This window comes from Passer domesticus, unplaced genomic scaffold, assembly GCF_036417665.1.
Source record: "Passer domesticus isolate bPasDom1 unplaced genomic scaffold, bPasDom1.hap1 HAP1_SCAFFOLD_37, whole genome shotgun sequence".
Lineage (NCBI taxonomy): Eukaryota > Metazoa > Chordata > Aves > Passeriformes > Passeridae > Passer > Passer domesticus.
The window spans coordinates 3,753,391-3,871,366 of record NW_026990149.1 but is presented as its reverse complement, the minus strand read 5'-3'; the positions used below and the strand labels follow the sequence as shown (position 1 = coordinate 3,871,366).

The 117,976-nt window shown below is 52.4% G+C and overlaps 5 protein-coding genes and 6 pseudogenes across 5 annotated transcripts; 9 read left to right on the top strand and 2 right to left on the bottom strand.

Annotated features, from left to right (window-relative positions):
• Nucleotides 1–12,591: 12,591 nt before the first annotated feature.
• Nucleotides 12,592–13,767, bottom strand: LOC135292539 (zinc finger protein 436-like). Its single transcript, XM_064406729.1, has 2 exons — nucleotides 13,746–13,767; nucleotides 12,592–13,214 (listed from the first exon to the last, which is right to left on the bottom strand). The coding sequence occupies exons 1-2, from the start codon at nucleotides 13,765–13,767 to the stop codon at nucleotides 12,592–12,594; spliced, it is 645 nt and encodes a 214-aa protein (XP_064262799.1).
• On the bottom strand, nucleotides 13,091–111,296 carry LOC135292574 (uncharacterized). The gene is made up of 15 exons (XM_064406739.1): nucleotides 110,411–111,296; nucleotides 104,749–105,095; nucleotides 104,256–104,664; nucleotides 98,105–98,944; nucleotides 92,060–92,899; nucleotides 85,988–86,827; nucleotides 79,918–80,757; nucleotides 73,839–74,678; nucleotides 67,760–68,599; nucleotides 61,786–62,625; nucleotides 55,738–56,577; nucleotides 49,757–50,528; nucleotides 43,641–44,464; nucleotides 37,542–38,381; nucleotides 13,091–14,093 (listed from the first exon to the last, which is right to left on the bottom strand). The coding sequence occupies exons 1-15, from the start codon at nucleotides 111,176–111,178 to the stop codon at nucleotides 13,779–13,781; spliced, it is 10,995 nt and encodes a 3,664-aa protein (XP_064262809.1). The 5' UTR covers nucleotides 111,179–111,296; the 3' UTR covers nucleotides 13,091–13,778.
• LOC135292577 (putative RNA polymerase II subunit B1 CTD phosphatase RPAP2) lies at nucleotides 19,124–21,848 on the top strand. Its single transcript, XM_064406741.1, is given in 2 exon segments — nucleotides 19,124–21,089; nucleotides 21,092–21,848. Coding segments are annotated over 2 exon segments (1,818 nt in total). The 5' UTR covers nucleotides 19,124–19,723; the 3' UTR covers nucleotides 21,544–21,848.
• LOC135292579 (zinc finger protein OZF-like) lies at nucleotides 27,960–40,709 on the top strand (annotated as a pseudogene).
• On the top strand, nucleotides 45,599–47,832 carry LOC135292502 (zinc finger protein 239-like; annotated as a pseudogene).
• On the top strand, nucleotides 51,647–53,937 carry LOC135292501 (zinc finger protein 239-like). Its single transcript, XM_064406699.1, has 2 exons — nucleotides 51,647–52,111; nucleotides 52,199–53,937. The coding sequence occupies exons 1-2, from the start codon at nucleotides 51,647–51,649 to the stop codon at nucleotides 52,403–52,405; spliced, it is 672 nt and encodes a 223-aa protein (XP_064262769.1). The 3' UTR covers nucleotides 52,406–53,937.
• Nucleotides 63,745–64,508, top strand: LOC135292500 (zinc finger protein 239-like; annotated as a pseudogene).
• LOC135292499 (zinc finger protein 239-like) lies at nucleotides 74,785–77,430 on the top strand (annotated as a pseudogene).
• Nucleotides 94,021–96,139, top strand: LOC135292498 (zinc finger protein 773-like; annotated as a pseudogene).
• Nucleotides 98,957–102,405, top strand: LOC135292497 (zinc finger protein 239-like; annotated as a pseudogene).
• Nucleotides 111,297–112,815: 1,519 nt separating the features above from the next.
• Nucleotides 112,816–115,793, top strand: LOC135292538 (zinc finger protein ZFP2-like). The gene is made up of 2 exons (XM_064406728.1): nucleotides 112,816–112,981; nucleotides 115,180–115,793. The coding sequence occupies exons 1-2, from the start codon at nucleotides 112,816–112,818 to the stop codon at nucleotides 115,791–115,793; spliced, it is 780 nt and encodes a 259-aa protein (XP_064262798.1).
• Nucleotides 115,794–117,976: the final 2,183 nt, after the last annotated feature.

The following is a 117,976-nucleotide window of genomic DNA, read 5'->3' as shown; positions in this document are numbered from 1 at the left end:
GTAAATCCACCATCATTCAGTTTAAAGATACTGACACTTGTTCTGTCACTGCAAGATTTGGGAGAAAATAACACTCAATTTTTCTTGCACTTTGACAGCTATGTTTCTTTTTTCACAGTCCTTGCAGAGGACCCAAAATCTCCCAAGATTTTGTTTGGGGTTTGGAGGCCTTGTCAAATAGCCAGCAGGAAGAGGCTGATGGCCCTGGGCTCAGTTGTGTGGAGACTGAGGACAACAGGAATAGCCTGAGAGGGATTGAAGGGAGATTCCACAGATGCTGGAGCTTTTTTTCATTGATTAAAACAGCCTGATAAAGAAATAATGACACCAAGGACAGGTGGAGAGGCCCAGACTGGGCACAAGGAGAAAGGAATTTCCTTCCAAGGGCAGGGCTGTGGTGCAACACATCCCCCAGAAGGAACCTGGAGCAGCCCAAGGCTTTGTGTGGCCGGCAGAGGCAGGCAGGAGGCAGAGCTGTCAGCAAAGGAAGGGGCCAGCCAGGTGGGGCAGCAGGGGATGAGGACAGCCTGCAGGGACAGAGGCACAGGGCAGGGACACCGTAGGACAGGCTGGGCTGCACAGGGCACAGGGATGTGCAGCAGCTGCAAGGCCCTGACAGAGCCACCTTGGGCAGCACTTTGGCCATGGCTGCTGACCCTGGGCCTGAGGCCACGAGGGGACAAGTGACCCTGGCAGGCCTGGGGCCTCATTGCCTCCTTGTCCCTGCTCAGCAGCCTGGCAGGGGCCGCCCCATGGTCCTGCCCTTGGCATTGCACATCCCCACATCCCAGAGCCCATCCCGGGAAGAGCCCTGAGCAATGAGGGAGGGACAGGATCTGCCTGGCCAGGGGCTGGGGCTCAGGCCTTGGGCCTTTGCATTCCTGAAACACATCCAGGTTTATTCAGCACCAGAGACTGAGCTTGCCTTGCTTGTCCCCAGCTGTCATCACTGCCTCCAGTCTTCTGCTCTCCCTGGAACCTGGGGACACTCTCTCAGTCCTGTCCCTCACAGGGATCTATGTAAAATATGAGAAACTTCAGTGTTTCAACCTCACTTTGAGTTCTTGAGAAGTTTTTTGAGCACACTCTGAGGGAGTGAGTCTGATGCAAAGAGCACCCAAGCCCCAGAGGTTCATTAAAGTCCTGGTGCTGTGTCTGTGCTGCTGAGCTGGGCCGGGCTCCTGGCCCAGAGGCAGCTCCTGGCAAGGGCAGCGCTGCAGAGAGACAGCTCTGGCCAGGAGCAGCTCCTGGGCACAGCCCAGCAGGGCTGGGGCTCTGCCAGGGCAGCTCAGGGACACCAGCAGGGCACAGCCAGAGCTGACAGGGGCTCAGCACTGGCAGGGGCTGGGGGATGTCCCAGAGGGGGCTGTGTCACAGCGGCACCTCTGTGGCTGTGTCCTAGAGGCACAGAGCAGCTGTGATGTCAGCAAGGGGCTGTGTGACAGCACAGAGTGAACTGTGTGACAGCACAGAGTGGGCTGTGTGAGGTCATCGAGCAGCTACAGCATCCATGAGGGGACTGTGTGACATCACAGAGAAGGCTGTGACATCATCGAGTGGGCTGTGACAGCACTGGTTGGTTGTGTGACATCGTAGAGCAGGCTGTGACACACAGTGTGTTGTGACATCACAGAGTGGGTGGTGAGGTCACAGAGCAGACTGCCATCACAAAGAGTGGCTCTGTGATATCAGCCAGCAGGCTGTGACATCACAGAGCAGCTGTATGATGTCACAGAGAAAGCTGTGGCATCAAAGAGTGTGTTCTGCCATCACAGGGTGGCTGTGTGACATCACAGAGGGGCTGTGGCATCACAGAACGGTGTTGTGACATACTAGAGGGGCTGTGACATCCTAGAGCAGGCTGTGACATCAAAAAATAGCTGAGTGACAACCCAGGGCAGGTTGTGTGATGCCACAGCATCAACTATAACGTCATAGAGTGTGCTATGACATCACAGGGCGCTGTGTGACATCACAGAGACGACTGTGTCACATCACCGGGGCTGTGTGAGGTCACTGGGGAGGTCACTCTGCCCCAGCCCCCCCTCACAGTTCCCCCAGAGCAGTCCAATGCTGCTCATGCACAGCGGGGTCCCCTGTCCCCCTGGGTCCCCCCGCCCCCAGCGCCGCAGCCTCCCCCAGAGGATGTTCCACGAGATCGACCCCAGAGCCTGACACGGGGACGGGGGGCTGGGGCTGTGGGGGGTGGGACAGGGGGACAGGGACCCCCAACAGTATCCCTGTGTCCCCCAGGGCCAGAGCCTGGGCCAGGGCTCCTTCACCCTGTTACGAATGAGGGCTTGAGAGTGCTGAGAAAACCTCCAGCAAGGGATCAGCAAAAACCAGATTTAATATTAAGCAACAGCACCACAAAGTCCCTTGGCAAGAGTCACTCTGCTCCTGACTGGACACTTCAGGCACAACAAGGAAACAAAGCAACTAAAAAAACAAACCAAATCCAAGCAATCAAACCAGAAATGAGCTGAGAATTGTCCCTGTGTGTGTTTGTGTGACAAAAGGACAGTGAGGGCAAGGAGGAAAGGAATACGGTGCAAAACCTTACAGAGCTCAAAATTAACAGGACTTAACTTATACCTTAACCTTAACTTCTACCCTAAACTTCACAATTTAGCAAAAGAACAGCTCTTGACTAACAATTTAACAGAGGAATAACATTTAACAGTATTTAACTCAGCTTATAAGTTGCATTAAACTTAACAACTTAGGAAAAGAACAACTCTTAGCAGCATTGAACTTCTCTTTACACCTTATGACTTAACCTTACAGGCCTGACTGACTCAGCTATCCATGGCACTCCAACCCCTCCGAGAGCAGCATTTCTGCCACATCTCCCCAGCACAGGCACTCCTGTGTGCACACAGACACAAAGAGTCAGTGCAAGGCACCTGTGAGAAATTCCCCTGAGGGCAGGAAATGCTCCCTGTGGATGCTTTGGCATCTCCCCAGCGGGTGAAGGGTTGAGCCTGGAGGAGTGGGGGGATCGGCCCAGGCTCCGTCGTTGTTCAGGATCCCCGAGTGCAGCAAACGGGAGAGTTCCCGGCTGGGAGAGGCCCCACTCAGAGGGAGTCGCTGGCCCAGGAGAGCTCCAAGGGGCTCCTTTTGCAGCGCTGTTTGTAGGGCCCCAAGAGAGGGGCTGCAGTCACAGCAATGGTTCATCCTGGCCGCACTTGGCATCAACAGCTTTCTTTGGCACTGTGAGAACAGGGATGTTGTGCCACTGAGGGAACAAAACCAGTTCCCAGGGCTGCTCCTCCAGAAACCAGGAGCTGGTTGGGCAGCAGCAGTACCTGGAGCAGACAGTGTTTGTGCTGAGCTGCAGAGGAGCTGAGCCCAGGGGCTCTTGACAAGGCCAAGGCTTAAAGAGCATTTCTCAGACCGCAGGGTGGTCTGGAAATATGGGGGGAATAATTCACCCACTCAGTGTGGTCCCAGTTGCTCCCAGTATTTCCATGTCCATGGTCCCAGTGCTGCTCCCAGCCCTGATCTGTGAGGATGGGAATGTCCCGCTCCCTTCCTGGGACAGGGTCACACCTGAGCCAGGTGTGCAGGGCAGGGCCTTGCCCTGACCCCCGGCACTGTTCCAGCTGCAGGATCTGCTTCCCATCGGCCTCTTCCTGCTGCAGCCCCGAGCCCAGCTTGGTGCTGAACAAAGGGGCTGGGCTGGGGTCATCCCCCTGCGGGGGCTGTGCATCCCCTCTGCCCCTCCCCAAATTCCCTCCCAGGGAGAGCAAAAGCTGGGTCAGGTGCCCTGTGGGGAGGGACAAGGGGGTGACACCGGGATGGGAGTGTAATATGTAATTTAAGTAATTCATGCTTATATGAAATATGATGAAAATATATGTAGTAATGTTTTAAAAGAGATATTCCCAAAAAGGTCTGTAAGATCCACAAGCAGGAGCTGAGGGACTGCTTCATACGGGGGGACTGGGACATGCCATTGCAAAATCGCAATGGGCAGCAAGGAACAGTCTAATTTACAATCAAAAAAGCCTAGCTCAGGAGGAGATGGATCCTTCTGCAAGGAACACCTGGTCATCAGCGCTCGACAAGTACCCAGATCAAGATAACCAGAGCAATCGATGAACTTGCATCCAAACATCCAGTTCTCATAACCCTCCCATCAGAATTCATGGCTTGCCGAGAACCACATTGTCCAGCCCAACTCGAAGAAAGGAAATAACATGAATATGTTTAAAAAATAAAAGAACAAGAGAGATTCTGCCTCAGGCCAGAAAAACAGTATAAAGACAGACCGTACCAGACCGCATTTGTGAACATTTGGGGTCTGATGCGATAGAGGTCCGATCATGGTTCACCCAGCGCTGAACCAGGGTCGGTGCTGTCCCTTTGATTGTGGCTGTCAAGACTGTATATCGGTCACACAATAAATTCTCTATTTAAAATTTTTATTAAAATTGGCTTTATTGATTTTTACCTATAACAGTTGTGGTGACCCCAATGTGATCTGATTTAGGGGTTCAGGGGAACCCCCTCCTCTGATCAGGAGGCGCCCCACTGATTTCAGTGGCCTGATGAGGTTGGGAAACCCTGTAGGACCAATCAGACAAATGAACTTCAACAAGCCAAAAGCCGCAATCAAGAAAGGGATAAAAATGGGTCCAAGATAGCTCTCGGGTAATTTGGAGAAGGATCTCCAAGGCTGCAGCAAAATTTTTCACTCATAAATGTCTACGTGCAGGAAGAATCCACACAGGAAGTATAGCCGTAAGTATCATGTGGTTGAGTGAGGTGTGATTGAGTGCATGTGTGAGATGTGATACTATCATGAAGCAAGTGTGGACCCCACGATAGCACTTCCCTATCCTACGTGGGAAGGGGTTGGTCAAGGGGGAAGCGGAGGAACTAATTTCACACGTAAAGCCTGTAACTCTGGGTGGGGGAGTTCACGGGTTTGATCAGGGGTAGGACCAGAAAGGAAGGGTACGTTCCCAGGTGTTCAGGTGCTGGAAAATCTTTTTGGTCCAGGACTTCGGTAAGTCCAGGTAAGAGAGCTTTTAACCAGCCAGAAAACCCACAGATCGGTTCACTGTGAGGCTAGTAGACTGATAATACTAAAAAGGGGATTAAGAACAGGTACGGTACCGATTAGGAAATTTCTTTTGTTTAGAAACATGACAGAAGAACACAGTAAGGAAACTCTAAAGGAATTAGGCTCAAGAAAGATGGGGCAGAAAAAGAGTAAGATGCATGAAAAAAATCCAGGGAAAAACTAAAAAGGAATAGGAAAACAGTTTACCTGAATTCTGAGAAATAGTCCACTGGGGTGGATGTTAGAACACTGGGAGGATTGCCCCAAGAGACGGATGAGGTCTAAGGAATGCATGATACATTACTGCATAGAGGTATGGGGAGAGAAAGAAATTAAAAGACATCTAACGTGGCCGATGTTTGGCACCTTCGAAGGATGGACTTGCCGAGCTCTGCACGATTACGTGTACGATGAATACTTACCAGAAAGTGAGGAAATTATCTATGCCAGACTATGGAAATACGCTTGTACAGGACTATTCCTGGTGAAAACGTGCAGGAGTGCTGTGATACAAGGTGAGGCATTAGAACCCTTAGATAACCTCCCGCCCCCATATCCTCCACAAGCTTTGGCCCCATTGCCCACACCCACGGGTCCTTCACACCCGCCTACACCAGCACAGGCACCTCTGCTCCCAGTCCAGCAGCCAGAAGCCCCGCTCCTGCAGGGACAGGCTTTGGCTTTACAGTGTCCACAAGATAGCTCGCGGAACCCACCCCCACCGCCGCCAGCAGAGAGCAAGCAGCAGGCTTCTCACACTGGGGAAACTGGTTCTCCTCCGGCCAGCTGAATGCGGTGCAAGAAAAAGGGTGGTTAATGATGATAGTGAGAACGAGGAAGAACAACAGAATCTCTTTTCCCTTAAGGGAAGTACCCATCCAATTACTATGGGAATAATTGGATAGGTGAACATGCTGATTAATACTGGGGACGTAAGGGCTTTCAAGAAAGAGATAAGGAGTTTGATGGACGAGCCAATAGGGGTGGCAGAACAATTGGACGAATTTCTGGGGACAAGTGTGTACACTTATGATGATATAAACGCAATACTAAGGTCATTGTTTAATCCTGAGGAGAGGGACATGATAAGACAGGCAGCAATTTGGGACTGGGATCAACAAAACCCTCAAGGGACACAGAGGGATCAGAAGTGGCCAGATCAGAGGCCAGCATGGAATGCCCAGAACAAGGAGGACCGGGCAAAAATCATAGAACTAAGAAACATGGTAATACATGGTATAGGAAAAGTGGTGCCAAAAGGACAGAATATCATTGAGGTGTTTGGGGAGTGCCAGAGGAAAGACAAGATGCCCACGGAGTGGCTGGAGAGACTAAGGAAAGGATTTAGAATGTACTCGGGAACAGATCTGGACTTGCCAGTCGGGGAGGTCTTGCTAAAGACACAATTTGTCGCAAAATCATGGGAGGACATATGGAGAAAACTGGAGAAAATAGAAGGCTGGCAAGAAAAAGGGTTACAGGAGTTACTAAGGGAAGCCCGAAGGGTTTGTATGAGATGAGGAACAGCAAAAAACAGAGGCAAAGGTACTGGTAACCACAGTCAGGGAAGCCCAAAAGCAAGAACGGACTCAAGAATCTGCAAAGCCAACACAGAGTCATCCTCCTCAGAGGAAGCCAAACCTTCCTCAGAGAAGGCACTCAAACAGTAACAAATATAATCCAGAGTGCTTTTATTGCAAGCAGAGAGGGCAGCTTTGGAGGGAATGCAAGAATGCAAGAAAAGGATGAAGGATGAGAAAATTTTTCAGGAAGATTAGAGATGTCAGGGACTCTTTAATTGAGGGTTCAGAACATCCAACAAGCCTTTGATAAAACTAAAAATAGGACTCCAAAAGCAGGAATTAATGTTTCTAGTAGATTCAGGAGCAGAGCGAAGCACTGTTCAGCGGCTGCCACCAGGATGCATAACCAGCAAAGATGCCATGATGGTGATCAGGGCAAAGGGGGAACTCTTTAAAGTACCCATGATAAAGGATGTTGAAATAGAATCAGAAACGAAGTTTTGCTTAGGGAATATGCTACTGGTGGAGGAGGCAGACTATAATTTACTAGGAAGGGATCTAATGGTAGCCCTGGGGATAAGCATAATCGCACAATAATCTCAATTCATGGTAAGTGTATATAGACTGACCGCTGAAGATGAAAGCAAAATAAATTCTAAGGTTTGGCATATACAAGGGGAAGCCAGGAGGTTAGATATGGAGCTGATTCTCGTCGAAATTGAAATACCAGAGGAACCAATCAGGATTAGACAATACCCTATACCTATGGAAGGTAGAAAAGGACTGAAACCAGTAACAGAGGCATTAATCAGGAAGGGAACCCTAGAACCATGCATGTCAAGACATAATACTCCTATCCTGGCACTACGGAAAACACACGGAAGTTACAGATTAGTGCAGGATTTGAGAGCGGTGAATGGGAGAACAAAGACATTATTCCCCACAGTTTCCAATCTGTATACTCTGCTGAATAATATTTCCCCCAAGGACACATGGTATAGTGTAATAGATTTGAAAGATGCCTTTTGGACCTGTCCTTTGGCGGAAGGAAGTTGGGATTACTTTGCATTTCAATGGGAGGATCCAGAGACGAATAGGAAGTAACAGCTTAGATGGACATCTTTGCCTCAGGGGTTCGTAGATTCACCAAACTTATTTGGGCAGGCTCTTGAGCAATTACTAAGCCAATTTGTATTGCCAGGGGGGACCAAGCTATTGCAGTATGTAGATGACTTACTGATAGCCAGTCCCAAGGAGGAGGATGTAAGGGCCAGTACAATATCACTACTAAATTTCTTGGGAGACAAGGGATTGAAGGTCTCAAAATCCAAACTACAATTTACTGAACCTGAGGTAAAGTAGCTGGGACACTGGTTATCGAAAGGGAAAAAGAAATTAGATCCTGAAAGAGTGGCAGGAATCATTGCTTTACCCTCTCCACGGATGAAGAGAGAAATCAGACAATTATTGGGACTTTTAGGGTACTGTGGACAATGGATAGAGTGATATAGCAAAAAGGTGAAGTTCCTGTATGAGAAATTGACTGCTGACAAGGTAAAATGGCCAGAGCAAGATGAGGAGAAATTCAAGGAGCTAAAAGATGCATTGATGGCAGCTCCACTGTTGAGTCTGCCCGACGTAAAAAGGCAATTTCAGTTATTCGTGGATGTGAGTAGCCATACTGCCCATGGGGTACTGACACAAGACTAGGCAGGGGATAATAAACCAGTAGGTTATGTATCAAAGCTTCTGGATCCAGTAAGCAGGAGGTGGCCCACTTGTTTGCAGGCTATTGTGGCTGTAGCCTTGTTAGTGCAGGCGGCTAAAAAGGTAACCTCCGGGGCTCCACTAATAGTATACACTCCTCATAGTGTGAGAAATATATTACAGCAAAAGGCCGAGAAATGGCTCACTGATGCCAGGCTTCTGAAATATGAAGCCATATTAATCCATTCCTGTGATCTTGAGCTTAGAACAACTACTGTGTTAAACCCAGCACAATTCTTGTTCGGGGAGGCCTCAGGGGAGCCAACACATGACTGTGTTGAGGTGGTGAAACTGCAGACCAAAATAAAACCTGACTTAGAAGAGGAGGAATTGAACGAAGGAGAGAAATGGTTTGTGGACGGTTCAGCCAGGGTCATAGAGGGGGAAAGGAAATAAGGATACACTGTAGTGGACAGGAAGACAGGGGAAGTAATAGAATCAGGACCCCTGAGTGCAGGTTGGTCCACGCAAGCATGTGAATTATACACAGTATTAAGAGCCCTATGGAAACTGAAAGGAAGGAAAGGAACGATTTTTTACAGATTCAAAATACGCATTTGGGGTAGTCCATACCTTCAGGAAAATTTGGGAAGAAAGAGGACTAATCAATACCAAGGGATGAGGGCTAGTGCATGGAGAATTAATAAAACAAATCTTAGACTCCATCAGGGAGCTGGAGGCGATTTCAATAGTCCATGTAAAAGGGCACCTCAGCCAGACCTAAGGGAATAATCTAGCACACAAAGAAGCAAAAAGTGTGGCTCTTTTAAAGGTAAGTACCCCAGAGATCAAAGAAAGGGGAGCCCAGGAATATCACCTGTATCATTCCCCAGAAGAAATTGAAGAATACAAGAAAATAGTGGGAAGATTGGAAGGAGGTAAGTGGAAACTGCCAGAACAGGAGAGAATTACTTTCTAAAGACTATACTAGGAGAATTTGAAAAGACTACACCAGCAGACACATTGGGGTGCTCAAGCTCTTGCTGAACAGTTCTTAAAATTTTTCAGGTGTAAGGGTATTTATGAATTAGCCAAGCAAGAAGTACAGGGATGTATGGTCTGCCAGAAAGTTAATTGAGCCAGCACATGGCAGGTAGCTTTAGGAAGCTGTGCTATAGCATACCATCCTTTTGAGAGGATTCAGGTGGACTTTACTGAACTGCCTAAGATAGGAAGACAAAAATCTATACTGGTGATAGTAGATAAAATGAAACGGGACAGTCACCATTTGAGATGTTATATGGGATGCCATATGAGCATGGGATTTTAGGACACCCTAAAATAGAGGACGGACAGTTACAACCATACCTTATAGTGATAAGTAAGAATTTACAGGAATTACGAAAGCAGGGTATAATAACACAGGGGACCCTCTTGAGTTTCACCATACATAAAATACAGCCAGGGGATCGAGTGCTCATAAAGACATGGAGGGAGGTCCCGCTCTCTCCGCACTGGGAAGGTGCTTTTCTTGTCCTCCTGACCACAGACACCAACGTCCAGACAGCAGAGAAAGGCTGAACACACGTGTCCCGAGTGAAAAAAATTGAACACTGAGAGGAGACACCTGAGTGGAAAGTTACTTCTCCCCCTAGAGACCTAAAGATAACCTTACATTGGCCAAGTAAATAACCAAATGAGATCAGATATGTTGTACAAATCCTGGGTGTGGATGTTATCCATTTGTACATTTTAAGTGTGAATATTGTAACAAGGTGTGGGTCGTACATTGTAGAAGGGGGTATTGGCCAAAGAGCTTGTGTGATAAGTGCTTAGAGGACAAATTATACCTAACTAACTGTGTCTCAGAGCTCACTACTTTTTTGGGTATAATAGAATTAGATTCCTAGGAGTGGTTTCACCTATTTCAAAATGGGGTGGGAAGAAAATTAAACTCCAGAGCTCAAATTATAACAGTTGAGTGCCGGAAATTAAACAAAGTACCCTGCAGCACAGATGGCATTAAACTTTCAAGGTGGGGCACCTTTAAGAGGAAGTATGCAGCTTGGTCCAGGACCCTGGAAGAATATTCTTCCTGCTGAGAAAATAGCTTACCTCTCTGCTGGTAGCAACCCAGTGGGTGCAGGCAAAGGCAGAAGGATACAAATTTAGAGAATCTTGATGAGCCTGAGTCTAGTCACGTGCCACTGGATTAGCTAGCACCAAGAGAGTTCACCCAACCCAAAGGAGTTAATATGGGTAACGGGTGCAAGCAATGTGTGCAGACTGTCCTGGGAGGACAAGGAGAGACAGACTCCAGCATACCCAGCCCCCAGAGACTGCAGCGAGGGTAAGCAAAGCAGGTTCTGCTCCTTAAATGACACTCAATAGAAGATGTGTGAAATTAATGGGAGAACGATAGGTTATTTACCAAAAGCAATCTCTAAGGCCGGGCAGTCAGAACACAGAACACGTGAAAGGAATGTTGAACAAATATCTATTCCCACCTGTAACAAATGCAATCGCACAGTGTGGGTAGGAGGAAAAATAGAGTCAGTATTTGTAGCCTATTTTCAGGTTAACAAACTATGTTATGATAATAACTAACTGGAAATGTATGTAATGAGAGGAAAAACATATTGAGTAAAAAGAAACTTAAAGTATGAAAGCAGGATATCCCTCAAAAATGAACCAGTCATTCTTGACCTCCTTGGGGAACATGATAACAGGGCTTGTCCACAATTTGATAGAACATTCTGCTTTTCAAGGAATAAGGAAGTGTAAACCCAGAAAGAATGAAACGGGTAGCCCAAGAGTCAAAAAGACACTTTTTGAGTGTGAGAGTCAGAGACGAGAAAAAAGTAATTAGAAGAAGAAAAGATAAGAACTCTAAGTGAGCAGTACAATCAGCTAGAAAAGCAGTATACTGATTGGGGATTGTCTGCTTCAAATCAGAATTTAATTATAGATCTGATGCAAGAGATTGCTACTGAACTGGGTTTATCAAATTGCTAGATTTGTGGGGGGTTTAAGTCATCCAAAAAACGGCCTTAGAAAGGTGAGAGCTTAACTGCAGAGCAGCTGCTAAAATGAGAGAACACTCAGATACCTCGAGGACAATACAAAGGCCCGAGGGATGGGTCTTGGACCAGTGGGTGATTAGATCAATTTACATCAACAGAGAAGAGAGAGAATATAATGAGGCAGTGGAATACACCCCATGTATTTCACCTTGACAGTAAACTCAAATAGTAAAAGCAGAATCTAACAACCAAAAACCCCTGCTGGGTATTGGAATCAGGGAAAAGGGACTGTTTGCTAGTAGAATGAGATAATTGAGCTCTGCTAGAACAAAGACCCTGGAACTAATACTTACCAATCCTTGGGAGATCTAAAAGAGTACTGGAATGAACCAGAAAATACCAAAGTTAATTGGAAAACTCCAAATGACATGTATTAGATTTGTAGGAAAAAAACATACAGTAAACTACCCTGAAAATGGAAAGGGAGATTGTAACATGTGATTTAGGTAATTCATGCTTATGTAGAATATGATGAGAATATATGTTATAATGATTGAAAAAAAAATTCAAAAGCATTGTCAAATCCACATGCGGGAGCTGAGAGATTGCCATTGCAAAACTGCAGATAGCAGTGAGGAAAGTTCTAATTTACAATCAAAAAAGCCTAGCTCTAGAGGAGATGGATTGTTACTCAAGAGACACCTGGACAATAAAACACTCAACAAGTGCCAAGATCAAGAGAGCCAGAGCTATCAGAGAACTTGCATCCAAATGCCAGGTTCTGTAACTCTACATCAGCATTCATATCTTGCCGGGAAACACATTGTCCAGCCCAACAAGGAGAAAGGAAACAACGTGAATATGTTTAACTATGAAAAGAACAAGAGAGACTCTGCCTCGGGCCAGAAATGGTGTATAAAAACAGACTGTACCAGACCGCTCTTGTGAACATTTGGAGTCCGATGTGATACAGGTCGGATCATGGTTCACCCAGCATCGAACCAAAGGTAGACACTGTCCCTTTGATTGTGGCTGTCAAGACTGTATATCAATCATGCAATAAATTATATTTTTTATTTTTTATTAAATTAGCTTTATCGATTTTTATCTATAACATTCCCAACACGGATCACTGACACCATGGATCACCGGGGCTCTGCCCACCAGGGGTCACTGGGGATCATCCTGCGTATACCGTCCCATGGGAGATGGAGCTGGAACAGCACATGAAGCTCTTCCTGCATTCAGGGCACTTGCAGGGCTTCCCTTAGCGGTGGCTTTGTTGGTGTCTGGTCAAGTGAGAGTTCGTGGAGAAGCTCTTCCCACACCGGGGACACTCATAGGGCTTCTCCCCACTGTGGATGCGCCAGTGCCTGACAAGATGGGAGTTGTGTTTGAACTCCATCCTGCAGTCGGGGCAGCAGAAGGGCCTCTCCTCTGTGTGAATCTGCAGGTGCAGGAGATCAGAGCTGGTATGAAACCTCATCCAGCACTCATCACACTTGTAAGGCCTCTCCCCTGTCTGGATCATCTGGTGTTTGATCAGGGAGGGGCTCATGCTGAAGCTCTTCCCACACTGCCCACAGTCATAGGGCTGTTCCTTCGTGTGACTCCCCTGGTGGACAATCAGATGGGAGCTCAGGCTGAGGCTCTTCCCACACTTGGGACACTTGTAGGGCCTCTCCCCAGTGTGGATGCACCGGTGCCTGATGAGAGAGAAGTTGTTCCTGAAGCCCTTCCCACAGTCAGGGCAGTGGAAGGGCCTCTCTTCTGTGTGAATGTGTTCATGCTGGAGCAGACTGGAGCTGGTCTGAAACCTCTTCCTGCATTTATCACACTCGTAAGACCTCTCCCCAGTGTGGCTTCTCTGCTGGACAGTCAGGTGAAGCTCTTCCCACACTCAAGACACTCGTAGGGTCATTCCCCAGTGTGGATTATCCAATGGTCAATCAGGTGGGATCTCTTTCTGTAGCTCTTCCCACATTCCGAGCACTTGTGGGGCTTCTCGCAATCCTAAAGCTGCTCATGGACCCCCAGCTCCGAGCTGCGGCCATAGCCCCGGCACAGGGTGGGTGTTTCCTCCTCAGATGCCTGTGATCTGCGTTTGCAGCCCCTCCTCGTGCGTGATCTTCGTGTCTTTTCCTCCTTGTTGGATTCCTGTGCTGTGGAGCTGCTCAAAATGGCCTCTTCTACGAGGTTCTGCTGTGGGCATTTGTCCTGCCTGGTCTCCCTCCTCAGCTGGGTGCCTGGCAGAGGAAGGACAAGGAGAGGATGGGATTTGCCTCAGGGAACTCCAAGATCTCCCCAGTGCATCCCTGGCAGGACGGCATCAGCAGCAGGGTTTGTCCTGCAGCCGGGGCCATACTGGGCTGGGAGACGGAGCAGGAGAGAGGGGGAAAGGGGCAGTGACTTCCTCCTCACCTGCATGGGGCTCCTGGGCCATCTTCCTCTTCCTCATGGCCTCCTCCTCCATTGCAACAAGTTTTGGAAATAGCAAATCCTGGTTTGAAGGGAAAACAGGCTCCTCAGGTGTTTGCTCAGGTCGGCACGGTCGCAGAAGCTCTTCCCACACATGGCACACTGGTAGGGCCGTTGCCCTGTGTGACTCCTACAGTGTCTGTTCACTTCAGAGCTTGTCCTGAAGCTCTTGCCACACTCCATGCACTTGTATGGCTGTTCCCCTGTGTGGATTCTCATGTGGCGCATCACTTTGGAGCTCCACCTGAAGCTCTTCCCACATTTTGAGCACTTGTGGGGCTTCTCCCCATCCTGGAGCTGCTCATGGAGCCCCAGCTCTGAGCTCCGGCCACCTGCATGGCCCAGGGTGGGTCTTTCCTCCTCAGATCTCCGTGATCTGCGTTTGCAGCCCCTCCTGATGCGGGATCTCTGGAGATTTTCCTCCCCGTCGGATTCCTGTGCCGTGGAGCTGCTGAAAACGGCCTCTTCCACCAGGTTCTGCTGTGGGGATTTGTCCTGCCTGGTCTCCCTCCTCAGCTGGGTGCCTGGCAGGGGAAGGACAAGGAGAGGATGGGATTTACCTCCGTGCCACAGGGAAGGACAAGGAGATCCCCCCAGTGTGTCCCCAGCAGGATGGCATTGGCCGCAGGGTTGTGCTGCTGCTGGGGGCTTTGCTGGGCTGGGAGATGGAGCAGAAGAGAGGGGGAAAGGGGCAGTGACTTCCTCCTCAACTGCCTGGGGCTCCCAGGCCATCTTCCTTTTCCTCATGGCCTTCTCCATTGGGCCAAGATTTGGGAATGGGAAATCCTGGTTTGGGGGGTTTGTTGTTATATATTAGTTAAATGGTGTGCTCTGTCTCACCCCTTGAAAATGTACGGTTTATTCCAAGCCTGTGATCCTCCTCTGAAGTATCATGTATCTGTAATCCCATTGACCCAAGACTTATTCCACATCCACTTTGAATCTTCCTGTTAAACTGGGTGAGGGAGAACAGACTCTCTCTTGGCCCTTTTCTCCTGAAGCTCTCCCTCTCTCTCCCTCCCTCCCCCTTCCCCGCTTCTCCCTCAGAAACCATGCTGCTCCCGGGGGTGGGACCCCCAATAAACCCTCATCTAATTAGCACCCTCAAAAGCCATGTGGAGTCTCCTTGCCTGCTGGCTGTTACCAGCTGTGAAAAACGCCAATCACTTGTTTTTGAAATTTTAAAAGTTTAATAGTAATAAAATGGTTATAAAAATTGTAATATAATTAGAATAATAAAATTTGAACATTTGAGATTAGGACAATATGAGACAATAAAAACAAAGAGATACAGATATCCGGGTACCTTTTTCTGGACAACACAAGCCCGAAAAAGGACACCTGTTAACAAAGGATTAACTCCTAAAAACAATTGCCTGTTGAATATTCATACGTCTCATACATGATGCATAAATTCCATTCAAAGACAGGATTCTGTCTGGTCACTGTCAACTTCTTCCTCCTAATCCTCATGCCGTCTTCCTGTCTGAGCAAGGTGGGAAGAAGTTAGTTTTCTGCTGATAAGGGAGCAATAAATTATCTTTCTCTGAAAGATTTAGGTGTCCTGTGGCTCCTATCTGGTGCGAGTCCTTTCTTAAACAAATATCTTGCATAGCATAGTTCCTATTTTAACATTATGTTATAACCTAAAACTATATTTAATACACTACTTAAGAAAATTAATATAACATAACTTTCTAGCATAATACAATGTTCATCTTAATACTTGCAAAAAGCCAATCATAAAATACACATTTTTCACACCAGTGAACACACAGCTTAGCGGGCGCTCTGGAGACTCCATGTGGAGCCTCCTCAAACGAACTGCAACAAGGGCTGAGCGCATTGTGTTTGATGGTCCCGCTGCCCAAGTGCAGCTGGAAAAGTCAGTGCCCCTTTCAGCCTCGGTAGCCCGGAGCCCACGCCTCCCCAGCCTCCCCCACCCTTCCAGGCTGCCCGGGTTCTCCCGACTGCGGGATCTCCCCTCTGAGCTCTCCTTGCTCCAGCTCTCTTGGGGATCCTGAAGCCTGATATTTCCCCTGTGCCCGCCGGTTGTTTGTGACCACCACTTGGGACCTGCTAAGATCCCCGCAGGGGCATTTCCAGCTCAGCTCTGGGGTCCTCAAAGATCCAAATATACCCTGCTGAGCAAAAAAACCCTCCCAGAGACGCCCCCACCAATGGATTTGGGGGCGAGCTCGCCCTCCCTGCTCACCTGCGGGTTCCGGGGGGCAGGAGTGGTCAATGCTGGTGGAACCAGGGGAGCTGCGGTTTGGGCGGGCGGCAGAAACCGCGTGGTTCTGCTACTCCTGCTGCTCCTCGTCCTGCTGCTCCTCCTCTTCCTCACCCTCCTTTTCCTCTCCCTCCCGCTCCTGCTCCACTCCCAGCCCAGCCCGGGCAGCGCCGACACCCAAAAGCAGCCGCGCTCTGCCCTGGGGGGTTCCCAAGCGACCCCACCCCGCGCAGCACTGGGAGTGATACTGGGAGCACTGGGCCACATAGGGAGAGCACCAGGAGCGATCCTCACAGCACTGGGAAGGAATTGGGAGCCCTTTCCCTGACAGTCCCACTCTTACTGGGAGCACTGGGAGGGAACTGGGAGCAAACAGCGCCCGGACGCGGCTGCAGCTGGCGGTGGTGGGACCAAGCCGAAGGACGTGATTATGCAAATGCAAATATAGGAGTGATGGCACACTGGGATTGGTGGGCGGGAGTGTTTCCTCTGTCTGGTGATGGCCACGGTGTGGGCAGGGGGCCAGAGCAATCGTGGGGGGTCCGGTGAGAGGGGACAAGGGAGCGGGAATGGGAAGATGGGAACAGGACCAGGGCTGGGAATTGGACTGGAAATAAGAGATAGAGACAGGGACGAGAACCAAGAATTTGGGACTGGAACCAGGAATGGGGACAGGGACAGGTAATATGGGACTGGGAATGGGGACAGGGACTGGGAATAGCAAAGGGAGTATGGTGAGACACCTGAAATGGGACCGGGGATTGGAATATCAGAATGGGACAGGAAATATGGAAACGACATCCGGAGAGGGAATATGGGATGGTGATTTGGAAGATGGGATAGGGATTGGAAACAGGAGTACGGAATGGGGAGTGGGAGTATGGGAATGGACAGAGAATATAGAAATGGAAATGTGAGACCGGCATTGGAACCGGGAATACGAGAACAGAAACAGGACGGGGAATATGGGACTGGATATATGGGAACGGTACCAGACAGAGGATACGGAACAGGGACAGGGAATGAGAGTGGGAGTGGGATCCGGATGGGACCAGGAGTGGGGTGACACGGTGTGATGGGTTCAGTGTTGGCTAAATGCTCATGTACTTTCTAGAATTATTTACTTACTTCTTCTTGTGAGATAGGATTAAAAGAAAGTTAAAGTACGTTTAAAACTTTAACAGGGTATAAAGAAAACTTTAATAATAGGACTAAAAGAAAGAATAATAAGAATCAGAATAAAACTTAGAACATTTCTCATCTCCCCACAACTTTTGTTTTTTGTTTCCTACTGACAATGTATAGAGATTATTTGGTATTATCACTCAGTTCACTTCTGCTAAAATAATCTTTCATCAGTTTTCTTAGGGAGAGTATTGCCGGCCAAGGGCTATGTACAAATCACGAATGGGATGGGACTGCTGTGGAATGCATCTTGAGCTATTTATTTTCCAGCATCAGTCTCATTAAATGCTTATGACAATGGGAAGATGCCAGCAGTTCAAGTCCTCGGCAGCAGCTGAAGAACTCAATGTCACAACTCACTTTAAAAGTTTTTTAACCAATTACACAAAGCAAAAGCATATTGACAGTAGTTCTATCCAATCAACATAAGCACATGTACCTTTTCTTAAAATTATGCTTGCTTATTTTGCATACAATACCTACTTGTAAGCATTAAGATACAATGCACAGAGCTCCATTATTAAGCTTAGAACTTCCTAATATCTCGCTAGATATACTTTTCTGTAGTTTAGGGATGTACTCTAGCCAAGCCTTAATACACAGACTGTGGAGGACTTTGTGGACAGCTGGCTAGCTGACAAAGGTCACACTGACATAATACCGTTAGTTAAGGAAGAAGGAGACAGGTATAGGAGCCATCAGTCAGTGTCTGTATCAGGCAAGGGCACTGTGCCCTTGGTGCAACATCAGGATGGGGGAGAGGATCGTTAGTTAGAAACATGAAGAAAAGATGAGAACAGCTGCAACACAGTAGCCACAAGAATGCTAAGGTAGGCATAGTTAGCTGATAAGTAATTAGCCAGTAATGAGCTTGCCTTTTGCAATATGTATTAGCCTCATTAACAGCAATATAAATGTGTGTGCCTATCAATAAAGTTCCAAGATTTGCTGATCACTCATATTGAGTGCCGCATTTCTCCCGCCGATCTCAACAAAATGGTGACCCCAGACATGATACTGGCAATGGCAACCACGGTGGATTGGTGAACAAGTTCGGGTCCTGTCGCAGCAAGGACGGTGAATAAGCACCGCTGAGAAAGCGAAAGGTGCTGCACCCTGGGTGACCTTATAGAAGAACCTGGCCGATATGTGCTGCTGAAACCTTTGTAGAGGCTGTATCAGCGCTGAGATTCTCAAATAGAAATGGAAAGGCAAGCAGCATATGATGTATTTACTTGCTTTTAAAAAAAGCGTTAGGTTAAGGACACAGATTTGCAGAATCTCCCGGCTGTTAGCTTACGGGTATGCGCAAGGACTTTTTCAGAATCCTCACACAGTACATGAATTAATGGAGTGGAGTAAGTTCAGGACCATGAGGGTGACAGGGGCTGCGGGGGAGGCCGGGGCAGACGCGGTGGCGGCGAGGACGCGTGTGGTGGCGGCGGCCGTCACGCGCACCGTGGACCCAGTGACGCACACGGTGTCAAAAACGCCAATCACTTGTTTTTGAAATTTTAAAAGTTTAATAGTAATAAAATGGTTATAAAAATAGTAATATAATTAGAATAATAAAATTTGAACATTTGCGATTAGAACAATATGAGACAATAAAAACAAAGAGATACAGACGCCCAGGTACCTTTTTCTGGGCAACACGAGCCCGAAAAAGGACACCTGTTAGCAGAGGATTAACCCTTAAAAACAATTGCCTGTTGCATATTCATACATCTCATACATGATGCATAAATTCCATTCAAACACAGGATTCTGTCTGTTCACTGTTAACTTCTTCCTCTTAATCCTCATGCCATCTTCCTGTCTGAGCGAGGTGGGAAGAAGTTAGTTTTCTGCTGATAAGGGAGCAATAAATTCTCTTTCTCTGAAAGATTTAGGTGTCCTGCAGCCGCCATCCAGTGAGAGCCCCTCATTCCTTTTTAAAAGAAAACATTCCACATACATAGTTCCTATTTTAACTACAAAAGCTACCTTTTTGCTATGAAACTACATTTACCATAGTATTAAAATGTTAATACAGCACGACTCAATACAACTTAATGTGTATAGTAAATATCTGAGTAGAGCCATATAATATGCACTTTTCACAGTGACAAAAGCTCGCATGGCAGCTGTCCGTGGGGAAAGCACACAGGTGGCGAGGGAAGTGCCAGCCAAGGCCAGACGCGGGGGCCGAACACGTGGCAGCGACAAGCGCGGTGCCATTGGTGGCGGCGGTGTGCGGCGGCTGCGCAGCAGTGATGCAAAAGCCGGGAGCCGGAGCTGGGAGGGCTTTCTCACACTTTGCAAGTGCACGAGGGCACAAGCAGTGCGGGACATGCTCCCGCTGGCTGCAGGTGTTAGCGCAGGACCAGGGGGAACAAGCCCGGGCGGAGATCCAGGCGGAGCAGACCCCAAATGAGATCGGGGCTGCGCGGATCCCGAACGGGACCCGGGCAGCGCGAGCGATCCCGGGAAGGACGGGGACGTTCCCAAGGGAGCGGCGGTGATGGCGATGATGGTGACCAGGACGGGCAAGCCCCGCTGGCAGCGCGCAGGAAATAAGCATTCAGCTGCTCAGAAAAATGAAGATGCTGCTCAGAGGAAAGCAGATCTGGAGGCTGCACTGAGAAACAAGATTGAATGTGAGAAAAAAGCATTGTCTATTGTTGAGCAGCTCCTGGAAGAGGACATTACTGAAGAGTTCCTTCTAAATTGTGGAAAATGTATTACTCCATCTCACTATAATGAGGTTGTTGATGAACGGTCTATCATCAAACTGTGTCGTTATCCTCTATGTCAGAATAAGCTGGAAAATGTGCCAAAGCAGAAGTACAGAATTTCAACAAAAACAAAGAGAGTTTATGATATCAATGAAAGAAAGTGCTTTTGCAGCAACTTTTGCTATAGAGCATCTAAATATTTTGAAGCTCAAATTTCCAAAAGTCCAGTGTGGATGAGAGAAGAAGAAAAACCTCCAGACATAGAGCTGCTGAAGGAGGGATGGAATGGACGGTCTGGAGAAGAGGTGAAACTACGTGATGAAGTAATTAAAGCATCTGACATTGAAAATCCTAGGATATCTTCGGATCCATGTGAATCTGGTTCTCACGACACAGCCAGTGACAGCAGTACTGATACTGAGCAAGAATTTATTTCTTCTATCCTACCAGGAAGTCAGTCAAGTTCAGCCAATTTTGCACAGCAACTGCACAGAAAAAGCATCCTCAAAAAGAAGCATGCTCAGAAAGTCCAGGCCAGCCCTAAAACTGAAGATGCAGATGTGGTAGAAGCCACTGAACAACTCTCTCATTGTAAATTAGACACTCAGGAAGAAAGACACACTTGCTCTGTTCATAATGAAGTAACTGCACCACCTTCAGACAATACTGCTCCTGGGAAATCAAGTGCTTCAGAAATCTTTGAAAATACATGTGGATCACAGATAGTTTTTCTAGGTGTGAGCAAAAGAAGAGCGGAACATCTTAAAAGAATATTAGCTAAGTCAACAGAACATAAAAACCTTGAACTGAGGCATTCAGTTAATTCTAAAGGCAGTTTACTAGGAGAGCTTAGGCAAACACTTATGGAATGGAGAACTGAGGAAACTTTAAAATTTCTCTATGGCCCAAACTATACTTCTTTGGGCTCATCAGAGTGCATAGCATCTTTCAGCCAGGAGACTGAAGAGCTTGATGAGGATGACTTAGATACAGCTGATGATCTCAACACTGTTGTTGTAGGGGAGTCTGAAAACAGTTTGAACTACTCTTTACCTTTCACAGGCTCAGGTGGAATAGTTAAGCCTGTGCCTAGTTATGAAAAATTAAAAGAAGAAACAGAGTTCCTAGAACTCCGAGTAAGAGAGTTCTATAAAGAAGGTGCGTTTTGGCTGAGGAGGCAGCCACACAAGTGCAAGCAGGGGAACATCTAAGCAAAGACAAAGATGATCAACAGGAAGATCTCACCTTCCCACTTGTTGATTCAAACGCACAAATGCAGATTAGGAGGTGAATTGTCCTTGAAAAACTGAGAAAAGCATTATCTTCAGTTTTGGGCCCTCTTCACATTGCTTCAGGTGATGTCTACACAGAGCTAAAAAATCTTGTCAAAACTTTCAGGTTAACAAACAGAAATATTATACACAGAATGCCTGAATGGACTCTCATTGCTATTGTTTTGTTATCTGTATTGTCACAAACAACTCTGCTTTTCAAGAATACTCAGACAAGCCCAATGTACACACAGTTCCTGACCACATTACTGAAAGAACTGCATTTCAAAAATGAAGATCTGGAAAGTTTAACAAGAATATTTAGAATGGACTGACAACTTGAATGGTCAGTCAACTTTAAGCTACTTTGTGTGTCTTAAAACCAAGCTGGTTAACCACAGGTTTAATTTTCAGCATTTTGTAAGTATGTACAGTAACTACAGATTGTATCAGCTGGAGCAGAAAATGTGTGAAGTACATTTTAAAGTAAAGAAATATGTATGGTATGGAAATGAGTGTCATCATTTTGTCACTTACAGTAAATGCCAGCTGCTTACTTATCACACTTCTCTTTTGATAATGTATGATTGGTTTACTGGAATTTTGAGGAATTTTTACTAACACAGTTTATTAAAAAAAAATCTGTGTGGCTGCAAAAAAAAAAAAAAAAAGGGGGGGGGGAACCCCTTCTATTGTGAAAAATTATTCCCAGGGAGACAAAATGTCATGTAAAGATGAAAATATTAGTAAAGATTTAATTACCCAAGGTGTCTTGGAAGACAGAGCATTTGGGAAAGGTCAGTAAGATCCTGTTGTGGGGTCATCAGTCGATTCCCCAATGATTCAAAGTTTTAAGAATTTTTATATTAAGTTTATAACCTTTGTTATTTTCAGTTTTTGTAAGTAATGCTGATAGATAGTGATTGTTGTTAATATTGGATGAATGCTTTGGGAGGGTTGTCTTAACCCCTTCTTATTGGTGAGTCTTCAGATTTTTGTGATGAGAATTGTTATTGGTGTGTTGTTGTGGTGTTTGCAGCTGGCTTTCATGTGTTTTCCTATCTCTTTGTGCAATCACCTGCAAGACACGTGTCTCTTCAGGATCCTGTCTTTTTATTTCCTAACTACTTAGATGTTTCTGAGGGTTTTTATCCAAATTGTCAGTTTTGTGGTTCCTTTCAATTATTATTTCAGAAGTACTCCAGCAGAGAATTCAAGAAGTTTGCTGTGTTTGGAGAATCTTCATCCTGACGGAGGCTTTGGAAGGAATTTGGTTGTTTGATAGTTCGATTGGTTTGTAATCCTAAGGTTTCTTGTTTATAATTGTTATTTTTAAATATGTTTAAAAATGTGTCAAGAGATACCCACCAATTAGAGTTTGGGCTCTGGCCAAGTTCTAACTCTATTTGGATGGAGTGATTGACAATCAAACCAGATGTTTTCTGCATCAAAAAGTATTAAGCCTTTTTGACTTGGCAATTTGACCATTTATAACAGCTGAGCCATTTTCAGAGAAAGTTTGGAGAAGCATGAATCCAGACATGATTTCTCCAATTTTCTTTTGTTTTAAGGTTTATCAGCTATCGCAGACTCTGGGATAAGAGTTCAGTGTTGTAGTGTTTAGTAATTTTCTGATCTTGTATGTGTTGTTGATTGTGTGTATTATCTGAATTGATTCCTAATTACTGTTATCTTAACATTTCTCTATGTAACATTGCAAAATGAAACCAGGACCCATTCTTCACCTCCAAGATTTTGAGAAAATCCTTCAGTCCCTGCAGGGACGTGGGATTTGTTTGTGTTTTAGCAGGTGCAAAGTCCAGATGGATTTCAATGAAGAATGTGAAACTCTATCAAGAGCAAGAAAAAGGTTGACTATTCAACAAGCAAAGAAGACAGACAGATGTGGACCGCGCAGAGATTCCAACCCTTGAGCTTCACCCAAAGGAGATTGTGGACTTTAAGCTTTTTCATGGGTGTGGGAATCAGTGATGTATTTGTTAGATGATAGTTTTTTACATTTTAATGGGACTTGTAATTCTTCTGCTCCTTTTGGCCATGCATTTTTCAGTGCATCAAACAGGTCTTGAATAAGGCTGCCAAAGAGGTGTTTTTGTGGCAAAGAGAAAGAGGAGATGTCAGAACCCAGGACATCTCTCTGGATGCCCTAGATGGCTCAAAGCCCTGGCAGGAGCTCGGAGACCCTGTTAGGAAGCCAAAGACACCTAAAAATTCGATCTCAACCCATGGAGCAAATTACTAACTTCAATTCATATTGAAGTTAGATACACCAATGATAGGTTAATGATTATGAGATGCTTAAGCTAAAGCTAATTGTTATATTGTGAACTCTTTTGTTGAAGGAAGTAGAGCAAGTGAACCATTATAGGAACATACTGAAACCAGTAGAACAGTGCCCAGCACCTGGACTCTATGTCAATCCATCACGAAGCAGGGGGCCTTAGATCGTGCCAGAGGGTCACAGAGACCTGATGAAGACCTTCCTAACTTCATCCCTGGGACCACTGATCCAATTTGAGACATTGACCCAATTTGAGAGAAGAATTGTACGCGTGTAAAAGACTAATAACCTCATTTTAACACAAAGCAGGGATGGGAGGTACTGGGGTTATGCATATGTATTATTTTTGGGAAATAAATAGAAGGCAAAAATCCTTGTGCGGGGCAGTCGCACATTTCAGGGACGACCCTGCCCGTGCTGCCCACCGGCATAATAAACATACCACTTTCTAACTCTGACTAATTAGAGAGTCTTTGTCCACGATTTTGGGTTTTACCGATTCACCGGGGCGGGCACGGCCGGGGAGGGGGCACAGCCCGCAGAGCCTCCCTGCTCCAAAGCCCCACCTGCAACAGCGGGGAAGCTGCCGGGATCTCCGGGGCAGGGAGAAGCCGCAGGGAGGTGGGCGTTCCAAGTGCCTCCTTTGGGGCAGTGTTTTGTCCCGATGCGGGGGAATTCCCGCAGGCTGGGGCTGCTGCCGAGCACTGCCACCTTTCCCCAGGATCCCCTGGGCAGAGCTCTCTGCTCGGGGCCAAGGGCCGGGAGCCCGCTCAGCGGCTCCGAGAGAGAATTTTGGGTGGTCCCGGTGTTGGCTGCCGGCAGAGCCCCGGCGCTGGGCCGGGGGATGTGTGGAACCCTCCCGCGGGGCCGTTGGGCTCCCCGGGTCGGGCACTGCACTGCCAGCCCGGAGTCACGGGGCAATCGCCGGGTACCAGCTGGGGAGAGGCTTGGGAGAGCGGAGAAGGGCGGTACCAGAGCTGGGGGACCCTCTGCAGCCTGCAGGGTCAGACGTCCCCATAAGGGGGAACCCCGGCAGCCTGGAGATGTTGGGACCATGGACAAGGGAGACCCATGGGGACCCCGGGGCCCTGCAATGGGGACCCCGCACAGGCAGCACCCCTGGAGCCCCTCTGACACCCACCTGGGCAGCCCAGAGAAAGGGAACCTCTGGCATTGCCCAGTGTGCATTGGTATCCCCCCAGAGAGAGGGGATACCAATGCACACTGGAGCTGCAGAAGGCCAGACAGGAGGGAGCCCCTGAACCCCAAAGAGGAGAGACCAGAGCAGGGAAACTCCTGGGTGTGTGGTTGTTTGGTGAATCTTGGTGGTTTGGGTTTTTTAGAGGGTGGATGAACCTTGGTGGTCTGGATGTTTTTATGGACACCAGACACCTGCTGACTTCTAGAGATGGACTTGGGCAGGAGGAACACCCAAGGCAACAGGCCCACACATTGTTTTTCCCCAAGAACAGGAATCCCAAACCTTGGCCCGATGGAGGAGGAGGCTGCAAGGAAGATGAAGATGCCCTGGGAGCCCCAGGCAGGTGAGGAGGAAGTCACTGCCCCTTTCCCCCTCTTTCCTGCTCCATCTCCCAGCCCAGCATAGCTCCCAGCTGCAGGACAACCCGCTGGCAATGCTGTCCTGCCAGGGGTGGATTGGAGAAATCTCTTTCTCTTTCCCTGTGGTACGAAAATAAATCTCCTTCGCTCCTTCCTTCCATCTGTCTTTCTGGGTTTTTTTCTTCCTTTTTCTTCTTCCTTCCTCTTTTCCTTCCTCCCCCATACAAGGACCTGAGGATGGAGACCAGGGAGGACAAATCCCCACAGCAGAACCTCATGGAAGAGCCTGTTTTGATAGGCTCAACATTGCAGGAATTCAGTGGGCACAAAAAGGCCCAGAGATCCCACATGAAGTGGGGCTGCAAACCCAGCCCGGGGAGCCATGAGGAGGAAAGACCCACCCTGTGCTGGGATGGGGGCCAGAGATCCAGATGCTGCTCAGAGCTGGTGATTCCTGAGCACCTTCATGGCAGGGAGAAGCCCTACAAGTGCTTGGAATGTGGGAAGTCCTTCAGTCAGTGCTCCAGCCCCCTCACCCACCTTTGCATGCACCCCTTAGAGCAGAGCCAGATTTGAGATGGAATATTGGGATTCCCAGAGCCAGGCAGGTGAGTGCACCCAGCACATCCACCACCGACCTGGAGATGCTGCAAGTCCAGTACAGTCAGAGCAGGGGTGAGCTGGGGGAGCCAGGGGCTTGGGGGATCCATGGGAGTAGGGGCTATTTGTGGGGCTGGGATGGGAGTTGTCCTCCTGCTCCTCACCATCCTGTGCTTCCCAGGGCCCAGTCACTCCCAGTATGATCTCCATAGGATCCCAGGAGAGCCCAATCACTTCCAGTAGGAGCCCCCAGACCCCCAGAGCTGCCACCAGACCCCTCCCACAAGGTGCTGCTGGGGGACAGGGGCTCCATGTAGGGGTTTGTCTTCCTGGCACCCTGGGAGTGAGGGGGGATCCCCAGGGGCCGTGTGTGACCCCCCACCATGCCGCTGTCACCCCCTTGTCCCTCCCCACAGGGCTCCTGCCCCAGCTCCTCCTCCCCCAGAGGGAATTTGGGGAGGGGGCAGAGGGGGTGCACAGCCCCCTTTGTGCTTGGGGTCAGGGCAAGGCCCTGCCCTGCACACCTGGCTCAGGTGTGACCCTGCCCCGGCAAGGGAGCGGGACATTCCCATCCACACGGATCCCATCCCCAAAATCCCACTCTTGGGATCCCTCACCCGTCTCTGCAGTCCCTGCTCCAGGATCTCCAGGCCTTTGGGAAGAGCCCTGATGCTGACAGAACTTAGATCAAAGTTACAAGGTGCTGATAGAGCTTGAGTTACAAGCTATCACTATTACCTGATATATCTGTATAACCTGATATCAACAGAACCGAAATTATGACTTTTTATATATCTATATAAATATACCTAGATAACCTGAATCATACATTTTTGTGCCTATATAACCTGAATCATAACTTTTATACCTATATAACCTGATTTAAATAACTTTCTACAATGCAATGACTAGGATATGGTTAACTAGTTGCTTAATGCTGAATAGACAAAAAAAGAAGAAAAAAACCTCACCAGGTGGATAGCTTCAGAGACAGAGAGGTATAGTACTAATGAGAAATTGGCAAGTGCAAAGCCAATTAGCCACAAAATAAAGCATTTTGGCCGGTTAGGACCAGACACACCAAGGAACACCGTAACGGCGTGTGCTCCAAAGACAGAGTTGAAACGTTCAGATGCAAAGAAGGCCTTGGAAGCCTTCATCACAGACCCCTGACGACTCCCAGACTGGGGAGGTGCAGGGGTGGTGCCGAAGAACTATCTAATAACCACGAGCTCATACTATGTAAACGAGTTCTGGCACGTAGGCGATGATGTTGTAGTGACACAGCGACACTGAGCAACACTTATTGTATAAATACACCACAGTACGTGACAAACGTGGGCGAGTTTAGGTGCAGAAATCCCCTCCCCACCAGCGCTGCAATCAACAAATACCTGCTCTACAGACACGGGTCTGTGAGGATTTATTTCCAGCCTGTCTTTCGGGCATCAGCCCACAGGGATGGAATTTCCCACCCAGGGTCCCCACCGAGCCCCAGTGTGGATCTGCAGCCCCCACTTTTCCCAGTTTCCCTCTCCTTTTCCCCGGGTTGGGTTCCATCTGCCCCCAGCGGGTGGGAGCAGCCGAGAGCCCCGCGCTGCCCGTGCCGAGCTGTGCCGGCTCCAGCCCCGCTCCTGCCGCGGGCTGCGAGGGCTCCGGGAACGGGGCAGGAGGAGCAGGAGGAGGGAAGGAGGGAGGAAGAGGCGGAGCGGCAGCAGGAAGCAGGCTGAGGCGTGGAGGAATCGCGCCATTCCGTCGCCGTCTGAACTCACCGCAGCTCTGGGACCATCGCCTCCCCATCCCGCAGGTGCCCGGGGAGGGGGAGCTCGCCCCAAATATCCCGGGGATGCCTGGGTTTGGATTTATTTTGGGGGAGGGGGATGTTTGGGGCTTTCAGGGCTCCAAAGCCCAGCCGCAGATGGCCCTCGGGGGCACATCGGGGGTCCCCGGGTGGGGTTGTTGGGGGGTCCCGGTGCGGGTGGCGGCAGAGCCCCGGCGGGGGGATGCGGGTCCCCCCGGGTGGGGGTTGGGCTTCCCGGCCGGGCCCCCCGAGCTCTGCCGGGGCCACGTGGGGACCGGGGAGCGGCGGCGCCGGCGGGGGGACACCGGTTTGGGGAGCCCCGGGAGAGCCGCGGCTTCCCTGAGCCGAGCCCAGAGAGAGGAGAGCCCCAGGAGGGCAAAGCGGGGACCCCGAGAGGGGGGGACCCCTGGGATTGCCGGGACCCCGGCAGTGGGGGGTGCTGGGGCTGGAGGGGCGGGATGGCCGGGAAAGGGGTTCGGGGGTCCCAGTATGAGCCCAGTCACTGCCATTATGATCCTGGTCCCTTTTGTCTCACTCCCTGCATGATCCCTTTTGCTCCCGGTATGAGCCCGGTCCCTCCCAGTCATTCCCTATTATGATGCAATTTGCCCCCAGCATGGTCCCAGTTGCTCCCAGTTCCTCCTGCTTTCACACAGTGTGTTCCCAGTTCTCCCATTTGCGGGTAATACAGTCCCAGTCACTCCCTGGGGAGTATGATCCCTGACTTTCCCAGCAGGGCCTCAGTCACTCGTGCTTGCCCCAGTTGCCCCCATCATGGTCCCAGTTCCCCCCAGCATCTTACCAGTCGCTCCCAGTCTGGTCCCAGTCACCACCCATGTGGTCTCAGATACTCCCAGTATATCCCAGTTGTCCTGAACATTCTTGTACTCGTTGCCAGGTACTCCCAGTTACCTCAGCATGGTTCGGTTGCCCCCAGGATTATCCCAGTCACTCTCAGTGTATCCAAGTTGTCACCAGCATGTACCCTGTAATTGCCAGTTGCTCCCAGTTCCTCCCAGCCATGCAGTTGGCTCCCAGCATGGGCCTGGTAGCTCCCAGTAAGCCCTAGTCAGGGTCCATGGACACCCGCCATAATCCCAGTATTATTGTAGCCACTCCCAGTATGATCCCAATTCCTCCCAATATGATCCCAGTCACTTGCAGTCTAATCCCAGTGTCTTGGTTTAGGGCAAATTTGGGAGAAAACCTCTAAAGGTTTTTCTCTAGAAAGCAGATTCAAGTTCCTCTAGAAGCAGATTTCCTCCAACTGGTTTGGGAAAATATTTCCTTGCAGAAGAGTGGAAAAAACCTGTTTATTTAACAGGCAAAGCATTCACCAGCACAAAAAGAAAAAAAAGAACAATATTGAACAATAAAACCTCTTGCTGCTCCAAAAGAGATGACAAACTCCGAAACTTCCGTTTTTGGGCTGTAGCTTGGCTTACTCAGTCCCTCCTTTATCAGCCCCTCTGGTGCTGGAAATGCTATGGCCCAGGCCAGTCTGGGGGATCAGAACATTCCTTCAGGTTTCAACCCCTTCTCTCCCATTCTCCACACCAGGATTTGCCACGTCTGGATCAACTTCTGAGTCAGGGCTCTCATCAGCTCCTCTGGACATCTCAGCCCGTGTTCTAGAGAAGTTGCAGACCATGTAGAGGAAGTGTACCAGATTAAATACTAGGAAAGCGGTCTCTTTAACATTCAGGGGAAAACTTCTCATTCAGGGGGACATTCTCAAAAAGTGACATAACAGATTGAAAGGGGAAGGAAAGGAAGGGCTGAAAAGCTTCATCCCCTGCTCCTCCTCTGAGAAACTGGGTGCAATTACTAATAAACCCCCAAAACATGCTACTGGAACTGGGATGCAGGGTAGGACAAAGAAACCATAAACCATACGTATCTTGAACAGACTCCAGTACTTTTGTAAACTCCCTATAAATCATTATCACCAAGCCCAGCACAATAGCTGTTCTAACCCATGCCCCTCTACTGTAAAAGCTATGTGTTGGGGACAGTACTGGAGCTATTTTCAGATAAAAGAATATGCTAGGGACCAGAAAGGTATTAAAACTTAAAAAAAGCCTGGGGACCAGAAACACATGAAGGCCTCCACCTGTAGAGACATTACGAATTCAAGCAACATGGATACTGACTGCCTCATCCCAATACAGAGTAAGTACAACCAAAATGCAGTCGGAACAGGTTTTTTCCACTTTCTTGAGCCATGTGTTTGACACCAAAAATTGTATTTGTCCTGGTTTAGGGCAAATGTGGGAGGAAACCTCTAAAGGGGCTTCTCTAGAAAGCAGATTCAAGTGGCCCCTCTCCGAACTGGTTCGAGAAAATATTTCTTTGCAGAAAAGTGGAAAAAATCAGTTTATTTAACAGGCAAAGCATTCCCCAGCACAAAAACCAAAACAATATTAAACAATAAAGCCTCTTGCCACTCCAAAAGAGATGACAAACTCAGAAAGTGCCCTTTGTGGGCTGTAGCTTGGATACTCAGTCCCTCCTTTATCAGTCCCTCTGGTGCTGGAAATGCCGTGGCCCAGGCCCGGCCCGGTGGGCCACAGGTGGAGCTGCTGGAGCTCTTCTGGGTGTTGAGTCCAGAGCAGGTTTAAACAGTTCCAAGAAAAAGAGAAACCACAGTCTGGGGACCTTCTGTGCCTCAGCTAGCTAAAAACTAACTAAAAGCAAAGGAGAGCTCTGTCCTGCCATCTGTCCGTTCGCAGACAACACAGCCCAGGAGCCAGAATGTGGAGCAGTGAGTGCAGTGTCTGAAAAGTGCACACTTCTTCTCCCCACCCTTCATGCTCAGAACCAATCTTAAAGGTGCACAACTTATTTCTGGGCTAAACAGATGAATGGGGATACAATTCAGCATCATAAAGTCACCCCAGGACACCCAGTCACTCCCAGTATGATGCCAGTGGCCCCTACTGTGATCCCAGTTCCCTGTCAATGCCAGCATGACCCCAGTAGCTTCCAGTATGATCACAGTGACTCCCTGTCTCTCCCAGTAGAACCCAGTCACCCCCAGCATGCTCCCAGTCACTCCACTTCCTCCCAGTTCCTTTCAGCATGATTCCGGTTGCTCACATCCAATCCTAGTCAATCCCAGTATGATTCCAGTCACCCTCAGTGTGATCTCAGTATGGTCACAGTTGTTGCCAAAATAATTCTAGTTCTTCCCAGTTCCTACCCATATGATCCCAGTTGTCCCTAGAATAGTCCCCTCTCTGCATGGTCCCACTCACTCCCAGTTGCCCCCAGCATGATTCCAGCTGTTCCTGGTGTGGTTTCGGTCCCCCCAGTATGGTTACAGACACTCCCAATATATCCCAGTTGCCTCAGTAAGGTTGTAGCTACCTCAGAATGATCCCAGTCGTTCCCAGTTACTCCCAGTTTCCTCCAGCATGATCCCAGTTTTTGTCTGTTGCCCAAAGTGTGGTCCCAGTTGCTCCCAGTATGATCCCAGTTGTGGTCTCAGTTGCCTGAGCATGGTTCCAGCACCTTCCAGTTGATCCCAGTTGCTCCCAGTGTGTGCACAATTTCCTCCCAGCATGGACCCAGTAGCTCCTAGTAACCCCCAGTCAGGTTCCATTCAGACCCATTAGAATCCCAGGTGGTCCCAGTTGGACCCATAGTCACTCCCAGTATAGTTCTAGTCACTTCCAGGATGATCCCAGTCACTCCTGCTACAATCCCAGTCACTCCCAGTATATTTACAGTAGGACCCCAGTCACTCTCAGATACTCCCACTACAATTCCAGTCACTCCCAAAATGATCCCAGCCAGGTGCAGCAGGATCCCTGGCTTGGGCAGAACTGCTCCCATAATCATCCAGTGTGGTTCCAGTTGCTCCCATTTACCCCCAGTATGGTTTCAGTCCCTCCCAGTATATCCCAGTTGCTGCCAGCATGTTCAGAGTCGCTCCCATTTGTCCTCAGTTGCTTCCAGCCTGATTCCAGTTGCTCACAGTCACTCCCAGTCACCCTCAGTGCAGTCCCAGTTGCTGCCAGTATGGAACCAGTGTCCCTAATCATGACCAGCTGCTCCCACTGTGATCCCAGTGTGATTCCAGTTGCCCCCAGCATGGTTCCAGTTGCTCCTGATCCCAGCTGCACCCAGTTGCTCCTAGTATAGTCCCAGTTACTCCCCATATGATCTCAGTCCCTCGCAGCATGGTCCCAGTCATGTCCAGTTACCCCCAGTGAAGACCCAGTCACTCCCATTCACTCCCAGTTGTTCCCAGCATGGTCCCAGTTCTCCCCTTTATGGTCCCAGCTGTTCCCAGTGGGGTTCCAATCACTCCAGTATGGTCACAAACAGTCCCAGTATATCCCAGTTGCCCTCAACATGCTTGTAGTTGTTCCCAGTCACTCCCAGTTGCCCCAGAGAGGTTCCATTTACCCCAATACAGCCCAGTAACTCCCAGTGATCCACTCCTGGGATCCCCCAGCCCCCTCTGCGTTTCCGCCTCCTGGATCTCCCAAGAGGAGCCCCAAGGGCTGGCAGTCCCCAGCCAGGGTCCCCAGCAAGTCCCAGTGTGGATCTGCAGCCCCCACTTTCCCCAATTTCCCTCTCCTTTTCCCCGGGTTGGGTTCCATCTGCCCCCAGCGGGTGGGAGCAGCCGAGAGCCCCGCGCTGCCCATCCTGACCTGTCCCGGCTCCAGCCCCGCTCCTGCCACGAGGGTGTCGCTGCTGCTGGGGGGAAGTGGAGGAGGGATGAAGAAGAAGCATCAGAAGGGATGGAAGTAGGAGAAGGAGGTGGGTTTAAGTAGGAGAAAGAGGAGGAGGAGGAACAAAGCAGGATCAAGAAAAGTAGAAGAAGCCATGAGGCTGAGCACTCTCTGAATTCAGTCCCCCCACCCTTGGGAGCATCAGCCTCCCCCAACCCCGCAGGTGACCAGGGAGATGGAGCTCGGCCCACATATCCTGGGGGAACCTTGGGTTTGTTTTTTTTTTTGGGGGGAAAAACATTTGGGAATTAAGAACTCCAAAGCTGGGTGGAAAGTGCCCCATGGGGGGACACTGGGGGGTCCTGGTGACATCTGCTGATAGAAGCAGCCTGGAGAAGCAGACCCCTGTGTCCTCCAGGACTCCAAAGTGGGGAGCCCAGAGAGGGAGGAGTGCTGCAATTTGCAAGACCCTCAACAGCCTGGAGAGGGGCAGTTGATCCCCGGCACCCCAAAGCAGAGAATGAAGAGAGAAGAGACCCTGGGGCCCAAAAAACACCAGAGTATACCTAAGTGGGGAGACTAAAGAGAGGGGAGTGACTTCCCCTTTCCCCCTCTCTCCTGCTCCTTCTCCCAGTCCAGCACAGACCCCAGCTGCAGGACAACCCTGCAGCCAATGCCATCCTGCCAGGGATGCGCTGTGGGGATCGCCACAACGGGCCCCCAGCCGAGTAATAATTAGTATTGACCCCATGATTCACAGAAGGCTGATCAATCTCTTTTTTATATATCTCATTTTTAAGAAACCCATTGCTTTTGTAGACAGTTATGATACACCTGGACCTAACTGGTTCTCCGATTCAAACACATCACCATTGGCTAATTAAGAAGCCATCCTTTGGTAAACAAATCTCCATAAGATGTTCCATACGCTCACAATAACAGGTGCAGCAAGCTAAGACAAGAATTATTTCTCATTCTTTTCTCTGATCTTCTCACAGCCTTCCCCAGAAAGGTCTGGGAAAGTTAAGTGTTGCTCTGTGGCCAAGGAGCTGCTGCCATGTTGAGGGGATCTCTTTCCCCTTCCCTGTGGAATGGAGGCGAATCCCATTCTTTCCTTGTCCTTCCTCTAACAGAACAGGAGCTGAGGATGGAGACCAGGAAGGACAAATCTCTGCAGCAGAACCTTGTGGAAGAGGCTGTTTTGAGCGGCTGCACAGCACAGGAATCCAATGGGGAGGAGGAGCCCCAGAGATCCTGCACGAGGATGGACTCCACCCACACATCACAGGGCATTGAGGAGGAAAGACCCACCCTGGGCCTGGGAGGCAGCAGGGGCTTCAGCTGGATCTCCAACCTGGTAGTTCATCAGCAGCTTCACACCAGGGAGCGACCCTACAAGTGCCTGGAGTGTGGGAAGAGCTTCAGCCACACTTCCAATCTCTTCATTCACCATTGTGTGCACACTGGAGAGAGGCCCTACAAGTGCCTGGAATGTGGGAAGAGCTTCAGGTGGAGCTCCAGCCTCATCAAGCACCAGCGGCTGCACAGCGGGGAACAGACCTGTGAGTGTGGGGAATGTGGGAAGAGCTTCAGCCAGAGCTCATTACTAGTTGAGCACCAGAGGATCCACACCATGGAGAGGACCTATGATTGCCCTGACTGTGGCAAGAGGTTTCAAAGCAGCACCAATCTCCTCATACATCAGCGGACACACACAGGGGAGCGACCCTTCAGCTGCCCTGACTGCGGCAAGGGCTTCAATCAAAGCTACCACCTCATCAGGCACCGGCACATCCACACCGGGGAGAAGCCCTACAAGTGTGAGGAATGTGGGATGAGCTTCAGACAGAGCTTCAACTTGGTCTCCCACCGGATGATCCATACTGGGGAGAGGCCCTTCCGTTGCCCCGACTGTGGCAAGGGCTTCACCCACAACTCCAAGCTTATGAGGCATCAGCGCATTCACACTGGGGAGAGGCCCTACGAGTGTGAGCAGTGTGGCAAGAGCTTCTCACAGAGCTCTAACTTGAGCAGACACCAACAGAGCCACCAATAAGGGAAGCTCTTCCAGTGCTTCAACCTTGGGAAGAGCTTCCACTGCTGCAACTTCATCCCCCACTGGAGGATCCATGTTGGATGATCCACAGTGACCCACATTGGGCAGAGAGCTGGTGACCCACATTCCTCCAGATGATCTCCACTGGGTGGGGGGAAGGTGTTGGAGAGATTTCTTTCACTCCTTATTCACCTGCTCTGATGTTGTTGGTAATAAATGCAGTCCCCAGGCTGGGGTTTTTTCCTGTGCTGGTGATCAGGGCAGGATCTCTCCCTGTCTCAATGCCTGGGCCTTTCCTCAACCAGTCAGAAAAGTCACTAAAGAATTTTCAGCCAAGCAGAGCTTTTCTCGCTGATAGCTGGCAGAGCCACAGTCTGGGGTGGGAAAGGTTAGAAAATTGGGGAAAAGGAAGGACAGCATCCTAGAACAGACTGAGCAGGGGCTGGGGATTGGTGGGGGATTGTGTGAAAGAGGTTGGGGAAGGGGCAAAAACCAGCATCTAGTGTTGGGATGGATGAACGTTTGACAAGAAAGTCTCACAGATATGGATGCTTGGCAGAAAGATTTTTGAATGTAGAATCTGAAGAAGGAGTAGGGTTGAAAGCAAGTTTGGATGTAGAAGAAAAGTGCTGAGCCAGTCTTGCTGGATAACTGAGAAGGCAAAGGCTATGTTAGTTAGAAGGGGTTTTTATGGCTCAGAGGAAAGGATAAAGCCACCTGAAAGAAGAAGATGTTTTACCAAGCAGAAGGATTCCACAGTCCAACAAGACAGCCGATTTGCAAGTAGAGAAAAGGTCTCAGAATTTTCCACTGCAAGAAAGCTGAAAAACTTCTAGTCTCAACTGTAACATACTAACTTTTAGTGATTGGAAAATAGTAACATGAATATGGTAATGATAGTAGTTAGGATAGGCTAGAGATAAAAGTGAAGGTATAGATTGGTTCTTATGGATTAAGATGCTCAGCAGGGAAAAGTATAGAATGCATTGTAAGCAAAATTCAAGGGTCTTCAGGCTGGACTCCAGCTGGAGCTGACAGCTGTAGACACAGGCTGTGTCACCCACGAGGCCGGACTGCTGTACAGTCTTGAATGGAATAAAGCGCATTTGAAGAGCCTCCTGGAGTCTTGCTGTGGCATTGGCATTTTCTGAAAAATCCCTTCAGCCAGGATTTTCTCCTGGGAAGCTGAGAAGCCTCAGAGAAAAAGGAAAACAATAATGATCTCATTTGCTTCTCCTCTCTTTTGCTCATGTGGAATGTGTTTGGAGATGGTTGACCAACAGGTGATTGTTTCATTGGTTTCTGGTGGGAGTGTTTTCACTCATTGGCCAATCAAAGCCAAGCTGTGTGGAGACTCTTGAAAGAGTCATGAGTTTTTATTATTATCTTTTTAGCATTCTGAAAGTATCCTTTCTGTATTTTTTACTACAGGTTAGTATAGTATTTTTTAACCCATGATTGTACCATCAAATAATAAATTAGCCTTCTGAGAACATGGAGTCAGATTGATCATTCCCCTCAGCGGGGTGAATTTGGGGGTGAGGGTGGGCATGGAGACCTCCCTTCAGGACTGGATACCAGCTGGAAGAAGGGTTCAGGGCCCAGGGGGTCAGATGGCGGGGTGGTGGGGGGTGTCCTGGGAAGATCCCGGAGGCCTTTGGTGCTCAGTACCAGAGCGCAAACCCGGGCCAGGGGTGCCTGGTGAGTCTAGGGTCCAGTGTTGATGCTTGGAGTGAACCCAAGAGGTCTCCACTAGGTCTGAGGGGGGTTGCAGATGCTCAGTATCAGAGCTTGGAGCCTCTTGAGGCGGTGGTTGGTGGGTTGCTGGTACTCAGTCCTGGAGCTTGGAGTCTGGTGCGGGGGGTTGTGGTGCCCAGTGCTGGAGCTCGGAGCTTGTGCTGGCCACTTGGTGAGGGGAAGATGTGGGGTCCCAGAGCGGCGTGGAGTGGGAAAGGGTCAGGTTTGGAATCCTGACGTGAGGAGAAGGGGAAATTTAGAGTCCCCAAAATCCCCTGGAAAAGCTGAGGGTGGAGTGGAGCGGATTAGGATCCTCAGGTGGGGGGGGGGGGTGTTCAAATTTTTGGGTCCCCAGAATCCCGAGGGGGACACACAGAAGGGGACAGGGACACATAGGGGAGATGGGGACAGGGACTCAGATGGGAGACAGGGACATGTGGGGCAGGACAGGGATGCACAGAGGGGTCAGAGTGAGGCACAGTGGGGAGTAGGGAGATATGAAGGGGAGGGGACACCTGGATGCCAGCAGGACACTCAGCAGGGGACAATGTTTCCACAGGTGTGGGGATGCTGCCATCAGGATGCCTGTGGTGGCACGCAGCATGGGGCCACGTGACCCTGCAGGTGACAGTGAGCCTTGGCCTTTGCCCAGCCTGTCTCCAGGGGTGGTTGGGGTCCCCAGAGCATGATGGCCTTGGCACACCCTGGTGGCTGTCACTTGCTTCTGGGCCACTTCTCACCAGCTGATCGAGGTCCCCGTCCTGCCCTGGTAGGGGGCTGACATTGGGCCGGGACACTGCGGTGATGACAGTGGAGACAGGGTGGCAGGAACTGCATTGGACAGTGTTTGGCCGTGGCCGAGATGACAGCGCTGATGGCACTGTGGTGGCACAGGTGGTGGCATTGATGATGTCCCAGTTCACGTGTTCCCCACATTCCCATCCACGGCCATGTCTCCCCATGTCCCCACCCAGGTCATTGTGTCCTACAGGTCTCCATCTACGCCTGAGTTCAACAGCTTTATTTCCAGGCCAGTTTCAGGTCTTTGCAAGGGAAACCTTTTTGTTTCAAGAGCAAAACAAAAGGATTTCCGTGTCCCTGCCAGCAGAGCATCCACATGCTTGGGTGGTGGCAAGAAGCTTTATGCGAGGGACTTCCACCCCAGCGTCTCCAAAATTTTGGGTGTTGCCCCAGTCCATCCCCTTTTGGATGTGTAAGATGCCCATGGGCCAGAGAGAATTAAAAAGACGGATTTATGTTGCAGACAACCTCCAAGGCCATGCAGTGTTGCTTGATGACAGCAGAAGATGGAAAAAGTGAGATTTTTGTGGGGCCAGAAGTCAACACATCCACTCTCCACGGTGGATTTCTGATGTTGGTCTGTGGGTGTGTGGGGGTGCCCACAGGGAGCCAGGAGGAGGTGGAGCCTCGCAGGCAGGTGACTTCCCAACAGGGATCATCAGCAGCATGGATCAGCGGGGCACTGCCTGCTGGGATCACTGGGGATCACACGGTGCTGAAGCCGTGGGGAATGGAGCTGGAGCAGCGCATGAAACTCTTGCAGCAGGCGGGCACTTGCAGGGCTTCCCTTAGCGGTGGGTCTGTTGGTGTCTGGTCAAGGTAGAGCTCTGTGAGAAGCTCTTCCCACATTCTGGACACTGGAAGGGCCTCTCCCCAGTGTGGATGCGGCGGTGGGTGACGAGGCTGGAGTTGTGCTTGAAGCCCTTGCCGCAGTCGGGGCAGAGAAAGGGCCGCTCCTCCACGTGAATCCGCTGGTGTCTGAGAAGATGAGAGCTGCTCTGAAACCTCTTGCTGCATTGATCACACTGGTAGGGTTTCTCGCCGGTGTGGCTCCTCAGGTGGTAGATCAGGTGGGAGCGCTGGCAGAAGCTTCTCCCACACTGCCCACACTCATAGGGACGTTCACCGCTATGGAGTCTCCTGTGGCAGATTAGATAGGAGCTCTGGCTGAAGCTCTTGCCACACTCAGGACACTCATAGGGCCTCAGCCGGGTGTGGGTGTGCTGGTGGTTGATGAGGCTGAAGTTGTACTTGAAGCCTTTCCCACAGTCAGGGCAGCGGAAGGGCTTCTCATCCTTGTGAGTGCGCTGGTGCCTGAGGAGATTGGAGCTGGTCTGAAAGCTCTTCCTGCATTGATCACACTCGTAGGGCCTCTCCCTGCTGTGGCTCTTCAGGTGGACAATCAGGCAGAATGTCCGGCTGAAGCTCTTGCCACACTCCGCACACTCATAGGGCCTCTCCCCGCTGTGGCTCTTCAGGTGGACAACCAAGTTGGAGCTGTGGGTGAAGCTCTTCCCACACTGGTCACATACGTAGCGCTTCTCCCCCATGTGGATTCTCATGTGGCAGGTCAAGTCGACTCTCTGGCTGAAGCTCTTGCCACATTCCCAGCACTTGTGGGGCTTCTCCCCATCCTGGAGCTGCTCATGGAGCCCCAGCTCTGAGCTCCGGCCACCTCCCTGGCCCAGGGTGGGTCTTTCCTCCTCGCATCCCCGTGATCTGCGTTTGCAGCCCCTCCTGATGCGGGATCTCCGGGGATTTTCCTCCCCATCGGATTCCTGTGCCGTGGAGCTGCTGACAACGGCCTCTTCCACCAGGTTCTGCTGCAGGGATTTGTCCTGCCTGGTCTCCCTCCTCGGCTGGGTGCCTGGCGGAGGAAGGACAAGGAGAGGATGGGATTTGCCTCCGTGCCACAGGGAAGGACAAGGAGATCCCCCCAGCGCATCCCCGGCAGGATGGCCTTGGCAGCGAGGTTGCCCTGCAGCCGTGGGCCATGCTGGGCTAGGAGAAGGAGCAGGAGAGAGGGGGAAAGGGACAGTGACTTCCTCCTCACCTACCTGGGCCTCCCAGGCCATCTTCCTCTTCCTCACGGCCTTTTCCTCCTGCATCAGGCCAAGGTTTGCGAATGGGAAATCCTGCTTTGGGGAGAAACTAGGGATGAGCACCTAGGGTTTGATGGTCCTGCTGCCTCGCCTCTCTTGCTTTGAAAAGACAAGTGTCTGCTAAGGCAGGAGGAGCCTCCCTTAAAATCAAAAATGTAAACCCCCTCCCTCTGAATTATTCGAATTTTGAAATTAAGGAGCTCTCAGGGAATGATATAGGAGTAGGAGTAACAGCTCTTTGCTAGGAAAAATGAAATTAAAATGTAGTAGTAGAAAACAACCTCTGACAGGGTCAGAATCCAACCTGACACCCTGTTAGTCAGGGTGTTTGTAGCAGTCCGGTGAAATGGTGGCTGCAGTCCTCCTGGAGGGACAGATGTGCTTCTCTTGAAGCAATGATCCTGCAGAAGGGTCTAGTTTTCCTCCAAAGGTCCACTGGTGGTGTAGCTAGGTGTAGCCTTCCTCTGGGAAGCCAGTGCAGAAGCAAAGCTGCTCCTCTGGGAATCCCGTGGGAAAAGCCTGACTGGGGTGTTCCAAATCTCAGCTTATATCCAGGCAGGAATGCTTGGCTCCTCCCTCTGGGCAGAGCTTCTCACAATGGGATGATGTCATTTTTATCAGCCATGCAGTGAGGCTCAATGGCCCATTAGCAGATGATAATTGGGCAGTTTGCTTTATCTCTGCCAGAAGCCATCCTCCCTCTGGGCAGATATCATCAACAGCTTCACACCAGGGAGGGGCCCTACAAGTGCTGATAATTGGGCAGTTTTCTTTATCTCTGCCAGAAGCCATCCTCCCTCAGGGGAGATAGCAGCAGCAGCAGCTTCACATCAGGGAGGGGCCCTACAAGTGCCTGGAGTGTGGGAAGAGCTTCAGGCACACTTCCAATCTCTTCATTCACCATTGTGTGCACACTGGAGAGAGGCCCTACAAGTGCCTGGAATGTGGGAAGAGCTTCAGCCAGAGCTCATTACTAGTTGAGCACCAGAGGATCCACACCGTGGAGAGGACCTATGATTGCCCTGACGGTGGGAAGAGGTTTCAAAGCAGCACCAATCTCCTCATACATCAGCGGACACACACAGGGGAGCGAGCCTTCAGCTGCCCTGACTGCGGCAAGGGCTTCAATCAAAGGGCTACCACCTCATCAGGCACCGGCACATCCACACTTGTAGGGGAGAAGCCCTACAAGTGTGAGGAACGAGGGATGAGCTTCAGACAGAGCTTCAACTTGGCCTCCCACCGGATGATCCATACTGGGGAGAGGCCCTTCCGTTGCCCCGACTGTGGCAAGGGCTTCACCCACAACTCCAAGCTTATGAGGCATCGGCGCATTCACACTGGGGAGAGGGCATTCACACTGGGGAGAGGCCCTACGAGTGTGAGCACTGTGGCAAGAGCTTCTCACAGAGCTCTAACTTGAGCAGACACCAAGAGAGCCACCAATAAGGGAAGCTCTTCCAGTGCTTCAACCTCGGGAAGAGCTTCCACTGCTGCAACTTCATCCCCCACTGGAGGATCCATGTTGGATGATCCACAGTGACCCACATTGGGCAGAGAGCTGGTGACCCACATTCCTCCAGATGATCCCCACTGGGTGGGGGGAAGGTGTTGGAGAGATTTCTTTCACTCCTTATTCACCTGCTCTGATGTTGTTGGTAATAAATGCAGTCCCCAGGCTGGGGTTTTTTCCTGTGCTGGTGATCAGGGCAGGATCTCTCCCTGTCTCAATGCCTGGGCCTTTCCTCAGCCAGTCAGAAAAGTCACTAAAGAATTTTCAGCCAAGCAGAGCTTTTCTCACTGATAGCTGGCAGAGCCACAGTCTGGGGTGGGAAAGGTTAGAAAAGTGGGGAAAAGGAAGGACAGCATCCTAGAACAGACTGAGCAGGGGCTGGGGATTGGTGGGGGATTGTGTGAAAGAGGTTGGGGAAGGGGCAAAACCCAGCATCTAGTGTTGGGATGGATGAACGTTTGACAAGAAAGTCTCACAGATATGGATGCTTGGCAGAAAGATTTTTGAATGTAGAATCTGAAGAAGGAGTAGGGTTGAAAGCAAGTTTGGATGTAGAAGAAAAGTGCTGAGCCAGTCTTGCTGGATAACTGAGAAGGCAAAGGCTATGTTAGTTAGAAGGGGTTTTTATGGCTCAGAGGAAAGGATAAAGCCACCTGAAAGAAGAAGATGTTTTACCAAGCAGAAGGATTCCACAGTCCAACAAGACAGCCGATTTGCAAGTAGAGAAAAGGTCTCAGAATTTTCCACTGCAAGAAAGCTGAAAAACTTCTAGCCTCAACTGTAACATACTAACTTTTAGTGATTGGAGAATAGTAACATGAATATGGTAATGATAGTAGTTAGGATAGGCTAGAGATAAAAGTGAAGGTATAGATTGGTTCTTATGGATTAAGATGCTCAGCAGGGAAAAGTGTAGAATGCATTGTAAGCAAAATTCAAGGGTCTTCAGGCTGGACTCCAGCTGGAGCTGACAGCTGTAGACACAGGCTGTGTCACCCACGAGGCCGGACTGCTGTACAGTCTTGAATGGAATAAAGCGCATTTGAAGAGCCTCCTGGAGTCTTGCTGTGGCATTTGCATTTTCTGAAAAATCCCTTCAGCCAGGATTTTTCTTCTGGGAAGCTGAGAAGCCTCAGAGAAAAAGGAAAACAATAATGATCTCATTTGCTTCTCCTCTCTTTTGCTCATGTGGAATGTGTTTGGAGATGGTTGACCAACAGGTGATTGTTTCATTGGTTTCTGGTGGGAGTGTTTTCACTCATTGGCCAATCAAAGCCAAGCTCTGTGGAGACTCTTGAAAGAGTCACGAGTTTTTATTGTTATCTTTTTAGCATTCTGAAAGTATCCTTTCTGTATTTTTTACTACAGGTTAGTATAGTATTTTTTAATCCATGATTGTAGCATCAAATAATAAATTTGCCTTCTGAGAACATGGAGTCAGATTGATGATTCCCCTCAGCGGGGTGAATTTGGGGGTGAGGGTGGGCATGGAGACCTCCCTTCAGGACTGGATACCAGCTGGAAGAAGGGTTCAGGACCCAGGGGGGGCAAATGGCGGGGTGGTGGGGGGAGTCCTGGGAAGATCCCGGAGGCCTTTGGTGCTCAGTACCAGAGCGCAAAGCCCGAGCCAGGGGTGCCTGGTGAGTCTAGGGTCCAGTGTTGATGCTTGGAGTGAACCCAAGAGGTCTCCAGTAGGTCTGAGAGGGGTTGCAGATGCTCAGTATCAGAGCTTGGAGCCTCTTGTGGGAGTGGTTGGTGGGTTGCTGGTACTCAGTCCTGGAGCTTGGAGTCTGGTGCGGGGGGTTGTGGTGCCCAGTGCTGGAGCTCGGAGCTTGTGCTGGCCACTTGGTGAGGGGAAGATGTGGGGTCCCAGAGCGGCGTGGAGTGGGAAAGGGTCAGGTTTGGAATCCTGACGTGAGGAGAAGGGGAAATTTAGAGTCCCCAAAATCCCCTGGAAAAGCTGAGGGTGGAGCGGAGCGGATTAGGATCCTCAGGTGGGGGGGGGTGTTCAAATTTTTGGGTCCCCAGAATCCCGAGGGGGACACACAGAAGGGGACAGGGACACATAAGGGAGATGGGGACAGGGACTCAGATGGGAGACAGGGACACGTGGGGCAGGACAGGGATGCACAGAGGGGTCAGAGTGAGGCACAGTGGGGAGTAGGGAGATATGAAGGGGAGAAGACACCTGGATGCCAGCAGGAGACTCATCGGGGGACAATGTTTCCACAGGTGTGGGGATGCTGCCACCAGGATGCCTGTGGTGGCACGCAGCATGGGGCCACATGACCCTGCAGGTGACAGTGAGCCTTGGCCTTTGCCCAGCCTGTCTCCAGGGGTGGTTGGGGTCCCCAGAGCATGATGGCCTTGGCACACCCTGGTGGCTGTCACTTGCTTCTGGGCCACTTGTCACCAGCTGATCGAGGTCCCCGTCCTGCCCTGGTAGGGGGGTGACATTGGGCCGGGACACTGTGGTGATGACAGTGGAGACAGGGTTGCAGGAACTGCATTGGACAGCGTTTGGCCGTGGCCGAGATGACAGCGCTGATGGCACTGTGGTGGCACAGGTGGTGGCATTGATGATGTCCCAGTTCACGTGTTCCCCACATTCCCATCCACGGCCATGTCTCCCCATGTGTCCCCATGTCCCCACCCATGTCATTGTGTCCTACAGGTCTCCATCTACGCCTGAGTTCAACACCTTTATTTCTAGGCCAGTTTCAGGTCTTTGCAAGGGAAACCTTTTTGTTTCAAGAGCAAAACAAAAGGATTTCCGTGTCCCTGCCAGCAGAGCATCCACATGCTTGGGTGGTGGCAAGAAGCTTTATGCGAGGGACTTCCACCCCAGCGTCTCCAAAATTTTGGGTGTTGCCCCAGTCCATCCCCTTTTGGATGTGTAAGATGCCTATGGGCCAGAGAGAATTAAAAAGACGGATTTATGTTGCAGACGACCTCCAAGGCCATGCAGTGTTGCTTGATGACAGCAGAAGATGGAAAAAGTGAGATTTTTGTGGGGCCAGAAGTCAACACATCCACTCTCCACGGTGGATTTCTGATGTTGGTCTGTGGGTGTGTGGGGGTGCCCACAGGGAGCCAGGAGGAGGTGGAGCCTCGCAGGCAGGTGACTTCCCAACAGGGATCACCAGCAGCATGGATCAGCGGGGCACTGCCCGCTGGGATCACTGGGGATCACACGGTGCGGAAGCCATGGGGAATGGAGCTGGAGCAGCGCATGAAACTCTTGCAGCAGGCGGGCACTTGCAGGGCTTCCCTTAGCAGTGGGTCTGTTGGTGTCTGGTCAAGGTAGAGCTCTGTGAGAAGCTCTTCCCACATTCTGGACACTGGAAGGGCCTCTCCCCAGTGTGGATGCGGCGGTGGGTGACGAGGCTGGAGTTGTGCTTGAAGCCCTTGCCGCAGTCGGGGCAGAGAAAGGGCCGCTCCTCCACGTGAATCCGCTGGTGTCTGAGAAGATGAGAGCTGCTCTGAAACCTCTTGCTGCATTGATCACACTGGTAGGGTTTCTCGCCGGTGTGGCTCCTCAGGTGGTAGATCAGGTGGGAGCGCTGGCAGAAGCTTCTCCCACACTGCCCACACTCATAGGGACGTTCACCGCTGTGGAGTCTCCTGTGGCAGATTAGGTAGGAGCTCTGGCTGAAGCTCTTGCCACACTCAGGACACTCATAGGGCCTCAGCCGGGTGTGGGTGTGCTGGTGGTTGATGAGGCTGAAGTTGTACTTGAAGCCTTTCCCACAGTCAGGGCAGCGGAAGGGCTTCTCATCCTTGTGAGTGCGCTGGTGCCTGAGGAGATTGGAGCTGGTCTGAAAGCTCTTCCTGCATTGATCACACTCGTAGGGCCTCTCCCTGCTGTGGCTCTTCAGGTGGACAATCAGGCAGAATGTCCGGCTGAAGCTCTTGCCACACTCCGCACACTCATAGGGCCTCTCCCCGCTGTGGCTCTTCAGGTGGACAACCAAGTTGGAGCTGTGGGTGAAGCTCTTCCCACACTGGTCACATACGTAGCGCTTCTCCCCCATGTGGATTCTCATGTGGCAGGTCAAGTCGACTCTCTGGCTGAAGCTCTTGCCACATTCCCAGCACTTGTGGGGCTTCTCCCCATCCTGGAGCTGCTCATGGAGCCCCAGCTCCGAGCTCCGGCCACCTCCCCGGCCCAGGGTGGGTCTTTCCTCCTCGCATCCCCGTGATCTGCGTTTGCAGCCCCTCCTGATGCGGGATCTCCGGGGATTTTCCTCACCATCGGATTCCTGTGCCGTGGAGCTGCTGACAACGGCCTCTTCCACAAGGTTCTGCTGCAGGGATTTGTCCTGCCTGGTCTCCCTCCTCGGCTCACTGCCTGGCGGAGGAAGGACAAGGAGAGGATGGGATTTGCCTCCGTGCCACAGGGAAGGACAAGGAGATCCCCCCAGCGCATCCCCGGCAGGACGGCCTTGGCAGCGAGGTTGCCCTGCAGCCGTGGGCCATGCTGGGCTAGGAGAAGGAGCAGGAGAGAGGGGGAAAGGGACAGTGACTTCCTCCTCACCTACCTGGGCCTCCCAGGCCATCTTCCTCACGGCCTCTTCCTCCTGCATCAGGCCAAGGTTTGCGAATGGGAAATCCTGCTTTGGGGAGAAACTAGGGATGAGCGCCTAGGGTTTGATGGTCCTGCTGCCTCGCCTCTCTTGCTTTGAAAAGACAAGTGTCTGCTAAGGCAGGAGGAGCCTCCCTTAAAATCAAAAATGTAAACCCCCTCCCTCTGAATTATTCAAATTTTGAAATTAAGGAGCTCTCAGGGAATGATATAGGAGTAGGAGTAACAGCTCTTTGCTAGGAAAAATGAAATTAAAATGTAGTAGTAGAAAAAAAGCTCTGACAGAGTCAGAATCCAACCTGACACCCTGTTAGTCAGGGTGTTTGTAGCAGTCCGGTGAAATGGTGGCTGCAGTCCTCCTGGAGGGACAGATGTGCTTCTCTTGAAGCAATGATCCTGCAGAAGGGTCTAGTTTTCCTCCAAAGGTCCACTGGTGGTGTAGCTAGGTGTAGCCTTCCTCTGGGAAGCCAGTGCAGAAGCAAAGCTGATCCTCTGGGAATCCCGTGGGAAAAGCAGCCTGACTGGGGTGTTCCAAATCTCAGCTTATATCCAGGCAGGAATGCTTGGCTCCTCCCTCTGGGCAGAGCTTCTCACAATGGGATGATGTCATTTTTATCAGCCATGCAGTGAGGCTCAATGGCCCATTAGCAGATGATAATTGGGCAGTTTTCTTTATCTCTGCCAGAAGCCATCCTCCCTCTGGGCAGATATCATCAACAGCTTCACACCAGGGAGGGGCCCTACAAGTGCCTGGAGTGTGGGAAGAGCTTCAGGCACACTTCCAATCTCTTCATTCACCATTGTGTGCACACTGGAGAGAGGCCCTACAAGTGCCTGGAGTGTGGGAAGAGCTTCAGGTGGAGCTCCAGCCTCATCAAGCACCAGCGGCTGCACAGCGGGGAACAGCCCTGTGAGTGTGGGGAATGTGGGAAGAGCTTCAGCCAGAGCTCATGACTAGTTGAGCACCAGAGGATCCACACCGTGGAGAGGACCTATGATTGCCCTGACTGTGGGAAGAGGTTTCAAAGCAGCACCAATCTCCTCATACATCAGCGGACACACACAGGGGAGCGAGCCTTCAGCTGCCCTGACTGCGGCAAGGGCTTCAATCAAAGGGCTACCACCTCATCAGGCACCGGCACATCCACACTTGTAGGGGAGAAGCCCTACAAGTGTGAGGAACGTGGGATGAGCTTCAGACAGAGCTTCAACTTGGCCTCCCACCGGATGATCCATACTGGGGAGAGGCCCTTCCGTTGCCCCGACTGTGGCAAGGGCTTCACCCACAAATCCAAGCTCATGAGGCACTGGGGCATCCACACTGGGGAGAGGCCCTACGAGTGTGAGCAGTGTGGCAAGAGCTTCTCACAGAGCTCTAACTTGAGCAGACACCAAGAGAGCCACCAATAAGGGAAGCTCTTCCAGTGCTTCAACCTCGGGAAGAGCTTCCACTGCTGCAACTTCATCCCCCACTGGAGGATCCATGTTGGATGATCCACAGTGACCCACATTGGGCAGAGAGCTGGTGACCCACATTCCTCCAGATGATCCCCACTGGGTGGGGGGAAGGTGTTGGAGAGATTTCTTTCACTCCTTATTCACCTGCTCTGATGTTGTTGGTAATAAATGCAGTCCCCAGGCTGGGGTTTTTTCCTGTGCTGGTGATCAGGGCAGGATCTCTCCCTGTCTCAATGCCTGGGCCTTTCCTCAGCCAGTCAGCAAAGTCACTAAAGAATTTTCAGCCAAGCAGAGCTTTTCTCACTGATAGCTGGCAGAGCCACAGTCTGGGGTGGGAAAGGTTAGAAAATTGGGGAAAAGGAAGGACAGCATCCTAGAACAGACTGAGCAGGGGCTGGGGATTGGAGGGGGATTGTGTGAAAGAGGTTGGGGAAGGGGCAAAAACCAGCATCTAGTGTTGGGATGGATGAACGTTTGACAAGAAAGTCTCACAGATATGGATGCTTGGCAGAAAGATTTTTGAATGTAGAATCTGAAGAAGGAGTAGGGTTGAAAGCAAGTTTGGATGTAGAAGAAAAGTGCTGAGCCAGTCTTGCTGGATAACTGAGAAGGCAAAGGCTATGTTAGTTAGAAGGGGTTTTTATGGCTCAGAGGAAAGGATAAAGCCACCTGAAAGAAGAAGATGTTTTACCAAGCAGAAGGATTCCACGGTCCAACAAGACAGCCGATTTGCAAGTAGAGAAAAGGTCTCAGAATTTTCCACTGCAAGAAAGCTGAAAAACTTCTAGCCTCAACTGTAACATACTAACTTTTAGTGATTGGAGAATAGTAACATGAATATGGTAATGATAGTAGTTAGGATAGGCTAGAGGTAAAAGTGAAGGTATAGATTGGTTCTTATGGATTAAGATGCTCAGCAGGGAAAAGTATAGAATGCATTGTAAGCAAAATTCAAGGGTCTTCAGGCTGGACTCCAGCTGGAGCTGACAGCTGTAGACACAGGCTGTGTCACCCACGAGGCCGGACTGCTGTACAGTCTTGAATGGAATAAAGCGCATTTGAAGAGCCTCCTGGAGTCTTGCTGTGGCATTGGCATTTTCTGAAAAATCCCTTCAGCCAGGATTTTCTCCTGGGAAGCTGAGAAGCCTCAGAGAAAAAGGAAAACAATAATGATCTCATTTGCTTCTCCTCTCTTTTGCTCATGTGGAATGTGTTTGGAGATGGTTGACCAACAGGTGATTGTTTCATTGGTTTCTGGTGGGAGTGTTTTCACTCATTGGCCAATCAAAGCCAAGCTGTGTGGACACTCTTGAAAGAGTCACGAGTTTTTATTATTATCTTTTTAGCATTCTGTAAGTATCCTTTCTGTATTTTTTACTACAGGTTAGTATAGTATTTTTTAATCCATGATTGTAGCATCAAATAATAAATTAGCCTTCTGAGAACATGGAGTCAGATTGATGATTCCCCTCAGCGGGGATGAATTTGGGGGTGAGGGTGGGCATGGAGACCTCCCTTCAGGACTGGATACCAGCTGGAAGAAGGGTTCAGGGCCCAGGGGGGCAGATGGCGGGGTGGTGGGGGGAGTCCTGGGAAGATCCCGGAGGCCTTTGGTGCTCAGTACCAGAGCGCAAAGCCCGGGCCAGGGGTGCCTGGTGAGTCTAGGGTCCAGTGTTGATGCTTGGAGTGAACCCAAGAGGTCTCCACTAGGTCTGAGGGGGGTTCCAGATGCTCAGTATCAGAGCTTGGAGCCTCTTGAGGCGGTGGTTGGTGGGTTCCTGGTACTGAGTCCTGGAGCTTGGAGTCTGGTGCGGGGGGTTGTGGTGTCCAGTGCTGGAGCTCGGAGCTTGTGCTGGCCACTTGGTGAGGGGAAGATGTGGGGTCCCAGAGCGGCGTGGAGTGGGAAAGGGTCAGGTTTGGAATCCTGACGTGAGGAGAAGGGGAAATTTAGAGTCCCCAAAATCCCCTGGAAAAGCTGAGGGTGGAGCGGAGCGGATTAGGATCCTCAGGTGGGGGGGGGTGTTCAAATTTTTGGGTCCCCAGAATCCCGAGGGGGACACACAGAAGGGGACAGGGACACATAGGGGAGATGGGGACAGGGACTCAGATGGGAGACAGGGACACGTGGGGCAGGACAGGGATGCACAGAGGGGTCAGAGTGAGGCACAGTGGGGAGTAGGGAGATATGAAGGGGAGGGGACACCTGGATGCCAGCAGGACACTCATCAGGGGACAATGTTTCCACAGGAGTGGGCATGCTGCCATCAGGATGCCTGCGGTGGCACGCAGCATGGGGCCACATGACCCTGCAGGTGACAGTGAGCCTTGGCCTTTGCCCAGCCTGTCTCCAGGGGTGGTTGGGGTCCCCAGAGCATGATGGCCTTGGCACACCCTGGTGGCTGTCACTTGCTTCTGGGCCACTTGTCACCAGCTGATCAAGGTCCCCGTCCTGCCCTGGTAGGGGGGTGACATTGGGCCGGGTCACTGCGGTGATGACAGTGGAGACAGGGTGGCAGGAACTGCATTGGACAGCGTTTGGCCGTGGCCGAGATGACAGCGCTGATGGCACTGTGGTGGCACAGGTGGTGGCATTGATGATGTCCCAGTTCACGTGTTCCCCACATTCCCATCCACGGCCATGTCTCCCCATGTCCCCACCCAGGTCATTGTGTCCTACAGGTCTCCATCTACGCCTGAGTTCAACACCTTTATTTCCAGGCCAGTTTCAGGTCTTTGCAAGGGAAACCTTTTTGTTTCAAGAGCAAAACAAAAGGATTTCCGTGTCCCTGCCAGCAGAGCATCCACATGCTTGGGTGGTGGCAAGAAGCTTTATGCGAGGGACTCCCACCCCAGCGTCTCCAAAATTTTGGGTGTTGCCCCAGTCCATCCCCTTTTGGATGTGTAAGATGCCCATGGGCCAGAGAGAATTAAAAAGACGGATTTATGTTGCAGACGACCTCCAAGGCCATGCAGTGTTGCTTGATGACAGCAGAAGATGGAAAAAGTGAGATTTTTGTGGGGCCAGAAGTCAACACATCCACTCTCCACGGTGGATTTCTGATGTTGGTCTGTGGGTGTGTGGGGGTGCCCACAGGGAGCCAGGAGGAGGTGGAGCCTCGCAGGCAGGTGACTTCCCAACAGGGATCACCAGCAGCATGGATCAGCGGGGCACTGCCCGCTGGGATCACTGGGGATCACACGGTGCGGAAGCCATGGGGAATGGAGCTGGAGCAGCGCATGAAACTCTTGCAGCAGGCGGGCACTTGCAGGGCTTCCCTTAGCGGTGGGTCTGTTGGTGTCTGGTCAAGGTAGAGCTCTGTGAGAAGCTCTTCCCACATTCTGGACACTGGAAGGGCCTCTCCCCAGTGTGGATGCGGCGGTGGGTGACGAGGCTGGAGTTGTGCTTGAAGCCCTTGCCGCAGTCGGGGCAGAGAAAGGGCCGCTCCTCCACGTGAATCCGCTGGTGTCTGAGAAGATGAGAGCTGCTCTGAAACCTCTTGCTGCATTGATCACACTGGTAGGGTTTCTCGCCGGTGTGGCTCCTCAGGTGGTAGATCAGGTGGGAGCGCTGGCAGAAGCTTCTCCCACACTGCCCACACTCATAGGGACGTTCACCGCTGTGGAGTCTCCTGTGGCAGATTAGGTAGGAGCTCTGGCTGAAGCTCTTGCCACACTCAGGACACTCATAGGGCCTCAGCCGGGTGTGGGTGTGCTGGTGGTTGATGAGGCTGAAGTTGTACTTGAAGCCTTTCCCACAGTCAGGGCAGCGGAAGGGCTTCTCATCCTTGTGAGTGCGCTGGTGCCTGAGGAGATTGGAGCTGGTCTGAAAGCTCTTCCTGCATTGATCACACTCGTAGGGCCTCTCCCTGCTGTGGCTCTTCAGGTGGACAATCAGGCAGAATGTCCGGCTGAAGCTCTTGCCACACTCCGCACACTCATAGGGCCTCTCCCCGCTGTGGCTCTTCAGGTGGACAACCAAGTTGGAGCTGTGGCTGAAGCTCTTCCCACACTGGTCACATACGTAGCGCTTCTCCCCCATGTGGATTCTCATGTGGCAGGTCAAGTCGACTCTCTGGCTGAAGCTCTTGCCACATTCCCAGCACTTGTGGGGCTTCTCCCCATCCTGGAGCTGCTCATGGAGCCCCAGCTCCGAGCTCCGGCCACCTCCCCGGCCCAGGGTGGGTCTTTCCTCCTCGCATCCCCGTGATCTGCGTTTGCAGCCCCTCCTGATGCGGGATCTCCGGGGATTTTCCTCACCATCGGATTCCTGTGCCGTGGAGCTGCTGACAACGGCCTCTTCCACAAGGTTCTGCTGCAGGGATTTGTCCTGCCTGGTCTCCCTCCTCGGCTCACTGCCTGGCGGAGGAAGGACAAGGAGAGGATGGGATTTGCCTCCGTGCCACAGGGAAGGACAAGGAGATCCCCCCAGCGCATCCCCGGCAGGACGGCCTTGGCAGCGAGGTTGCCCTGCAGCCGTGGGCCATGCTGGGCTAGGAGAAGGAGCAGGAGAGAGGGGGAAAGGGACAGTGACTTCCTCCTCACCTACCTGGGCCTCCCAGGCCATCTTCCTCACGGCCTCTTCCTCCTGCATCAGGCCAAGGTTTGCGAATGGGAAATCCTGCTTTGGGGAGAAACTAGGGATGAGCGCCTAGGGTTTGATGGTCCTGCTGCCTCGCCTCTCTTGCTTTGAAAAGACAAGTGTCTGCTAAGGCAGGAGGAGCCTCCCTTAAAATCAAAAATGTAAACCCCCTCCCTCTGAATTATTCAAATTTTGAAATTAAGGAGCTCTCAGGGAATGATATAGGAGTAGGAGTAACAGCTCTTTGCTAGGAAAAATGAAATTAAAATGTAGTAGTAGAAAAAAAGCTCTGACAGAGTCAGAATCCAACCTGACACCCTGTTAGTCAGGGTGTTTGTAGCAGTCCGGTGAAATGGTGGCTGCAGTCCTCCTGGAGGGACAGATGTGCTTCTCTTGAAGCAATGATCCTGCAGAAGGGTCTAGTTTTCCTCCAAAGGTCCACTGGTGGTGTAGCTAGGTGTAGCCTTCCTCTGGGAAGCCAGTGCAGAAGCAAAGCTGATCCTCTGGGAATCCCGTGGGAAAAGCAGCCTGACTGGGGTGTTCCAAATCTCAGCTTATATCCAGGCAGGAATGCTTGGCTCCTCCCTCTGGGCAGAGCTTCTCACAATGGGATGATGTCATTTTTATCAGCCATGCAGTGAGGCTCAATGGCCCATTAGCAGATGATAATTGGGCAGTTTTCTTTATCTCTGCCAGAAGCCATCCTCCCTCTGGGCAGATATCATCAACAGCTTCACACCAGGGAGGGGCCCTACAAGTGCCTGGAGTGTGGGAAGAGCTTCAGGCACACTTCCAATCTCTTCATTCACCATTGTGTGCACACTGGAGAGAGGCCCTACAAGTGCCTGGAGTGTGGGAAGAGCTTCAGGTGGAGCTCCAGCCTCATCAAGCACCAGCGGCTGCACAGCGGGGAACAGCCCTGTGAGTGTGGGGAATGTGGGAAGAGCTTCAGCCAGAGCTCATTACTAGTTGAGCACCAGAGGATCCACACCGTGGAGAGGACCTATGATTGCCCTGACTGTGGGAAGAGGTTTCAAAGCAGCACCAATCTCCTCATACATCAGCGGACACACACAGGGGAGCGAGCCTTCAGCTGCCCTGACTGCGGCAAGGGCTTCAATCAAAGGGCTACCACCTCATCAGGCACCGGCACATCCACACTTGTAGGGGAGAAGCCCTACAAGTGTGAGGAACGTGGGATGAGCTTCAGACAGAGCTTCAACTTGGCCTCCCACCGGATGATCCATACTGGGGAGAGGCCCTTCCGTTGCCCCGACTGTGGCAAGGGCTTCACCCACAAATCCAAGCTCATGAGGCACTGGGGCATCCACACTGGGGAGAGGCCCTACGAGTGTGAGCAGTGTGGCAAGAGCTTCTCACAGAGCTCTAACTTGAGCAGACACCAAGAGAGCCACCAATAAGGGAAGCTCTTCCAGTGCTTCAACCTCGGGAAGAGCTTCCACTGCTGCAACTTCATCCCCCACTGGAGGATCCATGTTGGATGATCCACAGTGACCCACATTGGGCAGAGAGCTGGTGACCCACATTCCTCCAGATGATCCCCACTGGGTGGGGGGAAGGTGTTGGAGAGATTTCTTTCACTCCTTATTCACCTGCTCTGATGTTGTTGGTAATAAATGCAGTCCCCAGGCTGGGGTTTTTTCCTGTGCTGGTGATCAGGGCAGGATCTCTCCCTGTCTCAATGCCTGGGCCTTTCCTCAGCCAGTCAGCAAAGTCACTAAAGAATTTTCAGCCAAGCAGAGCTTTTCTCACTGATAGCTGGCAGAGCCACAGTCTGGGGTGGGAAAGGTTAGAAAATTGGGGAAAAGGAAGGACAGCATCCTAGAACAGACTGAGCAGGGGCTGGGGATTGGAGGGGGATTGTGTGAAAGAGGTTGGGGAAGGGGCAAAAACCAGCATCTAGTGTTGGGATGGATGAACGTTTGACAAGAAAGTCTCACAGATATGGATGCTTGGCAGAAAGATTTTTGAATGTAGAATCTGAAGAAGGAGTAGGGTTGAAAGCAAGTTTGGATGTAGAAGAAAAGTGCTGAGCCAGTCTTGCTGGATAACTGAGAAGGCAAAGGCTATGTTAGTTAGAAGGGGTTTTTATGGCTCAGAGGAAAGGATAAAGCCACCTGAAAGAAGAAGATGTTTTACCAAGCAGAAGGATTCCACGGTCCAACAAGACAGCCGATTTGCAAGTAGAGAAAAGGTCTCAGAATTTTCCACTGCAAGAAAGCTGAAAAACTTCTAGCCTCAACTGTAACATACTAACTTTTAGTGATTGGAGAATAGTAACATGAATATGGTAATGATAGTAGTTAGGATAGGCTAGAGGTAAAAGTGAAGGTATAGATTGGTTCTTATGGATTAAGATGCTCAGCAGGGAAAAGTATAGAATGCATTGTAAGCAAAATTCAAGGGTCTTCAGGCTGGACTCCAGCTGGAGCTGACAGCTGTAGACACAGGCTGTGTCACCCACGAGGCCGGACTGCTGTACAGTCTTGAATGGAATAAAGCGCATTTGAAGAGCCTCCTGGAGTCTTGCTGTGGCATTTGCATTTTCTGAAAAATCCCTTCAGCCAGGATTTTTCTCCTGGGAAGCTGAGAAGCCTCAGAGAAAAAGGAAAACAATAATGATCTCATTTGCTTCTCCTCTCTTTTGCTCATGTGGAATGTGTTTGGAGATGGTTGACCAACAGGTGATTGTTTCATTGGTTTCTGGTGGGAGTGTTTTCACTCATTGGCCAATCAAAGCCAAGCTGTGTGGACACTCTTGAAAGAGTCACGAGTTTTTATTATTATCTTTTTAGCATTCTGTAAGTATCCTTTCTGTATTTTTTACTACAGGTTAGTATAGTATTTTTTAATCCATGATTGTAGCATCAAATAATAAATTAGCCTTCTGAGAACATGGAGTCAGATTGATGATTCCCCTCAGCGGGGATGAATTTGGGGGTGAGGGTGGGCATGGAGACCTCCCTTCAGGACTGGATACCAGCTGGAAGAAGGGTTCAGGGCCCAGGGGGGCAGATGGCGGGGTGGTGGGGGGAGTCCTGGGAAGATCCCGGAGGCCTTTGGTGCTCAGTACCAGAGCGCAAAGCCCGGGCCAGGGGTGCCTGGTGAGTCTAGGGTCCAGTGTTGATGCTTGGAGTGAACCCAAGAGGTCTCCACTAGGTCTGAGGGGGGTTCCAGATGCTCAGTATCAGAGCTTGGAGCCTCTTGAGGCGGTGGTTGGTGGGTTCCTGGTACTGAGTCCTGGAGCTTGGAGTCTGGTGCGGGGGGTTGTGGTGTCCAGTGCTGGAGCTCGGAGCTTGTGCTGGCCACTTGGTGAGGGGAAGATGTGGGGTCCCAGAGCGGCGTGGAGTGGGAAAGGGTCAGGTTTGGAATCCTGACGTGAGGAGAAGGGGAAATTTAGAGTCCCCAAAATCCCCTGGAAAAGCTGAGGGTGGAGCGGAGCGGATTAGGATCCTCAGGTGGGGGGGGGTGTTCAAATTTTTGGGTCCCCAGAATCCCGAGGGGGACACACAGAAGGGGACAGGGACACATAGGGGAGATGGGGACAGGGACTCAGATGGGAGACAGGGACACGTGGGGCAGGACAGGGATGCACAGAGGGGTCAGAGTGAGGCACAGTGGGGAGTAGGGAGATATGAAGGGGAGGGGACACCTGGATGCCAGCAGGACACTCATCAGGGGACAATGTTTCCACAGGAGTGGGCATGCTGCCATCAGGATGCCTGCGGTGGCACGCAGCATGGGGCCACATGACCCTGCAGGTGACAGTGAGCCTTGGCCTTTGCCCAGCCTGTCTCCAGGGGTGGTTGGGGTCCCCAGAGCATGATGGCCTTGGCACACCCTGGTGGCTGTCACTTGCTTCTGGGCCACTTGTCACCAGCTGATCAAGGTCCCCGTCCTGCCCTGGTAGGGGGGTGACATTGGGCCGGGTCACTGCGGTGATGACAGTGGAGACAGGGTGGCAGGAACTGCATTGGACAGCGTTTGGCCGTGGCCGAGATGACAGCGCTGATGGCACTGTGGTGGCACAGGTGGTGGCATTGATGATGTCCCAGTTCACGTGTTCCCCACATTCCCATCCACGGCCATGTCTCCCCATGTCCCCACCCAGGTCATTGTGTCCTACAGGTCTCCATCTACGCCTGAGTTCAACACCTTTATTTCCAGGCCAGTTTCAGGTCTTTGCAAGGGAAACCTTTTTGTTTCAAGAGCAAAACAAAAGGATTTCCGTGTCCCTGCCAGCAGAGCATCCACATGCTTGGGTGGTGGCAAGAAGCTTTATGCGAGGGACTCCCACCCCAGCGTCTCCAAAATTTTGGGTGTTGCCCCAGTCCATCCCCTTTTGGATGTGTAAGATGCCCATGGGCCAGAGAGAATTAAAAAGACGGATTTATGTTGCAGACGACCTCCAAGGCCATGCAGTGTTGCTTGATGACAGCAGAAGATGGAAAAAGTGAGATTTTTGTGGGGCCAGAAGTCAACACATCCACTCTCCACGGTGGATTTCTGATGTTGGTTTGTGGGTGTGTGGGGGTGCCCACAGGGAGCCAGGAGGAGGTGGAGCCTCGCAGGCAGGTGACTTCCCAACAGGGATCACCAGCAGCATGGATCAGCGGGGCACTGCCCGCTGGGATCACTGGGGATCACACGGTGCGGAAGCCATGGGGAATGGAGCTGGAGCAGCGCATGAAACTCTTGCAGCAGGCGGGCACTTGCAGGGCTTCCCTTAGCGGTGGGTCTGTTGGTGTCTGGTCAAGGTAGAGCTCTGTGAGAAGCTCTTCCCACATTCTGGACACTGGAAGGGCCTCTCCCCAGTGTGGATGCGGCGGTGGGTGACGAGGCTGGAGTTGTGCTTGAAGCCCTTGCCGCAGTCGGGGCAGAGAAAGGGCCGCTCCTCCACGTGAATCCGCTGGTGTCTGAGAAGATGAGAGCTGCTCTGAAACCTCTTGCTGCATTGATCACACTGGTAGGGTTTCTCGCCGGTGTGGCTCCTCAGGTGGTAGATCAGGTGGGAGCGCTGGCAGAAGCTTCTCCCACACTGCCCACACTCATAGGGACGTTCACCGCTGTGGAGTCTCCTGTGGCAGATTAGGTAGGAGCTCTGGCTGAAGCTCTTGCCACACTCAGGACACTCATAGGGCCTCAGCCGGGTGTGGGTGTGCTGGTGGTTGATGAGGCTGAAGTTGTACTTGAAGCCTTTCCCACAGTCAGGGCAGCGGAAGGGCTTCTCATCCTTGTGAGTGCGCTGGTGCCTGAGGAGATTGGAGCTGGTCTGAAAGCTCTTCCTGCATTGATCACACTCGTAGGGCCTCTCCCTGCTGTGGCTCTTCAGGTGGACAATCAGGCAGAATGTCCGGCTGAAGCTCTTGCCACACTCCGCACACTCATAGGGCCTCTCCCCGCTGTGGCTCTTCAGGTGGACAACCAAGTTGGAGCTGTGGGTGAAGCTCTTCCCACACTGGTCACATACGTAGCGCTTCTCCCCCATGTGGATTCTCATGTGGCAGGTCAAGTCGACTCTCTGGCTGAAGCTCTTGCCACATTCCCAGCACTTGTGGGGCTTCTCCCCATCCTGGAGCTGCTCATGGAGCCCCAGCTCCGAGCTCCGGCCACCTCCCCGGCCCAGGGTGGGTCTTTCCTCCTCGCATCCCCGTGATCTGCGTTTGCAGCCCCTCCTGATGCGGGATCTCCGGGGATTTTCCTCACCATCGGATTCCTGTGCCGTGGAGCTGCTGACAACGGCCTCTTCCACAAGGTTCTGCTGCAGGGATTTGTCCTGCCTGGTCTCCCTCCTCGGCTCACTGCCTGGCGGAGGAAGGACAAGGAGAGGATGGGATTTGCCTCCGTGCCACAGGGAAGGACAAGGAGATCCCCCCAGCGCATCCCCGGCAGGACGGCCTTGGCAGCGAGGTTGCCCTGCAGCCGTGGGCCATGCTGGGCTAGGAGAAGGAGCAGGAGAGAGGGGGAAAGGGACAGTGACTTCCTCCTCACCTACCTGGGCCTCCCAGGCCATCTTCCTCACGGCCTCTTCCTCCTGCATCAGGCCAAGGTTTGCGAATGGGAAATCCTGCTTTGGGGAGAAACTAGGGATGAGCGCCTAGGGTTTGATGGTCCTGCTGCCTCGCCTCTCTTGCTTTGAAAAGACAAGTGTCTGCTAAGGCAGGAGGAGCCTCCCTTAAAATCAAAAATGTAAACCCCCTCCCTCTGAATTATTCAAATTTTGAAATTAAGGAGCTCTCAGGGAATGATATAGGAGTAGGAGTAACAGCTCTTTGCTAGGAAAAATGAAATTAAAATGTAGTAGTAGAAAAAAAGCTCTGACAGAGTCAGAATCCAACCTGACACCCTGTTAGTCAGGGTGTTTGTAGCAGTCCGGTGAAATGGTGGCTGCAGTCCTCCTGGAGGGACAGATGTGCTTCTCTTGAAGCAATGATCCTGCAGAAGGGTCTAGTTTTCCTCCAAAGGTCCACTGGTGGTGTAGCTAGGTGTAGCCTTCCTCTGGGAAGCCAGTGCAGAAGCAAAGCTGATCCTCTGGGAATCCCGTGGGAAAAGCAGCCTGACTGGGGTGTTCCAAATCTCAGCTTATATCCAGGCAGGAATGCTTGGCTCCTCCCTCTGGGCAGAGCTTCTCACAATGGGATGATGTCATTTTTATCAGCCATGCAGTGAGGCTCAATGGCCCATTAGCAGATGATAATTGGGCAGTTTTCTTTATCTCTGCCAGAAGCCATCCTCCCTCTGGGCAGATATCATCAACAGCTTCACACCAGGGAGGGGCCCTACAAGTGCCTGGAGTGTGGGAAGAGCTTCAGGCACACTTCCAATCTCTTCATTCACCATTGTGTGCACACTGGAGAGAGGCCCTACAAGTGCCTGGAGTGTGGGAAGAGCTTCAGGTGGAGCTCCAGCCTCATCAAGCACCAGCGGCTGCACAGCGGGGAACAGCCCTGTGAGTGTGGGGAATGTGGGAAGAGCTTCAGCCAGAGCTCATGACTAGTTGAGCACCAGAGGATCCACACCGTGGAGAGGACCTATGATTGCCCTGACTGTGGGAAGAGGTTTCAAAGCAGCACCAATCTCCTCATACATCAGCGGACACACACAGGGGAGCGAGCCTTCAGCTGCCCTGACTGCGGCAAGGGCTTCAATCAAAGGGCTACCACCTCATCAGGCACCGGCACATCCACACTTGTAGGGGAGAAGCCCTACAAGTGTGAGGAACGTGGGATGAGCTTCAGACAGAGCTTCAACTTGGCCTCCCACCGGATGATCCATACTGGGGAGAGGCCCTTCCGTTGCCCCGACTGTGGCAAGGGCTTCACCCACAAATCCAAGCTCATGAGGCACTGGGGCATCCACACTGGGGAGAGGCCCTACGAGTGTGAGCAGTGTGGCAAGAGCTTCTCACAGAGCTCTAACTTGAGCAGACACCAAGAGAGCCACCAATAAGGGAAGCTCTTCCAGTGCTTCAACCTCGGGAAGAGCTTCCACTGCTGCAACTTCATCCCCCACTGGAGGATCCATGTTGGATGATCCACAGTGACCCACATTGGGCAGAGAGCTGGTGACCCACATTCCTCCAGATGATCCCCACTGGGTGGGGGGAAGGTGTTGGAGAGATTTCTTTCACTCCTTATTCACCTGCTCTGATGTTGTTGGTAATAAATGCAGTCCCCAGGCTGGGGTTTTTTCCTGTGCTGGTGATCAGGGCAGGATCTCTCCCTGTCTCAATGCCTGGGCCTTTCCTCAGCCAGTCAGCAAAGTCACTAAAGAATTTTCAGCCAAGCAGAGCTTTTCTCACTGATAGCTGGCAGAGCCACAGTCTGGGGTGGGAAAGGTTAGAAAATTGGGGAAAAGGAAGGACAGCATCCTAGAACAGACTGAGCAGGGGCTGGGGATTGGAGGGGGATTGTGTGAAAGAGGTTGGGGAAGGGGCAAAAACCAGCATCTAGTGTTGGGATGGATGAACGTTTGACAAGAAAGTCTCACAGATATGGATGCTTGGCAGAAAGATTTTTGAATGTAGAATCTGAAGAAGGAGTAGGGTTGAAAGCAAGTTTGGATGTAGAAGAAAAGTGCTGAGCCAGTCTTGCTGGATAACTGAGAAGGCAAAGGCTATGTTAGTTAGAAGGGGTTTTTATGGCTCAGAGGAAAGGATAAAGCCACCTGAAAGAAGAAGATGTTTTACCAAGCAGAAGGATTCCACGGTCCAACAAGACAGCCGATTTGCAAGTAGAGAAAAGGTCTCAGAATTTTCCACTGCAAGAAAGCTGAAAAACTTCTAGCCTCAACTGTAACATACTAACTTTTAGTGATTGGAGAATAGTAACATGAATATGGTAATGATAGTAGTTAGGATAGGCTAGAGGTAAAAGTGAAGGTATAGATTGGTTCTTATGGATTAAGATGCTCAGCAGGGAAAAGTATAGAATGCATTGTAAGCAAAATTCAAGGGTCTTCAGGCTGGACTCCAGCTGGAGCTGACAGCTGTAGACACAGGCTGTGTCACCCACGAGGCCGGACTGCTGTACAGTCTTGAATGGAATAAAGCGCATTTGAAGAGCCTCCTGGAGTCTTGCTGTGGCATTGGCATTTTCTGAAAAATCCCTTCAGCCAGGATTTTCTCCTGGGAAGCTGAGAAGCCTCAGAGAAAAAGGAAAACAATAATGATCTCATTTGCTTCTCCTCTCTTTTGCTCATGTGGAATGTGTTTGGAGATGGTTGACCAACAGGTGATTGTTTCATTGGTTTCTGGTGGGAGTGTTTTCACTCATTGGCCAATCAAAGCCAAGCTGTGTGGACACTCTTGAAAGAGTCACGAGTTTTTATTATTATCTTTTTAGCATTCTGTAAGTATCCTTTCTGTATTTTTTACTACAGGTTAGTATAGTATTTTTTAATCCATGATTGTAGCATCAAATAATAAATTAGCCTTCTGAGAACATGGAGTCAGATTGATGATTCCCCTCAGCGGGGATGAATTTGGGGGTGAGGGTGGGCATGGAGACCTCCCTTCAGGACTGGATACCAGCTGGAAGAAGGGTTCAGGGCCCAGGGGGGCAGATGGCGGGGTGGTGGGGGGAGTCCTGGGAAGATCCCGGAGGCCTTTGGTGCTCAGTACCAGAGCGCAAAGCCCGGGCCAGGGGTGCCTGGTGAGTCTAGGGTCCAGTGTTGATGCTTGGAGTGAACCCAAGAGGTCTCCACTAGGTCTGAGGGGGGTTCCAGATGCTCAGTATCAGAGCTTGGAGCCTCTTGAGGCGGTGGTTGGTGGGTTCCTGGTACTGAGTCCTGGAGCTTGGAGTCTGGTGCGGGGGGTTGTGGTGTCCAGTGCTGGAGCTCGGAGCTTGTGCTGGCCACTTGGTGAGGGGAAGATGTGGGGTCCCAGAGCGGCGTGGAGTGGGAAAGGGTCAGGTTTGGAATCCTGACGTGAGGAGAAGGGGAAATTTAGAGTCCCCAAAATCCCCTGGAAAAGCTGAGGGTGGAGCGGAGCGGATGAGGATCCTCAGGTGGGGGGGGGTGTTCAAATTTTTGGGTCCCCAGAATCCCGAGGGGGACACACAGAAGGGGACAGGGACACATAGGGGAGATGGGGACAGGGACTCAGATGGGAGACAGGGACACGTGGGGCAGGACAGGGATGCACAGAGGGGTCAGAGTGAGGCACAGTGGGGAGTAGGGAGATATGAAGGGGAGGGGACACCTGGATGCCAGCAGGACACTCATCAGGGGACAATGTTTCCACAGGAGTGGGCATGCTGCCATCAGGATGCCTGCGGTGGCACGCAGCATGGGGCCACATGACCCTGCAGGTGACAGTGAGCCTTGGCCTTTGCCCAGCCTGTCTCCAGGGGTGGTTGGGGTCCCCAGAGCATGATGGCCTTGGCACACCCTGGTGGCTGTCACTTGCTTCTGGGCCACTTGTCACCAGCTGATCAAGGTCCCCGTCCTGCCCTGGTAGGGGGGTGACATTGGGCCGGGTCACTGCGGTGATGACAGTGGAGACAGGGTGGCAGGAACTGCATTGGACAGCGTTTGGCCGTGGCCGAGATGACAGCGCTGATGGCACTGTGGTGGCACAGGTGGTGGCATTGATGATGTCCCAGTTCACGTGTTCCCCACATTCCCATCCACGGCCATGTCTCCCCATGTCCCCACCCAGGTCATTGTGTCCTACAGGTCTCCATCTACGCCTGAGTTCAACACCTTTATTTCCAGGCCAGTTTCAGGTCTTTGCAAGGGAAACCTTTTTGTTTCAAGAGCAAAACAAAAGGATTTCCGTGTCCCTGCCAGCAGAGCATCCACATGCTTGGGTGGTGGCAAGAAGCTTTATGCGAGGGACTTCCACCCCAGCGTCTCCAAAATTTTGGGTGTTGCCCCAGTCCATCCCCTTTTGGATGTGTAAGATGCCCATGGGCCAGAGAGAATTAAAAAGACGGATTTATGTTGCAGACGACCTCCAAGGCCATGCAGTGTTGCTTGATGACAGCAGAAGATGGAAAAAGTGAGATTTTTGTGGGGCCAGAAGTCAACACATCCACTCTCCACGGTGGATTTCTGATGTTGGTCTGTGGGTGTGTGGGGGTGCCCACAGGGAGCCAGGAGGAGGTGGAGCCTCGCAGGCAGGTGACTTCCCAACAGGGATCACCAGCAGCATGGATCAGCGGGGCACTGCCCGCTGGGATCACTGGGGATCACACGGTGCGGAAGCCATGGGGAATGGAGCTGGAGCAGCGCATGAAACTCTTGCAGCAGGCGGGCACTTGCAGGGCTTCCCTTAGCGGTGGGTCTGTTGGTGTCTGGTCAAGGTAGAGCTCTGTGAGAAGCTCTTCCCACATTCTGGACACTGGAAGGGCCTCTCCCCAGTGTGGATGCGGCGGTGGGTGACGAGGCTGGAGTTGTGCTTGAAGCCCTTGCCGCAGTCGGGGCAGAGAAAGGGCCGCTCCTCCACGTGAATCCGCTGGTGTCTGAGAAGATGAGAGCTGCTCTGAAACCTCTTGCTGCATTGATCACACTGGTAGGGTTTCTCGCCGGTGTGGCTCCTCAGGTGGTAGATCAGGTGGGAGCGCTGGCAGAAGCTTCTCCCACACTGCCCACACTCATAGGGACGTTCACCGCTGTGGAGTCTCCTGTGGCAGATTAGGTAGGAGCTCTGGCTGAAGCTCTTGCCACACTCAGGACACTCATAGGGCCTCAGCCGGGTGTGGGTGTGCTGGTGGTTGATGAGGCTGAAGTTGTACTTGAAGCCTTTCCCACAGTCAGGGCAGCGGAAGGGCTTCTCATCCTTGTGAGTGCGCTGGTGCCTGAGGAGATTGGAGCTGGTCTGAAAGCTCTTCCTGCATTGATCACACTCGTAGGGCCTCTCCCTGCTGTGGCTCTTCAGGTGGACAATCAGGCAGAATGTCCGGCTGAAGCTCTTGCCACACTCCGCACACTCATAGGGCCTCTCCCCGCTGTGGCTCTTCAGGTGGACAACCAAGTTGGAGCTGTGGCTGAAGCTCTTCCCACACTGGTCACATACGTAGCGCTTCTCCCCCATGTGGATTCTCATGTGGCAGGTCAAGTCGACTCTCTGGCTGAAGCTCTTGCCACATTCCCAGCACTTGTGGGGCTTCTCCCCATCCTGGAGCTGCTCATGGAGCCCCAGCTCTGAGCTCCGGCCACCTCCCCGGCCCAGGGTGGGTCTTTCCTCCTCGCATCCCCGTGATCTGCGTTTGCAGCCCCTCCTGATGCGGGATCTCCGGGGATTTTCCTCACCATCGGATTCCTGTGCCGTGGAGCTGCTGAAAACGGCCTCTTCCACCAGGTTCTGCTGCAGGGATTTGTCCTGCCTGGTCTCCCTCCTCGGCTCGCTGCCTGGCGGAGGAAGGACAAGGAGAGGATGGGATTTGCCTCCGTGCCACAGGGAAGGACAAGGAGATCCCCCCAGCGCATCCCCGGCAGGACGGCCTTGGCAGCGAGGTTGCCCTGCAGCCGTGGGCCATGCTGGGCTAGGAGAAGGAGCAGGAGAGAGGGGGAAAGGGACAGTGACTTCCTCCTCACCTACCTGGGCCTCCCAGGCCATCTTCCTCTTCCTCACGGCCTTTTCCTCCTGCATCAGGCCAAGGTTTGCGAATGGGAAATCCTGCTTTGGGGAGAAACTAGGGATGAGCGCCTAGGGTTTGATGGTCCTGCTGCCTCTCTTGCTTTGAAAAGACAAGTGTCTGCTAAGGCAGGAGGAGCCTCCCTTAAAATCAAAAATGTAAACCCCCTCCCTCTGAATTATTCAAATTTTGAAATTAAGGAGCTCTCAGGGAATGATATAGGAGTAGGAGTAACAGCTCTTTGCTAGGAAAAATGAAATTAAAATGTAGTAGTAGAAAACAAGCTCTGACAGAGTCAGAATCCAACCTGACACCCTGTTAGTCAGGGTGTTTGTAGCAGTCCGGTGAAATGGTGGCTGCAGTCCTCCTGGAGGGACAGATGTGCTTCTCTTGAAGCAATGATCCTGCAGAAGGGTCTAGTTTTCCTCCAAAGGTCCACTGGTGGTGTAGCTAGGTGTAGCCTTCCTCTGGGAAGCCAGTGCAGAAGCAAAGCTGATCCTCTGGGAATCCCGTGGGAAAAGCAGCCTGACTGGGGTGTTCCAAATCTCAGCTTATATCCAGGCAGGAATGCTTGGCTCCTCCCTCTGGGCAGAGCTTCTCACAATGGGATGATGTCATTTTTATCAGCCATGCAGTGAGGCTCAATGGCCCATTAGCAGATGATAATTGGGCAGTTTGCTTTATCTCTGCCAGAAGCCATCCTCCCTCTGGGCAGATATCATCAACAGCTTCACACCAGGGAGGGGCCCTACAAGTGCCTGGAGTGTGGGAAGAGCTTCAGGCACACTTCCAATCTCTTCATTCACCATTGTGTGCACACTGGAGAGAGGCCCTACAAGTGCCTGGAGTGTGGGAAGAGGTTCAGCCAGAGCTTATGACTAGTTGAGCACCAGAGGATCCACACCGTGGAGAGGACCTATGATTGCCCTGACTGTGGGAAGAGGTTTCAAAGCAGCACCAATCTCCTCATACATCAGCGGACACACACAGGGGAGCGAGTCTTCAGCTGCCCTGACTGCGGCAAGGGCTTCAATCAAAGGGCTACCACCTCATCAGGCACCGGCACATCCACACTTGTAGGGGAGAAGCCCTACAAGTGTGAGGAATGTGGCATGAACTTCAGACAGAGCTTCAACTTGGCCTCCCACCGGATGATCCATACTGGGGAGAGGCCCTTCCGTTGCCCCGACTGTGGCAAGGGCTTCACCCACAACTCCAAGCTCATGAGGCACTGGGGCATCCACACTGGGGAGAGGCCCTACGAGTGTGAGCAGTGTGGCAAGAGCTTCTCACAGAGCTCTAACTTGAGCAGACACCAAGAGAGCCACCAATAAGGGAAGCTCTTCCAGTGCTTCAACCTCGGGAAGAGCTTCCACTGCTGCAACTTCATCCCCCACTGGAGGATCCATGTTGGATGATCCACAGTGACCCACATTGGGCAGAGAGCTGATGACCCACATTCCTCCAGATGATCCCCACTGGGTGGGGGGAAGGTGTTGGAGAGATTTCTTTCACTCCTTATTCACCTGCTCTGATGTTGTTGGTAATAAATGCAGTCCCCAGGCTGGGGTTTTTTCCTGTGCTGGTGATCAGGGCAGGATCTCTCCCTGTCTCAATGCCTGGGCCTTTCCTCAGCCAGTCAGCAAAGTCACTAAAGAATTTTCAGCCAAGCAGAGCTTTTCTCACTGATAGCTGGCAGAGCCACAGTCTGGGGTGGGAAAGGTTAGAAAATTGGGGAAAAGGAAGGACAGCATCCTAGAACAGACTGAGCAGGGGCTGGGGATTGGTGGGGGATTGTGTGAAAGAGGTTGGGGAAGGGGCAAAAACCAGCATCTAGTGTTGGGATGGATGAACGTTTGACAAGAAAGTCTCACAGATATGGATGCTTGGCAGAAAGATTTTTGAATGTAGAATCTGAAGAAGGAGTAGGGTTGAAAGCAAGTTTGGATGTAGAAGAAAAGTGCTGAGCCAGTCTTGCTGGATAACTGAGAAGGCAAAGGCCATGTTAGTTAGAAGGGGTTTTTATGGCTCAGAGGAAAGGATAAAGCCACCTGAAAGAAGAAGATGTTTTACCAAGCAGAAGGATTCCACGGTCCAACAAGACAGCCGATTTGCAAGGAGAGAAAAGGTCTCAGAATTTTCCACTGCAAGAAAGCTGAAAAACTTCTAGCCTCAACTGTAACATACTAACTTCTAGTGATTGGAAAATAGTAACATGAATATGGTAATGATAGTAGTTAGGATAGGCTAGAGATAAAAGTGAAGGTATAGATTGGTTCTTATGGATTAAGATGCTCAGCAGGGAAAAGTGTAGAATTCATTGTAAACAAATTTCAAGGGTCTTCAGGCTGGACTCCAGCTGGAGCTGACAGCTGTAGACACAGGCTGTGTCACCCACGAGGCCGGACTGCTGTACAGTCTTGAATGGAATAAAGCGCATTTGAAGAGCCTCCTGGAGTCTTGCTGTGGCATTTGCATTTTCTGAAAAATCCCTTCAGCCAGGATTTTTCTCCTGGGCAGCTGAGAAGCCTCAGAGAAAAAGGAAAACAATAATGATCTCATTTGCTTCTCCTCTCTTTTGCTCATGTGGAATGTGTTTGGAGATGGTTGACCAACAGGTGATTGTTTCATTGGTTTCTGGTGGGAGTGTTTTCACTCATTGGCCAATCAAAGCCAAGCTGTGTGGACACTCTTGAAAGAGTCACGAGTTTTTATTGTTATCTTTTTAGCATTCTGAAAGTATCCTTTCTGTATTTTTTACTACAGGTTAGTATAGTATTTTTTAATCCATGATTGTAGCATCAAATAATAAATTAGCCTTCTGAGAACATGGAGTCAGATTGATGATTCCCCTCAGCGGGGTGAATTTGGGGGTGAGGGTGGGCATGGACACCTCCCTTCAGGACAGGATACCAGCTGGAAGAAGGGTTCAGGACCCAGGGGGGCAGATGGCAGGGTGGTCGGGGGAGTCCTGGGAAGATCCCGGAGGCCTTTGGTGCTCAGTACCAGAGCGCAAAGCCCGAGCCAGGGGTGCCTGGTGAGTCTAGGGTCCAGTGTTGACGCTTGGAGTGAACCCAAGAGGTCTCCAGTAGGTCTGAGAGTGGTTCCAGATGCTCAGTATCAGAGCTTGGAGCCTCTTGTGGGAGTGGTTGGTGGGTTGCTGATACTGAGTCCTGGAGCTTGGAGTCTGGTGCGGGGGGTTGTGGTGTCCAGTGCTGGAGCTCGGAGCTTGTGCTGGCCACTTGGTGAGGGGAAGATGTGGGGTCCCAGAGCGGCGTGGAGTGGGAAAGGGTCAGGTTTGGAATCCTGACGTGAGGAGAAGGGGAAATTTAGAGTCCCCAAAATCCCCTGGAAAAGCTGAGGGTGGAGCGGAGCGGATTAGGATCCTCAGGTGGGGGGGGGTGTTCAAATTTTTGGGTCCCCAGAATCCCAAGGGGGACACACAGAAGGGGACAGGGACACATAGGGGAGATGGGGACAGGGACTCAGATGGGAGACAGGGACACGTGGGGCAGGACAGGGATGCACAGAGGGGTCAGAGTGAGGCACAGTGGGGAGTAGGGAGTTATGAAGGGGAGGGGACACCTGGGTGCCAGCAGGACACTCATCAGGGGACAATGTTTCCACAGGTGTGGGGATGCTGCCATCAGGATGCCTGTGGTGGCACGCAGCATGGGGCCACATGACCCTGCAGGTGACAGTGAGCCTTGGCCTTTGCCCAGCCTGTCTCCAGGGGTGGTTGGGGTCCCCAGAGCATGATGGCCTTGGCACACCTGGTGGCTGTCACTTGCTTCTGGGCCACTTGTCACCAGCTGATCGAGGTCCCCGTCCTGCCCTGGTAGGGGGGTGACATTGGGCCGGGACACTGCGGTGATGACAGTGGAGACAGGGTGGCAGGAACTGCATTGGACAGTGTTTGGCCGTGGCCGAGATGACAGCGCTGATGGCACTGTGGTGGCACAGGTGGTGGCATTGATGATGTCCCAGTTCACGTGTTCCCCACATTCCCATCCACGGCCATGTCTCCCCATGTGTCCCCATGTCCCCACCCAGGTCATTGTGTCCTACAGGTCTCCATCTACGCCTGAGTTCAACACCTTTATTTCCAGGCCAGTTTCAGGTCTTTGCAAGGGAAACCTTTTTGTTTCAAGAGCAAAACAAAAGGATTTCCGTGTCCCTGCCAGCAGAGCATCCACATGCTTGGGTGGTGGCAAGAAGCTTTATGCGAGGGACTTCCACCCCAGCGTCTCCAAAATTTTGGGTGTTGCCCCAGTCCATCCCCTTTTGGATGTGTAAGATGCCCATGGGCCAGAGAGAATGAAAAAGACGGATTTATGTTGCAGACGACCTCCAAGGCCATGCAGTGTTGCTTGATGACAGCAGAAGATGGAAAAAGTGATATTTTTGTGGGGCCAGAAGTCAACACATCCACTCTCCACGGTGGATTTCTGATGTTGGTCTGTGGGTGTGTGGGGGTGCCCACAGGGAGCCAGGAGGAGGTGGAGCCTCGCAGGCAGGTGACTTCCCAACAGGGATCACCAGCAGCATGGATCAGCGGGGCACTGCCCGCTGGGATCACTGGGGATCACACGGTGCGGAAGCCATGGGGAATGGAGCTGGAGCAGCGCATGAAACTCTTGCAGCAGGCGGGCACTTGCAGGGCTTCCCTTAGCGGTGGGTCTGTTGGTGTCTGGTCAAGGTAGAGCTCTGTGAGAAGCTCTTCCCACATTCTGGACACTGGAAGGGCCTCTCCCCAGTGTGGATGCGGCGGTGGGTGACGAGGCTGGAGTTGTGCTTGAAGCCCTTGCCGCAGTCGGGGCAGAGAAAGGGCCGCTCCTCCACGTGAATCCGCTGGTGTCTGAGAAGATGAGAGCTGCTCTGAAACCTCTTGCTGCATTGATCACACTGGTAGGGTTTCTCGCCGGTGTGGCTCCTCAGGTGGTAGATCAGGTGGGAGCGCTGGCAGAAGCTTCTCCCACACTGCCCACACTCATAGGGACGTTCACCGCTGTGGAGTCTCCTGTGGCAGATTAGGTAGGAGCTCTGGCTGAAGCTCTTGCCACACTCAGGACACTCATAGGGCCTCAGCCGGGTGTGGGTGTGCTGGTGGTTGATGAGGCTGAAGTTGTACTTGAAGCCTTTCCCACAGTCAGGGCAGCGGAAGGGCTTCTCATCCTTGTGAGTGCGCTGGTGCCTGAGGAGATTGGAGCTGGTCTGAAAGCTCTTCCTGCATTGATCACACTCGTAGGGCCTCTCCCTGCTGTGGCTCTTCAGGTGGACAATCAGGCAGAATGTCCGGCTGAAGCTCTTGCCACACTCCGCACACTCATAGGGCCTCTCCCCGCTGTGGCTCTTCAGGTGGACAACCAAGTTGGAGCTGTGGCTGAAGCTCTTCCCACACTGGTCACATACGTAGCGCTTCTCCCCCATGTGGATTCTCATGTGGCAGGTCAAGTCGACTCTCTGGCTGAAGCTCTTGCCACATTCCCAGCACTTGTGGGGCTTCTCCCCATCCTGGAGCTGCTCATGGAGCCCCAGCTCCGAGCTCCGGCCACCTCCCCGGCCCAGGGTGGGTCTTTCCTCCTCGCATCCCCGTGATCTGCGTTTGCAGCCCCTCCTGATGCGGGATCTCCGGGGATTTTCCTCCCCATCGGATTCCTGTGCCGTGGAGCTGCTGACAACGGCCTCTTCCACCAGGTTCTGCTGCAGGGATTTGTCCTGCCTGGTCTCCCTCCTCGGCTCGCTGCCTGGCGGAGGAAGGACAAGGAGAGGATGGGATTTGCCTCCGTGCCACAGGGAAGGACAAGGAGATCCCCCCAGCGCATCCCTGGCAGGACGGCCTTGGCAGCAAGGTTGCCCTGCAGCCGTGGGCCATGCTGGGCTAGGAGAAGGAGCAGGAGAGAGGGGGAAAGGGACAGTGACTTCCTCCTCACCTACCTGGGCCTCCCAGGCCATCTTCCTCTTCCTCACGGCCTTTTCCTCCTGCATCAGGCCAAGGTTTGCGAATGGGAAATCCTGCTTTGGGGAGAAACTAGGGATGAGCGCCTAGGGTTTGATGGTCCTGCTGCCTCGCCTCTCTTGCTTTGAAAAGACAAGTGTCTGCTAAGGCAGGAGGAGCCTCCCTTAAAATCAAAAATGTAAACCCCCTCCCTCTGAATTATTCGAATTTTGAAATTAAGGAGCTCTCAGGGAAAGATATAGGAGTAGGAGTAACAGCTCTTTGCTAGGAAAAATGAAATTAAAATGTAGTAGTAGAAAACAACCTCTGACAGGGTCAGAATCCAACCTGACACCCTGTTAGTCAGGGTGTTTGTAGCAGTCCGGTGAAATGGTGGCTGCAGTCCTCCTGGAGGGACAGATGTGCTTCTCTTGAAGCAATGATCCTGCAGAAGGGTCTAGTTTTCCTCCAAAGGTCCACTGGTGGTGTAGCTAGGTGTAGCCTTCCTCTGGGAAGCCAGTGCAGAAGCAAAGCTGCTCCTCTGGGAATCCCGTGGGAAAAGCCTGACTGGGGTGTTCCAAATCTCAGCTTATATCCAGGCAGGAATGCTTGGCTCCTCCCTCTGGGCAGAGCTTCTCACAATGGGATGATGTCATTTTTATCAGCCATGCAGGGAGGCTCAATGGCCCATTAGCAGATGATAATTGGGCAGTTTTCTTTATCTCTGCCAGAAGCCATCCTCCCTCTGGGCAGATATCATCAACAGCTTCACACCAGGGAGGGGCCCTACAAGTGCTGATAATTGGGCAGTTTTCTTTATCTCTGCCAGAAGCCATCCTCCCTCAGGGGAGATAGCAGCAGCAGCAGCTTCACATCAGGGAGGGGCCCTACAAGTGCCTGGAGTGTGGGAAGAGCTTCAGGCACACTTCCAATCTCTTCATTCACCATTGTGTGCACACTGGAGAGAGGCCCTACAAGTGCCTGGAATGTGGGAAGAGCTTCAGCCAGAGCTCATGACTAGTTGAGCACCAGAGGATCCACACCGTGGAGAGGACCTATGATTGCCCTGACTGTGGGAAGAGGTTTCAAAGCAGCACCAATCTCCTCATACATCAGCGGACACACACAGGGGAGCGAGCCTTCAGCTGCCCTGACTGCGGCAAGGGCTTCAATCAAAGGGCTACCACCTCATCAGGCACCGGCACATCCACACTTGTAGGGGAGAAGCCCTACAAGTGTGAGGAACGTGGGATGAGCTTCAGACAGAGCTTCAACTTGGCCTCCCACCGGATGATCCATACTGGGGAGAGGCCCTTCCGTTGCCCCGACTGTGGCAAGGGCTTCACCCACAACTCCAAGCTTATGAGGCATCGGCGCATTCACACTGGGGAGAGGCCCTACGAGTGTGAGCAGTGTGGCAAGAGTTTCTCACAGAGCTCTAACTTGAGCAGACACCAAGAGAGCCACCAATAAGGGAAGCTCTTCCAGTGCTTCAACCTCGGGAAGAGCTTCCACTGCTGCAACTTCATCCCCCACTGGAGGATCCATGTTGGATGATCCACAGTGACCCACATTGGGCAGAGAGCTGGTGACCCACATTCCTCCAGATGATCCCCACTGGGTGGGGGGAAGGTGTTGGAGAGATTTCTTTCACTCCTTATTCACCTGCTCTGATGTTGTTGGTAATAAATGCAGTCCCCAGGCTGGGGTTTTTTCCTGTGCTGGTGATCAGGGCAGGATCACTCCCTGTCTCAATGCCTGGGCCTTTCCTCAGCCAGTCAGAAAAGTCACTAAAGAATTTTCAGCCAAGCAGAGCTTTTCTCACTGATAGCTGGCAGAGCCACAGTCTGGGGTGGGAAAGGTTAGAAAATTGGGGAAAAGGAAGGACAGCATCCTAGAACAGACTGAGCAGGGGCTGGGGATTGGTGGGGGATTGTGTGAAAGAGGTTGGGGAAGGGGCAAAAACCAGCATCTAGTGTTGGGATGGATGAACGTTTGACAAGAAAGTCTCACAGATATGGATGCTTGGCAGAAAGATTTTTGAATGTAGAATCTGAAGAAGGAGTAGGGTTGAAAGCAAGTTTGGATGTAGAAGAAAAGTGCTGAGCCAGTCTTGCTGGATAACTGAGAAGGCAAAGGCTATGTTAGTTAGAAGGGGTTTTTATGGCTCAGAGGAAAGGATGAAGCCACCTGAAAGAAGAAGATGTTTTACCAAGCAGAAGGATTCCACGGTCCAACAAGACAGCCGATTTGCAAGGAGAGAAAAGGTCTCAGAATTTTCCACTGCAAGAAAGCTGAAAAACTTCTAGCCTCAACTGTAACATACTAACTTCTAGTGATTGGAGAATAGTAACATGAATATGGTAATGATAGTAGTTAGGATAGGCTAGAGATAAAAGTGAAGGTATAGATTGGTTCTTATGGATTAAGATGCTCAGCAGGGAAAAGTATAGAATGCATTGTAAGCAAAATTCAAGGGTCTTCAGGCTGGACTCCAGCTGGAGCTGACAGCTGTAGACACAGGCTGTGTCACCCACGAGGCCGGACTGCTGTACAGTCTTGAATGGAATAAAGCGCATTTGAAGAGCCTCCTGGAGTCTTGCTGTGGCATTTGCATTTTCTGAAAAATCCCTTCAGCCAGGATTTTTCTCCTGGGCAGCTGAGAAGCCTCAGAGAAAAAGGAAAACAATAATGATCTCATTTGCTTCTCCTCTCTTTTGCTCATGTGGAATGTGTTTGGAGATGGTTGACCAACAGGTGATTGTTTCATTGGTTTCTGGTGGGAGTGTTTTCACTCATTGGCCAATCAAAGCCAAGCTGTGTGGACACTCTTGAAAGAGTCACGAGTTTTTATTGTTATCTTTTTAGCATTCTGAAAGTATCCTTTCTGTATTTTTTACTACAGGTTAGTATAGTATTTTTTTAATCCATGATTGGAGCATCAAATAATAAATTAGCCTTCTGAGAACATGGAGTCAGATTGATGATTCCCCTCAGCGGGGATGAATTTGGGGGTGAGGGTGGGCATGGAGACCTCCCTTCAGGACTGGATACCAGCTGGAAGAAGGGTTCAGGGCCCAGGGGGGCAGATGGCGGGGTGGTGGGGGGAGTCCTGGGAAGATCCCGGAGGCCTTTGGTGCTCAGTACCAGAGCGCAAAGCCCGGGCCAGGGGTGCCTGGTGAGTCTAGGGTCCAGTGTTGATGCTTGGAGTGAACCCAAGAGGTCTCCACTAGGTCTGAGGGGGGTTCCAGATGCTCAGTATCAGAGCTTGGAGCCTCTTGAGGCGGTGGTTGGTGGGTTCCTGGTACTGAGTCCTGGAGCTTGGAGTCTGGTGCGGGGGGTTGTGGTGCCCAGTGCTGGAGCTCGGAGCTTGTGCTGGCCACTTGGTGAGGGGAAGATCTGGGGTCCCAGAGCGGCGTGGAGTGGGAAAGGGTCAGGTTTGGAATCCTGACGTGAGGAGAAGGGGAAATTTAGAGTCCCCAAAATCCCCTGGAAAAGCTGAGGGTGGAGTGGAGCGGATTAGGATCCTCAGGTGGGGGGGGTGTTCAAATTTTTGGGTCCCCAGAATCCCGAGGGGGACACACAGAAGGGGACAGGGACACATAGGGGAGATGGGGACAGGGACTCAGATGGGAGACAGGGACACGTGGGGCAGGAAAGGGATGCACAGAGGGGTCAGAGTAAGGCACAGTGGGGAGTAGGGAGATATGAATGGGAGGGGACACCTGGGTGCCAGCAGGACACTCATCAGGGGACAATGTTTCCACAGGTGTGGGGATGCTGCCACCAGGATGCCTGCGGTGGCACGCAGCATGGGGCCACATGACCCTGCAGGTGACAGTGAGCCTTGGCCTTTGCCCAGCCTGTCTCCAGGGGTGGTTGGGGTCCCCAGAGCATGATGGCCTTGGCACACCCTGGTGGCTGTCACTTGCTTCTGGGCCGCTTGTCACCAGCTGATCGAGGTCCCCGTCCTGCCCTGGTAGGGGGGTGACATTGGGCCGGGACACTGCGGTGATGACAGTGGAGACAGGGTGGCAGGAACTGCATTGGACAGCGTTTGGCCGTGGCCGAGATGACAGCGCTGATGGCACTGTGGTGGCACAGGTGGTGGCATTGATGATGTCCCAGTTCACGTGTTCCCCACATTCCCATCCACGGCCATGTCTCCCCATGTGTCCCCATGTCCCCACCCAGGTCATTGTGTCCTACGGGTCTCCATCTACGCCTGAGTTCAACACCTTTATTTCCAGGCCAGTTTCAGGTCTTTGCAAGGGAAACCTTTTTGTTTCAAGAGCAAAACAAAAGGATTTCCGTGTCCCTGCCAGCAGAGCATCCACATGCTTGGGTGGTGGCAAGAAGCTTTATGCGAGGGACTCCCACCCCAGCGTCTCCAAAATTTTGGGTGTTGCCCCAGTCCATCCCCTTTTGGATGTGTAAGATGCCCATGGGCCAGAGAGAATGAAAAAGACGGATTTATGTTGCAGACGACCTCCAAGGCCATGCAGTGTTGCTTGATGACAGCAGAAGATGGAAAAAGTGAGATTTTTGTGGGGCCAGAAGTCAACACATCCACTCTCCACGGTGGATTTCTGATGTTGGTCTGTGGGTGTGTGGGGGTGCCCACAGGGAGCCAGGAGGAGGTGGAGCCTCGCAGGCAGGTGACTTCCCAACAGGGATCACCAGCAGCATGGATCAGCGGGGCACTGCCCGCTGGGATCACTGGGGATCACACGGTGCGGAAGCCATGGGGAATGGAGCTGGAGCAGCGCATGAAACTCTTGCAGCAGGCGGGCACTTGCAGGGCTTCCCTTAGCGGTGGGTCTGTTGGTGTCTGGTCAAGGTAGAGCTCTGTGAGAAGCTCTTCCCACATTCTGGACACTGGAAGGGCCTCTCCCCAGTGTGGATGCGGCGGTGGGTGACGAGGCTGGAGTTGTGCTTGAAGCCCTTGCCGCAGTCGGGGCAGAGAAAGGGCCGCTCCTCCACGTGAATCCGCTGGTGTCTGAGAAGATGAGAGCTGCTCTGAAACCTCTTGCTGCATTGATCACACTGGTAGGGTTTCTCGCCGGTGTGGCTCCTCAGGTGGTAGATCAGGTGGGAGCGCTGGCAGAAGCTTCTCCCACACTGCCCACACTCATAGGGACGTTCACCGCTGTGGAGTCTCCTGTGGCAGATTAGGTAGGAGCTCTGGCTGAAGCTCTTGCCACACTCAGGACACTCATAGGGCCTCAGCCGGGTGTGGGTGTGCTGGTGGTTGATGAGGCTGAAGTTGTACTTGAAGCCTTTCCCACAGTCAGGGCAGCGGAAGGGCTTCTCATCCTTGTGAGTGCGCTGGTGCCTGAGGAGATTGGAGCTGGTCTGAAAGCTCTTCCTGCATTGATCACACTCGTAGGGCCTCTCCCTGCTGTGGCTCTTCAGGTGGACAATCAGGCAGAATGTCCGGCTGAAGCTCTTGCCACACTCCGCACACTCATAGGGCCTCTCCCCGCTGTGGCTCTTCAGGTGGACAACCAAGTTGGAGCTGTGGCTGAAGCTCTTCCCACACTGGTCACATACGTAGCGCTTCTCCCCCATGTGGATTCTCATGTGGCAGGTCAAGTCGACTCTCTGGCTGAAGCTCTTGCCACATTCCCAGCACTTGTGGGGCTTCTCCCCATCCTGGAGCTGCTCATGGAGCCCCAGCTCCGAGCTCCGGCCACCTCCCCGGCCCAGGGTGGGTCTTTCCTCCTCGCATCCCCGTGATCTGCGTTTGCAGCCCCTCCTGATGCGGGATCTCCGGGGATTTTCCTCCCCATCGGATTCCTGTGCCGTGGAGCTGCTGACAACGGCCTCTTCCACCAGGTTCTGCTGCAGGGATTTGTCCTGCCTGGTCTCCCTCCTCGGCTCGCTGCCTGGCGGAGGAAGGACAAGGAGAGGATGGGATTTGCCTCCGTGCCACAGGGAAGGACAAGGAGATCCCCCCAGCGCATCCCTGGCAGGACGGCCTTGGCAGCAAGGTTGCCCTGCAGCCGTGGGCCATGCTGGGCTAGGAGAAGGAGCAGGAGAGAGGGGGAAAGGGACAGTGACTTCCTCCTCACCTACCTGGGCCTCCCAGGCCATCTTCCTCTTCCTCACGGCCTTTTCCTCCTGCATCAGGCCAAGGTTTGCGAATGGGAAATCCTGCTTTGGGGAGAAACTAGGGATGAGCGCCTAGGGTTTGATGGTCCTGCTGCCTCGCCTCTCTTGCTTTGAAAAGACAAGTGTCTGCTAAGGCAGGAGGAGCCTCCCTTAAAATCAAAAATGTAAACCCCCTCCCTCTGAATTATTCGAATTTTGAAATTAAGGAGCTCTCAGGGAAAGATATAGGAGTAGGAGTAACAGCTCTTTGCTAGGAAAAATGAAATTAAAATGTAGTAGTAGAAAACAACCTCTGACAGGGTCAGAATCCAACCTGACACCCTGTTAGTCAGGGTGTTTGTAGCAGTCCGGTGAAATGGTGGCTGCAGTCCTCCTGGAGGGACAGATGTGCTTCTCTTGAAGCAATGATCCTGCAGAAGGGTCTAGTTTTCCTCCAAAGGTCCACTGGTGGTGTAGCTAGGTGTAGCCTTCCTCTGGGAAGCCAGTGCAGAAGCAAAGCTGCTCCTCTGGGAATCCCGTGGGAAAAGCCTGACTGGGGTGTTCCAAATCTCAGCTTATATCCAGGCAGGAATGCTTGGCTCCTCCCTCTGGGCAGAGCTTCTCACAATGGGATGATGTCATTTTTATCAGCCATGCAGGGAGGCTCAATGGCCCATTAGCAGATGATAATTGGGCAGTTTGCTTTATCTCTGCCAGAAGCCATCCTCCCTCTGGGCAGATATCATCAACAGCTTCACACCAGGGAGGGGCCCTACAAGTGCTGATAATTGGGCAGTTTTCTTTATCTCTGCCAGAAGCCATCCTCCCTCAGGGGAGATAGCAGCAGCAGCAGCTTCACATCAGGGAGGGGCCCTACAAGTGCCTGGAGTGTGGGAAGAGCTTCAGGCACACTTCCAATCTCTTCATTCACCATTGTGTGCACACTGGAGAGAGGCCCTACAAGTGCCTGGAATGTGGGAAGAGCTTCAGCCAGAGCTCATGACTAGTTGAGCACCAGAGGATCCACACCGTGGAGAGGACCTATGATTGCCCTGACTGTGGGAAGAGGTTTCAAAGCAGCACCAATCTCCTCATACATCAGCGGACACACACAGGGGAGCGAGCCTTCAGCTGCCCTGACTGCGGCAAGGGCTTCAATCAAAGGGCTACCACCTCATCAGGCACCGGCACATCCACACTTGGAGGGGAGAAGCCCTACAAGTGTGAGGAACGTGGGATGAGCTTCAGACAGAGCTTCAACTTGGCCTCCCACCGGATGATCCATACTGGGGAGAGGCCCTTCCGTTGCCCCGACTGTGGCAAGGGCTTCACCCACAACTCCAAGCTTATGAGGCATCGGTGCATTCACACTGGGGAGAGGCCCTACGAGTGTGAGCAGTGTGGCAAGAGTTTCTCACAGAGCTCTAACTTGAGCAGACACCAAGAGAGCCACCAATAAGGGAAGCTCTTCCAGTGCTTCAACCTCGGGAAGAGCTTCCACTGCTGCAACTTCATCCCCCACTGGAGGATCCATGTTGGATGATCCACAGTGACCCACATTGGGCAGAGAGCTGGTGACCCACATTCCTCCAGATGATCCCCACTGGGTGGGGGGAAGGTGTTGGAGAGATTTCTTTCACTCCTTATTCACCTGCTCTGATGTTGTTGGTAATAAATGCAGTCCCCAGGCTGGGGTTTTTTCCTGTGCTGGTGATCAGGGCAGGATCACTCCCTGTCTCAATGCCTGGGCCTTTCCTCAGCCAGTCAGAAAAGTCACTAAAGAATTTTCAGCCAAGCAGAGCTTTTCTCACTGATAGCTGGCAGAGCCACAGTCTGGGGTGGGAAAGGTTAGAAAATTGGGGAAAAGGAAGGACAGCATCCTAGAACAGACTGAGCAGGGGCTGGGGATTGGTGGGGGATTGTGTGAAAGAGGTTGGGGAAGGGGCAAAAACCAGCATCTAGTGTTGGGATGGATGAACGTTTGACAAGAAAGTCTCACAGATATGGATGCTTGGCAGAAAGATTTTTGAATGTAGAATCTGAAGAAGGAGTAGGGTTGAAAGCAAGTTTGGATGTAGAAGAAAAGTGCTGAGCCAGTCTTGCTGGATAACTGAGAAGGCAAAGGCTATGTTAGTTAGAAGGGGTTTTTATGGCTCAGAGGAAAGGATAAAGCCACCTGAAAGAAGAAGATGTTTTACCAAGCAGAAGGATTCCACGGTCCAACAAGACAGCCGATTTGCAAGGAGAGAAAAGGTCTCAGAATTTTCCACTGCAAGAAAGCTGAAAAACTTCTAGCCTCAACTGTAACATACTAACTTCTAGTGATTGGAGGATAGTAACATGAATATGGTAATGATAGTAGTTAGGATAGGCTAGAGATAAAAGTGAAGGTATCGATTGGTTCTTATGGATTAAGATGCTCATCAGGGAAAAGTATAGAATGCATTGTACGCAAAATTCAAGGGTCTTCAGGCTGGACTCCAGCTGGAGCTGACAGCTGTAGACACAGGCTGTGTCACCCACGAGGCCGGACTGCTGTACAGTCTTGAATGGAATAAAGCGCATTTGAAGAGCCTCCTGGAGTCTTGCTGTGGCATTTGCATTTTCTGAAAAATCCCTTCAGCCAGGATTTTTCTCCTGGGCAGCTGAGAAGCCTCAGAGAAAAAGGAAAACAATAATGATCTCATTTGCTTCTCCTCTCTTTTGCTCATGTGGAATGTGTTTGGAGATGGTTGACCAACAGGTGATTGTTTCATTGGTTTCTGGTGGGAGTGTTTTCACTCATTGGCCAATCAAAGCCAAGCTGTGTGGACACTCTTGAAAGAGTCACGAGTTTTTATTGTTATCTTTTTAGCATTCTGAAAGTATCCTTTCTGTATTTTTTACTACAGGTTAGTATAGTATTTTTTTAATCCATGATTGGAGCATCAAATAATAAATTAGCCTTCTGAGAACATGGAGTCAGATTGATGATTCCCCTCAGCGGGGATGAATTTGGGGGTGAGGGTGGGCATGGAGACCTCCCTTCAGGACTGGATACCAGCTGGAAGAAGGGTTCAGGGCCCAGGGGGGCAGATGGCGGGGTGGTGGGGGGAGTCCTGGGAAGATCCCGGAGGCCTTTGGTGCTCAGTACCAGAGCGCAAAGCCCGGGCCAGGGGTGCCTGGTGAGTCCAGGGTCCAGTGTTGATGCTTGGAGTGAACCCAAGAGGTCTCCACTAGGTCTGAGGGGGGTTCCAGATGCTCAGTATCAGAGCTTGGAGCCTCTTGAGGCGGTGGTTGGTGGGTTCCTGGTACTGAGTCCTGGAGCTTGGAGTCTGGTGCGGGGGGTTGTGGTGCCCAGTGCTGGAGCTCGGAGCTTGTGCTGGCCACTTGGTGAGGGGAAGATCTGGGGTCCCAGAGCGGCGTGGAGTGGGAAAGGGTCAGGTTTGGAATCCTGACGTGAGGAGAAGGGGAAATTTAGAGTCCCCAAAATCCCCTGGAAAAGCTGAGGGTGGAGCGGAGCGGATTAGGATCCTCAGGTGGGGGGGGTGTTCAAATTTTTGGGTCCCCAGAATCCCGAGGGGGACACACAGAAGGGGACAGGGACACATAGGGGAGATGGGGACAGGGACTCAGATGGGAGACAGGGACACGTGGGGCAGGACAGGGATGCACAGAGGGGTCAGAGTGAGGCACAGTGGGGAGTAGGGAGATATGAAGGGGAGGGGACACCTGGATGCCAGCAGGACACTCATCAGGGGACAATGTTTCCACAGGAGTGGGCATGCTGCCATCAGGATGCCTGCGGTGGCACGCAGCATGGGGCCACATGACCCTGCAGGTGACAGTGAGCCTTGGCCTTTGCCCAGCCTGTCTCCAGGGGTGGTTGGGGTCCCCAGAGCATGATGGCCTTGGCACACCCTGGTGGCTGTCACTTGCTTCTGGGCCACTTGTCACCAGCTGATCAAGGTCCCCGTCCTGCCCTGGTAGGGGGGTGACATTGGGCCGGGTCACTGCGGTGATGACAGTGGAGACAGGGTGGCAGGAACTGCATTGGACAGCGTTTGGCCGTGGCCGAGATGACAGCGCTGATGGCACTGTGGTGGCACAGGTGGTGGCATTGATGATGTCCCAGTTCACGTGTTCCCCACATTCCCATCCACGGCCATGTCTCCCCATGTGTCCCCATGTCCCCACCCAGGTCATTGTGTCCTACGGGTCTCCATCTACGCCTGAGTTCAACACCTTTATTTCCAGGCCAGTTTCAGGTCTTTGCAAGGGAAACCTTTTTGTTTCAAGAGCAAAACAAAAGGATTTCCGTGTCCCTGCCAGCAGAGCATCCACATGCTTGGGTGGTGGCAAGAAGCTTTATGCGAGGGACTCCCACCCCAGCGTCTCCAAAATTTTGGGTGTTGCCCCAGTCCATCCCCTTTTGGATGTGTAAGATGCCCATGGGCCAGAGAGAATGAAAAAGACGGATTTATGTTGCAGACGACCTCCAAGGCCATGCAGTGTTGCTTGATGACAGCAGAAGATGGAAAAAGTGAGATTTTTGTGGGGCCAGAAGTCAACACATCCACTCTCCACGGTGGATTTCTGATGTTGGTCTGTGGGTGTGTGGGGGTGCCCACAGGGAGCCAGGAGGAGGTGGAGCCTCGCAGGCAGGTGACTTCCCAACAGGGATCACCAGCAGCATGGATCAGCGGGGCACTGCCCGCTGGGATCACTGGGGATCACACGGTGCGGAAGCCATGGGGAATGGAGCTGGAGCAGCGCATGAAACTCTTGCAGCAGGCGGGCACTTGCAGGGCTTCCCTTAGCGGTGGGTCTGTTGGTGTCTGGTCAAGGTAGAGCTCTGTGAGAAGCTCTTCCCACATTCTGGACACTGGAAGGGCCTCTCCCCAGTGTGGATGCGGCGGTGGGTGACGAGGCTGGAGTTGTGCTTGAAGCCCTTGCCGCAGTCGGGGCAGAGAAAGGGCCGCTCCTCCACGTGAATCCGCTGGTGTCTGAGAAGATGAGAGCTGCTCTGAAACCTCTTGCTGCATTGATCACACTGGTAGGGTTTCTCGCCGGTGTGGCTCCTCAGGTGGTAGATCAGGTGGGAGCGCTGGCAGAAGCTTCTCCCACACTGCCCACACTCATAGGGACGTTCACCGCTGTGGAGTCTCCTGTGGCAGATTAGGTAGGAGCTCTGGCTGAAGCTCTTGCCACACTCAGGACACTCATAGGGCCTCAGCCGGGTGTGGGTGTGCTGGTGGTTGATGAGGCTGAAGTTGTACTTGAAGCCTTTCCCACAGTCAGGGCAGCGGAAGGGCTTCTCATCCTTGTGAGTGCGCTGGTGCCTGAGGAGATTGGAGCTGGTCTGAAAGCTCTTCCTGCATTGATCACACTCGTAGGGCCTCTCCCTGCTGTGGCTCTTCAGGTGGACAATCAGGCAGAATGTCCGGCTGAAGCTCTTGCCACACTCCGCACACTCATAGGGCCTCTCCCCGCTGTGGCTCTTCAGGTGGACAACCAAGTTGGAGCTGTGGCTGAAGCTCTTCCCACACTGGTCACATACGTAGCGCTTCTCCCCCATGTGGATTCTCATGTGGCAGGTCAAGTCGACTCTCTGGCTGAAGCTCTTGCCACATTCCCAGCACTTGTGGGGCTTCTCCCCATCCTGGAGCTGCTCATGGAGCCCCAGCTCCGAGCTCCGGCCACCTCCCCGGCCCAGGGTGGGTCTTTCCTCCTCGCATCCCCGTGATCTGCGTTTGCAGCCCCTCCTGATGCGGGATCTCCGGGGATTTTCCTCCCCATCGGATTCCTGTGCCGTGGAGCTGCTGACAACGGCCTCTTCCACCAGGTTCTGCTGCAGGGATTTGTCCTGCCTGGTCTCCCTCCTCGGCTCGCTGCCTGGCGGAGGAAGGACAAGGAGAGGATGGGATTTGCCTCCGTGCCACAGGGAAGGACAAGGAGATCCCCCCAGCGCATCCCTGGCAGGACGGCCTTGGCAGCAAGGTTGCCCTGCAGCCGTGGGCCATGCTGGGCTAGGAGAAGGAGCAGGAGAGAGGGGGAAAGGGACAGTGACTTCCTCCTCACCTACCTGGGCCTCCCAGGCCATCTTCCTCTTCCTCACGGCCTTTTCCTCCTGCATCAGGCCAAGGTTTGTGAATGGGAAATCCTGCTTTGGGGAGAAACTAGGGATGAGCGCCTAGGGTTTGATGGTCCTGCTGCCTCGCCTCTCTTGCTTTGAAAAGACAAGTGTCTGCTAAGGCAGGAGGAGCCTCCCTTAAAATCAAAAATGTAAACCCCCTCCCTCTGAATTATTCGAATTTTGAAATTAAGGAGCTCTCAGGGAAAGATATAGGAGTAGGAGTAACAGCTCTTTGCTAGGAAAAATGAAATTAAAATGTAGTAGTAGAAAACAACCTCTGACAGGGTCAGAATCCAACCTGACACCCTGTTAGTCAGGGTGTTTGTAGCAGTCCGGTGAAATGGTGGCTGCAGTCCTCCTGGAGGGACAGATGTGCTTCTCTTGAAGCAATGATCCTGCAGAAGGGTCTAGTTTTCCTCCAAAGGTCCACTGGTGGTGTAGCTAGGTGTAGCCTTCCTCTGGGAAGCCAGTGCAGAAGCAAAGCTGCTCCTCTGGGAATCCCGTGGGAAAAGCCTGACTGGGGTGTTCCAAATCTCAGCTTATATCCAGGCAGGAATGCTTGGCTCCTCCCTCTGGGCAGAGCTTCTCACAATGGGATGATGTCATTTTTATCAGCCATGCAGGGAGGCTCAATGGCCCATTAGCAGATGATAATTGGGCAGTTTGCTTTATCTCTGCCAGAAGCCATCCTCCCTCTGGGCAGATATCATCAACAGCTTCACACCAGGGAGGGGCCCTACAAGTGCTGATAATTGGGCAGTTTTCTTTATCTCTGCCAGAAGCCATCCTCCCTCAGGGGAGATAGCAGCAGCAGCAGCTTCACATCAGGGAGGGGCCCTACAAGTGCCTGGAGTGTGGGAAGAGCTTCAGGCACACTTCCAATCTCTTCATTCACCATTGTGTGCACACTGGAGAGAGGCCCTACAAGTGCCTGGAATGTGGGAAGAGCTTCAGCCAGAGCTCATGACTAGTTGAGCACCAGAGGATCCACACCGTGGAGAGGACCTATGATTGCCCTGACTGTGGGAAGAGGTTTCAAAGCAGCACCAATCTCCTCATACATCAGCGGACACACACAGGGGAGCGAGCCTTCAGCTGCCCTGACTGCGGCAAGGGCTTCAATCAAAGGGCTACCACCTCATCAGGCACCGGCACATCCACACTTGGAGGGGAGAAGCCCTACAAGTGTGAGGAACGTGGGATGAGCTTCAGACAGAGCTTCAACTTGGCCTCCCACCGGATGATCCATACTGGGGAGAGGCCCTTCCGTTGCCCCGACTGTGGCAAGGGCTTCACCCACAACTCCAAGCTTATGAGGCATCGGTGCATTCACACTGGGGAGAGGCCCTACGAGTGTGAGCAGTGTGGCAAGAGTTTCTCACAGAGCTCTAACTTGAGCAGACACCAAGAGAGCCACCAATAAGGGAAGCTCTTCCAGTGCTTCAACCTCGGGAAGAGCTTCCACTGCTGCAACTTCATCCCCCACTGGAGGATCCATGTTGGATGATCCACAGTGACCCACATTGGGCAGAGAGCTGGTGACCCACATTCCTCCAGATGATCCCCACTGGGTGGGGGGAAGGTGTTGGAGAGATTTCTTTCACTCCTTATTCACCTGCTCTGATGTTGTTGGTAATAAATGCAGTCCCCAGGCTGGGGTTTTTTCCTGTGCTGGTGATCAGGGCAGGATCACTCCCTGTCTCAATGCCTGGGCCTTTCCTCAGCCAGTCAGAAAAGTCACTAAAGAATTTTCAGCCAAGCAGAGCTTTTCTCACTGATAGCTGGCAGAGCCACAGTCTGGGGTGGGAAAGGTTAGAAAATTGGGGAAAAGGAAGGACAGCATCCTAGAACAGACTGAGCAGGGGCTGGGGATTGGTGGGGGATTGTGTGAAAGAGGTTGGGGAAGGGGCAAAAACCAGCATCTAGTGTTGGGATGGATGAACGTTTGACAAGAAAGTCTCACAGATATGGATGCTTGGCAGAAAGATTTTTGAATGTAGAATCTGAAGAAGGAGTAGGGTTGAAAGCAAGTTTGGATGTAGAAGAAAAGTGCTGAGCCAGTCTTGCTGGATAACTGAGAAGGCAAAGGCTATGTTAGTTAGAAGGGGTTTTTATGGCTCAGAGGAAAGGATAAAGCCACCTGAAAGAAGAAGATGTTTTACCAAGCAGAAGGATTCCACGGTCCAACAAGACAGCCGATTTGCAAGGAGAGAAAAGGTCTCAGAATTTTCCACTGCAAGAAAGCTGAAAAACTTCTAGCCTCAACTGTAACATACTAACTTCTAGTGATTGGAGGATAGTAACATGAATATGGTAATGATAGTAGTTAGGATAGGCTAGAGATAAAAGTGAAGGTATCGATTGGTTCTTATGGATTAAGATGCTCATCAGGGAAAAGTATAGAATGCATTGTACGCAAAATTCAAGGGTCTTCAGGCTGGACTCCAGCTGGAGCTGACAGCTGTAGACACAGGCTGTGTCACCCACGAGGCCGGACTGCTGTACAGTCTTGAATGGAATAAAGCGCATTTGAAGAGCCTCCTGGAGTCTTGCTGTGGCATTTGCATTTTCTGAAAAATCCCTTCAGCCAGGATTTTTCTCCTGGGCAGCTGAGAAGCCTCAGAGAAAAAGGAAAACAATAATGATCTCATTTGCTTCTCCTCTCTTTTGCTCATGTGGAATGTGTTTGGAGATGGTTGACCAACAGGTGATTGTTTCATTGGTTTCTGGTGGGAGTGTTTTCACTCATTGGCCAATCAAAGCCAAGCTGTGTGGACACTCTTGAAAGAGTCACGAGTTTTTATTGTTATCTTTTTAGCATTCTGAAAGTATCCTTTCTGTATTTTTTACTACAGGTTAGTATAGTATTTTTTTAATCCATGATTGGAGCATCAAATAATAAATTAGCCTTCTGAGAACATGGAGTCAGATTGATGATTCCCCTCAGCGGGGATGAATTTGGGGGTGAGGGTGGGCATGGAGACCTCCCTTCAGGACTGGATACCAGCTGGAAGAAGGGTTCAGGGCCCAGGGGGGCAGATGGCGGGGTGGTGGGGGGAGTCCTGGGAAGATCCCGGAGGCCTTTGGTGCTCAGTACCAGAGCGCAAAGCCCGGGCCAGGGGTGCCTGGTGAGTCCAGGGTCCAGTGTTGATGCTTGGAGTGAACCCAAGAGGTCTCCACTAGGTCTGAGGGGGGTTCCAGATGCTCAGTATCAGAGCTTGGAGCCTCTTGAGGCGGTGGTTGGTGGGTTCCTGGTACTGAGTCCTGGAGCTTGGAGTCTGGTGCGGGGGGTTGTGGTGCCCAGTGCTGGAGCTCGGAGCTTGTGCTGGCCACTTGGTGAGGGGAAGATCTGGGGTCCCAGAGCGGCGTGGAGTGGGAAAGGGTCAGGTTTGGAATCCTGACGTGAGGAGAAGGGGAAATTTAGAGTCCCCAAAATCCCCTGGAAAAGCTGAGGGTGGAGCGGAGCGGATTAGGATCCTCAGGTGGGGGGGGGTGTTCAAATTTTTGGGTCCCCAGAATCCCGAGGGGGACACACAGAAGGGGACAGGGACACATAGGGGAGATGGGGACAGGGACTCAGATGGGAGACAGGGACACGTGGGGCAGGACAGGGATGCACAGAGGGGTCAGAGTGAGGCACAGTGGGGAGTAGGGAGATATGAAGGGGAGGGGACACCTGGATGCCAGCAGGACACTCATCAGGGGACAATGTTTCCACAGGAGTGGGCATGCTGCCATCAGGATGCCTGCGGTGGCACGCAGCATGGGGCCACATGACCCTGCAGGTGACAGTGAGCCTTGGCCTTTGCCCAGCCTGTCTCCAGGGGTGGTTGGGGTCCCCAGAGCATGATGGCCTTGGCACACCCTGGTGGCTGTCACTTGCTTCTGGGCCACTTGTCACCAGCTGATCAAGGTCCCCGTCCTGCCCTGGTAGGGGGGTGACATTGGGCCGGGTCACTGCGGTGATGACAGTGGAGACAGGGTGGCAGGAACTGCATTGGACAGCGTTTGGCCGTGGCCGAGATGACAGCGCTGATGGCACTGTGGTGGCACAGGTGGTGGCATTGATGATGTCCCAGTTCACGTGTTCCCCACATTCCCATCCACGGCCATGTCTCCCCATGTCCCCACCCAGGTCATTGTGTCCTACAGGTCTCCATCTACGCCTGAGTTCAACAGCTTTATTTCCAGGCCAGTTTCAGGTCTTTGCAAGGGAAACCTTTTTGTTTCAAGAGCAAAACAAAAGGATTTACCTGTCCCTGCCAGCAGAGCATCCACATGCTTGGGTGGTGGCAAGAAGCTTTATGCGAGGGACTTCCACCCCAGCGTCTCCAAAATTTTGGGTGTTGCCCCAGTCCATCCCCTTTTGGATGTGTAAGATGCCTATGGGCCAGAGAGAATTAAAAAGACGGATTTATGTTGGAGACGACCTCCAAGGCCATGCAGTGTTGCTTGATGAGAGCAGAAGATGGAAAAAGTGAGATTTTTGTGGGGCCAGAAGTCAACACATCCACTCTCCACGGTGGATTTCTGATGTTGGTCTGTGGGTGTGTGGGGGTGCCCACAGGGAGCCAGGAGGAGGTGGAGCCTCGCAGGCAGGTGACTTCCCAACAGGGATCACCAGCAGCATGGATCAGCGGGGCACTGCCCGCTGGGATCACTGGGGATCACACGGTGCGGAAGCCATGGGGAATGGAGCTGGAGCAGCGCATGAAACTCTTGCAGCAGGCGGGCACTTGCAGGGCTTCCTTTAGCGGTGGGTCTGTTGGTGTCTGGTCAAGGTAGAGCTCTGTGAGAAGCTCTTCCCACATTCTGGACACTGGAAGGGCCTCTCCCCAGTGTGGATGCGGCGGTGGGTGACGAGGCTGGAGTTGTGCTTGAAGCCCTTGCCGCAGTCGGGGCAGAGAAAGGGCCGCTCCTCCACGTGAATCCGCTGGTGTCTGAGAAGATGAGAGCTGCTCTGAAACCTCTTGCTGCATTGATCACACTGGTAGGGTTTCTCGCCGGTGTGGCTCCTCAGGTGGTAGATCAGGTGGGAGCGCTGGCAGAAGCTTCTCCCACACTGCCCACACTCATAGGGACGTTCACCGCTGTGGAGTCTCCTGTGGCAGATTAGGTAGGAGCTCTGGCTGAAGCTCTTGCCACACTCAGGACACTCATAGGGCCTCAGCCGGGTGTGGGTGTGCTGGTGGTTGATGAGGCTGAAGTTGTACTTGAAGCCTTTCCCACAGTCAGGGCAGCGGAAGGGCTTCTCATCCTTGTGAGTGCGCTGGTGCCTGAGGAGATTGGAGCTGGTCTGAAAGCTCTTCCTGCATTGATCACACTCGTAGGGCCTCTCCCTGCTGTGGCTCTTCAGGTGGACAATCAGGCAGAATGTCCGGCTGAAGCTCTTGCCACACTCCGCACACTCATAGGGCCTCTCCCCGCTGTGGCTCTTCAGGTGGACAACCAAGTTGGAGCTGTGGCTGAAGCTCTTCCCACACTGGTCACATACGTAGCGCTTCTCCCCCATGTGGATTCTCATGTGGCAGGTCAAGTCGACTCTCTGGCTGAAGCTCTTGCCACATTCCCAGCACTTGTGGGGCTTCTCCCCATCCTGGAGCTGCTCATGGAGCCCCAGCTCTGAGCTCCGGCCACCTCCCCGGCCCAGAGTGGGTCTTTCCTCCTCGCATCCCCGTGATCTGCGTTTGCAGCCCCTCCTGATGCGGGATCTCCGGGGATTTTCCTCCCCATCGGATTCCTGTGCCGTGGAGCTGCTGACAACGGCCTCTTCCACCAGGTTCTGCTGCAGGGATTTGTCCTGCCTGGTCTCCCTCCTCGGCTCGCTGCCTGGCGGAGGAAGGACAAGGAGAGGATGGGATTTGCCTCCGTGCCACAGGGAAGGACAAGGAGATCCCCCCAGCGCATCCCCGGCAGGACGGCCTTGGCAGCGAGGTTGCCCTGCAGCCGTGGGCCATGCTGGGCTAGGAGAAGGAGCAGGAGAGAGGGGGAAAGGGACAGTGACTTCCTCCTCACCTACCTGGGCCTCCCAGGCCATCTTCCTCTTCCTCACGGCCTTTTCCTCCTGCATCAGGCCAAGGTTTGTGAATGGGAAATCCTGCTTTGGGGAGAAACTAGGGATGAGCGCCTAGGGTTTGATGATCCTGCTGCCTCGCCTCTCTTGCTTTGAAAAGACAAGTGTCTGCTAAGGCAGGAGGAGCCTCCCTTAAAATCAAAAATGTAAACCCCCTCCCTCTGAATTATTCGAATTTTGAAATTAAGGAGCTCTCAGGGAATGATATAGGAGTAGGAGTAACAGCTCTTTGCTAGGAAAAATGAAATTAAAATGTAGTAGTAGAAAACAACCTCTGACAGGGTCAGAATCCAACCTGACACCCTGTTAGTCAGGGTGTTTGTAGCAGTCCGGTGAAATGGTGGCTGCAGTCCTCCTGGAGGGACAGATGTGCTTCTCTTGAAGCAATGATCCTGCAGAAGGGTCTAGTTTTCCTCCAAAGGTCCACTGGTGGTGTAGCTAGGTGTAGCCTTCCTCTGGGAAGCCAGTGCAGAAGCAAAGCTGCTCCTCTGGGAATCCCGTGGGAAAAGCCTGACTGGGGTGTTCCAAATCTCAGCTTATATCCAGGCAGGAATGCTTGGCTCCTCCCTCTGGGCAGAGCTTCTCACAATGGGATGATGTCATTTTTATCAGCCATGCAGGGAGGCTCAATGGCCCATTAGCAGATGATAATTGGGCAGTTTGCTTTATCTCTGCCAGAAGCCATCCTCCCTCTGGGCAGATATCATCAACAGCTTCACACCAGGGAGGGGCCCTACAAGTGCTGATAATTGGGCAGTTTGCTTTATCTCTGCCAGAAGCCATCCTCCCTCAGGGGAGATAGCAGCAGCAGCAGCTTCACATCAGGGAGGGGCCCTACAAGTGCCTGGAGTGTGGGAAGAGCTTCAGGCACACTTCCAATCTCTTCATTCACCATTGTGTGCACACTGGAGAGAGGCCCTACAAGTGCCTGGAATGTGGGAAGAGCTTCAGCCAGAGCTCATTACTAGTTGAGCACCAGAGGATCCACACCGTGGAGAGGACCTATGATTGCCCTGACGGTGGGAAGAGGTTTCAAAGCAGCACCAATCTCCTCATACATCAGCGGACACACACAGGGGAGCGAGCCTTCAGCTGCCCTGACTGTGGCAAGGGCTTCAATCAAAGGGCTACCACCTCATCAGGCACCGGCACATCCACACTTGGAGGGGAGAAGCCCTACAAGTGTGAGGAACGTGGGATGAGCTTCAGACAGAGCTTCAACTTGGCCTCCCACCGGATGATCCATACTGGGGAGAGGCCCTTCCGTTGCCCCGACTGTGGCAAGGGCTTCACCCACAACTCCAAGCTTATGAGGCATCGGCGCATTCACACTGGGGAGAGGCCCTACGAGTGTGAGCAGTGTGGCAAGAGCTTCTCACAGAGCTCTAACTTGAGCAGACACCAAGAGAGCCACCAATAAGGGAATCTCTTGCAATGGCCCAACCTCGGGAAGAGCTTCCACTGCTGCAACTTCATCCCCCACTGGAGGATCCATGTTGGATGATCCACAGTGACCCACATTGGGCAGAGAGCTGGTGACCCACATTCCTCCAGATGATCCCCATTGGGTGGGGGGAAGGTGTTGGAGAGATTTCTTTCACTCCTTATTCACCTGCTCTGATGTTGTTGGTAATAAATGCAGTCCCCAGGCTGGGGTTTTTTCCTGTGCTGGTGATCAGGGCAGGATCTCTCCCTGTCTCAATGCCTGGGCCTTTCCTCAGCCAGTCAGAAAAGTCACTAAAGAATTTTCAGCCAAGCAGAGCTTTTCTCACTGATAGCTGGCAGAGCCACAGTCTGGGGTGGGAAAGGTTAGAAAATTGGGGAAAAGGAAGGACAGCATCCTAGAACAGACTGAGCAGGGGCTGGGGATTGGTGGGGGATTGTGTGAAAGAGGTTGGGGAAGGGGCAAAAACCAGCATCTAGTGTTGGGATGGATGAACGTTTGACAAGAAAGTCTCACAGATATGGATGCTTGGCAGAAAGATTTTTGAATGTAGAATCTGAAGAAGGAGTAGGGTTGAAAGCAAGTTTGGATGTAGAAGAAAAGTGCTGAGCCAGTCTTGCTGGATAACTGAGAAGGCAAAGGCTATGTTAGTTAGAAGGGGTTTTTATGGCTCAGAGGAAAGGATGAAGCCACCTGAAAGAAGAAGATGTTTTACCAAGCAGAAGGATTCCACGGTCCAACAAGACAGCCGATTTGCAAGTAGAGAAAAGGTCTCAGAATTTTCCACTGCAAGAAAGCTGAAAAACTTCTAGCCTCAACTGTAACATACTAACTTCTAGTGATTGGAGAATAGTAACATGAATATGGTAATGATAGTAGTTAGGATAGGCTAGAGATAAAAGTGAAGGTATAGATTGGTTCTTATGGATTAAGATGCTCAGCAGGGAAAAGTATAGAATGCATTGTACGCAAAATTCAAGGGTCTTCAGGCTGGACTCCAGCTGGAGCTGACAGCTGTAGACACAGGCTGTGTCACCCACGAGGCCGGACTGCTGTACAGTCTTGAATGGAATAAAGCGCATTTGAAGAGCTTCCTGGAGTCTTGCTGTGGCATTGGCATTTTCTGAAAAAACCCTTCAGCCAGGATTTTTCTTCTGGGAAGCTGAGAAGCCTCAGAGAAAAAGGAAAACAATAATGATCTCATTTGCTTCTCCTCTCTTTTGCTCATGTGGAATGTGTTTGGAGATGGTTGACCAACAGGTGATTGTTTCATTGGTTTCTGGTGGGAGTGTTTTCACTCGCTGGCCAATCAAAGCCAAGCTGTGTGGACACTCTTGAAAAAGAGTCATGAGTTTTTATTATTATATTTTTAGCATTCTGCAAGTATCCTTTCTGTATTTTTTACTACAGGTTAGTATAGTATTTTTTAATCCATGATTGTAGCATCAAATAATAAATTAGCCTTCTGAGAACATGGAGTCAGATTGATGATTCTCCTCAGCGAGGATGAATTTGGGGGTGAGGGTGGGCATGGAGACCTCCCTTCAGGACTGGATACCAGCTGGAAGAAGGGTTCAGGGCCCAGGGGGGCAGATGGCGGGGTGGTGGGGGGAGTCCTGGGAAGATCCCGGAGGCCTTTGGTGCTCAGTACCAGAGCGCAAAGCCTGGGCCAGGGGTGCCTGGTGAGTCTAGGGTCCAGTGTTGATGCTTGGAGTGAACCCAAGAGGTCTCCACTAGGTCTGAGAGTGGTTCCAGATGCTCAGTATCAGAGCTTGGAGCCTCTTGTGGTAGTGGTTGGTGGGTTGCTGGTACTGAGTCCTGGAGCTTGGAGTCTGGTGTGGGGGGTTGTGGTGTCCAGTGCTGGAGCTCGGAGCTTGTGCTGGCCACTTGGTGAGGGGAAGATGTGGGGTCCCAGAGCGGCGTGGAGTGGGAAAGGGTCAGGTTTGGAATCCTGACGTGAGGAGAAGGGGAAATTTAGAGTCCCCAAAATCCCCTGGAAAAGCTGAGGGTGGAGCGGAGCGGATTAGGATCCTCAGGTGGGGGGGGGGTGTTCAAATTTTTGGGTCCCCAGAATCCCGAGGGGGACACACAGAAGGGGACAGGGACACATAGGGGAGATGGGGACAGGGACTCAGATGGGAGACAGGGACACGTGGGGCAGGACAGGGATGCACAGAGGGGTCAGAGTGAGGCACAGTGGGGAGTAGGGAGTTATGAAGGGGAGGGGACACCTGGGTGCCAGCAGGACACTCATCGGGGGACAATGTTTCCACAGGTGTGGGGATGCTGCCATCAGGATGCCTGTGGTGGCACGCAGCATGGGGCCACATGACCCTGCAGGTGACAGTGAGCCTTGGCCTTTGCCCAGCCTGTCTCCAGGGGTGGTTGGGGTCCCCAGAGCATGATGGCCTTGGCACACCCTGGTGGCTGTCACTTGCTTCTGGGCCACTTGTCACCAGCTGATCGAGGTCCCCGTCCTGCCCTGGTAGGGGGGTGACATTGGGCCGGGACACTGCGGTGATGACAGTGGAGACAGGGTGGCAGGAACTGCATTGGACAGCGTTTGGCCGTGGCCGAGATGACAGCGCTGATGGCACTGTGGTGGCACAGGTGGTGGCATTGATGATGTCCCAGTTCACGTGTTCCCCACATTCCCATCCACGGCCATGTCTCCCCATGTCCCCACCCAGGTCATTGTGTCCTACAGGTCTCCATCTACGCCTGAGTTCAACAGCTTTATTTCCAGGCCAGTTTCAGGTCTTTGCAAGGGAAACCTTTTTGTTTCAAGAGCAAAACAAAAGGATTTACCTGTCCCTGCCAGCAGAGCATCCACATGCTTGGGTGGTGGCAAGAAGCTTTATGCGAGGGACTTCCACCCCAGCGTCTCCAAAATTTTGGGTGTTGCCCCAGTCCATCCCCTTTTGGATGTGTAAGATGCCTATGGGCCAGAGAGAATTAAAAAGACGGATTTATGTTGGAGACGACCTCCAAGGCCATGCAGTGTTGCTTGATGAGAGCAGAAGATGGAAAAAGTGAGATTTTTCTGGGGCCAGAAGTCAACACATCCACTCTCCACGGTGGATTTCTGATGTTGGTCTGTGGGTGTGTGGGGGTGCCCACAGGGAGCCAGGAGGAGGTGGAGCCTCGCAGGCAGGTGACTTCCCAACAGGGATCACCAGCAGCATGGATCAGCGGGGCACTGCCCGCTGGGATCACTGGGGATCACACGGTGCGGAAGCCATGGGGAATGGAGCTGGAGCAGCGCATGAAACTCTTGCAGCAGGCGGGCACTTGCAGGGCTTCCCTTAGCGGTGGGTCTGTTGGTGTCTGGTCAAGGTAGAGCTCTGTGAGAAGCTCTTCCCACATTCTGGACACTGGAAGGGCCTCTCCCCAGTGTGGATGCGGCGGTGGGTGACGAGGCTGGAGGTGTGCTTGAAGCCCTTGCCGCAGTCGGGGCAGAGAAAGGGCCGCTCCTCCACGTGAATCCGCTGGTGTCTGAGAAGATGAGAGCTGCTCTGAAACCTCTTGCTGCATTGATCACACTGGTAGGGTTTCTCGCCGGTGTGGCTCCTCAGGTGGTAGATCAGGTGGGAGCGCTGGCAGAAGCTTCTCCCACACTGCCCACACTCATAGGGACGTTCACCGCTGTGGAGTCTCCTGTGGCAGATTAGGTAGGAGCTCTGGCTGAAGCTCTTGCCACACTCAGGACACTCATAGGGCCTCAGCCGGGTGTGGGTGTGCTGGTGGTTGATGAGGCTGAAGTTGTACTTGAAGCCTTTCCCACAGTCAGGGCAGCGGAAGGGCTTCTCATCCTTGTGAGTGCGCTGGTGCCTGAGGAGATTGGAGCTGGTCTGAAAGCTCTTCCTGCATTGATCACACTCGTAGGGCCTCTCCCTGCTGTGGCTCTTCAGGTGGACAATCAGGCAGAATGTCCGGCTGAAGCTCTTGCCACACTCCGCACACTCATAGGGCCTCTCCCCGCTGTGGCTCTTCAGGTGGACAACCAAGTTGGAGCTGTGGCTGAAGCTTTTCCCACACTGGTCACATACGTAGCGCTTCTCCCCCATGTGGATTCTCATGTGGCAGGTCAAGTCGACTCTCTGGCTGAAGCTCTTGCCACATTCCCAGCACTTGTGGGGCTTCTCCCCATCCTGGAGCTGCTCATGGAGCCCCAGCTCCGAGCTCCGGCCACCTCCCCGGCCCAGAGTGGGTCTTTCCTCCTCGCATCCCCGTGATCTGCGTTTGCAGCCCCTCCTGATGCGGGATCTCCGGGGATTTTCCTCCCCATCGGATTCCTGTGCCGTGGAGCTGCTGACAACGGCCTCTTCCACCAGGTTCTGCTGCAGGGATTTGTCCTGCCTGGTCTCCCTCCTCGGCTCGCTGCCTGGCGGAGGAAGGACAAGGAGAGGATGGGATTTGCCTCCGTGCCACAGGGAAGGACAAGGAGATCCCCCCAGCGCATCCCCGGCAGGACGGCCTTGGCAGCGAGGTTGCCCTGCAGCCGTGGGCCATGCTGGGCTAGGAGAAGGAGCAGGAGAGAGGGGGAAAGGGACAGTGACTTCCTCCTCACCTACCTGGGCCTCCCAGGCCATCTTCCTCTTCCTCACGGCCTTTTCCTCCTGCATCAGGCCAAGGTTTGCGAATGGGAAATCCTGCTTTGGGGAGAAACTAGGGATGAGCGCCTAGGGTTTGATGGTCCTGCTGCCTCGCCTCTCTTGCTTTGAAAAGACAAGTGTCTGCTAAGGCAGGAGGAGCCTCCCTTAAAATCAAAAATGTAAACCCCCTCCCTCTGAATTATTCGAATTTTGAAATTAAGGAGCTCTCAGGGAAAGATATAGGAGTAGGAGTAACAGCTCTTTGCTAGGAAAAATGAAATTAAAATGTAGTAGTAGAAAACAACCTCTGACAGGGTCAGAATCCAACCTGACACCCTGTTAGTCAGGGTGTTTGTAGCAGTCCGGTGAAATGGTGGCTGCAGTCCTCCTGGAGGGACAGATGTGCTTCTCTTGAAGCAATGATCCTGCAGAAGGGTCTAGTTTTCCTCCAAAGGTCCACTGGTGGTGTAGCTAGGTGTAGCCTTCCTCTGGGAAGCCAGTGCAGAAGCAAAGCTGCTCCTCTGGGAATCCCGTGGGAAAAGCCTGACTGGGGTGTTCCAAATCTCAGCTTATATCCAGGCAGGAATGCTTGGCTCCTCCCTCTGGGCAGAGCTTCTCACAATGGGATGATGTCATTTTTATCAGCCATGCAGTGAGGCTCAATGGCCCATTAGCAGATGATAATTGGGCAGTTTTCTTTATCTCTGCCAGAAGCCATCCTCCCTCTGGGGAGATATCAGCAGCAGCAGCTTCACACGAGGGAGGGGCCCTACAAGTGCCTGGAGTGTGGGAAGAGCTTCAGGCACACTTCCAATCTCTTCATTCACCATTGTGTGCACACTGGAGAGAGGCCCTACAAGTGCCTGGAATGTGGGAAGAGCTTCAGGTGGAGCTCCAGCCTCATCAAGCACCAGCGGCTGCACAGCGGGGAACAGTCCTGTGAGTGTGGGGAATGTGGGAAGAGCTTCAGCCAGAGCTCATGACTAGTTGAGCACCAGAGGATCCACACCGTGGAGAGGACCTATGATTGCCCTGACTGTGGGAAGAGGTTTCAAAGCAGCACCAATCTCCTCATACATCAGCGGACACACACAGGGGAGCGAGCCTTCAGCTGCCCTGACTGCGGCAAGGGCTTCAATCAAAGGGCTACCACCTCATCAGGCACCGGCACATCCACACTTGTAGGGGAGAAGCCCTACAAGTGTGAGGAATGTGGCATGAACTTCAGACAGAGCTTCAACTTGGCCTCCCACCGGATGATCCATACTGGGGAGAGGCCCTTCCGTTGCCCCGACTGTGGCAAGGGCTTCACCCACAACTCCAAGCTCATGAGGCACTGGGGCATCCACACTGGGGAGAGGCCCTACGAGTGTGAGCAGTGTGGCAAGAGCTTCTCACAGAGCTCTAACTTGAGCAGACACCAAGAGAGCCACCAATAAGGGAAGCTCTTCCAGTGCTTCAACCTCGGGAAGAGCTTCCACTGCTGCAACTTCATCCCCCACTGGAGGATCCATGTTGGATGATCCACAGTGACCCACATTGGGCAGAGAGCTGGTGACCCACATTCCTCCAGATGATCCCCATTGGGTGGGGGGAAGGTGTTGGAGAGATTTCTTTCACTCCTTATTCACCTGCTCTGATGTTGTTGGTAATAAATGCAGTCCCCAGGCTGGGGTTTTTTCCTGTGCTGGTGATCAGGGCAGGATCTCTCCCTGTCTCAATGCCTGGGCCTTTCCTCAGCCAGTCAGAAAAGTCACTAAAGAATTTTCAGCCAAGCAGAGCTTTTCTCACTGATAGCTGGCAGAGCCACAGTCTGGGGTGGGAAAGGTTAGAAAATTGGGGAAAAGGAAGGACAGCATCCTAGAACAGACTGAGCAGGGGCTGGGGATTGTGTGAAAGAGGTTGGGAAAGGGGCAAAAACCAGCATCTAGTGTTGGGATGGATGAACGTTTGACAAGAAAGTCTCACAGGTATGGATGCTTGGCAGAAAGATTTTTGAATGTAGAATCTGAAGAAGGAGTAGGGTTGAAAGCAAGTTTGGATGTAGAAGAAAAGTGCTGAGCCAGTCTTGCTGGATAACTGAGAAGGCAAAGGCTATGTTAGTTAGAAGGGGTTTTTATGGCTCAGAGGAAAGGATAAAGCCACCTGAAAGAAGAAGATGTTTTACCAAGCAGAAGGATTCCACAGTCCAACAAGACAGCCGATTTGCAAGGAGAGAAAAGGTCTCAGAATTTTCCACTGCAAGAAAGCTGAAAAACTTCTAGCCTCAACTGTAACATACTAACTTCTAGTGATTGGAAAATAGTAACATGAATATGGTAATGATAGTAGTTAGGATAGGCTAGAGATAAAAGTGAAGGTATAGATTGGTTCTTATGGATTAAGATGCTCAGCAGGGAAAAGTGTAGAATTCATTGTAAGCAAATTTCAAGGGTCTTCAGGCTGGACTCCAGCTGGAGCTGACAGCTGTAGACACAGGCTGTGTCACCCACGAGGCCGGACTGCTGTACAGTCTTGAATGGAATAAAGCGCATTTGAAGAGCCTCCTGGAGTCTTGCTGTGGCATTTGCATTTTCTGAAAAATCCCTTCAGCCAGGATTTTTCTTCTGGGAAGCTGAGAAGCCTCAGAGAAAAAGGAAAACAATAATGATCTCATTTGCTTCTCCTCTCTTTTGCTCATGTGGAATGTGTTTGGAGATGGTTGACCAACAGGTGATTGTTTCATTGGTTTCTGGTGGGAGTGTTTTCACTCATTGGCCAATCAAAGCCAAGCTGTGTGGAGACTCTTGAAAGAGTCACGAGTTTTTATTGTTATCTTTTTAGCATTCTGCAAGTATCCTTTCTGTAATTTTTACTACAGGTTAGTATAGTATTTTTTAATCCATGATTGTAGCATCAAATAATAAATTAGCCTTCTGAGAACATGGAGTCAGATTGATGATTCCCCTCAGCGGGGATGAATTTGGGGGTGAGGGTGGGCATGGAGACCTCCCTTCAGGACAGGATACCAGCTGGAAGAAGGGTTCAGGGCCCAGGGGGGCAGATGGCGGGGTGGTGGGGGGAGTCCTGGGAAGATCCCGGAGGCCTTTGGTGCTCAGTACCAGAGCGCAAAGCCCGAGCCAGGGGTGCCTGTTGAGTCTAGGGTCCAGTGTTAATGCTTGGAGTGAACCCAATAGGTCTCCACTAGGTCTGAGAGGGGTTCCAGATGCTCCGTATCAGAGATTGGAGCCTCTTCTGGGAGTGGTTGGTGGGTTGCTGATACTGAGTCCTGGAGCTTGGAGTCTGGTGCGGGGGGTTGTGGTGTCCAGTGCTGGAGCTCGGAGCTTGTGCTGGCCACTTGGTGAGGGGAAGATGTGGGGTCCCAGAGCGGCCTGGAGTGGGAAAGGGTCAGGTTTGGAATCCTGACGTGAGGAGAAGGGGAAATTTAGAGTCCCCAAAATCCCCTGGAAAAGCTGAGGGTGGAGCGGAGCGGATTAGGATCCTCAGGTGGGGGGGGGGTGTTCAAATTTTTGGGTCCCCAGAATCCCGAGGGGGACACACAGAAGGGGACAGGGACACATAGGGGAGATGGGGACAGGGACTCAGATGGGAGACAGGGACACGTGGGGCAGGACAGGGATGCACAGAGGGGTCAGAGTGAGGCACAGTGGGGAGTAGGGAGATATGAAGGGGAGGGGACACCTGGGTGCCAGCAGGACACTCATCGAGGGACAATGTTTCCACAGGTGTGGGGATGCTGCCATCAGGATGCCTGTGGTGGCACGCAGCATGGGGCCACATGACCCTGCAGGTGACAGTGAGCCTTGGCCTTTGCCCAGCCTGTCTCCAGGGGTGGTTGGGGTCCCCAGAGCATGATGGCCTTGGCACACCCTGGTGGCTGTCACTTGCTTCTGGGCCACTTGTCACCAGCTGATCAAGGTCCCCGTCCTGCCCTGGTAGGGGGGTGACATTGGGCCGGGACACTGCGGTGATGACAGTGGAGACAGGGTGGCAGGAACTGCATTGGACAGCGTTTGGCCGTGGCCGAGATGACAGCGCTGATGGCACTGTGGTGGCACAGGTGGTGGCATTGATGATGTCCCAGTTCACGTGTTCCCCACATTCCCATCCACGGCCATGTCTCCCCATGTCCCCACCCAGGTCATTGTGTCCTACAGGTCTCCATCTACGCCTGAGTTCAACAGCTTTATTTCCAGGCCAGTTTCAGGTCTTTGCAAGGGAAACCTTTTTGTTTCAAGAGCAAAACAAAAGGATTTACCTGTCCCTGCCAGCAGAGCATCCACATGCTTGGGTGGTGGCAAGAAGCTTTATGCGAGGGACTTCCACCCCAGCGTCTCCAAAATTTTGGGTGTTGCCCCAGTCCATCCCCTTTTGGATGTGTAAGATGCCTATGGGCCAGAGAGAATTAAAAAGATGGATTTATGTTGCAGACGACCTCCAAGGCCATGCAGTGTTGCTTGATGAGAGCAGAAGATGGAAAAAGTGAGATTTTTGTGGGGCCAGAAGTCAACACATCCACTCTCCACGGTGGATTTCTGATGTTGGTCTGTGGGTGTGTGGGGGTGCCCACAGGGAGCCAGGAGGAGGTGGAGCCTCGCAGGCAGGTGACTTCCCAACAGGGATCACCAGCAGCATGGATCAGCGGGGCACTGCCCGCTGGGATCACTGGGGATCACACGGTGCGGAAGCCATGGGGAATGGAGCTGGAGCAGCGCATGAAACTCTTGCAGCAGGCGGGCACTTGCAGGGCTTCCCTTAGCGGTGGGTCTGTTGGTGTCTGGTCAAGGTAGAGCTCTGTGAGAAGCTCTTCCCACATTCTGGACACTGGAAGGGCCTCTCCCCAGTGTGGATGCGGCGGTGGGTGACGAGGCTGGAGTTGTGCTTGAAGCCCTTGCCGCAGTCGGGGCAGAGAAAGGGCCGCTCCTCCACGTGAATCCGCTGGTGTCTGAGAAGATGAGAGCTGCTCTGAAACCTCTTGCTGCATTGATCACACTGGTAGGGTTTCTCGCCGGTGTGGCTCCTCAGGTGGTAGATCAGGTGGGAGCGCTGGCAGAAGCTTCTCCCACACTGCCCACACTCATAGGGACGTTCACCGCTGTGGAGTCTTCTGTGGCAGATTAGGTAGGAGCTCTGGCTGAAGCTCTTGCCACACTCAGGACACTCATAGGGCCTCAGCCGGGTGTGGGTGTGCTGGTGGTTGATGAGGCTGAAGTTGTACTTGAAGCCTTTCCCACAGTCAGGGCAGCGGAAGGGCTTCTCATCCTTGTGAGTGCGCTGGTGCCTGAGGAGATTGGAGCTGGTCTGAAAGCTCTTCCTGCATTGATCACACTCGTAGGGCCTCTCCCTGCTGTGGCTCTTCAGGTGGACAATCAGGCAGAATGTCCGGCTGAAGCTCTTGCCACACTCCGCACACTCATAGGGCCTCTCCCCGCTGTGGCTCTTCAGGTGGACAACCAAGTTGGAGCTGTGGCTGAAGCTCTTCCCACACTGGTCACATACGTAGCGCTTCTCCCCCATGTGGATTCTCATGTGGCAGGTCAAGTCGACTCTCTGGCTGAAGCTCTCGCCACATTCCAAGCACTTGTGGGGCTTCTCCCCATCCTGGAGCTGCTCATGGAGCCCCAGCTCCGAGCTCCGGCCACCTCCCCGGCCCAGGGTGGGTCTTTCCTCCTCGCATCCCCGTGATCTGCGTTTGCAGCCCCTCCTGATGCGGGATCTCCGGGGATTTTCCTCCCCATCGGATTCCTGTGCCGTGGAGCTGCTGACAACGGCCTCTTCCACAAGGTTCTGCTGCAGGGATTTGTCCTGCCTGGTCTCCCTCCTCGGCTCACTGCCTGGCGGAGGAAGGACAAGGAGAGGATGGGATTTGCCTCCGTGCCACAGGGAAGGACAAGGAGATCCCCCCAGCGCATCCCCGGCAGGACGGCCTTGGCAGCGAGGTTGCCCTGCAGCCGTGGGCCATGCTGGGCTAGGAGAAGGAGCAGGAGAGAGGGGGAAAGGGACAGTGACTTCCTCCTCACCTACCTGGGCCTCCCAGGCCATCTTCCTCTTCCTCACGGCCTTTTCCTCCTGCATCAGGCCAAGGTTTGCGAATGGGAAATCCTGCTTTGGGGAGAAACTAGGGATGAGCGCCTAGGGTTTGATGGTCCTGCTGCCTCGCCTCTCTTGCTTTGAAAAGACAAGTGTCTGCTAAGGCAGGAGGAGCCTCCCTTAAAATCAAAAATGTAAACCCCCTCCCTCTGAATTATTCGAATTTTGAAATTAAGGAGCTCTCAGGGAAAGATATAGGAGTAACAGCTCTTTGCTAGGAAAAATGAAATTAAAATGTAGTAGTAGAAAAAAACCTCTGACAGAGTCAGAATCCAACCTGACACCCTGTTAGTCAGGGTGTTTGTAGCAGTCCGGTGAAATGGTGGCTGCAGTCCTCCTGGAGGGACAGATGTGCTTCTCTTGAAGCAATGATCCTGCAGAAGGGTCTAGTTTTCCTCCAAAGGTCCACTGGTGGTGTAGCTAGGTGTAGCCTTCCTCAGGGAAGCCAGTGCAGAAGCAAAGCTGCTCCTCTGGGAATCCCGTGGGAAAAGCCTGACTGGGGTGTTCCAAATCTCAGCTTATATCCAGGCAGGAATGCTTGGCTCCTCCCTCTGGGCAGAGCTTCTCACAATGGGATGATGTCATTTTTATCAGCCATGCAGTGAGGCTCAATGGCCCATTAGCAGATGATAATTGGGCAGTTTGCTTTATCTCTACCACAAGCCATCCTCCCTCTGGGGAGATATCATCAACAGCTTCACACCAGGGAGGGGCCCTACAAGTGCTGATAATTGGGCAGTTTTCTTTATCTCTGCCAGAAGCCATCCTCCCTCTGGGGAGATATCATCAGCAGCAGCTTCACATCAGGGAGGGGCCCTACAAGTGCCTGGAGTGTGGGAAGAGCTTCAGGCACACTTCCAATCTCTTCATTCACCATTGTGTGCACACTGGAGAGAGGCCCTACAAGTGCCTGGAATGTGGGAAGAGCTTCAGGTGGAGCTCCAGCCTCATCAAGCACCAGCGGCTGCACAGCGGGGAACAGCCCTGTGAGTGTGGGGAATGTGGGAAGAGCTTCAGCCAGAGCTCATGACTAGTTGAGCACCAGAGGATCCACACCGTGGAGAGGACCTATGATTGCCCTGACTGTGGGAAGAGGTTTCAAAGCAGCACCAATCTCCTCATACATCAGCGGACACACACAGGGGAGCGAGCCTTCAGCTGCCCTGACTGCGGCAAGGGCTTCAATCAAAGGGCTACCACCTCATCAGGCACCGGCACATCCACACTTGTAGGGGAGAAGCCCTACAAGTGTGAGGAACGTGGGATGAGCTTCAGACAGAGCTTCAACTTGGCCTCCCACCGGATGATCCATACTGGGGAGAGGCCCTTCCGTTGCCCCGACTGTGGCAAGGGCTTCACCCACAACTCCAAGCTTATGAGGCATCGGCGCATTCACACTGGGGAGAGGCCTTACGAGTGTGAGCAGTGTGGCAAGAGCTTCTCACAGAGCTCTAACTTGAGCAGACACCAAGAGAGCCACCAATAAGGGAAGCTCTTCCAGTGCTTCAACCTCGGGAAGAGCTTCCACTGCTGCAACTTCATCCCCCACTGGAGGATCCATGTTGGATGATCCACAGTGACCCACATTGGGCAGAGAGCTGGTGACCCACATTCCTCCAGATGATCCCCACTGGGTGGGGGGAAGGTGTTGGAGAGATTTCTTTTACTCCTTATTCACCTGCTCTGATGTTGTTGGTAATAAATGCAGTCCCCAGGCTGGGGTTTTTTCCTGTGCTGGTGATCAGGGCAGGATCACTCCCTGTCTCAATGCCTGGGCCTTTCCTCAGCCAGTCAGAAAAGTCACTAAAGAATTTTCAGCCAAGCAGAGCTTTTCTCACTGATAGCTGGCAGAGCCACAGTCTGGGGTGGGAAAGGTTAGAAAATTGGGGAAAAGGAAGGACAGCATCCTAGAACAGACTGAGCAGGGGCTGGGGATTGGTGGGGGATTGTGTGAAAGAGGTTGGGGAAGGGGCAAAAACCAGCATCTAGTGTTGGGATGGATGAACGTTTGACAAGAAAGTCTCACAGATATGGATGCTTGGCAGAAAGATTTTTGAATGTAGAATCTGAAGAAGGAGTAGGGTTGAAAGCAAGTTTGGATGTAGAAGAAAAGTGCTGAGCCAGTCTTGCTGGATAACTGAGAAGGCAAAGGCTATGTTAGTTAGAAGGGGTTTTTATGGCTCAGAGGAAAGGATAAAGCCACCTGAAAGAAGAAGATGTTTTACCAAGCAGAAGGATTCCACGGTCCAACAAGACAGCCGATTTGCAAGTAGAGAAAAGGTCTCAGAATTTTCCACTGCAAGAAAGCTGAAAAACTTCTAGCCTCAACTGTAACATACTAACTTCTAGTGATTGGAGAATAGTAACATGAATATGGTAATGATAGTAGTTAGGATAGGCTAGAGATAAAAGTGAAGGTATAGATTGGTTCTTATGGATTAAGATGCTCAGCAGGGAAAAGTATAGAATGCATTGTAAGCAAAATTCAAGGGTCTTCAGGCTGGACTCCAGCTGGAGCTGACAGCTGTAGACACAGGCTGTGTCACCCACGAGGCCGGAATGCTGTACAGTCTTGAATGGAATAAAGCGCATTTGAAGAGCCTCCTGGAGTCTTGCTGTGGCATTGGCATTTTCTGAAAAATCCCTTCAGCCAGGATTTTTCTCCTGGGAAGCTGAGAAGCCTCAGAGAAAAAGGAAAACAATAATGATCTCATTTGCTTCTCCTCTCTTTTGCTCATGTGGAATGTGTTTGGAGATGGTTGACCAACAGGTGATTGTTTCATTGGTTTCTGGTGGGAGTGTTTTCACTCATTGGCCAATCAAAGCCAAGCTGTGTGGAGACTCTTGAAAGAGTCACGAGTTTTTATTATTATCTTTTTAGCATTCTGTAAGTATCCTTTCTGTATTTTTTACTACAGGTTAGTATAGTATTTTTTAATCCATGATTGTACCATCAAATAATAAATTAGCCTTCTGAGAACATGGAGTCAGATTGATCATTCCCCTCAGCGGGGATGAATTTGGGGGTGAGGGTGGGCATGGAGACCTCCCTTCAGGACTGGATACCAGCTGGAAGAAGGGTTCAGGGCCCAGGGGGGGCAGATGGCGGGGTGGTGGGGGGAGTCCTGGAAAGATCCCGGAGGCCTTTGGTGCTCAGTACCAGAGCGCAAAGCCTGGGCCAGGGGTGCCTGGTGAGTCTAGGGTCCAGTGTTGATGCTTGGAGTGAGCCCAAGAGGTCTCCAATAGGACTGAGGGGGGTTCCACATGCTCAGTATCAGAGCTTGGAGCCTCTTGTGGGAGTGGTTGGTGGGTTGCTGGTACTGAGTCCTGGAGCTTGGAGTCTGGTGCGGGGGGTTGTGGTGTCCAGTGCTGGAGCTCGGAGCTTGTGCTGGCCACTTGGTGAGGGGAAGATGTGGGGTCCCAGAGCGGCGTGGAGTGGGAAAGGGTCAGGTTTGGAATCCTGACGTGAGGAGAAGGGGAAATTTAGAGTCCCCAAAATCCCCTGGAAAAGCTGAGGGTGGAGCGGAGCGGATTAGGATCCTCAGGTGGGGGGGGGTGGTGTTCAAATTTTTGGGTCCCCAGAATCCCGAGGGGGACACACAGAAGGGGACAGGGACACATAGGGGAGATGGGGACAGGGACTCAGATGGGAGACAGGGACACATGGGGCAGGACAGGGATGCACAGAGGGGTCAGAGTGAGGCACAGTGGGGAGTAGGGAGATATGAAGGGGAGGGGACACCTGGGTGCCAGCAGGACACTCATCGAGGGACAATGTTTCCACAGGTGTGGGGATGCTGCCATCAGGATGCCTGTGGTGGCACGCAGCATGGGGCCACATGACCCTGCAGGTGACAGTGAGCCTTGGCCTTTGCCCAGCCTGTCTCCAGGGGTGGTTGGGGTCCCCAGAGCATGATGGCCTTGGCACACCCTGGTGGCTGTCACTTGCTTCTGGGCCACTTGTCACCAGCTGATCGAGGTCCCCGTCCTGCCCTGGTAGGGGGGTGACATTGGGCCGGGACACTGCGGTGATGACAGTGGAGACAGGGTGGCAGGAACTGCATTGGACAGCGTTTGGCCGTGGCCGAGATGACAGCGCTGATGGCACTGTGGTGGCACAGGTGGTGGCATTGATGATGTCCCAGTTCACGTGTTCCCCACATTCCCATCCACGGCCATGTCTCCCCATGTCCCCACCCAGGTCATTGTGTCCTACAGGTCTCCATCTACGCCTGAGTTCAACAGCTTTATTTCCAGGCCAGTTTCAGGTCTTTGCAAGGGAAACCTTTTTGTTTCAAGAGCAAAACAAAAGGATTTACCTGTCCCTGCCAGCAGAGCATCCACATGCTTGGGTGGTGGCAAGAAGCTTTATGCGAGGGACTTCCACCCCAGCGTCTCCAAAATTTTGGGTGTTGCCCCAGTCCATCCCCTTTTGGATGTGTAAGATGCCTATGGGCCAGAGAGAATTAAAAAGATGGATTTATGTTGCAGACGACCTCCAAGGCCATGCAGTGTTGCTTGATGAGAGCAGAAGATGGAAAAAGTGAGATTTTTGTGGGGCCAGAAGTCAACACATCCACTCTCCACGGTGGATTTCTGATGTTGGTCTGTGGGTGTGTGGGGGTGCCCACAGGGAGCCAGGAGGAGGTGGAGCCTCGCAGGCAGGTGACTTCCCAACAGGGATCACCAGCAGCATGGATCAGCGGGGCACTGCCCGCTGGGATCACTGGGGATCACACGGTGCGGAAGCCATGGGGAATGGAGCTGGAGCAGCGCATGAAACTCTTGCAGCAGGCGGGCACTTGCAGGGCTTCCCTTAGCGGTGGGTCTGTTGGTGTCTGGTCAAGGTAGAGCTCTGTGAGAAGCTCTTCCCACATTCTGGACACTGGAAGGGCCTCTCCCCAGTGTGGATGCGGCGGTGGGTGACGAGGCTGGAGTTGTGCTTGAAGCCCTTGCCGCAGTCGGGGCAGAGAAAGGGCCGCTCCTCCACGTGAATCCGCTGGTGTCTGAGAAGATGAGAGCTGCTCTGAAACCTCTTGCTGCATTGATCACACTGGTAGGGTTTCTCGCCGGTGTGGCTCCTCAGGTGGTAGATCAGGTGGGAGCGCTGGCAGAAGCTTCTCCCACACTGCCCACACTCATAGGGACGTTCACCGCTGTGGAGTCTTCTGTGGCAGATTAGGTAGGAGCTCTGGCTGAAGCTCTTGCCACACTCAGGACACTCATAGGGCCTCAGCCGGGTGTGGGTGTGCTGGTGGTTGATGAGGCTGAAGTTGTACTTGAAGCCTTTCCCACAGTCAGGGCAGCGGAAGGGCTTCTCATCCTTGTGAGTGCGCTGGTGCCTGAGGAGATTGGAGCTGGTCTGAAAGCTCTTCCTGCATTGATCACACTCGTAGGGCCTCTCCCTGCTGTGGCTCTTCAGGTGGACAATCAGGCAGAATGTCCGGCTGAAGCTCTTGCCACACTCCGCACACTCATAGGGCCTCTCCCCGCTGTGGCTCTTCAGGTGGACAACCAAGTTGGAGCTGTGGCTGAAGCTCTTCCCACACTGGTCACATACGTAGCGCTTCTCCCCCATGTGGATTCTCATGTGGCAGGTCAAGTCGACTCTCTGGCTGAAGCTCTCGCCACATTCCAAGCACTTGTGGGGCTTCTCCCCATCCTGGAGCTGCTCATGGAGCCCCAGCTCCGAGCTCCGGCCACCTCCCCGGCCCAGGGTGGGTCTTTCCTCCTCGCATCCCCGTGATCTGCGTTTGCAGCCCCTCCTGATGCGGGATCTCCGGGGATTTTCCTCCCCATCGGATTCCTGTGCCGTGGAGCTGCTGACAACGGCCTCTTCCACAAGGTTCTGCTGCAGGGATTTGTCCTGCCTGGTCTCCCTCCTCGGCTCGCTGCCTGGCGGAGGAAGGACAAGGAGAGGATGGGATTTGCCTCCGTGCCACAGGGAAGGACAAGGAGATCCCCCCAGCGCATCCCCGGCAGGACGGCCTTGGCAGCGAGGTTGCCCTGCAGCCGTGGGCCATGCTGGGCTAGGAGAAGGAGCAGGAGAGAGGGGGAAAGGGACAGTGACTTCCTCCTCACCTACCTGGGCCTCCCAGGCCATCTTCCTCTTCCTCACGGCCTTTTCCTCCTGCATCAGGCCAAGGTTTGCGAATGGGAAATCCTGCTTTGGGGAGAAACTAGGGATGAGCGCCTAGGGTTTGATGGTCCTGCTGCCTCGCCTCTCTTGCTTTGAAAAGACAAGTGTCTGCTAAGGCAGGAGGAGCCTCCCTTAAAATCAAAAATGTAAACCCCCTCCCTCTGAATTATTCGAATTTTGAAATTAAGGAGCTCTCAGGGAAAGATATAGGAGTAACAGCTCTTTGCTAGGAAAAATGAAATTAAAATGTAGTAGTAGAAAAAAACCTCTGACAGAGTCAGAATCCAACCTGACACCCTGTTAGTCAGGGTGTTTGTAGCAGTCCGGTGAAATGGTGGCTGCAGTCCTCCTGGAGGGACAGATGTGCTTCTCTTGAAGCAATGATCCTGCAGAAGGGTCTAGTTTTCCTCCAAAGGTCCACTGGTGGTGTAGCTAGGTGTAGCCTTCCTCAGGGAAGCCAGTGCAGAAGCAAAGCTGCTCCTCTGGGAATCCCGTGGGAAAAGCCTGACTGGGGTGTTCCAAATCTCAGATTATATCCAGGCAGGAATGCTTGGCTCCTCCCTCTGGGCAGAGCTTCTCACAATGGGATGATGTCATTTTTATCAGCCATGCAGTGAGGCTCAATGGCCCATTAGCAGATGATAATTGGGCAGTTTGCTTTATCTCTACCACAAGCCATCCTCCCTCTGGGGAGATATCATCAACAGCTTCACACCAGGGAGGGGCCCTACAAGTGCTGATAATTGGGCAGTTTTCTTTATCTCTGCCAGAAGCCATCCTCCCTCTGGGGAGATATCATCAGCAGCAGCTTCACATCAGGGAGGGGCCCTACAAGTGCCTGGAGTGTGGGAAGAGCTTCAGGCACACTTCCAATCTCTTCATTCACCATTGTGTGCACACTGGAGAGAGGCCCTACAAGTGCCTGGAATGTGGGAAGAGCTTCAGGTGGAGCTCCAGCCTCATCAAGCACCAGCGGCTGCACAGCGGGGAACAGCCCTGTGAGTGTGGGGAATGTGGGAAGAGCTTCAGCCAGAGCTCATGACTAGTTGAGCACCAGAGGATCCACACCGTGGAGAGGACCTATGATTGCCCTGACTGTGGGAAGAGGTTTCAAAGCAGCACCAATCTCCTCATACATCAGCGGACACACACAGGGGAGCGAGCCTTCAGCTGCCCTGACTGCGGCAAGGGCTTCAATCAAAGGGCTACCACCTCATCAGGCACCGGCACATCCACACTTGTAGGGGAGAAGCCCTACAAGTGTGAGGAACGTGGGATGAGCTTCAGACAGAGCTTCAACTTGGCCTCCCACCGGATGATCCATACTGGGGAGAGGCCCTTCCGTTGCCCCGACTGTGGCAAGGGCTTCACCCACAACTCCAAGCTTATGAGGCATCGGCGCATTCACACTGGGGAGAGGCCTTACGAGTGTGAGCAGTGTGGCAAGAGCTTCTCACAGAGCTCTAACTTGAGCAGACACCAAGAGAGCCACCAATAAGGGAAGCTCTTCCAGTGCTTCAACCTCGGGAAGAGCTTCCACTGCTGCAACTTCATCCCCCACTGGAGGATCCATGTTGGATGATCCACAGTGACCCACATTGGGCAGAGAGCTGGTGACCCACATTCCTCCAGATGATCCCCACTGGGTGGGGGGAAGGTGTTGGAGAGATTTCTTTTACTCCTTATTCACCTGCTCTGATGTTGTTGGTAATAAATGCAGTCCCCAGGCTGGGGTTTTTTCCTGTGCTGGTGATCAGGGCAGGATCACTCCCTGTCTCAATGCCTGGGCCTTTCCTCAGCCAGTCAGAAAAGTCACTAAAGAATTTTCAGCCAAGCAGAGCTTTTCTCACTGATAGCTGGCAGAGCCACAGTCTGGGGTGGGAAAGGTTAGAAAATTGGGGAAAAGGAAGGACAGCATCCTAGAACAGACTGAGCAGGGGCTGGGGATTGGTGGGGGATTGTGTGAAAGAGGTTGGGGAAGGGGCAAAAACCAGCATCTAGTGTTGGGATGGATGAACGTTTGACAAGAAAGTCTCACAGATATGGATGCTTGGCAGAAAGATTTTTGAATGTAGAATCTGAAGAAGGAGTAGGGTTGAAAGCAAGTTTGGATGTAGAAGAAAAGTGCTGAGCCAGTCTTGCTGGATAACTGAGAAGGCAAAGGCTATGTTAGTTAGAAGGGGTTTTTATGGCTCAGAGGAAAGGATAAAGCCACCTGAAAGAAGAAGATGTTTTACCAAGCAGAAGGATTCCACGGTCCAACAAGACAGCCGATTTGCAAGTAGAGAAAAGGTCTCAGAATTTTCCACTGCAAGAAAGCTGAAAAACTTCTAGCCTCAACTGTAACATACTAACTTCTAGTGATTGGAGAATAGTAACATGAATATGGTAATGATAGTAGTTAGGATAGGCTAGAGATAAAAGTGAAGGTATAGATTGGTTCTTATGGATTAAGATGCTCAGCAGGGAAAAGTATAGAATGCATTGTAAGCAAAATTCAAGGGTCTTCAGGCTGGACTCCAGCTGGAGCTGACAGCTGTAGACACAGGCTGTGTCACCCACGAGGCCGGAATGCTGTACAGTCTTGAATGGAATAAAGCGCATTTGAAGAGCCTCCTGGAGTCTTGCTGTGGCATTGGCATTTTCTGAAAAATCCCTTCAGCCAGGATTTTTCTCCTGGGAAGCTGAGAAGCCTCAGAGAAAAAGGAAAACAATAATGATCTCATTTGCTTCTCCTCTCTTTTGCTCATGTGGAATGTGTTTGGAGATGGTTGACCAACAGGTGATTGTTTCATTGGTTTCTGGTGGGAGTGTTTTCACTCATTGGCCAATCAAAGCCAAGCTGTGTGGAGACTCTTGAAAGAGTCACGAGTTTTTATTATTATCTTTTTAGCATTCTGTAAGTATCCTTTCTGTATTTTTTACTACAGGTTAGTATAGTATTTTTTAATCCATGATTGTACCATCAAATAATAAATTAGCCTTCTGAGAACATGGAGTCAGATTGATCATTCCCCTCAGCGGGGATGAATTTGGGGGTGAGGGTGGGCATGGAGACCTCCCTTCAGGACTGGATACCAGCTGGAAGAAGGGTTCAGGGCCCAGGGGGGGCAGATGGCGGGGTGGTGGGGGGAGTCCTGGAAAGATCCCGGAGGCCTTTGGTGCTCAGTACCAGAGCGCAAAGCCTGGGCCAGGGGTGCCTGGTGAGTCTAGGGTCCAGTGTTGATGCTTGGAGTGAGCCCAAGAGGTCTCCAATAGGACTGAGGGGGGTTCCACATGCTCAGTATCAGAGCTTGGAGCCTCTTGTGGGAGTGGTTGGTGGGTTGCTGGTACTGAGTCCTGGAGCTTGGAGTCTGGTGCGGGGGGTTGTGGTGTCCAGTGCTGGAGCTCGGAGCTTGTGCTGGCCACTTGGTGAGGGGAAGATGTGGGGTCCCAGAGCGGCGTGGAGTGGGAAAGGGTCAGGTTTGGAATCCTGACGTGAGGAGAAGGGGAAATTTAGAGTCCCCAAAATCCCCTGGAAAAGCTGAGGGTGGAGCGGAGCGGATTAGGATCCTCAGGTGGGGGGGGGGGGGGTGTTCAAATTTTTGGGTCCCCAGAATCCCGAGGGGGACACACAGAAGGGGACAGGGACACATAGGGGAGATGGGGACAGGGACTCAGATGGGAGACAGGGACACGTGGGGCAGGACAGGGATGCACAGAGGGGTCAGAGTGAGGCACAGTGGGGAGTAGGGAGATATGAAGGGGAGGGGACACCTGGGTGCCAGCAGGACACTCATCAGGGGACAATGTTTCCACAGGTGTGGGGATGCTGCCATCAGGATGCCTGTGGTGGCACGCAGCATGGGGCCACATGACCCTGCAGGTGACAGTGAGCCTTGGCCTTTGCCCAGCCTGTCTCCAGGGGTGGTTGGGGTCCCCAGAGCATGATGGCCTTGGCACACCCTGGTGGCTGTCACTTGCTTCTGGGCCACTTGTCACCAGCTGATCGAGGTCCCCGTCCTGCCCTGGTAGGGGGCTGACATTGGGCCGGGACACTGCGGTGATGACAGTGGAGACAGGGTGGCAGGAACTGCATTGGACAGCGTTTGGCCGTGGCCGAGATGACAGCGCTGATGGCACTGTGGTGGCACAGGTGGTGGCATTGATGATGTCCCAGTTCACGTGTTCCCCACATTCCCATCCACGGCCATGTCTCCCCATGTCCCCACCCAGGTCATTTTGTCCTACAGGTCTCCATCTACGCCTGAGTTCAACAGCTTTATTTCCAGGCCAGTTTCAGGTCTTTGCAAGGGAAACCTTTTTGTTTCAAGAGCAAAACAAAAGGATTTACCTGTCCCTGCCAGCAGAGCATCCACATGCTTGGGTGGTGGCAAGAAGCTTTATTGGGGAGGGACTTCCACCCCAGCGTCTCCAAAATTTTGGGTGTTGCCCCAGTCCATCCCCTTTTGGATGTGTAAGATGCCCATGGGCCAGAGAGAATTAAAAAGATGGATTTATGTTGCAGACGACCTCCAAGGCCATGCAGTGTTGCTTGATGACAGCAGAAGATGGAAAAAGTGAGATTTTTGTGGGGCCAGAAGTCAACACATCCACTCTCCACGGTGGATTTCTGATGTTGGTCTGTGGGTGTGTGGGGGTGCCCACAGGGAGCCAGGAGGAGGTGGAGCCTCGCAGGCATGTGACTTCCCAACAGGGATCACCAGCAGCATGGATCAGCGGGGCACTGCCCGCTGGGATCACTGGGGATCACACGGTGCGGAAGCCATGGGGAATGGAGCTGGAGCAGCGCATGAAACTCTTGCAGCAGGCGGGCACTTGCAGGGCTTCCCTTAGCGGTGGGTCTGTTGGTGTCTGGTCAAGGTAGAGCTCTGTGAGAAGCTCTTCCCACATTCTGGACACTGGAAGGGCCTCTCCCCAGTGTGGATGCGGCGGTGGGTGACGAGGCTGGAGTTGTGCTTGAAGCCCTTGCCGCAGTCGGGGCAGAGAAAGGGCTGCTCCTCCACGTGAATCCGCTGGTGTCTGAGAAGATGAGAGCTGCTCTGAAACCTCTTGCTGCATTGATCACACTGGTAGGGTTTCTCGCCGGTGTGGCTCCTCAGGTGGTAGATCAGGTGGGAGCGCTGGCAGAAGCTTCTCCCACACTGCCCACACTCATAGGGACGTTCACCGCTGTGGAGTCTCCTGTGGCAGATTAGGTAGGAGCTCTGGCTGAAGCTCTTGCCACACTCAGGACACTCATAGGGTCTCAGCCGGGTGTGGGTGTGCTGGTGGTTGATGAGGCTGAAGTTGTACTTGAAGCCTTTCCCACAGTCAGGGCAGCGGAAGGGCTTCTCATCCTTGTGAGTGCGCTGGTGCCTGAGGAGATTGGAGCTGGTCTGAAAGCTCTTCCTGCATTGATCACACTCGTAGGGCCTCTCCCTGCTGTGGCTCTTCAGGTGGACAATCAGGCAGAATGTCCGGCTGAAGCTCTTGCCACACTCCGCACACTCATAGGGCCTCTCCCCGCTGTGGCTCTTCAGGTGGACAACCAAGTTGGAGCTGTGGCTGAAGCTCTTCCCACACTGGTCACATACGTAGCGCTTCTCCCCCATGTGGATTCTCATGTGGCAGGTCAAGTCGACTCTCTGGCTGAAGCTCTCGCCACATTCCCAGCACTTGTGGGGCTTCTCCCCATCCTGGAGCTGCTCATGGAGCCCCAGCTCCGAGCTCCGGCCACCTCCCCGGCCCAGGGTGGGTCTTTCCTCCTCGCATCCCCGTGATCTGCGTTTGCAGCCCCTCCTGATGCGGGATCTCCGGGGATTTTCCTCCCCATCGGATTCCTGTGCCGTGGAGCTGCTGAAAACGGCCTCTTCCACCAGGTTCTGCTGCAGGGATTTGTCCTGCCTGGTCTCCCTCCTCGGCTCGCTGCCTGGCGGAGGAAGGACAAGGAGAGGATGGGATTTGCCTCCGTGCCACAGGGAAGGACAAGGAGATCCCCCCAGCGCATCCCCGGCAGTACGGCTTGGCAGCGAGGTTGCCCTGCAGCCGTGGGCCATGCTGGGCTAGGAGAAGGAGCAGGAGAGAGGGGGAAAGGGACAGTGACTTCCTCCTCACCTACCTGGGCCTCCCAGGCCATCTTCCTCTTCCTCACGGCCTTTTCCTCCTGCATCAGGCCAAGGTTTGCGAATGGGAAATCCTGCTTTGGGGAGAAACTAGGGATGAGCGCCTAGGGTTTGATGGTCCTGCTGCCTCTCTTGCTTTGAAAAGACAAGTGTCTGCTAAGGCAGGAGGAGCCTCCCTTAAAATCAAAAATTTAAACCCCCTCCCTCTGAATTATTCGAATTTTGAAATTAAGGAGCTCTCAGGGAAAGATATAGGACTAACAGCTCTTTGCTAGGAAAAATGAAATTAAAATGTAGTAGTAGAAAAAAAGCTCTGACAGGGTCAGAATCCAACCTGACACCCTGTTAGTCAGGGTGTTTGTAGCAGTCCGATGAAATGGTGGCTGCAGTCCTCTTGGAGGGACAGATGTGCTTCTCTTGAAGCAATGATCCTGCAGAAGGGTCTAGTTTTCCTCCAAAGGTCCACTGGTGGTGTAGCTAGGTGTAGCCTTCCTCTGGGAAGCCAGTGCAGAAGCAAAGCTGCTCCTCTGGGAATCCCGTGGGAAAAGCCTGACTGGGGTGTTCCAAATCTCAGCTTATATCCAGGCAGGAATGCTTGGCTCCTCCCTCTGGGCAGAGCTTCTCACAATGGGATGATGTCATTTTTATCAGCCATGCAGCGAGGCTCAATGGCCCATTAACAGATGATAATTGGGCAGTTTGCTTTATCTCTACCACAAGCCATCCTCCCTCTGGGGAGATAGCAGCAGCAGCAGCTTCACACCAGGGAGGGGCCCTACAAGTGCCTGGAGTGTGGGAAGAGCTTCAGGCACACTTCCAATCTCTTCATTCACCATTGTGTGCACACTGGAGAGAGGCCCTACAAGTGCCTGGAATGTGGGAAGAGCTTCAGCCAGAGCTCATGACTAGTTGAGCACCAGAGGATCCACACCGTGGAGAGGACCTATGATTGCCCTGACGGTGGGAAGAGGTTTCAAAGCAGCACCAATCTCCTCATACATCAGCGGACACACACAGGGGAGCGAGCCTTCAGCTGCCCTGACTGCGGCAAGGGCTTCAATCAAAGGGCTACCACCTCATCAGGCACCGGCACATCCACACTTGTAGGGGAGAAGCCCTACAAGTGTGAGGAACGTGGGATGAGCTTCAGACAGAGCTTCAACTTGGCCTCCCACCGGATGATCCATACTGGGGAGAGGCCCTTCCGTTGCCCCGACTGTGGCAAGGGCTTCACCCACAACTCCAAGCTCATGAGGCACTGGGGCATCCACACTGGGGAGAGGCCCTACGAGTGTGAGCAGTGTGGCAAGAGCTTCTCACAGAGCTCTAACTTGAGCAGACACCAAGAGAGCCACCAATAAGGGAAGCTCTTCCAGTGCTTCAACCTCGGGAAGAGCTTCCACTGCTGCAACTTCATCCCCCACTGGAGGATCCATGTTGGATGATCCACAGTGACCCACATTGGGCAGAGAGCTGGTGACCCACATTCCTCCAGATGATCCCCACTGGGTGGGGGGAAGGTGTTGGAGAGATTTCTTTCACTCCTTATTCACCTGCTCTGATGTTGTTGGTAATAAATGCAGTCCCCAGGCTGGGGTTTTTTCCTGTGCTGGTGATCAGGGCAGGATCTCTCCCTGTCTCAATGCCTGGGCCTTTCCTCAGCCAGTCAGAAAAGTCACTAAAGAATTTTCAGCCAAGCAGAGCTTTTCTCACTGATAGCTGGCAGAGCCACAGTCTGGGGTGGGAAAGGTTAGAAAATTGGGGAAAAGGAAGGACAGCATCCTAGAACAGACTGAGCAGGGGCTGGGGATTGGAGGGGGATTGTGTGAAAGAGGTTGGGGAAGGGGCAAAAACCAGCATCTAGTGTTGGGATGGATGAACGTTTGACAAGAAAGTCTCACAGGTATGGATGCTTGGCAGAAAGAGTTTTGAATGTAGAATCTGAAGAAGGAGTAGGGTTGAAAGCAAGTTTGGATGTAGAAGAAAAGTGCTGAGCCAGTCTTGCTGGATAACTGAGAAGGCAAAGGCTATGTTAGTTAGAAGGGGTTTTTATGGCTCAGAGGAAAGGATAAAGCCACCTGAAAGAAGAAGATGTTTTACCAAGCAGAAGGATTCCACAGTCCAACAAGACAGCCGATTTGCAAGGAGAGAAAAGGTCTCAGAATTTTCCACTGCAAGAAAGCTGAAAAACTTCTAGCCTCAACTGTAACATACTGACTTCTAGTGATTGGAGAATAGTAACATGAATATGGTAATGATAGTAGTTAGGATAGGCTAGAGATAAAAGTGAAGGTATAGATTGGTTCTTATGGATTAAGATGCTCAGCAGGGAAAAGTATAGAATGCATTGTACGCAAAATTCAAGGGTCTTCAGGCTGGACTCCAGCTGGAGCTGACAGCTGTAGACACAGGCTGTGTCACCCACGAGGCCGGACTGCTGTACAGTCTTGAATGGAATAAAGCGCATTTGAAGAGCCTCCTGGAGTCTTGCTGTGGCATTTGCATTTTCTGAAAAATCCCTTCAGCCAGGATTTTTCTTCTGGGAAGCTGAGAAGCCTCAGAGAAAAAGGAAAACAATAATGATCTCATTTGCTTCTCCTCTCTTTTGCTCATGTGGAATGTGTTTGGAGATGGTTGACCAACAGGTGATTGTTTCATTGGTTTCTGGTGGGAGTGTTTTCACTCATTGGCCAATCAAAGCCAAGCTGTGTGGAGACTCTTGAAAGAGTCACAAGTTTTTATTATTATCTTTTTAGCATTCTGTAAGTATCCTTTCTGTATTTTTTACTACAGGTTAGTATAGTATTTTTTAATCCATGATTGTACCATCAAATAATAAATTCGCCTTCTGAGAACATGGAGTCAGATTGATGATTCCCCTCAGCGGGGTGAATTTGGGGGTGAGGGTGGGCATGGAGACCTCCCTTCAGGACTGGATACCAGCTGGAAGAAGGGTTCAGGGCCCAGGGGGGCAGATGGCGGGGTGGTGGGGGGAGTCCTGGGAAGATCCCGGAGGCCTTTGGTGCTCAGTACCAGAGCGCAAAGCCCGGGCCAGGGGTGCCTGGTGAGTCTAGGGTCCAGTGTTGATGCTTGGAGTGAACCCAAGAGGTCTCCAGTAGGTCTGAGAGGGGTTCCAGATGCTCAGTATCAGAGCTTGGAGACTCTTGTGGGGGTGGTTGGTGGGTTGCTTGTATTCAGTCCTGGAGCTTGGAGCCTGGTGCGGGGGGTTGTGGTGCCCAGTGCTGGAGCTCGGAGCTTGTGCTGGCCACTTGGTGAGGGGAAGATGTGGGGTCCCAGAGCGGCGTGGAGTGGGAAAGGGTCAGGTTTGGAATCCTGACGTGAGGAGAAGGGGAAATTTAGAGTCCCCAAAATCCCCTGGAAAAGCTGAGGGTGGAGCAGAGGGGATTAGGATCCTCAGGTCGGGGGTGGTGTTCAATTTTTGGGGTCCCCAAAATCCCCTGAGATAGGAAGGGGTTGTCTCGATCTTTCTGGGTGTGTCTCAGGAAGCCCAGCCAGCTCCGGATCAGCAGAAAATGTACATGACGAATGTGTGAACAGCTTCAGCCACAGCTCCAACTTGGTTGTTCACCTGAAGAGCCACAGCGGAAGAGACTTCTGTACAACTCCAAATCCGGACTGTGGGAAAGGCTTCAAGTACAACTCCAGCCTCATCAGCCACCAGCACACCCACACCCGGCTGAGGCCCTATGAGTGTCCCGAGTGTGGCAAGAGCTTCAGCCAGAGCTCCTACCTAATCTGCCACAGGAGACTCCACAGCGGTGAACGTCCCTATGAGTGTGGGCAGTGTGGGAGAAGCTTCTGCCAGCGCTCCCACCTGATCTACCACCTGAGGAGCCACACCGGCGAGAAGCCCTACCAGTGTGATCAATGCAGCAAGAGGTTTCAGAGCAGCTCTCATCTTCTCAGACACCAGCGGATTCACGTGGAGGAGCGGCCCTTTCTCTGCCCCGACTGCGGCAAGGGCTTCAAGCACAACTCCAGCCTCGTCACCCACCGCCGCATCCACACTGGGGAGAGGCCCTTCCAGTGTCCAGAATGTGGGAAGAGCTTCTCACAGAGCTCTACCTTGACCAGACACCAACAGACCCACCACTAAGGGAAGCCCTGCAAGTGCCCGCCTGCTGCAAGAGTTTCATGCGCTGCTCCAGCTCCATTCCCCATGGCTTCCGCACCGTGTGATCCCCAGTGATCCCAGCGGGCAGTGCCCCGCTGATCCATGCTGCTGGTGATCCCTGTTGGGAAGTCACCTGCCTGCGAGGCTCCACCTCCTCCTGGCTCCCTGTGGGCACCCCCACACATCCACAGACCAACATCAGAAATCCACTGTGGAGAGTGGATGTGTTGACTTCTGGCCCCACAAAAATCTCACTTTTTCCATCTTCTGCTCTCATCAAGCAACACTGCATGGCCTTGGAGGTCGTCTGCAACATAAATCCATCTTTTTAATTCTCTCTGGCCCATGGGCATCTTACACATCCAAAAGGGGATGGACTGGGGCAACACCCAAAATTTTGGAGACGCTGGGGTGGAAGTCCCTCCCCAATAAAGCTTCTTGCCACCACCCAAGCATGTGGATGCTCTGCTGGCAGGGACAGGTAAATGCTTTTGTTTTGGTCTTGAAACAAAAAGGTTTCCCTTGCAAAGACCTGAAACTGGCCTAGAAATAAAGGTGTTGAACTCAGGCGTAGATGGAGACCTGTAGGACACAATGACCTGGGTGGGGACATGGGGACACATGGGGAGACATGGCCGTGGATGGGAATGTGGGGAACACGTGAACTGGGACATCATCAATGCCACCACCTGTGCCACCACAGTGCCATCAGCGCTGTCATCTCGGCCACGGCCAAACGCTGTCCAATGCAGTTCCTGCCACCCTGTCTCCACTGTCATCACCGCAGTGTCCCGGCCCAATGTCACCCCCCTACCAGGGCAGGACGGGGACCTCGATCAGCTGGTGACAAGTGGCCCAGAAGCAAGTGACAGCCACCAGGGTGTCCCAAGGCCATCATGCTCTGGGGACCCCAACCCCCCCTGGAGACAGGCTGGGCAAAGGCCAAGGCTCACTGTCACCTGCAGGGTCATGTGGCCCCATGCTGCGTGCCACCACAGGCATCCTGATGGCAGCATCCCCACACCTGTGGAAACATTGTCCCTCGATGAGTCTCCTGGTGGCATCCAGGTGTCCCCTCCCCTTCATATCTCCCTACTCCCCACTGTGCCTCACTCTGACCCCTCTGTGCATCCCTGTCCTGCCCCACGTGTCCCTGTCTCCCATCTGAGTCCCTGTCCCCACCTCCCCTATGTGTCCCTGTCCCCTTCTCTGTGTCCCCCTCCCTCCTCTTATGTCTCTGTGTCCTGCCCTCAGCAGCTCCAAATTCTCTCATGTCCCGGGGCTGTGTCCTTCAGGGTGTCCCTGTGTCTCTCAGGCCCCGTGTCCCTCAAGGCCTCACCCTGTCCCTCAGCATGCTCCCGTGGCTGCTCCTGGCGCTGAGCATCTGTGCCCATCCTGGCACAGCTAGGGACACGCCACAAAAACCCGCGGCATCCCACACACACACCCTTTTTCCTCTGATTTTCGCTCCTTCCTCCTCCATTTTGGCTCCATTCCCCCTCTTTTGGCTCCCACATCAAACCACCCCAAAACCCCCCAAAATTTCCCAAAATGGGAATCCCCTGCCACAGGTCCCACTTGCTGGCCAGGACTGAAGATGCCAAAACCCTTCAAAATTCATCATGGATGCCAAAAATCCATCTGGAGGACAATCCTGCGGTGTCGTCCCGCCACCCTGCTTCCTCCTCCTATTTCTCATCTCCCCTTCTGTCTTGTGGACATTTGGGGATTGCCCTCCTCACCTTCCTGGGCTGTCCCCCATTTCCCTCCATCCTTGGGGACATCCTGGAGTGTCCCTTAATCACTTGGGGACAGTCTCGGGCTGTTCCCCCTCCCTGCCTAGTGTGACCGCCCTCACCCTCCCTGCCCTAGGGACATTTGGGAACATCCCCCTTACCCAGGTATGGCTTCTGGGGGTCCCTGGCCAGCTGCACAGCCACGGCCAGGCTGATGCCCGAGGAGCAGCTGGTGACAAGGACGGTGTACAGCAGGGGAACGGCCATGGTGTCACCTCCCCCGCCCGGGCAAAGGCTCTTAACGGCATCAGCACTCATGTGGCACCAGTACTGGGCTTAGGATGGGGGAGGACAAAAGGGGGTGACACCCTGGAATGTCCCCAACATGGTGGGGGTAGAAAGGGGCAACTCCCCATTGGCTGCCTCAGG

What these genes read in the sequence shown, in the direction of transcription:
- LOC135292574 (XM_064406739.1), bottom strand. Translation starts at nt 111,178, where the DNA reads ATGAGAATCCACATGGGGGAGAAGCGCTACGTATGTGACCAGTGTGGG. An exon ending in CCAGACACCAACAGACCCAC is followed by an intron (nt 86,828 to 92,059) that starts CGCTAAGGGAAG and finishes GAGCAGCTCCAG; the next exon opens with GATGGGGAGAAGCCCCACAA. An exon ending in CCAGACACCAACAGACCCAC is followed by an intron (nt 62,626 to 67,759) that starts CGCTAAGGGAAG and finishes GAGCAGCTCCAG; the next exon opens with GATGGGGAGAAGCCCCACAA.
- LOC135292501 (XM_064406699.1), top strand. Translation starts at nt 51,647, where the DNA reads ATGATAATTGGGCAGTTTTCTTTATCTCTGCCAGAAGCCATCCTCCCT. An exon ending in GCAAGGGCTTCAATCAAAGG is followed by an intron (nt 52,112 to 52,198) that starts GCTACCACCTCA and finishes AGCTTCAGACAG; the next exon opens with AGCTTCAACTTGGCCTCCCA.
- LOC135292539 (XM_064406729.1), bottom strand. Translation starts at nt 13,767, where the DNA reads ATGGCCCAGGAGCCCCATGCAG. An exon ending in GGCCCAGGAGCCCCATGCAG is followed by an intron (nt 13,215 to 13,745) that starts GTGAGGAGGAAG and finishes GAGTGTGGGAAG; the next exon opens with AGCTTCACCTGACTGTCCAG.
- LOC135292538 (XM_064406728.1), top strand. Translation starts at nt 112,816, where the DNA reads ATGAGCTTCAGACAGAGCTTCAACTTGGCCTCCCACCGGATGATCCAT. An exon ending in CTACGAGTGTGAGCAGTGTG is followed by an intron (nt 112,982 to 115,179) that starts GCAAGAGCTTCT and finishes GGTGTGTCTCAG; the next exon opens with GAAGCCCAGCCAGCTCCGGA.